The sequence below is a fragment of the Trachemys scripta genome, chromosome 9 (assembly GCF_013100865.1).
Source record: "Trachemys scripta elegans isolate TJP31775 chromosome 9, CAS_Tse_1.0, whole genome shotgun sequence".
Taxonomy (NCBI): domain Eukaryota; kingdom Metazoa; phylum Chordata; order Testudines; family Emydidae; genus Trachemys; species Trachemys scripta.
The window spans coordinates 23122541-23266092 of record NC_048306.1 but is presented as its reverse complement, the minus strand read 5'-3'; the positions used below and the strand labels follow the sequence as shown (position 1 = coordinate 23266092).

General features: G+C 44.7%; 4 protein-coding genes across 11 annotated transcripts in view; 3 read left to right on the top strand and 1 right to left on the bottom strand.

Moving 5' to 3' along the window:
- Nucleotides 1-48857: 48857 nt before the first annotated feature.
- HEPH (hephaestin) lies at nt 48858-82351 on the bottom strand. 5 transcript variants are annotated; one of them, XM_034782461.1, is made up of 22 exons: nt 82218-82351; nt 80266-80461; nt 76474-76685; nt 73645-73889; nt 72608-72820; nt 71900-72079; nt 71208-71462; nt 70380-70548; nt 68974-69113; nt 67709-67840; nt 66820-67031; nt 64890-65040; nt 64195-64407; nt 63065-63278; nt 62276-62415; nt 61340-61471; nt 59409-59515; nt 58003-58228; nt 56485-56624; nt 55898-56060; nt 54253-54285; nt 48858-49983 (listed from the first exon to the last, which is right to left on the bottom strand). In XM_034782461.1, exons 2-22 carry the CDS (start codon nt 80338-80340, stop codon nt 49745-49747), a joined length of 3591 nt encoding a protein of 1196 aa, XP_034638352.1. In that variant the 5' UTR covers nt 80341-80461; nt 82218-82351; the 3' UTR covers nt 48858-49744. The 5 variants fall into 5 exon arrangements, with proteins under 5 accessions (XP_034638352.1, XP_034638353.1, XP_034638354.1 ...); XM_034782462.1 differs by lacking the exons at nt 80266-80461; nt 82218-82351 and adding an exon at nt 80905-81978; XM_034782463.1 differs by lacking the exons at nt 80266-80461; nt 82218-82351 and adding an exon at nt 79036-79109 and having other exon boundaries at nt 76474-76688.
- A 423-nt stretch (nt 82352-82774) lies between these two features.
- Nucleotides 82775-110309, top strand: LOC117882748 (heat shock factor protein 3-like). The gene is made up of 13 exons (XM_034781495.1): nt 82775-82977; nt 85603-85711; nt 88586-88713; nt 90695-90819; nt 91711-91786; nt 93021-93082; nt 93813-93894; nt 94172-94299; nt 99753-100001; nt 103662-103767; nt 104823-104888; nt 106289-106352; nt 107574-110309. The coding sequence occupies exons 1-13, from the start codon at nt 82858-82860 to the stop codon at nt 107903-107905; spliced, it is 1647 nt and encodes a 548-aa protein (XP_034637386.1). The 5' UTR covers nt 82775-82857; the 3' UTR covers nt 107906-110309.
- Nucleotides 110310-120463: 10154 nt separating this feature from the next.
- On the top strand, nt 120464-132556 carry LOC117883212 (V-set and immunoglobulin domain-containing protein 4-like). 2 transcript variants are annotated; one of them, XM_034782308.1, is made up of 7 exons: nt 120464-120636; nt 123036-123392; nt 124166-124447; nt 124891-124959; nt 125436-125549; nt 128660-128681; nt 131112-132556. In XM_034782308.1, exons 1-7 carry the CDS (start codon nt 120582-120584, stop codon nt 131320-131322), a joined length of 1110 nt encoding a protein of 369 aa, XP_034638199.1. In that variant the 5' UTR covers nt 120464-120581; the 3' UTR covers nt 131323-132556. The 2 variants fall into 2 exon arrangements, with proteins under 2 accessions (XP_034638199.1, XP_034638200.1); XM_034782309.1 differs by lacking the exon at nt 124891-124959.
- A 6706-nt stretch (nt 132557-139262) lies between these two features.
- The window catches only part of LOC117883093 (V-set and immunoglobulin domain-containing protein 4-like), a 40780-nt gene continuing 36490 nt past the window's right edge, over nt 139263-143552 (top strand). For all 3 annotated transcript variants that reach the window (XM_034782080.1, XM_034782077.1, XM_034782075.1), the window contains exon 1: nt 139263-139418. The gene's annotated coding sequence lies outside the window, so the exon portion shown is untranslated. The remainder of the gene's footprint in view (nt 139419-143552) is intronic.

The window sequence follows — 143552 nt, the reverse complement described above, 5'->3', positions numbered from 1 at the left end:
ATACAGACAGGCATCCTGGTTCTCAACAGCAATCAAACACTGGAGCATCGGCACAGACACATTACTACTGTACTGAAGCCCACAGGCTTGATTCCTGCTGATGACTGGGTATCTGTACAAGCAGCCACAGTTCATTATACTGGGAGCCAGAACTGGATCTGAAGTTGGACTGCCTCAAATTTGGGGGAAGTCTGAAGACGGGGTTCAGGTTTGTCTCATTTTAACGAGCGGCCCAAGTTGGAGAGATCAGAACTCAAGTGCAGAGGGATTCAGATCCATGGTACCACTCTGGACCCATCTCAGTTTAGAAATGGCTAATTGAAACCCCCTGACTCCCAGTGATGTGCATTTACTCACATGAGTAGACTCAATGACTTCATTGGCACTACTTATGTGAGTAACTGGGAGTGAGGGATTCCCAAACTGACCCAAGACATAGAGACAAAACACAGATATGAGTTACATGTCACAGCATGCTCTGAAGGAAACTAATCTCTAGTGAAGACAAACCCTAAGAGTAAATCATAGGGTTTTGCAGAGGTTAGCTAAATAAAGGGGAGAAAGATTCTAAATTTGCCACCAAAGTTTACTGCCCCCATTATCTACTTCACCACCAAGCAAATTCTTTTTTAAAAATTAGTTGTTGAGGAATATTTAAAAAATCTTGGGCCTGATCCTCCTCTCACTTGTGCCAGTTTTGCACTGGTGTAATTCCATTAACCTCCTGGAATTACTCTTGATCTGAGTGGAGTTCCAGTGCTTGTGCCTCCTTCCCAAGCCCCTAACTTTGGAAAATTGCCCCCTTATAGTGAGAGATGGGGAGGCGTTTTCATCCAGTTTATCAGCTGGAGTGTTACAGTTATTTTAACTAATTGATGCTGTTGGGAAAACAAATTCTTTCCTTTGTGTTTGTATGTAATTTGGTTGCAGGTGAGTTTATTATTCCAGATAGAGCTGTACTATATTTAGTAACAAAGACTGAGTACATAAGTATTTACATTTTATTTCTGATTTATCAGGCCCAGCATCTACCAAGTGCCTGGAAAGCCAAGAACGGATTCGGAGACTAGGGAACTTGTATTGTGATGAATATACTTAGAGGGTAGCATAGACTACTGCCAAGCTAATCTCTAGCTATAGACCAGGGTGGCCAAACTGGCTCGCGAGCTACATGTGGCTCTTTTACCATTAAAGTGTGGCTTGCGGCACTACCCCTGCTCCCCATCCTTCTCCATTTACCAGACTTGGGGGGGGGGAGGAGGGAGAGAGAGGGAGAGCTCAGGTCCTCTGCCTTGCAGCGGGGGGGGGGGGGGGCTTTGGGGGGGGGGGGGGGCCTCAGGGCTTCAGCTCCGTAGGGTGCACCTGCTGGAGCTCGAGGCTTCTGCAAGAGCAGGGCTGAAACCCTGAGCCACATCACGTGCCTCCGATGGGGCTGAAGCTCCAAGCCCTGGCAAGTGCGTCCCTGCTCTTGAACTTCTGAAGATTGTCGTATGTGGCTTGGAGGGTCAGTAAGTTTGGCACCCCTGCTATAGACAGTGATACAGCATTCCCTCCCCCCTCTGCTGGCTTTCTAGGTATCTCTCAGCCATACTCCTGCTTTTCAAAGCATGCTGCGGACTGGCCCCACTCCACCTACTAACTTACCCACACATACACAGTAGCACCTTGCATGCAACACCTCTCCCTCTAGCTGCTTATTTCAGGTATTTACATGGCTCTCATCAATATAGTATCTGAGCAATTCAGTCTTTAAAGTATTTATCCTCACAACACCCCTGTGAGGTAGGAAAATGCTATTATCCCCATTTTACAGAGAGGGATGGGGACTTGGACAGTAGGAAACTTAGTGATTTACCCAAGGTCACAGAGAAAGCAGAGCAGGGAACAGAAAGTTGGTCTCATGAGCCCAAGTATACCACTGTGACCCAGACCCCTTGGCAAGGGGTCTCGAGTTCTTTGCAAACAGCTCTCACGTTCAGACCTGATATAAACTCATTATACCAAACACATGTCTTATTCTGTATGGATAAATATCCAGTAACGTGTAAGGGATCTACAGAAAGCTCGTCAATTGTCAAGACCCATAATCCTTGTGAGATGTCTGTACGGGTAACATTTAAGGAATAATGTTTTTATATTGAAAGCATGCTTTATGGACTTGAAGTAGAATTAGTCAATTGGAGGCAATGTGTCTCAAATTAGATGACCCATTCAAGCAAGAAGGAATTGTCACCCCTACCTGGTCAGCCAGCAAGATAACACACAGTTCTGTAGTCTATCACGGCCACATCCCAGAATGGTCAATGGAAAACTGTCGGAGACAAGGACGAACAATCAAAACCACTTAAAGGTAGAAAAGCAACTCTACAAGGTGGGATTCATCCTGCCTATGAATAGAAACAAAAGACTCTTCCATATAACTGAGTGTAGGGAAAGGCACTCTGGAGCCAGTCACTGAAGAAAACCCTTGTTGCTGGGGAAAGAGGGATGCTTGGATGGATGTTTGGATCCTGGTTCCTGAGAAACTAGCCAGCTCTGCAACAGTTGAGAGTAGGGGGAAATCTGTTACTAGAGAAGCTAACTATTGATAAGTGGAGACCTAGGTTTGCGTTTTATGATTTTGTATTCTACACTAACTGCTTGTTTCTACCGCTCCCTCTTGTTTCTAATGAATCTTTATTCTTTCTTAAATCTCATTCTGTTGTATTAGAAGTTCTCACAAATGCTATGTTGTTTACGGGAGCAGTGGTTTAAAACGGGACCTTTCTGCGAGTAGTCAGTTTCAAGGGCTGGATATCACAGGGGAACAATTCAAAGGGGCTTGGTGTGCACCGGTTGTTAACCTGTGAAGGCGAAGTAAAGGCTGACAGAGCCCAAGGCCACCCCTAGTGGGGTGCTGGGCCCAGGGCAGAAGTGACTAATCCGTCATTTCCAGGACCAACTTGTCACTTCCGGGACTGACTGCTCCTGGTGCTGGCCAATCACACCAGTGGTCCGCAGGACCCAGAGCGGTCGCCCTGATTCGCTGTACCCAAGGGATGGCTCTGCAAAGCCCAGAGGAGAGTATTTGAGTGGCTGAAGGGCTGGTGGTGCCAAGGAGCTGACACCCAGCTACCACAAGCACAACTCCCTCTTGCTGGAGGGAGGGGATAATAAGGCAACTCACGGTTCTGGGTACCCTGAGAACCATCCCACCTACCTTATCCAATGGACTGTGTCCAGGTTGCCCGCTACTACCAGGATGGCTCTTGTATCACACATGTCTCTGGCACTATTCTGCTCCTACCTAGCCTTCAAGTGTAATCCATGCTACCACAATGTGGCACTTTATCCATTCGAACAGCGCCTCCATTTCTCTGTCTTAACGTCCATCTATCTTGAAATCCTCCCCAGTAAATCACTTTCCATCTCAAACCCCCTTGTTCTTCTTCCTTTTCTTCTTCTTGTTAGTTTTTGAGTAACTCCTGCTGTTAAGTCCTTGGTAATACTTTGTGTGAGAGAGACGTTGCAGAACTGAAGTTGTTTGGTCTTCTCTTTTCTGCTGGGAGCCCCAAACACTTAACAGGTTTCAGAGTAGCAGCCGTGTTAGTCTGTATCCACAAAAAGAACAGGAGTACTTGTGGCACCTTAGAGACTAACAAATTTATTAGAGCATAAGCTTTCGTGGACTACAGCCCACTTCTATATATGCATCCGAAGAAGTGGGCTGTAGTCCACAAAAGCTTATGCTCTAATAAATTTGTTAGTCTCTAAGGTGCCACAATTACTCCTGTTCTTTTTCCAAACAATTAAGCGTGTTAAATCCATGTTCTAAGGATGGTTGTTAGGAATTGAGTGACGAAGCACCAGTTAAGAAACTCTGCTTACTGATTTCTCTGCACAACTACCTACAGGAACTCAAGTGCATAAAAATCTGGACCTGTCTTCAAATCAAATCCATCCAGAATAGGCCGGTGACTAGAAATCGTTTCTGTGCAATGCTCCCTGTGCATCACCAGGAAAATGGCTCTGAAGTAATAAATAAATACATGGCCCTGGCTGCAGTTAATATAGTGATAAAGGGGAAAATAGTGTGTAAGTTAACTACAGTCATTTATTTCCTTTGTTGTGCTCTTTGGGATGTTCTGAGGGGCCAAAGGCTGAGTCAATGGAATCATTAACTCACCAATGCAGAGAAATGTGTATTGGCTACTGTGGGATTCCATGGCGGCCCATACTGAGGTTACTCAATTAGGGCAAACCCCAAAGAATGGGGTAAACAATCCCCAAAGCCGGTGGATAGTCCAATACTTGGATTTATCAAGCCAGCATAAAATAGCTTCTACAATACCTTAATGGTGACACAGAAGTCAAAACACAATTCCCTTATAGCAACCCAGCCTTGGGCTTCCACCCAGACACCCAAGTCAAATATGAAGAGGATTACTGAAAATCTTATTAATCATATAAGAAAATTCTACTGAATCGGACACATTACCTCCCAGGTTAATGAATGTTTCAGATCGTACCCAAAAACACGCTACAGCCAATTCTTATTAACTAAACTAAAATTTATTTAAAAAGGAAAGAGAGAGTGAGTATGGGTTAAAAGATCAGTATACGTACAGACATGAGTACAGTTATGAGATCAGTTTCATCGTAAAGATGGTGAACTTTGGAGTTGAAAAGAGTTCTTAAAATTAGTCCATGGATTCGGTCCAATGTTCATATCCAGGATGATCCAGGTGGGACCGGAGATCTCAGTCTTACAACTTAAGCTTCCCCTGCATAAATGTTAAGCAGATTTGAGATTAAAAGGATCAGGACCCAAGGGCTTTTTATATGGTTCCAGGCCTTCTCTTGACAGCTGCAAGTTGTTAGGCGAACAGTAGGCAATCATTGAGACTTTGAAGTAGACCTATTTCCTAAGCATCACTGGGAATTAGCTACACAGATTAACATAAGGCAATTGCCTGTTTTCCACCATTTGCGGGTGATTTGCTATATACTTCACTGTATTAATCTTTCTTTGATATCACTACATTTACAGTTCATTTAAATGTTAAGATCTCCTTTTGATCTCTGAATTAACAGAATACAGCCTAGACAGGAACTGTTTGATTACATATATATTGTTAGAGGCTGATGACAACGTAAACACACACAAACATCATTTACCAATTTGTCCCTAATGGTTGAATTTGGGTCTGTGATGGGACAGACTAGGCTCAAAGGCCCCCTGCTGGAGGACTCAGGGTTCTGCCACACCCATCCCAGGGAACGAACAGTGGAGAGGTCCTCCAAGCAGGCTAGAGTGGCTGCAGGGGAAGCAGCCAATCAGGGCCCAGGAGGGCCATATAAAAGGAGCTGCCCAGCAGTAGTCAGTTGCTGCTAGGAGCAGGAAGGACTGCAGGCCTGGCTGCCTGGGGGAGCATTGAGGGAACTCCTGGCTGATTGCTAGGACTGAGTAGGGACTGAGCCTGGGGAGGCTGATTAACAGGCAGACAGTGTGACTCAGCCGGAGTGCTGTGTCACTGACAAACCCACTTGAGAACCACCAAAAAGGGTCACCAGAACTAAAGAACACAGACCTGCCCAACCAGAAGGGGGCACTCATGAGAGGTGGGTGCCAACCCAGTTACAAGGTCATTTATCCTGCAGGATGCTTAACCCTTTCTGGCCATGTGTCACCGCTACTAAGGATGCAAATAAGGTTGCATGCCTATCACAACATCCATTGCACTAAATGCCCCAGTAACAACTATGTGGGTGAAACGAGACAATAGCTACGCTCTTGAATGAACTCACAGAAAAATACGACAAAAACACCATATTACCCATGGGCAAACACTTTCCACAAAACAATCACTCCACAACTGGATTTATGGCTCATTACAACAATTTATAACCTATGAACCCTTTTTTGTCCTATGATTGCAGAAGTGTTAGCTGCCTGCTTCATCTTAAATGGTCTCTTGAAATGTGTTAACTCTTTATGCTTAACAATCTGTTCCACCTTTGTATTTAGCTGTGACACTCTGAGGGTATGTCTACACTACAGCAGCTGCATACCAGTGCAGCTGAGCCACTGAGGTGCTTCTGGTGAAGATGCTCTAAGTTGACAGGAGAGAGCTCTCCTGTTGGCTAACTCCTGCCTCCGTGAGAGGCAGTAGCTATATTAGCAGGAGAAGTTCTCCTGCCAATATAGTGCTGTCCATTCCAGCGCTTAGGTTGGTATAACTTAAGTTGCTCGTGGGTGTGAGTTACTCACACCCCTGAGCAACTTACGTGATACAGAAGTAATATGTAGTGTAGTCAAAGCCTCAATTCCGTTCCCAGTTCTGTGTAAGCTCAAAAGCTTTCTCTTTCACCAACAGAAGTTTGTCCAATAGAAGATATTACCTCACCCATGATCAGGCTCCAAGTAAATAATGAGGGATTTTTTTCTTTTTACTGTTCTATGTTTTATTCGTTTAATAGCAGATCATACAACAGTTACAGCTATTGCTGGGAAATGGTCAAAACCCTTTTGGTAGTCAATCTTTTCCTTGTAACTGTTCTTATTAGTTTTCTTTTACTGAAATAATGGTGCTTTGCATTTCCATGACAACTTCCACGGAAGACCTCAGAGAACTATAGACATTAATGGACTAAGCCACTTGACATGGCTGAGGCAGGCAGAATATTAACCAATCTATCTGTAAAAAGGAAATAAGAGACACACAGATTACCAGGCCTAGATACTTCTATGGCCACTCTCACCACAATAGCTGAGCACCTCACAATCTTTAATGTATTTATCATCACAACATCCCTGTGAGGAAGGGAAGTGTTATTATCCCCATTCATAGGCGCCGACTTCCCCTCTGCCCCATGGGTGCTCGGACCCGCCCTGCCCCAATTCCACCCCCTTCCCCCAAGTCCCTGCCTCTTTATCACCTCCTCCCCCGAGCATGCCATGTCCCCACTACTCCCCCTCCCTCTTTGAAAATCCTAAATGCTGCCAAACAGCTGTTAGGCAGTGGGCGGGAAGAGCTAGGAGTGGGGACATGGCACACTTGGGGAAGGATGGGGAGCTTGGCTGCTGGTGGATGGAGAACACATGCTAATTTTTCCCTGTGGGTGCTCCAGCCCCGCAGCACCCACGGAGTCTGCGCCTATGTCTCCATTTTACAGATGGAGAACTGAGGCTCAGAGAGACTAAGTGACTTGCCCAAATCACACAGAAGTCTGTGGCAGAGCAGGGAATTTAACTTATGTCTCCCAAGTCCTAGGCTAGTGCCCAGCCACAAGACAATCCTTCCTATTACCTTGCCATCTTTCTCACCATTTGGAGATGAAAGGTAACCACATAGCAAGTTAGTGAGAGAACTGAGATTAGAACACAGAGATCTGTACGTTGAATCTTCTGTTCTAATCAGCAGTGAACACCGCCTCTCATTGTACCCGTTACAGGCACATAAAGCAACAGAACAAAAGATATTTGTGTCATAAGAAAAGATTAATAGATTTAAGGCTAAAGGGGATCACTATGATCATCTTGTCTCATCTCCTGTATAACACAGCCATAATATTTCACTCAGTAATTCCTGCATCAGGCTTATAAGAAAAGGTCATCTAGCCCAACACATTGCCCCATCTTGTCTGATTTCTGTGAGTAGAGAACAGACAAAGGAGATGACTATGCTCTCAGGGGAGTCTACATGAGATTTCCTGGATGAGGGAATTAAGAACTAGGGACGAGGGCTTTTCCCTTGTATTTTAGTCCATGTATGGAGCTCCTATTCCCCTCCCCAGGGACCAGTGCCCTGGACGTGGGTGGACAGAGGCTCCTTCCTAGCAGGATTTAGGATACCTTAGGAAACCCCCACAGACAGCAGAACTGATGGGAGGTGGAATGAGACACTTTTAAATTGTCTTTCCTTAGGGAAAAATGTCAAGTTCACGAGGAAAAACTGGGAAATGAGAGATATTGTTGGAGGAAATCACTTCTCCATTGTCTCCTAGCAGGAAAAGACTTTTTCTGTCTTGGGTAGTCCATATCACCTGGAGAAGCTCTGAAACGCTAGCAGGGGCCTTGCAATAAGGTGGTCTCTGGTTGACTCACTCCTCCATTTTCAGATTTCTCTTCCAGGGCTTCCCTTAGAAGCTAGCTGGCTTTAAAAGCCTGCTTCCAAAGGTAAGCAGCAGGAGCACGCTTGCTGGGCAGAGGGGAGGGGAGGGGAGTCGGTAACTCAACCATAGGACCACCAATTTGTTTGTTTTTACTGTTTCTCTTTACAAATTGTCTCTGTTGATGTGGAGGGAAAGCTGAAAATGTGGAGAGTTAAGGGGCAAATCCCTAATTTAGAGGGTGCGCCCCACACTCACACAGCTGCAAAGCATTTAGGACTGGGAGGGGTATAAAGCCTGGCTCCAAGAGGAGCCAAAGAGGTTGTTGCTCTCATATATAGGGGGGGGGGGGGGTTCTACTTTGAGTTGTTCTCTTGCTTAGATGCCTTTGTTTTTTAGGCTTGTAATTGTAAACAAGTTATTCAGCCAGAGCTCAGGCTTCCAGGGTTTTCTTCTGCAAAGCTCTAACTCCACCCTTAGTCTTTTTTCAAAAACACATTTTGTTCCCTTCTTGAAGAAGGGTGTCTCTTGAGCTTATTTCTATATTTTTATTTCCTCCATGGACCTGGGAATGGGGAGGGGCATCTTTCCTACCCTGCCCAACCTCAAATCCTAGGGCTGGCCAGGAGCCAACTTGGCATCAGATGCAAGTTAAAACAACGTCATCATCCCCTCTGTCTCTAGCATGCCTCTCATGATCAGGAGCAGGTGGCATAGAGCCAGATATGATGGTACTATGCCAATGATGATTTCTCTATCCAAATGGACATTCCTAGACAGCCTGTTAGGGTAACTAGCAGCTGCCACAGATCTGGCCCTCTAAGTTTATTCCTCTTCACATGATGGTGTTTTGCCAGGGTCCCAATTTCTTCCTACTTTCCTAATATTTAAATTACACTGCAATTTGGTTTGGATCTTCAGCTGCTGGGAACATTTTATCTCCATGTTTATTCATCTAGCTTCTAGGTCTTAGAGACACAATTACTTTTCATATTTTAACCCCTTCCATAGCACTAACTTGCCAATGGCGGAATAGTGTGGCCTGCCCGTTGCTAGTCAGTAATTGTCTGTGTTACGCATTCAAGGATGAGTACTTCAAACAAACTGCGCCGTAGAAATCAACAAGCCCAGTTTAATCCTTTAGAAACTATTCAGATTCCTTGCAGTATTACAGAACAGACATCAGTTGTATTTACCACCCTTCAGACTTAACATTGCCCAGCCTTGTTAGGCCTTGGCTACACTCAGGACTTCCCAGCGCTGCCGCGGCAGCGCTGTGAAGCACGAGTGTAGTCGCGCCGCCAGCGCTGCGAGAGCTCTCTCGCAGTGCTGCAAGTACTCCACCTCTCCAAGGGTAATAGCTTGCAGTGCTGCAGGCTCTGATTACACTGGCGCTTTGCAGTGCTGTACAGTGCCAGTGTAGCTAAGGCCTTAGAGTGGGGGGAATTTATTTTAGTGCAGATAGTGGCTGTGTAGGGCCTTCATAATAACTCCCACACACTCTAGAGCAGGGGTCGGCAACCTTTCAGAAGTGGTGTGCCGAGTCTTCATTTATTCCCGCTAATTTAAGGTTTCGCATGCCAGTAATACATTTTAACGTTTTTAGAAAGTCTCTTTCTATAAGTCTATAATATATAACTAAACTATTGTTGTATGTAAAGTAAATAATGTTTTTAAAATGTTTAAGAAGCTTCATTTAAATTTAAATTAAAATGCAGAGCCACGTGGACCAGTGGCCAGGACCCGGGCAGTGTTAGTGCCACTGAAAATCAGCTTGTGTGCCGCCTTTGGAACACGTGCCATAGGTTGCCTACCCCTGCTCTAGACTATTCAGACTGGCTTCGCTGAGAGAGGGACTCTTGATCATATAGTGGGGTAGCTTTTATAAGAGTACCAGAGGATCATTAAGTCCCATTAGACCTGAGCAGCTGGGCTATTGCTAACAGCAGTGTAGCTTAGGGTTGTCAACTTTTTAATTGCACCAAAGCAAACACCCTTGCCCCGCCTCTTCCATGAGGCCCTGTCCCCTGCTCACTACATTGCCCCTCCCTTGGCGGCTTGCTCTCCTCCACCCTCACTCACTTTCACTGGGCTGGAGCAGGGGGTTGGGGTTGGGTTGTGGGAGGGGGTCAGGGCTCTAACTTGGGGTGTGGACCCCGGGGTGGGACCAGAAAGGAGGGGTTTAGGGTGTGCGAGGGGGCTCTGGGCTGGTGCAGGGGGGTGAGGGCTCCATCTGGGGGTACAGGCTCTGGGGTGGGGCAGGGATGAGAGGTTTGGGGTGCAGGAGGGGACTTTGGGTTTTGGGAGGGCTCAGGGCTGGGGCAGGGGCTTACCTCAGGTGGCTCCCAGTCAGTGGCACAGTGGGTGGGCTAAGGCAGGCTTCCTGACTCCACGCTGCACCCCAGAAGCGGCCAGCAGGTCTAGGTCCTAGGCGGAGGCGCAACAGATGGCTCTGCGTGCTGCTCTCGCCCGCAGCCATTGCCCCCAAAGCTCCCATTGGCCGGGAACCGCAGTGCTTAGGGTGGGGGCAGCGAGCAGAGACCTTGTCCCTTTGTTCTTATAGCAAATCCTGAATATCTGAAACTGCTGCAATAGAAGGAAATGATAGTATGCTAAACAGACAGAGAAATGTCTGGAGGACTTAGAAAAAGATTTGTGTGGGTGAAAAGCTTTCTGAATAATGAGGGATTTTTAAAATTTGATTTTGTTGTGAAAGTTGGATCACATTTCAAAAAAAATTGGTAGGAGCATATTTCTAGTTCCTGGCCTGGTTTAGCTGTTGTTAACCATTTCAAACTCTTTGTCTGCTACCTGTGCTATCAGTTTGTCAAGCTGTGCAGAAATACAGAAAAGCTAGTAAGTATCCTCCTCTCCCTCTTCCCCTTGCCCTGCCACCCCAAAAGCAGTAACAGAATGAAAAATGTCACTCTGGGGCTGAGAAAATAACCAGGACCTCCTGTTAAGATCTGGCACCGTTCTGCAGTGTTCTGCTAAGTGAAAACTTTGCATTACAATATCGCAAATTCACAACTTGTGCTCATCCATTGGGACTCACTACCACAGGAGATCATAGGATCTAATACAATGGCTGGATTTTTAAAGGGGCTGAATGATTTCATGCCCAGTAACAGCATTTATAGGTATCTATACTTTGTCGAGTTATTTACAAGAAAATATCCACTGCGAAGTCTCTGGCAAGGTATACACATTTATTAACCCAGTATAGAGGCTCTCATTATTTATTTCTCAGTTATCTCTGCCCGCAGAACTGCTTGGCTTTGCCCCTTGTCTTTGGAATTCTTTACCACTCACACAGAGGAGAGGATGCTTAGTAATTGCTTTTAAATGGATGGTACCTCTACTTTCTGCAAATTGCTTTGAGATGAGTTCAGATATAATCTCTTTCAAAGAGTTCCAGTGCCTTGGAATGTTTCTGATATGGTACAATGCTTTCTAAGTATCTGTTGTAATGCAAGTGTTCCCTAGAACTGAACCCCAAACTACTGAGTTTGACTAACTGATTTGTTTCTTTTTATGGTTGTCAATTTCTCAGTCAAAACTGAAGCAGAAATTCTGTACAAGAGGCAGTTGTTATTCTAAGGCAATGTTATTATTTCCAAGCAGGTTGGAACCAGACAGGCAGCAGATATCTCTTGAGAGTATTTAACCTCAAGAGACTTTCAGCAGTAGATCAGAAATGGATGGGCAATGAAGGTCCAGGACTGGAATAGCAGTTAGAGCTGTAGATCAAGAATGAGATGTACTTGCAGAAGTAGGTGATGGGACACAAGACTAACAGCAGGGAGGCTGCAGGTCAAGACTAAGGCACATTTGGCCAAGGAGTGTGGGGTGCAGAGCCTGTAATAACGGGGGATGCTGCAAGTCAGGCATGTGGTGCATTGTCAGAGCTGTGTGGTCCGGCCAGAGTACCTGATTTTTCTATTTCAATCTCGTTTGGATGAAATTCCATAAATCTTGTCTTGGGGCTTCTAATACTTTTAAAAGTCACATTTCCTTGCTCTGCAACTGTGATGAGATCAATCTTTTTTTCCCCTGTTGGCATATCTGTGATATTAATCTTAATACATATTACACACACAAAAACTTAGATAAGGTTGCCAACATTGCCTGTGCAACCTCAATTTGGCCTTCTGGTGTGTATGTAGTAAGATGAAGTCTTTGATTACATGATCACATATTGTTTTTGCCACAGTGACCCACCATGTCAGATCTGTCTCCCTTCTGCCCCCTCCCCTTTTGCCCCTCCTACTTACTAAAACCTAGCCCCTGTGTCCTTCTCCAGACAGTATCAGTCTTCCCTGATCCCAGCACCTCCTCATTGATGTCCGTGTTCCCCCTAGCCAACTGGCACCAAGTTCCCTTCCATTCCCCTCATCAGCTCCCAGTCCTACTCTTTCCCCCTGCTTCGGTTCCGAGGCCCCCTACCCAACTAATCCCAGATTCCCTTCCCCACAGACTCCCAGTCCCAGCCTCCTTACCAAGCCAGCCCCAATCTCCATGCCCAATTAGTCCAAGTCCCAGTTTCTCTTCCACTCCAGTCCCAATCTCATCACACTCCTTGTCCCAATCTACTCCTTTCCCTCCCCCGGTCTAGTGTATGTCCCCTCTGCACTGAAATCAGATGGCTTCCTCCTCCATATTACCCGGATGCCAGCACAGGGGTCATGGAAAGCACAGGAAAGACAGGCTGCCTTTTCTCAGGTGTAATGCCCAACCCTTCCCTGGCCCAGAGCAGACCTTACAGAGAATGTCTGGCTTTGCTTCTGCAGCCCAGGGCTGGGGCATGCTCAGTCGCTCTGTGGGGATGGGTGATGCACAGTCTGGCTGGCATTAGGAGCTGTGAGAGGCTCGAGGGTGCTCCGTGAGGGCCGCATCTTCTGAGATTTTACCTACGAAAATTGAGGATGTTTCTACGGAGCACATACAGACTGAAATTTTTCAGTTTGTAACTTGGACAGATTTAGGTGGATTTTCACAGAGATGGCAAACTGTCTATCCCTGTCACAAAAGCCAACCCCTGCCAATTTTTAAGTCCTTGAGCTTTTCAAAGAAAAAGACCCTAGAATTTTTTAATATGGACAATATTATGCACATTTCTTAGTCTTTTTCTTGGAAATAGCTCAATGATTTTCAATGATTTTTTTCCAACAATTTCAGCCTAAAACAGGCACCTCACATGGAAAGTTTCAGCCCAAATGGTTAAAGTTTGGCAAAGTTCTAAGCAACTGAAAACAAATTCTTCTAATGGCAAGTATTAGGCCACCTGAATAATAGGCAGTACTATCAGCTCCATCTATAATGTATTTGGCAGGGGCAAGAAGAATCTCCAAACGCTACCTAGCTACTGACATTATTTCAAATGTCCATGAGTGCCTATGAACTGAATGACATCATCTCCTAACATGAATGACATGCATCCAACAAAGTGGGCATTCACCCACTAAAGCTTATGCTCCAATACATCTGTTAGGGTACGTCTACACTTACCGGAGGGTCCGGCGGCAGGCAATTGATGTTCTGGGATCGATACCGGAAGTGCTCGCCGTCGACGCCGGTACTCCAGCTCGGCGAGAGGAGTACGCGGTATCGACGGGGGAGCTTCCCTGCCGCGTCTGGACCCGCGGTAAGTTCGGACTAAGGTACTTCAAATTCAGCTACGTTATTAACGTAGCTGAATTTGCATACCTTAGTCCGAAGTGGGGGCTTAGTGGGGACCAGGCCTTAGTCTTAAAGGTGCCATAGGACTCTCTGTTGCTTATCATCTCCTAAGACTCATTATAAGATATGTCCTTGCTTCTAGCGGCGGCTCCAGGCACCAGCGCTCCAAGCGCTTGCCTGGGGCGGCAAGCCATGGGGGGTGCCCTGCTGGTCCCTGCGAGGGCGGCAGTCAGGCAGCCTTCAGCGGCTTGCCTGCAGGAGGTCCGCCGGTCCTGCGGATTCAGTGGCAATTCGGCGGTGGGTACGCCGAAGCCGGCAGACTGGCGGACCTCCTGCAGGCATGCCACCAAATCCGCAGGGCTGGGGACCTCCCGCAGGCATGCCGCCGAAGGCAGGCTGCCTGCCTGCCGTACTTGGGGCAGCAAAAAAGCTAGAGCCGCTCCTGCTTGCTTCTTTATGTCATCGGAGCCCTTGAGTGAATTACTCTTTACTACTTTTTGTGAGACCATCTGTTATCCTATATTTATATCTTATGCTTGATAAACATCCATATCAGGGAGGTACTTACAGTTTATTAATTCAGGATGAATTGGATATGGGCCTCCCCTCTCCGTACAGCTCACTTGATCTTTGCCTGTTTTGCCTTTTAATAAAACGTCAAACAAGGAGGAAATATGGGGGCTGCCTATTCGAAGAGGAAGCCTGCAAGGCAATGTGACATCACAAGGAACCTGTGGGAGAAATCAGTAGCCATGTTCTCATCCCCTTACTCACTCTGAGTTGTACCTTACTCTGTGAATATTCCTACTTTGAGTCATGTAGAGTAGCATTGACTTAATTATCAGCATCTGGCCCTCAATCTGACTACATCATAACCAAAGGAATGAGAGGTAGAAATTTCTAATCTCATATTTTATATCTACTCTACCACCACCTTCCAGCCCAGATGAGCCAGTGAAGGTTGGCTCCATATAGTATACTGAATATTTCTGCTGGTGTGATATATTTTTAAATGATGCTGAATTTCATCCTGTGCCTTCTGGTTATACCTGTCCTCAGACTAATCTAAACGAGTGTTTCTCAACGACTGGTCCATGGACCAGTGCCGGTCCCTGAAATCTCCCTGACATAGTTTAGGAAGGCAGCAAGCCTGTCCCTGGTATAAAAAAGGTTGAGAAACACTGCCCTAAATGATCCCTGACTGTAAACTGGTGGATTGATTCAATGGGAAAAGATACTCACTGTCAGCAAGTTCTTTGCCTCAAGGGATCATCTTAATAAACCAGAAGAAATGGAAATTCACATAAGAATGGGGGGGTGGGAAACAGAAAGCTCTTCAGTTTGGTTTCAACCCAGACCTATGACCTTCAGTGTGGAGCCTGACCTTACCAAAGGCTTTCATTCCCCAGACTCCTAAGCAGTCACTCTTAGAGCTCTGTGCCTGTATAAGAGGAGGCTGTTTGGCTCTGTCCATTCTTGGATTTTACATGCTTCAAATACTCTATAGATGGTTGGCTACTAGATCTCAACAAGGATTGTATGTTGTTAGAAAAGCATCAGGGGCAGGGGATGCGGTTAAATCATCTGTTGCAAGATGTTTACTGGAAGACTCTTGGCTGAGCTGTAAAATCAAGCCCCTGACAACTTTCATGAGCCGGTCAGTGGTGGTTGTTCTCTTCCCACCGCCCCCCTGTGATTGAGGGTGTGAATTCCAAAGTCTTTACAAAATTAAAATTCCACTTCCGGTAATTGCATTCTGCCTCCCTAAATCTTGCCCTGCCGGTTTAGTTGGATGTGGTATTCTTCATGTTTTGTCATGACCTGCTTTGAAGTGTTGCTGTGCACTGTTAAAGGGTTGTGTTTCACCCTGGAGGTGGCTGCATTTCAACAGTGGGTAAAGCAAATGATTTCTGTGTTTGTAAATCACATTGGGAATGTTTGGGGGAAGGATTTATTTATTTATTTTTAAGACAAGAAATGTTAAATACAACTGATGGCTGAGCTATTGAAAATGTTCTTTCCAGTGACGCAACAGATAAGTCATATTGATACCTAACGCATTTCTGAATCTTATGCAGGTATTCTCCTCTAATATCCTATGGCAGTGAATTCCACCTGTTAATTACACATCTGAAATGTGTTGCATTTAAACTTCACCAAGATCTGCCCTATTGTTCTAGTGTTAGGGGATGGCATAGAGAGAGATGTCACATGACTCTTTTCCATACAGATCAATAGTTTATGTACCTCTCTCAGGTGGAGAAGTCGGCAGCCTCTTCCATTCTGTGCTCCAGGAATAGTGCATGAGGGGCTCATGGGGTGACCAGATGTCCTGATTTTATAGGGACAGTCCCAATATTTGGGGCTTTTTCTTATATAGGCTCCTATTACCCCCCACCCTCTGTCCCAGTTTTTCACACTTGCTGTCTGGTCAGCCTAGGTGCTGATCAATCTCTCTTGAAATCTTCGGGTTGGATTCAGCAAACTTGAATGTGACTGCTTCACTTTCCCATCTGAACCACTCACTCAGGGCAGGTCTGTGCTACAAATTTACATGGGTGTTGGTGCAGCTGCAGCCATCTGGTGAAGACATTCTAAGCTGATAGGAGAGAGCTCTCCCATGGGTTTAATAACTCCACCTCCATGAGAGGATCTCCTGATGACATAGCACTGTCTACACAGAGGGTGAAGGTCGGTATAGCTACGTCGCTCAGGGGTATGGATTTTTCACGTAGTTATACCAAAGTAAGTATGTAGTGTAGAGCAAGCCATAGCCTTACTTTAAAATACAACCTGCCAAGTGGAGTCTTCAGCTAAATTCAGTGGGCCGTAAAATGCTTCAGATGTGCATATGTCGCTCTCATTTATTTCAGTGGGAGTTGGATGCTTGCATGCACAGCTAGAGTATATCCCAACAGATGTTAACGGTTGGGTTGTTTTTAGTGCGATGAAATGAGAAATTATAACTCTGTGGTTACTGTCTTGGTAATAACAAAAATATTGTACAGTTCCAACTGTGTTAACAAGCACCCTGAAATCTTAACAAACTTCCAGCACCAGAAGTCTAAGTAATACTTCTTACGACACGTCCTCTGCTATTACAGTTCAATTATGGAGTAACACTATCAGAACTCCTAGGGACAACTGGATATGAGTGGATAGGACAGGAGCTCAGAAACAGTTGCCATATGTCTGCGCTATTAAAATGACAGAAAATGCAGAACTCGGGGGGCTTGTCACATAATTCTTGGCAGGAAATCATTTGTGACATGATCATTTACAGAGTCACATTTGGGCTGAAATATCTGAAAAGAAACTGCACGTCTCTATGGATATATGCAAATCACACTGGTTTCTATGTAAGATGAAATTCATATAAAAGCTAATGCCAGAATAAATGTGCCAGATTTCAAGGCAAGGATGGTGGCCTGTTGTTATGTTTGGAAAGCAAGAAGAACACTGTGGGCACTATCCAAGAAAAACAAATGTATTATTATTACTAGGCGAAAGCCCATGCTGTCACACTGGTGTCATTCGAAAAGTTGTGTGTATTAAAAAAAGCAAAAAAAGTCCGAGAACTTAAAAAGTGGATTGTAACAGACCACAGATCCAGGGATTCTTGAACCTGGTGATATTCTAAACAAAAGGAGCGCTCAACCATGGTTGTAGCTGTTTCCATCATTTCACATTGACTCAACAGACATTCTAGGCGTCGGAGAGTCCTGGAAATGTATTATATAGATTGCCGTCCTTGTAGGGGGGACGGGGCTAAGTGATCGAGTGGGTGAGTGCATTAGCCTATTGCCTCTTGGGAGCTTTCAATTTAGACTAAACCCACGTCTCCAGTTTAGATAGTAAGTTCTTCTAGGCAAGGACCATGGACTCAGTCCTCAAGTGATCTGAGCTTAGACTCTGCGCAGCTGAGGAATAGGACATGCTTCTCCTCCCTCCAATCCTGCTTAGATTCCCAGTTTAAATCCACTTTTCCATGTCCTCCCCCCTCCCAGGCTGTTGGGGAGGCAAAATAGCTCCTGGTGTAACTTACAGCAGCCAAAGGACCGTTTTTAAATTATACCAGCTCTAGTGGTCCCATAGACCATGACCCGTATATCCAGGGCTGTCCTTAGGGGGGTGCAGGGCCTGGGACATAGGGGCTGAATTTCTAATCTGCTGGGGGGTGCTTCCCCCCAGCTCTGCCCAGGCCCTGCCCCACTCCACTCTTTCCCCCAAAGGCCCACCCCCCCGCATCTTCCCACCCCCATCCCACCTCTTCCCTGCTCAGTTCCATCCCCTCCCCCGAGCGCGCTGCGTCCTCTCACTCCTCTCCCTCCCCCCCAGCACCTCTTGGTGCCGCAAAACATCTGATCCGCAGCAGGTGGTGGGCGCTGAGCAGGACAGGGAGGCGCTGATCAGCAAGGCCCGCTGGTAGGCAGGAGACGCTGAGGGGAGGGGGAGATTCTGGTAGGGGGGCTCCTCCTTGCCACCTGCCTGCCACTTGCCTCTTCACCCTGCTCACCCTCCCCTTCCTGCCCACCTCCTCATGATTTTATCAAAGCGGGGGCCTGGGGTAGTCACCCCGATTCGCTGTACCCGAGGGATGGCTCTGCCTATACCCTCCCACCCCTGACCTGCCACCAACACATGCCCTATGTAAATCAGAAGACTCCCCTGTATCAGAGGAAGTCTTTGGCTGCCCCTTTATGGCTCAGGGCTGAGAATTTGGCATTATGCCATCACCTTTTCTGTAAAGAACTACACTTGCTTATGTTACTATATACAAAAGTTTATTAGTAATAACAAATCCCAGATTATGTCAGAAATTAACTTGCTGGTTGTAGTCAGATCCCCTGTGTGCATATTACAAAACTACCACAGAGCCCAGTATGATTAGCAGTCTCCCTGTTCTTAGGTGGCTTAGGGCTTGTTGCAGGTTAGGAATGAAGTATGTTGACAGGACTACATGGTAGAAGCTGGCCCTGCTCCTGTTTCTACCCAGAGCTATTGGTTCCTCCCCACTATATGGACAGCTGGCATAGCAGGACTTGATAGCTGAGTCACAGTTTAATCACACAACACTCTGGGCATTTGCAATCTCCTCTCATCCATCAGCTTCTCTGATCCAGACCTCTCCATTGTTCTTTCTTTCTGACCATATCAGACATCATTCCTCTATTCACCCTTTCCATCTGAAATCTCTCCCTACCAACCCAAGCAGTTTTCACTGTCTTCACCTAAAATACCAAGTTTGGCCAAATATTTCTCAGGTAGAGGCCAACATTTATTGACTTGTTTCATCTGTAGAGTGTCTGACACTATTGCTGCCCTCATTTTAGAGGAAGGTTGAGAGATTGTTTTCAGTCCCATGAGCCAGTTGGAAATGGAGACATGTTCTAAAAATACAAACGTGCATTTTTAGGTCAGTTACAATTTGAACCTATCCCTTGTGATGGTACCTCTTTAAAACATCAAAGAGAACTTTGCCTGTAGCAACTTGTTTTGATTTTCAGGATTTAGCATTTAACGATGAGCTAAGTCTTGTCCAGGTTTTCATCTTGATTAGTGCAACATCCTTTTCTCTGACCTGGACAAATGCTTGCTGTCTTTACTGACATCCATTCAGAGTGCTGCTGCAAAGCATAGGTGCTGACTCCCTGGGTTCTCCGGGGCTGGAGCACCCACGAGGAAAAATTATCAGGTGCTCTGCACCCACTGACAGCCAAGTGCCCCTCTCCTCACCTTCTTCTCTTCCCCCTCCCCCCCAGTGTGACACGTCCCTGCTCCTCCCCCTCTCTTCCAGCGCTTCCTGCCCCCCTGCCGCCTAACAGCTGTTTGGCAGCGCTTAGGACTTTCTGAGAGGGAGCGGGAATGCGGTGCGCTCAGGGGAGGAGGCGGAGAAGAGGTAGGGCAGGGGCAGGGACTTGGGGGAAGGGGGTGGAATGTAAAGGTCGACTCCCACCTCAGATCAATCCGTGATGCCAGCCTCCATCGCCCACATGTTAAATTTTCAAATGAGCACCTCTGCGCTTTCTCTCATGCTGCCCCTTACTTGAGAAGAGCTCCCCATAAACATCTGCAAAACTAACTCACCTTCAAATCCCTCCTTAAAATTTCTCTTTTTAAAAAACAACAACTTAGCAATAGTTAAGCTGCTGGTGTGCAGAGACCACTGCCTATCATGCTGACCAATATTGTGTCATTGTTTCCATGTACTCCTCCATCATTCTGTCAGTGTCCATCTGTTGTCTCTTGTCTTACAATCTAAGTGTAAATTCTTTGGGTCAGGGACCGACTTTTCGTTCTGTAGTTTTACAGCACCTAGCATAGTGGGGTCTAGGTCCATGACTGGGGCGTCTAGGCATTATGAAAATACAAATTAATAATAAATTCACAGAAATAATCACATCTGCATTCAGAGGAGGGACAGATGTCTCAGATTCCATATTAATAGACTTCAAGACAAGGTGAGTGAGGTAATATCCTTTATTGGACCAGCTTCTGTTGGTGAGAGACAAACTTTTGAGCTTACGCAGAGCTGCTTCTTGTTTTGATCAGCTACTGTACTGTGGATGAACATGTTATATTTGCATCCCAAGGTACTCTGAAAGGTTCAGAATGACTGTCATTTAATCTCACCACAGAGATCAGAGGAGGTAAACACCACACTCATTCACTTGAATGAAGTGTTCCGAGACTGAAAAACACAATTATAACCTGCTCAAGCATTGGGTTTGCGTTTCTACAATTCAGAAGAGGCAGTAAACAAATCAAAAGGATTGTACTGTTTGTGAATAAGGCTCTGTCCTGAGAGCATAAAGGGAAATGGCTTGGATTTGTTCCTGAAGTAGTTTGCCCATCTTCACTGGCATTGTGTGCTGTTGCTGAGTCTATGCTCCTGTGGGGAAAAGTCAACTAGGACAGTCATGTTCCTCTATGATTGACCAATATCCTCCTTGCCATGGCCTGGGGGACATTGTTCCTTCCCTTTCTATTTATATATTCACTGATAAGACTGCAAGGAAGCATACCTGTAACTTAACCCTTCCTATTCATGGTGCTGTTGCCCTTAGCTATTTTGAATATCCATTTCTTCATTAATTCCTGCTGCGCTATCTTATTAGCTAAAAGGGCAATTATTTTTCTTCAGTACTTGATTTTGTGGGGTCATTACTTTAGCACTCGGGAACCTGATGGTATAATAGAATGTGGACTGGTGCTGGTAGGGTGACCAGATGTCCCGATTTTATAGGGACGGTTTTTGGGTCTTTTTCTTATTAGGCTCCTATTACTCCCCACCCCCGTCCCAATTTTTCACATATGTTGTCTGGTCACCCTAGGTGCTGGGCAGACGTCTTGTGTTTCAGCATAAGAGGCCCTGGGACTTTTAACGAAGATAAAAACATTCTTCTTTTTGATGGAAACATTTGGGGTATGAAATAGCAGGGCAGCCAGGAGCTACTGTTACACTTGATAAATGTAAATGCTAATGCAAAGTGAACAGGGAGAAACACAACACTGCCGCCTAGCAACTCCACCCTACATCAAAAGGGTTCAAAGAAAAAAGCCCCTTGACTCTGTTTTCTTTCCTCATGTAATTAACCTTCAGTGTTTGTGCTTGGTTGAGCATAGTAGCTAACAGGAAGCTTGTTTGTGGACTGCTCCTTGTAAATCTAGAGTTTTCAACCTGCAAAACCATTAATCCTGATGCAAGCTTTAATTCCTCTTACACTAGCTCCTGCTCTTTTCCACTCACTCCTTGCTCCATAGCCCTGAACAGCATCCGCTCATGTTAGTGGGCCCTGGTGGACAAGGATTCCCTAGGATTGACCCCAGCGGCTTCATTGTTAGATGGCATGTCATAGCTCTGGTTCATTCATTTCTGCTGCTCGCATCATTTAGGCCCCAGTCCTGCAAATACTCATGCACATGCTTATCTTTACTACTGTGAATGTCTTACTGCCAGAGAGGGTTTCTTGCAGTCCCCACCCCCCTCTTGCTACCTTTTTCTCTCTTAGCCTCACTCAACCATTCCGTATAAGATTTTTCAAAAACACTCACCGTTAGCCTTAGGGTTGCCAGGCATCCGGTTTTCGACTGGAACACCTGGTTGAAAAGGGACCCTGGAGGCTCCGGTCGGCACTGCCAACCGGGCCGTTAAAAGTCCGGTCGGCGGCGCAGTGGGGGCCCAGGGCTAAGGCAGGCTCCCTGCATGCCATAGCTCCGCATGGATCCCAGAAGTGGCCTCCAGATCCTTGCAGCCCCATGGCACATGGGTGTCTAGGGAGGCTCCACACTCTGCCCCAGCCCGGAGTCCCCTCCCACACCCAAACTTCCTCCTGGAGCCTGCACCTCTACCCCCCAGCCCTGAGCCCCCTCCTGCACCCCAAACCCCTCATCCCCGACCCCACCTCAGAGCTCGCACCCTGAGCCCACTCCTGCACGCCAAACCCCTCAGCCCCTGACTGGACCTCCCCCTGCATCCCCACTCCCAGCCCAGAGCCCAATCCCCTACCCCAGCCTGGAGCCCTCTCCCGCACTCCAACCCCTTCATCCCTGGCGCCACCCCAGAGCCCACACCCCCAGTCGGATCCCTCACCCCATTCATGCACCCCAACCCCCCTGCCCCAGCCTGGTGAAAGTGAGTTAGGGTGGGTGGATGGAGTGAGCGGGGGCAGGGCTGCGGGGTGTTCAGTTTTGTGCCATTAGAAAGTTGGCAACCCTACTTGGCCTATTCTGCCATTGAAGTCCATTCTAAAAGCGCACAGAACTGTCCCGACTCTGCTCCCATTGGAGTTAACAGGAGTTTTACCCTTGTTTGCAATGGAAGTAGAGTCAGACCAATACTGAATGTTTTGAAAATCCTATCCTTTAAGAACTTTAAGGTTCTTTGCAAAATTATCCATTAAAATATTATAAATATAATCGTACTCGTATACAAAAATTCAGTTATGGGTCTGCATGAACATCATTAACGGATAGTTTATTTTATAATTTAATACTTAAAAAACTAACTCTTAAAAACTGAACTTTGGCTCATCAAACCTGTCTATCTACGACACTTGCCACAACGATGAGATCGTTGATGATGAGATCACGTAGCCAAGGCCAGCTCTGCGTTTGGAATGCTGTGTCACTGCCTATGGAACGATAGACATTTAGCTTAGTGCTTATTTTGATAGCCTATCAGGCAGGCTTCTATATATTTGTGAGACATGGACCATGTATCACTGCCACATTAGGACAGTTGATCAGTTCCATATGTTCTCTTTGGTTTGTTTGCAGAGTCATATGGTGGGACAAGATTCCCACTGTCAAAATCCTTCATTGTTGTTGGCTTTCTGACATTCAAAGCATGCTCATAAAATCTCAGCTGCATTGGTCTTGGCATCATATTTGTGTGTTCAACTTAAAAATACCCAGTGCCATATTTTATGATCAGGCATCTGTTCTCATGGTGACCAGTACAAATGATACAAAGACCACAAGTCAGACTTGAAGGCATGTCAGCTTGACACCAGCAACTGGGAAGCAATAGCTCTTGACAGAGCAAGGTGGCAGCAGATTTGTCATGTAGCCGTTAACCGCTTTGAAACACGGCACATTAACACCTTATGTGAAAGATGAAACAGTGCAAAGTAAGGATACAACAACCTGCAATGCTCATGGACGATCTTATCTGTCCCACATGTAATCGTGTTCTTGCTTTGGTTTGACCTCACATACATGTTCACCTGTAGTGTTTGCTGTATCCTCATATGTTAACATCAACAAAAGAGTGCGTCTATCATCGTTTATGACATTTATAACCAACATATCACTGTAATAGCTATGGCCCCAATCCATCAAAGCACTTAAGCATGTTAGTAGTCCCACTGACTAAAACTCCTTTTCCCGCTTTGAACTGGGTCTCTGCAGAGGAGAATTGATATCAATATAGGTAGGGGGATTGGCTGTCCCTTTAGTGGGACTCCTCATATACTGAAAATTAAGCGCATGCTTAAGTGCTTTGCTGGATCAATTCCTGTGTGTATGAATGCAGAACTAGTAGTTCTCTTGCTATGGAGGTATGCTTGGATGTAGTCATACTTATGTGCTATTTAGTAATTAAATACAAAACAATAAAGGGGTGATAATCAGAGGGTTTTTTTTTTTTTTGAGATTTTGATTTGGTGAATTTGTACAGAGGATGTGTCAATTGCTCTGAATGGCCCCAATGTTGCAGTGTTTCATCCAGCAATGCTCATCTTGCCTTTTAGTAGAAATTTTGCCTTGGCAAGGTTGCAGAACTGGGTTTGTGGTTTAGAAATGAACGAATTAGTTTGCAGGAGACAATGTTACTGAATATTTTCAAAAAAACCTCAATCGTCTGCTGTCAAGCAACACATAATATAGAAGTGTCAATGATACATCTGGGGAAAGGGTGAATACCACATGGCAGAGAGAAACTAGGGACAATTTGTTTTCCAAACAGCAGAGATTAAGAGATGGATGTAAGGTTAATGGTGGGAAGCAAAGCTGATATGAGTTCACAGGGTAATTCTGTAGCCAAACCAATTCACTTCTCGGATTGTCTATATAGAACTGTCTCTCTTGCAGGTTAACAGAGGTTTTATTGCCAGTTTAGATTGCTTTGGAGACATCACACCTGGAACACTAGTTTTAGTTTTAATAATACAAATATGAAAAGACAGAAATAGCTTAAGAAATAGTCACTAAAGTGATGTAAGCAAACTCTGGGTATATACTTTACGAGGAGAGACTTAATTATTACAGCCTAGAAAAACTACAAGTACAAAGTTAGGATGTGATACTGGTCCCTGGGTCCAGTTCTCCTCACACTAGCCTTAAGTGGTGTAACTTCATTGATTACTCACATCTGATTTTACACCAGTGTAACTGTGAGAAGATAATCCAGCCCTGTCATTACTTTAGAACAATTGTTCTCAACCAGGGGGCCGCGAGCAGGTTTCAAGGGGGCTGCCAAGCAAGGCCGGCATTAGACTTGCTGGGGCCAAGGGCAGAAAGCCAAAGCCCCATCACATGGGGCTGACGCCCAGGGCCCTGAGCCCCACCACCCAGGTCTGAAGTTGAAGCCTTCACGGGAACCCCTGTCTAAGCTCCCTCTACACTGCACGGCCGCGCAGCCACAGGGGCCTGGACTGGAGAGGAGAGAGAGAGGGGGGATGCAGGGCTGCGGTGGGGAGAGGGGCCTCTCCCCCGGCCCCAGCCCCAGAGCTGCTGTGGTAGGGAGAGGGCTGGGGAGAGTCCTCTCTCTCCCTGCCACAGCTCCGGGACAGTCTGCACCTGAAATCGCTCATTCCCAGCCCCACCTAGGATTCCAGGCATCCGATTTTAACCGGAATGGCCAGTCGAAAAGGGACCCTGGTGGCTCCGGTCAGCACCGGGCTGTTAAAAGTCTGGTCGGCGGTGCAGAAGGGGCCCAGGGCTAAGGCAGGTTCCCTGCCTGTCCTGGCTCCGCACGGCTCCCGGAAGCGGCCGCCAGGTCCCTGCAGCCCCAAGGCACATGGGCGGCCAGGGAGGCTGCGTGCGCTGCCCCCTTCTCGAGTGCTGGCTCCGCTGCTCTCATTGGCCAAGAAATGCAACCAATAGGAGCAGTGGGGGCAGTGTCTGCAGGCACGAGGACAGCACGCAGAGCCTCCCTGGCCGCCCATGCACCTAGGGGCCACAGAGATCTGGGGGCCGCTTCCTGCGAGCTGCGGTAAGCGCTGCCGGGACCCCACGCCCCCTCCCGCACTCCAGCCCCCTGCTCCAGCCCAGAGTCCCCCTACTACATCCAAACTCCCTCCTAGAGCGCCCCCCCCCCACCCACACACACACACACTACAGCCTCCTGCCCCGGCCCCACTCCAGAGCCCATACCCCCATCCGGAGCCCTCACTCCCCGCACCCCAACCTTCCTGCCCCAGCCCTGAGCCCCCTCCTGCACCCCAAACTCCTCATCCCAGAGCCCACACCCCCAGCCGGAGCCTGCACCCTCTCCCACACTCTGAACCAATGGGCCCCAGCCTGGAGCCCCCTCCTGCACCCCAAACCTCTCATCCTCGAGCCCACACCCCCAGCTGGAGCCCTCACACCCTGAACCCATCATTTCTGGCCCCACCCATCACCCACAACTCCAGCCCAGAGCCTATTACCCGCCCCTGCACGCAACCCCCTGCCCCAGCCTGGAGCCCTCACACCCCCCCCCTTGCACACCCCAACTCCCTGGCCCAGCCCGGTGAAAGTGAGTGAGGGTGGGGAAGAGCAAGCAATGAAGGGAGCGGAGAATGGAGTGAGCGGGGGGCACGGCCTTGAAGAAGGGGTGGGGCAGGGGTGTTCAATTGTGTGCGATTAGGAAGTTGGCAACCCCGCGCCCCCAACCACAGCCCTCACTCCCTTGCACCTCAACCCTCTGCCCCAGCCTTGAGCCCCCTCCCACACTCCGAACCCCTTAGCTCTACCCCCGCCACACACAACCTCCATATTGGTGCACATAGCAAAATTCATTCCACACATGGATGTAAAAAACTAGAGGGAACACTGCCCCCTGTGGCAAGGGGCCTGGGCAATTGCCCTGCTTGCTACCCCCTAACGCTGGGGTTATATGCAGATAAACAGTTGTGGCACAGGTGGGTCGTGGAGGTTTTTATAGCATGTTGGAGAGGCCTTGAGATCCCCTGCCCTAGAGTACTTAGAAGAGTTGGCCTTTATCCAGAAAGTGCTGCTCTCCTTTAAATATAGCCGTATAATACAGGTGCGTACACGGAGCCAGATGTGTTGTGAGTCTGAATTAATGAATGTTGGTAAAATGTTTGTTTGCAAATCCTCAGATGGAAGTTAAATAATTAAAGATTATTATTATAAAAATTGCCACACCTGCTGCCACAGTTATCTCCTGAAATATAGGAAGATTGAAGTAAAGTTTAATATTAGGTGAAGGTTCCATGTGACAGCCCTGGAGCCTGACATCCTCCTCTTCTTCACAGGCAAGGGTCACCTTCCTCAGTCAGAAAAAGGGCAGTTCAATGTCCATGCAGATTATTCAGCTTCTGCTGGATCTGCTAACGAGGGCCAGTTGGGGGTGAACATAATTGTGCCTTTCACTAAGAGGGCAACAGAATGGAGCTGTGGCCATCAAATCATTTCCCATCTTCCAGACAAATGTGTTGTTTTCAATTATATTTGTAAATTTGGGCTACAATATAAAAAAGAGGGTCCATCAGGTCTGGAGCACAGTGAGGGTAATTGTGTGTGTGCATACAGGCTTCCTTTGCACAGGGAACGTGGCCTGAACACACCCTACTCCTTTGGAGAGCTGGCCACACAAGCTGGCAAATACTTTCAGCTAGTGATTTGGGCAGGTTCTTCATTTCTGGCCACTCCACTCCCAGCACACCAGCCACAGTGAAGAATCTGGCTGTTAATGTGCAGTTAAATGCATTTAGAAATTAGACCAAGGAATCTTGCATTATAGTGCAGCCATGCACTCTAGGGTTTCTGCTCCATAATGGTGTGCATGCAAGCTGTTATGCCATAATAAATCAGCTGTTTTTAACCACTCAAGTGTCAGGTATATTTTTATTCATCACCATAAGTATGCATGGTACCATAGAGAACAAATAAAATGTGGACTAGCGTATCTAATCTAATCATTTCAAACAAGAATAGGAAGCAGATTAGGATTTAGTGTTTCATTTGTCGTAGATTGCTTGGCAGCTATTGTGGGGAATTGTTTGATTTTTTTTTTTTTTAAAGATATTCATTCCGAAAGTACTCCAAGTGGTGATCAAGCTGCTTTCAGTGCTGTGTTTCCAAATGCACTCCATTTATCACTCAAGAAACGCTCTATAATAGACCCAGGAGGACTGAAAATTAAATAACCTGTTGTCTCCAAGATGAGTAGTAGTAATTTCTCTCTTGACATATTGTCATCTGAAGATGAGATGATGACAAAGCCATTTTGAGCTGCTGTCCATTTCTTATGGCAGAGATTAGTAAAACACAGCAGCTGTGTTGGACCTAGTCTCACTTGGCCGAATCTAACAGGAAAATTAAGTTCTTCTAAATTCCTCAGATAAGTGTCTCGGATGATCCACACCTGTTCTGTACCAATTTCATTATTATTTCTCACCTGAAGAGATGTTCCCATCATCTAAGGGTACGTCTATACTTACTTCCAGGTTCGGCGGTAAGCAATCGATCTTCTGGGATCGATTTATCACGTCTTATCTAGACACAATAAATGGATCCCGGAAGTGCTCGCCGTCGATGCCAGTACTCCTGCTCTGTGAGAGGAGTACACACAGTCGATGGGGGAGCCTGCCTGCCACGTGTGGACCCGTGGTAAGTACCTTGTATTTCGAACTAAGGTACTTCGTTATTCACGTAGCTGAAGTTGCGTATCTTAGTTTGAACTGGGGGGTTAGTGTGGACCAGCCCTCAGATTCTTGCTATCTGTCTCTGGTAAATATCCCCAGAACTCTCAGCAAAAACAGACTTTAGGATAATAGCTGGTGTCCTGGTCCAACATTCTTCTCCCTCAATAATGTTGTTTCTAAAGCCCAAGGTTCTGTGTGAGCCATTGTTGATAACAAAATGGCTCTGCCATTTGTCTATCCAAGCAATGCGTTTCAGGACTGTAACTCATTGCTTTATGAAGGGCACTGGCATCCCTAAAATATGCAAGGTCCTATAGGAAACCCACTTCTCTTCGATACCAGTAGAGCGTGACAAAGGATTTACTTTGAGAAGGCAGGTTATATTAAAAAATAACCTCAGGACATTTTTGACATAATTAGTTTTGCAAGATTCATAAAAAGCAATTATAGGAATCTGGATAGCATCTGCTGTGACTGGACTCACACTAGGTTTTGGGGGACCTCATGTGAAATAGCATGTGTGGGCCCCCAACCAATTCCCACCTCATATCCATATACCCCACTCTCCTCCTGCCTTTGACACATCCCTAGGCCATGACAGAACCGGATATACCTATTTGTGCAGCTCCTCGGCCACTGATGACCTTCCTTCACAGACTGGCAAATCAGGAAGTGGGGGTACGGCCCAACTTTCTGAGGCAGTAGATAGAGGGGAAGGCTAGTTAAGAAACATAATTTCTATTGGTTTTACAGTTATATGGGGTCGTGGATGGGATGGAGCTTTGGCTGCGTGTGTGTGTGTGTGTGTGTAACTTGAGAACATTGGAAAAGCATCACCCTATGTGCTCATGTAGCGATAAGTCTGCAGAAGCTTTTGAGCTTGGCAGATCTTATTGTATGATAAAAGCCCAGAAACTGAGGGAGAATGTCTGTTATAATCAACATGTATGTTGGCTTTATACTTCATAGTTTGTTACATGTGCCAATACAACGTAATTGTGTGCCTCAGTACATACCAACTAAATTTTTCTATGCCACCGGGCTGGTTACATTAGGCCTGTGTAATGATGACTTAGCTGGCCCAAGAATATAAACAATGTATTTCAACATGCCACACTCCCAAATGAAGAATTTAAATCAAAACAAAACATGGAGGTCTGTCCATCTTGGTGCAATTCCCTTGTTTGTAGTTGAAATTGTCTACAAGCACCATTCAGATAACTTGTGAATTGAGCCCTTGGCAGTTACTTTCTGCACTGAGTTTGAAGTCAGGTTGATCTATGCTCACAGCAGGAAGTATGTTCACCTGATCGATTAATGTGCGTCTGCTTTATAGACTATGGACTAGATTCTGCTCTCAGTTACACCATTAAAATCCAGAGCAATTCTCCTGAATTCACTGGAGTTACCCCAGATTTATATTGGTGTGTGAGAACAGCATATGGTCCATTTATTGTTGAACAATAATTGCTCCATTTCTTTGAGCTACTCAGAATGAGAGGGGCTGCAATCAAACGGATAAGCTGCATCACTAAGAGTATTTATCATGTAAAGAAAAATAATGCTGATAATCAGTTACATATCTGCCTTAAAAGAAAATTTCCCTATTTTGCATTTTTGGAGTATATTTTAACTTATGACTGTGTGAGCTTTTTACCACCTTCAAACTGGATAAACACAAATGTTAATTGGTTGCACCAGGACCTTAAAATTACATAAATGTAGAACGCGTTAGACCAGTACAATTAGAATAACTGGCCCCTGTGGTTTGGGCACAGCTTCAGGTGGCTTGTCCATCTCACTTCAGCAGTACAAGAAACCGACTAGAATGGAATGGAAAAATCCTTTCAGGCCAGAAGTCTTAATTAATCATTCATCTGACATAAAAGCAAATAAGTTTGAACATGCGGCTTTAATGAATCCTTCTGGTGTGCTCTGAAATATCCATAAACGATTGTGCAAATTGTTTGTTTTATACATTTAACTTATAAATGTATCATAATGAGCTATAAACTTTGACCCCAATTCTAACCTCCCTTACACCTTTGTAATCCATTTACTTCATTGGGGTCGCATGGGTGTCAGAGCAGAATTTGGCCCTTTAAATCTAGAAAAAATCATTACCAAATCATCAGAAAACTAATTAACCTGCCTAACTTCCTTAGGCTCTTTTGAAAATCTTAGACCACAGCTCTAGTTTTCAGTGAAAAAGTGGCGTATGAGAGAAAGAAAGAAAGAGAGCCAGAAATCTGAGTTTTAATCCTGTCTCTGGAATTGATTTGCTCCTGTAGCCTTGAGTCAGTTAACCTCTGTGCCTCAATTTCCACTCCTTCTATAAATCAAGGTAATTACATTTATTTCCCTGCCTCCCAACCTAGTGCTAAATCCACTTGCCTACAGCTGCTTCTTTGGTTGACAGGTATGTGTTTCTGGGATATGGGAGCAAACAATACCGAGTATGACATGAATTTTATATTCTATTTTGTTTCTTTTGCCCAGACACAGCAGACCTGGAGAAAGTGTATGAGTGCGGAAAATATATGTCAAGAATAAAAACACAATCTGTTTTACAAACCCCATCTACAATGCACCTAGAGCTCTGAAAAGATGATTGGGGGGGGGAAAGGAAATTAAATAGGGATTTGATGATCAAGGAAAAGAGTTTGTCAGCAACATCCCCCTGAGCAGCTTTTATTTCAGCACTGAGAAGTAGATCAAATGATTGATAAATGGTGGGTGGCTGCAGGTGTTGCAAAGCAAATGATGCTGAGGTGTGAAAAGTCAGTGTCCCTCTGTGGTAAGCACATTGCGGCTGCCCCTTGAAGCCCGAAACCAAATCAAACACCCAGCTGAGGAGGCTGGAGAGAGAAGCAAGTTTATGAGAGGATTGTTTGTTTTGACACTCAGAGCAATTAAGACAGTTCTGGGCAGTAGCTTCAAGAGATGCCAGTTTGTGACCTAAAAACTGCATGAGTGTGCCCAAATGATGGGCTGGATGACTGAGTGCTGTGCAATTATTCACATCCCTTTCAGTACTTCATAGAGTTCGGTTTATCATCATTCAAGGCATCAAATGCATGGCACACCTCTGCTTTCTTGGAATGTGCGTATGTTGACAGTTTATCAGGCGGGACATTCGACATTATGGGAAGATGTGAATTCTGAGGGGTTCATCACCTGATTCTGATGACTCTAAACTGTTTCTATTGGATGAAGAAGGCCAGTTATGATTATTCACTTCATAAGTAACTGGGTCAAGCCTCGTTTTCTTCTGAGACCGATATTCCAAGATTCACTGAATCTTTGAAAGACCCAGATGTGCTGTTGTCAAGGCAACTCACTTTTAAAACAAATATGCTGTAATTTATACGTGGCTCACAACTTAGTAAAACCAGGCAATAAAGTTGGAGATCATAGATCATTTGAAGACAAATGGGATCAGGTCACATAAGGCAGCAGGGTTCATGGCAGATGCATTCTGTCTGACAAATTTTGGTGGGGGTACAGGGATTGAGGCAATAACATAGCAGTGAGGGTGACTCAGTGCCAACATATAGGCATTTCAGAAAAGCATTCAAATACTGCAATGCAGAGTACTCTAACACATAGGCGCTAACAAGAATGTCTCATAAGGCACTATCCTTTAATAAACAAGGAGTTGGCTAGGAGATGAAGGACCAATTCCAATGGTAAAATGGGTCAGGGAGGAAGAAGGTGATGGATGTCGTACCAAACCCTGCAGTGCTGAGTAAAGAGAGGCAAATTAGGGAAGGCTTTTGGCTTGATCAGGTTTGGTTTGGCCAAACCAAAAACAAGAGAGGTTTCGATCTGGGTTCCTTCTCATCTGAACATGCAAAGTTCAGGGATTTCAGATAATGATTTGGTACCATCTAGATTAATGGGAAGAGCATCCTCATCACTTAAATCATAAGGTTACGAGAACTGGATTAGAAATAGTCTGAGGGAAGAGAGCTTAAACATGCGCAATGAGGCCCTAGAAGTGAGGCAAGACAAAGACATCATGTTTAAGGCTAAGATTTAGTTATGGGCATTTTTAGTAAAAGTCATGGACAGGTCACAGGCAATAAAAAAAAAATTCACAGCCCTTTGGCCGGTCCATGACTTGTACTACCCTGTTTCCCCGAAAATAAGACAGTGTCTTATATTAATTTTTGCTCCCAAAGATGCGCTAGGTCTTATTTTCAGGGGATGTCTTATTTTTCAGAAATGAAAAATGCCTTATTATCGGTGGATGCCTTATTATCGGGGAGGTCTTATTATCGGGGGGATGCCTTATATTACAACGAGAGGCAAAACTGTAAGTAGGCCTTATTTTCGGAGGATGTCTTATTTTCGGGGAAACAGGGTATATACAGGCAAGTCTCCTCTTATGCTGGGGTTACGTTCCGCTGTCAGCGCATAAAGCGAAAATCGCGTATAGTCAAAATTACATTGAGTGTAATGGCGGGTAGAATCGCCCACACTACAGGTACAGTATTTAAATTGTTGTTGTTCTGTTTTTGTTTTTTGTTTTGTTTTTGCCGACCGCGCAAAGCTGAATTCGTGCATGTTAAATGTACGTAAGATGAGACTCGTCTGTACCTCTGACTAAATTTTTGGTGTTCTGGGGGACTCCGGGAGCGTAGCTGCTGCTCTGGAGAAGGGCGTCTGGGGTACCGCTAGTGCTGGAGAGGGGCCTCTGGGGCACCCGCTAGTGCTGCTGGGGGACAGCCCGGGACCGCCGCTGCTGGTGTGTGTGTAGGGGGGGTGGCTTGGGACTGCCATTGTTCTGGGGAGTCCCCGCATCTGGCTGATGCGGTTGGACTCAGGCCGACTGAGCAGCTCGGGCGGCCCTAGGATCTGTCGCACCTGCTGGCTGCAGAAGTCACAGAGGCCCCAGAAAGTCACGGAATCTGTGACAGACTCGCAGCCTTAATCATGTTTAATGACTTGCATGAAGAACAAGAACAGGGATGAGATGCTCTTTGTAAAGTTCCTTGGATGAGAACAGGCCCCAAGTGGGCTGTGTTTACTGATCTCTCAACATCATGGGGTTTCAATGATAAAAATGGGGTTCTTCAGGAGAGGACAAACAGCTCTCTCCCCATTCCAAGGAAAATTATTCTCAGCCCTCAGAGGATAAAGGTGGACGAGTTGCATTCCAAGCATGTTCATTTCATGAGCTTGCGGCACTGCATGGCCTAACACCTGTTAGAACTGGCATTCTGCATGAGACTCTCACTGAAAGCTGGCTTTTCAAGGGACACCCTGAAGGGAAGGAACAGATTTTTTTTGAGGGGGTGTCTCTGTTTGCATTGTAAAGGTTGATCAGAAGTGATTCTGCAGAAATCGATACCAAGATCTGACAATGTCTCCAAACACTTGCTGCTCAAGATCAGCTGAGTCAGAGAGAACCACCTCTGTGAAATCAGCCTGTGCACTGCATTCATCACCACAGAGTGATTCAGACAAGTGAGGAAGGATCGATATGCAGACCTAACAGGAAGGATTGCTTCAATTTTACTTTGCAGAATACTTCATTTTTCCTTTTCCTAGAATAGTCACAGAGTTCTTTTAATGTGCCTGTGCCCCCAGCTCCCTGGGAGGCAGGGTGCCCCCAGGTGGCCAGTGCATGTGACCCCTCAAGATGCCTCATTAACATCTCTTCATACTTAGGCATCAGCAATTTTATCTAAACTGGCTCACCCAGGCATTTCTGGCTATTACCTTGTCTCACTCAAGGTGCCTTTCCCCATTGGCTTGCTCCAGTCCCCATCAAAACCTTGTATCCTACCTCTGTGGATTGAGTTCTGCTAGGACCACTTGTTACATATTCCGAGTGATTTATTCAGGTCTTGAGGAGGGGGAAGACGTTATTCTTGTCACATGATGGCCATCATTATTGACTATCGTTGCATCGATGCTGTGACAGACGATGAGCCCTCTAGGGTATGCTGACTAATGAAGCATTGCAATCAGTTTTACCGGAGCTCTTTCATATGGCACAGCACGGGGGAAATCAGCCACCTCATCTCTGGCACCAGCAGCAGATTTCCCAGAAGGTTCCTTACTAAACAATGACAAAATTTAGACTTTTTTTCCCCATGTTCGTTAAAATTCCAATGACTCTGGTTTGGTTTGAGAGAAAAATAAACTTTTGTTACCTACAAAGAAGGCATTTCCTAGTGTACTGAAATGGGATATCATTAAAAGAATAAACAGCATGCAAATGAGTGCCGCAGATGGTACGGTTTACATAGCAATTCCTGCAGTAGGGACTTCATCTTGGCAGGGAGATCCTGCTCTCTCTCCCAGTATTGCTTCATGGAAACTAGAGTTGGAAAATACTTCTAGGCCAAGGATGGCTTGACCTCTAGGTTGTAAAATCCAACTCCAGCAATATTATTCCTTCCGTTACATTCTGCAGTGCTTTGTCCACTTTGGTTGTAACTGACTTGGGGCATAGTGTTTCCACTACTTCCTACGAGAGCTTTCCACAGTCTAGTAGACCACTGGGAAGTTTTTCTTGTGTAAAATTTCCTTCGCTGAATTTCAGGCCATTCATTTCTCCTAATTATACCCCCTTGGAACTAAACAATTCCTTCTCCTTCTGGCTTGCACTTCAACACAAGAAAATGAGCAAGATTAGAAGGGGGGAGGAGGAGGAAGGACATTTAAAATTCAAGTGTATAACGAGAGAGAGAGATTGAACTGCATGTTTGTGACTCGCTGGGGGAGGGGGGCACACTGAGATTGCTCAATCAGGGCAAACTGCAGAGAATGGGGCAGACAAGCCCCAAAACTGATGATTATTCTAATGATTAGATTCACCAAGCCAGCAACAAAACAGCTTCTACAATAGCTTACTGGTTACCCAGAAGCCAAAATCACTGCTTCCTTAAAGCAATCCAGCCCACCCAGACAGCCACATCAAATATGGTGAGGGAAAGGAATGGTTCCAGACACTTTTTAGCTCCCTAAAGACCAGCATATTTCTGACCTAACAGAGGAGCAAAAAGAAGCCATCAGATAATAGCTCCAGCAAGGGAGCCCAGACAGTAGGTGGTGGGTAGCCTGCATTCTCTCCCACTCATTCCGTCTGTCCAAGAGTGGTTAAAGTGGTGTTTACAGACTACCGAAAAATGTGCTCTCAGTGCTGCGGAGAGCAAATGAAGACATGGCGTGGTCCCTCTTCCAAAGAGTTTGCAACCCCATTTTAGATTAAATGTAGCTTGTGAAGATAAGTCAGTAGAAGGTAGGGTTGAGGTTGGATGGGAGTTATAGTGCTAAAGTTGCAGTGTTACTTAGGTCTGACATGGGCACATGTAGATGGCTCAGAAATCCATCAGCTCTTTTTGGAAAAATAGGGTAACTCACTTCTTAGTGGAGGCCTGACATGTGAGGTTGTAGGAGGGATTGGAATGAGGAGAAGGTGGCAACTTGGTGAGCTGTGATCAGGAAGCCCTTCTACCCCTAGCAAGGCAGTATGGAAAGAGGCACCAGGATAGAATTGTTTCCAGGGAGATTTTGATACATATGGATAATGCCCTATCACCTGTTACTGACGATGACAGTTAATAGGAAGAATATGCTTCTCTTTACAGTACAACCTGCATGTTTCTGATGGTCAGAAGAAAGATATTGAAGCCAGCGACTGAGTTGGGCTGTGTAGATTTCTCTCTGCGTTGCTGGGAGGAGGGCTGCAAGAGAAAAACTAGGAGAGTCCATGATTTTACTGAGGAAAGTACTTTGGCCTTCTCTGTTGTACCTTTTATCTGAGGACCTCAGTTGATTAGTCGTATAACTACATTTCCAGCATTGCAACCGTTGACTGGGGGTTTCATCTGGGATATAGTAGGCTACTCTGAGGTTTAACTGCCCCTTTTAATGCTTTGAGTCATTATTTGTTTTGTTACTAGCTGGAGAGTAATGTACTAGAAGCAAAGAGGAGTTTCTGGTTGAACAGCAGAGCTCAAAGTGAAAGTGCTCACTGTTAAAATAATCTAGTTAGGGCTACATCCTGTACCTTCCTGTTAGGGATGCCAGGTGTCCATTTTTCAGCCAGAACGCATGGTTGAAAAGGGGCCCTGGTGGCTCCGGTTGGCACTGCCAGCTGGGCCGTTAAAAGTCCGGTCAGCGGCGCAGCAGGGGCCAAGGGCTAAGACAGGCTCCCTGTATGCCCTAGCTCTGTGCGGCTCCCGGAAGCAGCCCTAGGCTCATACGCAGCCAGGGAAGCTCTGCATGTTGCCCCTGCCCCGTGTACCGGCTCCGCTGCTTTCTTTGGCCGGGAACCATGACCAATGGGAGATGTGGAGGTGGCGCCTCCATGGCTGTCCATGCACTTAGGGGCTGCACTGCAGGGACCTGTTGGTCGCTTCTGGGAACCACGGTAAGCGCCGCCGGGACCCCACATCCCAACACTCTGCCCGGAGCCTGCAACCCCCCCCTGCCCTAGCCCCTCCTGCACCCCAAACCCTTCATCCCCAGCCCCACACCAGAGCCCAAACCCCCAGCCGGAGCCCGCACCCCCTCTTGGAAAGAGAGGAAGGATGGTATAGTGGTTAAGGCAGTGGAACCTAGGAGATCTAGGTTCAATTTCTGGTTTTACCAGTTTCCCTTTGTGGTATGGGGCAAGTCATGTGATCGCTGTGCCTCCGTTCCCCCTTTATAACATGTCTGTTGTCTGTTTAGACTGTGAGCATTTCAGGGCCAGGACTACTCTTACTATTTGTACAGCTCACTATCAGGTTGATCTCGGCTCTGTAACACAAATAATAGTCATTGTGATGGCATGGCAGGGTTGAATTTAGGAACCTCTTGCAGGGAGTCAGAACTGCCTTCATGCCTCAAAGTGCTGCATGGGAGTGGATTCCTCCAACCCCACCTCCAGGAGGGTTAGGGGCAGCACAGCGAGAGGAAGTGGGAGGCCCTGTGACTGTTCTGACCAGATATTATGCACGTGTGAATGCACTTTTCCAGGGACGGTGCAACCCATTAGGTGACCTAGGAGGTCGCCTAGGGTGCTAGCATTTGGGGGCCGGCATTTCGGGTCCTTCGGCGGTGACCACGGCGGCTGGATCTTCGGCCGCCCCGGTCGTCATTGGTATTTAGGTGGAGGGAGCTGGGGCACGGGGGCGTGGGGATGGGCTGCCTGCAACAAGTAAGGGGCGGGGAGCTGGTGCACGGCTCTCCAGGCCAGGGGGGAGCTGCCGCGGGGGGGGGACACCTCAGGGTGGAGGGGGGGCGGAGAGCTGCCAGAGGGGGCGTAAGGTGGAAGTTTCGCCTAGGGCATGAAACATCCTTGCCACCCGCCCTGCACTTTTCTGTGCATACTGTTGAACATTTGGGCCAAACTGAAGAGCAAGTGACAATAAAAGAAGCTAAATCTTGGCTCCGTGCAAAGGATAAGCAAACAGAAGGAAATGTTTCCTGCACAGCATGCTCATTCTAGTCTCTTTATTGTGACTAGTCAGCTAAGTATTGAAGACAGAAGGTAGAGAACATGAGGAGTTCAATAGGCCACTAATGAGGTCCTCTAAACATTGCACTGGTTCCAATTAAACATAATCCAATTAGCAATTCAGCTGCTTTGAAAGTCATATTCTCATTATAAACATATTTTATTTACTTTTCAAACAAATCTAGAGACCATAATTTGGATGGGTCACAGTTCTTACTTTTAGCCACAGTCTATGCCATTTCTTTGAAAGAAAAGAAAAACAATACAATGTAAATCTGCGTCATTTATTCAATTATCTCCCCGTACTTGGCAAAGGAAGAGTTCCCAAAAATATCCTCCTTGTAAGCAGCAGGGTTTGGTTTCAGCCATGACTCAGTAGTACATGTTACCAGTGGACTTATCGGGTGGTTTGTTTCCATTATGACTACTATGAAATGTTTTTGGTATTTTGCACCTCTAAGTAGAGAGGAGACTCTCCTCCCTTTTGCACTTTGTGCTCAGTGGCAGCCCGTTATGCACAGGAAACGCACACTGTGCTCTGTCTTGTGGAGTATTTTTTTTCGTCTGTTGTTTTGTTGTTTAATATAAATCCGAGGTGAGCCTGACTGAAAGTCTGTGGCTGCTCTTTGTGCACAGGAAGACCGTGTCAGTGCCTGCAGAATTTAAGCTTTCGCAAAGAAAATTAAATTTGAAATTGTACACAAAGGTTTTAGATGGAAAGTGCCTAGGGGCAGGCACCAGGTTTGAGTTCTGGACAGGGCTGAGCAGACTGATCTCAAGGCCTCATGTTGCAGTCGCCAGGGCAGCCCAGAGGATTCAGGGGGCCTGGGGCAAAGCGGGGGAGCTGCAGTGCTTGTACTCACCTGGCAGCGATCCGGGTCTTCGGCGGTGGGGGGCTCTTCAGTCACTCCACGTCTTTGGCAGCACTGAAGGGCCCCCCGCTGCCTAAATGCTGCCGAAGACCTGGACCGCTGCCGGGCCAGGGCTCGTGGGGCCCCTGTGGGGCCCAGGGCCTGGGGCAAATTGCCCCACTTCCCCCCCCGACTCTGGGCGGCCCTGGCAATCGCTATCTTTCCTCAGCAGGGAAAGGCTGGATGGGGTTCTCTCACAGACCACCGTTGCTGATCTTTTCACTGCTACTGAGAGCAGCACAGGGCATGGAAATGAGCCTCCCAGCCTGGGTAGACAGACTCTCACTAGCAGGGCTTGAGTTAGCGTGCTAAAAAATAGCAAGTATGGACGTTGTGGTTCAGGCCTACCTGACCCCACCCTGGGCCTGGGCTCGAGTGGCTAGCCTGAGTCTCCATTGGAGAGGCAATGTCCACACTGCTCTTTTTAGCACACTAGCTTGAGCCCTGCTAGGGTGAGTCTGTCTACCTGGGCTGGGAAGCCCCCTCCTGGCTGCAGTGGAGACATCATTTCCCTCCATCGTACCCCCAGCTCTGGCGCTGAGCATGCGGAGTCCACCATGCTTGCCACTGTAGTTCCATTTAACTATTGATTACACACCGTGCTCCCTGTGCTAGTATCAATGCTGATAATCTACCTTCTTCCCTTACTCAGCATCTAGGGCTCCTGGCGAATATTTGCTCTTTCTTTCTGGTGCAAACGAAAACAGAATCTGGCCTTCTCTGACTTAGCAAGTAAAGTGGAGGGTGGGAGGTGTTTAGAGGATACATGCTGGGGAATAGATTTGCTTGTCCGAAAAAAGAAAAACAGCAGACAAATTGTTCTGAGACATTCTGCAATTGTGAGTAACTGAACCTGAACACCATAAAGACTAATTTCCAATAGAGGCTGCTCGGTCGATCCGCTGTGCCGTCTTGCTGTTCTTGCATCACCCCAATAGTCTGTGGCTTTGTTAATCAATGATTGTTGAGTTGTTTATGGAGGGTTGATGTATTATTTCTATATATTCCTCCTGCTCTGCCCCCGCCCTGTAGCTTGTAATTGTATAGCAACAACATTGCCCAGATGCGTCTGTGGCCAGTGAGCAACAACACAAACTGGGCAACAGCGCTGCTCTATGCAATTTATTTCTATATTTGAGCCTCCACTGAGTTCCTTTAAATGTAGTTTCTTTGTTAGTGCTGAGAGGTGAATGAAAAGCTAAAAGGATTTATTCAGATTAAGAATAATTTAACAATAATAATCTAGGACAAAGCAGATCAGGTAGACTAAAGAAAAGGGCTAATTTATGAATTTATTGTCACTGATCCACAGGGCGTGCTATGATAACCTTTATACAGGTTTTCTGGAGTGTATTCATCTTCGTGACAAGGCCTGGGCCTCCAGATAGCTCATGAGAGGTAGAGGGGGGAGCTGTGACTCTGTCCCTGAGACTCGGTCCCTGGCATCAGCACCTGTTTCTCTCTCTGGGGCTCCTTTAGTAGGTCCAAATGAGCTGGACCCAGCTTGAGAGTTACTTTGCTGGTTGCAGGGTTTCCAAGAGATGTTTGCAGCAACACTGGATGGGCCTTTCTATTTAATAGTCACCTGGAATCAGAGGTTGCTCAAGACGCTCTGCCTAAGGCAGCAGACTGTCATCAGGCCAGCCCCCTTCTGCTACATGGCATGCACCCTGAGCGCATTAACAGTTCCTTAACATAGGCTCTGGGTTTGTAAAATGTTTGGTGTGGCTCGGGTTTGGGGGGAAGCCCAGTGGGGTGCAAGGAAGAGCCCCCTATACTGATAGGTTGGGGGGGGGAGTGAAGTCCTCCAGATAGGAGAAAAAATTGAAAGTAGGGGTGCAAGGGGAAGTCTGGTCCACACAGACTGAATAGAAGTGTGGTGCTAACCTAGCTATTGCCCTGGCCTGGGTGGGTAAATGACCCGACCCCACCCCGACCAAGTTCTGGTATAAAATGTATATGGGACCTAAGTGACTCCTTTAAAACAGCACCCAGATTTCAAAGGGGTGCCCCATGCAGACAAGATTGACCCTCTGCAGCTCCCTGACCAAGCTAAGTTCAGCTTCCCTATCAGAGTGGCAAATATAACAGTATACCCCTCTATAAACAGTCTTCCCTGGAAGCACCCTACTTGGGTCCCTTACCCCGAGCAGCCCTGCCCAGCCCTGCATTAGGGATCTATACCTAAGAGCACCATGTGTTGGGACTCATGGCATGGAGCTCCATCTCCTGTGAGTCCCGCATGTAGCCCTGGCCACCCATCCTGAGCAATCTGAGTGTCAATGTGAAGGCATTGTAAGGTGTGGGGGAAGCTGCAGCAGGCGGGGGGTTCCCGATAGGCTGCGGGAAGGATGGGGACCAAGCAATATATGTGGGGAACAAAGGGGGAGATAATACAGGGGGGCTGAGACTGAACATGGGGGGCCATATAGGGTGGGTTTGGGATGCTTTGGGGGACAAATGGGGGTGGTGGGGACAAGGATATGGGGGGCAGATGGGTGGGGTAGTTAGGAAAACAGAGGGTAGATGAGGTAGGGGGATACACAGGGGACATATCCGGCAGGATGCTAGAGAAGGGGGACAGGAGATGGTGGGGCAGGAGAACTGGGGAAGGGGACAGATCCCGGGTGGTCTGGGGTGGATAAGATGGTGAGAGATAGATGGAGGGTAGGAGCCAGGGTGGGAGATGGGCTAGGACATGGGAGGGGGTTTGGGGCAGGAAGGCTAGGCCAGAGGAAATGGGGAGCAGGGACAGATGGACAGGGTAGGACACAGGGGTAGAGGGGGTAGGAGGTCTAGAGCAGTGGGCCAACGGGGTCAGGAAGTGCTACTTACCTGGTCACTGCCCATTCCCAGATGCCTTTGTCCTCGGGCTCATCCAGGGAGAAGTCACCAGGGGCTGGGCTGTGGGCTCACCCAGGCTGCCCTCATCAGGTGAGGCCCTCCAGTGGCATGGTCTGTGCCAAGGCCTCTGCATGTGTTGGGCACCCTCCTGATGCGCAGGAACAGTCTGTTAACAGGGCCAGTGTTGGGGTAGCAAGCAGGGGGCCTCACGAAGCTAAGTTACAGAGGGCAGGGCTCGGGCCCGAGTGGCAGGGTTGGGGCTCACTCCTTAGTTTCTGCCCTGGCCCACAGTGAGTCTAACGCTAGCCCTGTCTGTTAATGTGCTTTGATCTAGTCCTGTTTCAAAGAAGACTAAATCAAAGCAGGTTAAGGAATGACTAATGTGCAGCAGGGTGCAGACAGTCTGCAATGTCCCAGGCTGCTGTGTTCCTTCTGCTCTAGGCAGCTGCCCAGCTCGACTATGCCTAGAGTGGCCTTTGCCAGGAATACAGTATTTAGGGACAGTAGGTTAAAATGATAAAGCAAAGCCTAAATGCACATCTCTCACCTAACTTGTCAGCTTCTTGCCCAGTGAGGTGAGCCTTTCTGCGTCCTGGCCTGGTGGGAAGGCAGCAAACCGCCCTGGTCTTGCTGAACTAACCTGGATTCAAGTACCCCTCAGCTGGGACAGCAGGATTCTGATCCCACTCCCCTAACACTTTAGTGACTTAGTCCTTTGTTTCAAGTTCTACTCTCTTTGTCTGCATGTGTCCTGCCCCCTGCCCACCCACTCCCCCCACCATGTTCAGGTAGAGGAGGGGTTGTGGTCAGACTTGTAGTTGCCCATCTGGTCTCCTTGGCCAGCAGTAATTAAAAATTAATAGCCTAGTTGCTGGTTTCCATTTTATCTCCAAGATATCGTCATTCACATGCTGATAGTCTTGATAGTCCGTTCACACGTGTGTGTGAGAGAGAGAGACCTACACCCAGTCTATCCCACTTATTCCCCTGTCTCTGAAAATAAATTAACCCCTTAATATGGGGTGGTTAGCAAAACAAAAGTGAGTGGGGAAACTGAGTCACACATACATTCCCTACTTTTAGAAAAGAGGATATGTCTCCGGCTGAATTATTAGATTTGGAGGTCTCCGCTTCAACTCCCAGTAGACTGTGATCCCTCCCATCCTCTTGGTTTTGCTATCCATTGTGCTAAAAGTCCTTTCCCCATGCAAATTACAAATACCAATGTACTTCTGGAGTTACTGTCAGCAGCTATTCTGATGTGCCTGAGCCGCTCCAACCACTGCACACAGTACCAAAGAGCTAATTACTCATCAAACATGCAACACAAATTCCCTTCATTGGCAGAAGAGGCCATTACCTTGATATTTTTATTCCATGCTTTAGGTTATTTGGCACTAGTGTTTGTGATTTTTAAAAAAAGGCGAAGTATAATGCACATCGCTGTTAAATAGCACAAAAACAAAACAGGTATTTTGGCTGACTACATGTCAAAGCCATTAAGAACAATATAAAAGAACTCAATTATTAGGAGCATAGACCATGGTTAATAAGAGGGAAAGTAGATGTCAGCCTACTTGGAGAAATGTGTTGTTTGATTATGGACATTAGGAAGTAATTTGACAGAGCACTAATAAAGTAAAAAGAGAGAGCTTTTCATTTCAGACCCGCAGTAAATGTTAGGTGCTGCTGCTTAGACAGAATAGTTTAGTTTTCTTTACAGATTATGGCCTTGTTCCAGGAAAGCACTTGCAGAACTTTACACAAATCAGTGGGACTACTTACCATTACACCTGTGCTTTGCTGATTCAGGGCAACATTGAAACTGCAAGCACAACGCAGTATCCTAAGTAAGAGGAACCTCTGCTACTAGTTTCGTTTTATGTTTTGTGCCTAAGATGGTGGTATATGCCAAAAGAAATGTAATGAGCCAAGGCAAATTCTCTTCTCATTGGCACTGAAGTCAATAGAGTTACTCGGGGTTTATACTGATGTAAACGAAAGGAGAATGTAGCAAATATCTCTACCTACTTTTTGCAAGTTTCTCATTGCAGTAAGTCAACTACTAGGATTCCTCTGAGGTATGAACACCGTTATCTAGGCATCACAGTACTGCTCTGAGTGCCAATGCACCCTCCACACTCACTGCCATCATAGAAAGCACTCATATAGCCATTTCTATTTTTCGAGTGCTGTACGAACATTAAGGATTAGGTTGAGTCTGAGCCATGTAGGTGTGCAGAGAGGTGAGGGAAGGCAATTAAGAAGTTTTCCCTCCCCATATCCCCCTGTGCAGGAGCTGGGTACCATTGTAGTCCCTATCCCCCTAAACAAATTGCCCCCACAAATACCTTTAGAAAATGTATCCCTTAACACTCATGTGTGTAGTGGGGACACAAAGGTACCTACCTGCCTAAATCCTTAATGTTTGTAGAGTGCTTTAAAATCGTCAGATATAAGACCATCACCGAAGCATTAGAGAAAAGCAGGATTCCGCATGAGCTGAACGTGATTGTGTTATAATTATTGCTCTGAATAAAACAAAACTGATGTGCTTACATAACATAAATAACCTTGCATTAGGTCCATTTAGCTGTTTCTGCCTCTGACAGCCACTCATTAGAAAGGATTCCCCTCCCCTCCCCATTCCCCACCCTTTAAACATGTGTTGTCAATGAGATCTTCTCTGGATGCAGTTTCCCTGCCAGATCTGTGTGTGATATAACAAAAGACACTTGGAGTCTGAGTGCTCAGAGCATTGGGAATGGAAGAGAGATTAGTAGATTCATAGATTCTAGGACTGGAAGGGACCTCGAGAGGTCATAGAGTCCAGTCCCCTGCCCTCATGGCAGGACCAAATACTGTCTAGACCATCCCTGATAGACATTTATCTAACCTACTCTTAAATATCTCCAGAGATGGAGATTCCACAACCTTCCTAGGCAGTTTATTCCAGTGTTTAACCACCCTGACAGGAACTTTTTCCTAATGTCCAACCTAAACCTCCCTTGCTGCAGTTTAAGCCCATTGCTTCTTGTTCTATCCTTAAAGGCTAAGGTGAACGAGTTTTCTCTCCTCCTTATGACACCCTTTTAGATACCTGAAAACTGCTATCATGTCCCCTCTCAGTCTTCTCTTTTCCAAACTAAACAAACCCAATTCTTTCAGCCTTCCTTCATAGGTCATGTTCTCAAGACCTTTAATCATTCTTGTAGCTCTTCTCTGGACCCTCTCCAATTTCTCCACATCTTTCTTGAAATGCCGTGCCCAGAACTGGACACAATACTTCAGTTGAGGCCTAACCAGCGCAGAGTAGAGTGGAAGAATGACTTCTCGTGTCTTGCTCACAACATACCTGTTAATACATCCCAGAATCATGTTTGCTTTTTTTACAACAGCATCACACTGTTGACTCATATTTAGCTTGTGGTCAACTATAACCCCTAGATCCCTTTCTGCCGTACTCCTTCCTAGACAGTCTCTTCCCATTCTGTATGTGTGAAACTGATTTTTGTCTTCCTAAGTGGAGCACTTTGCATTTGTCTTTGTTAAACTTCATCCTGTTTACCTCAGACCATTTCTCCAATTTGTCCAGATCATTTTGAATTATGACCCTGTACTCCAAAGCAGTTGCAATCCCTCCCAGTTTAGTATCATCCACAAACTTAATAAGCGTACTTTCTATGCCAATATCTAAGTCGTTAATGAAGATATTGAACAGAGCCGGTCCCAAAACAGACCCCTGCTGAACCCCACTTGTTATGCCTTTCCAGCAAGATTGGGAACCATTAATAACAACTCTCTGAGTACGGATATCCAGCCAGTTATGCACCCACCTTATAGTAGCCCCATCTAAATTGTATTTGCCTAGTTTATCGATAAGAATATCATGCGAGACTGTATCAAATGCCTTACTAAAGTCTAGGTATATCACATCCACAGCTTCTCCCTTATCCACAAGGCTCGTTATCCTATCAAAGAAAGCTATCAGATTGGTTTGACATGATTTGTTCTTTACAAATCCATGCTGGCTATTCCCCATCACTTACCACCTTCCAAGTGTTTGCAGATGATTTCCTTAATTACTTGCTCCATTATCTTCCCTGGCACAGAAGTTAAAAACAACCCAGGAAACTACAGACCAGTTAGTTTATTTCCCTTTTTATAGATGGGCACTATATTTGCCCTTTTCCAGTCTTCTGGAATCTCTCCCATCTCCCATGATTTTCCAAAGATAATAGCTAGAGTCTCAGATACCTCCTCTATTAGCTCCTTGAGTATTCTAGGATGCATTTCATCAGGCCCTGGTGACTTGCAGGCATCTAACTTTTCTAAGTGATTTTTAACTTGTTCTTTTTTATTTTATCTGCTAAACCTACCCCCTTCCCATTAGCATTCACTAGGTTAGGCATTCCTTCAGACTTCTCGGTGAAGACCGAAACAAAGAAGTCATTAAGCATCTCTGCCATTTCCAAGTTTCCTGTTACTGTTTCTCCCTCTTCACTGAGCAATGGGCCTACCCTGTGTAAAAACAAACAAAAAAAAACTAACAAAAAAGAACTGCAATGCATAACAGTTCGTTAGCAAAAGTCAAGCTAACTGTAACCCTACTAACGCAAAATTTGTAAAAGCAAATATTATGTAAAACAAGTAAAAAAGAACTGTGTACAAAGTTGTTGCGACCTTGTATAAATAAAGTGTAAAAAATATTGTATATAAACTAAAGTCAAAACAAGTAAAAAAAATAAAATATCAAAATAGCCTATGTATAAACAAAATGCAGCTATTGCTTGTTATTGTCTATAATAAAAAGTATAAAAGTTTGCTGTAATTGTTTACCTGTAAAAAAACCTGCTTAGCTCTCTCCCTCTGCGCAATTGTAAAAGTTAATAAAGCATCTGACTTGCTGTACCTAAACAAAAAATGAGAACTCTGTTTTTCTCCGACAATTTGGGGGCTCGTCCAGGATGGCAATGCCCACAAAAGCACCGGCAGCTGCTACAGATCGTTCCCCTTCAAACCCCATGGCGCCACAATAGAGGTAAGAGACCTTTTGAAATCTCTATTAAGGTGTCGGAGAAGGACTGTCCGTGGGGCCGTCTGTCCTTGTTGGGCTCATGCCATCCGAACTTATTGACTGTGCAGCAAAGTCAGATGCTGAGCGGCGTAAAAAAATTGTTTGCCGCCTCCTGAATGCATATGCAAGGTGCATATGTATGCACTAGTGTTGAAAGGTTGTTACCGCCTCAGGAGGGGTTGTTACCTCCTCAAGTAATGCATCAAAGTACTTAAAAATAGTACCTAAAATAAGACCTGTGTGTGTGTGTGTACACCAGTGTGAATTAAGTGTTACCAAAAGATGCCCAGAGTACTCTGCGAAGTCTTTTGGCTCGTGACCAGAACTACTCTAACGCAAGCCCAGTAACTAGAGGATCTTTTAAGAGATCCGACCCATGGTGGGCTAACTCGGCCTGGCATCGTCCGGCGAGGAGGCTACCTGAGTCTAAAAGTGTATGAACCCATCTTCCCTCCCCTTTTCCCTCTCCGTGTGAGCCACTGACAGTCTGATCATCTCACTAAATGCAACAGAGTAAGCGGCGCCGTCTCTCTGAGACTAGCCGATGCTCTTTGCTGAAAGAAAGTGTAAGAGGTCGTGGCCATCCTCGTTAGTCTCTCCTGTAAAAAAAAGATCCTTAGTTTATAAGCCGCTAGCGCAGACAGGGCATCCTCCTCCCTGTGTGTGTGATTAAAAAATGAGTGAGGGACAGTCTAAGCATTCCCTTTCACCCCCTAAAAGTACCCCAGCATATTTCATGTACGTACATTATAGTCCGACAACCTGCAAGTATTTAGATAGTTAAGATCTTTACACGCGTGCAAATCCATCTAAACAATGCTCACTAAAAGGTACCTTTGATTTAAATAAACTTATATATCTCAGAGAAACCCTGGCTTCACCAAAAGCCTCTAATACACAGTAAAAGCAATTTGTCTGTTAGTAAAAAAAAAAAAAAAAGCAACAAAGAGACTCCACGAGTCTCGAGTGCAGAGTCTAAGGGACTCCCCAAAAAAAGTAAAAGCCCAAGTACACCATTTACAACTTAAATGTAAGGCATCCAGCTGTCTTCCTGCTCAAGCAATTCCTTCTGCTCCTCTTTATCCCCAATTAGTTAGGGCTAAAGGTAAAAAAAAAAAACTGCTAAAAACATTGTAAATGTTTTCAGTAACATTCAGCAGCAGCAGCCCGTGCCACCTCCTCCCCCTCCGCTGCCTCCCTCTCCCCCACCTCACCCGGCAGTGCCAGCTTCACCACCGCATGTATCAGCTGCACAAATTGTTCATTCTTCTCCTATAAAAAAAACCCCTCCTCTTCACCACAAAGAGATGATTCTGATCTTCCCAGTAGCTCTCCCGACTCTAGTCCATCTAAGAAGGGTACCCGTTATTTTACTAAAAGCGTAACACAGACACTCCAGGCTCCTTTAAGAGAACTGCCTAAAACTGCAAGACAGTTAGTTACAGTGCATGCCCCTTAGTGACCAAATACTCTAAAAAACTTAGTAAAAAAATTTCCTAATGTTAAAAAAAAGCCAAAAAAATTTAAAGACGAGCTCCGAACAGTAGTTCTGTGTTATAATCCATCTTAGGCAGACATTAATCAACTCTTACAAGTAATTATGCCAGCCAAAGTTTGACAATGGCTTACCAGACAGGTAGCTTAGCCAGGGGCCGACCCTAAAATTAACCGTAATTTAAGAGAGGCTAGGGACCGTCTCTTAAATTCTATTACAAAAGTCTGCCCTAAAAAGACAAATTAAACAAAAATTACCTACTGTAAACAGAATAAAGAAAAGTCCCCTGCTAATTATCTAAATAAACTAACTAAAGTTTTTGAGGTCTTGAATCTCCCCTGCTTCAACCTAGTACCTTATTACCCATCCCTCAACCCACAGAAACCACTGAGTTGTGATAACAGCAGAATGTCCAGTACAGGATAAGTCTCCATGTGCATGGGAAGGGATTCACTGACCTAGAGAGCCCTTTCCATCTTTAATACCTTTTGACTCCGTGTAGTTTGAGTGAGATGTACAGGAGGTAAGGTAAACCCAGCCCACTTTACTTACAATTGCCACTTTCTTTGCTTCAGGAGTTCCCTTAATCTCAAGGCTCAGGCAGTCTCATTAACCGTAGGGAGCATGAAGGATAAACTTGCATTGATGTTCTCAACAAACTCTGCTACTGGCACTTTAGCATGTGAAAACCTGTTTCTCCCTTCATGGTGTTTAGGCTTCACTTGTGCTTCAAAACAACTTCAGGGCACAGGATGAGATCCCTGATCCGTGTCTTTGTTTGACAACCCCAATTGAGCTAAAACGTAAACCCCACTTCAAGCATGCTCCTGCAGCTTCTCCTCAGAGCTGGGAGCATATTGGCCTTTCCCACGCCTGGCTCACAGCGATAACTCTGAAACAGTCAAAAATGCTAGGGTAGCTTAAATAAAACCATGTGTATTTTGATATAAAGAGTGGAAAGAGAGAGCATCAATGGACACGAAAATAAATCACAAAGCTTCGTAGCATATCAGCTCCCCACTCTACTAGGAACTGTACAAACACTTAAATATTGCACCTTAATTTACACTTACAGATTAACAGAGTTTTAATGTAGGGAACTGTCAAGGCATTTTGCAGCATGTATAAAAGCTCCACCCCCAACCATTTATAGCAAACCCTTAAAAGCCTGATACTCAAATGTGTTCACAGTGCATATGCATGCTACAGAGATGTGTCAGCAGTGCCAAAGGCTGAAGCACAGCTCCTGTTATGTTCTTGATGGATCTCCTTAGACACTGGGACACAGTGCATTGTATGTGTTCTTCCAGCTTCTCATAAAAAGCAGAGAAATCAGATATAAATATCTGTGCTTTCTCCTGTGTATTCTCATCTTTCTTTATTCACAAACACCAACGATTATCTTTTTCCTCAGATTACTTGGGTTCAATGTAAGATCATGGTTCATGGTCATTTGGGGAGATAATGTCCAGCCCAACTCTGGCAGCTGGGCAAAGATGGAACTCAGCCTGAGAGCTCTTGTCTCCTCATTCTCTCCTTCATTAGAAAGAGAAGACCCGACCAAGTGAGGCTGCTTCAGTGGAGAGAGAATTTGCTGTGAGAAAACAGTCTCCATAATTGCTTCTTTCCCTTTGGGAAAAGGAAGGCACTTGGAGATCCTTTTCACTCCCACAGCTTCTCTTCAGCTAGCTGAAAGGACCCTGAGGAACGCTCGTGGGAGGAATTTTTGTTGACAAATGCTGAGGGCTCCTTGCTTGGCTTTATGAAGTGGCTCGTGCTTTGTGCTTGTGGGTAAAAGGCCTTACACAGCTCCTAAATTACTTGATTGTTTTTAGACATGAGTTTGAATCCGTCATCCAGTATGGACCTCCTGTTGCGTCTTAACCTCCTTTGCCTCTCGAGGTGGATGATCATACCCAGCAGGAAGCCGGCAACGAGGAACAGCACAATCCCTACAACAGCCAGAACGATGACTGTGACCTCCACTTGCTCCTGAGACATCTTGGCTCCAAACATAACGACCTTATGGGACTCGTCCTCAGGAGAGGGCTCTGAGAGCAAATGAAAGGAGAAGGTGACCGTTGAGGGGTGGGAATGAGATGATTTAAGGCATCTGAGAAACATGGAGACGGGAGTAGAGGGGAAGGAGAGATTCAATATATGGGAGGGGCCTATCAATTGTTGCTCAATCCCACAGGTCCCTCATCCTTCAGGCTGTGAAGGAATTTGCGAGTGAGCAACAATTTCCCCTTCTGTAAACCCTTCCATCCAAGGATCGCAATGTATTTCACAAACATTCACGCATTAAAACTCACACATCCCTATTAGCAAGTATCATTATCCCCCTTTTTACAAATAAGGAAACTGAGGCAAAGTGATTTGCCCAAGGTGTTACAGCAAGTCAGTAGCAGAGATGGGAATAAAACCCAGGTGTTCTGTCCCTTGGTCACTATGCAGTAAGCATTAGAAAACACTTCACAGCTATTGCTGCTGCCAGCTCGCTAATCCCACCTCTAGTGCTGATAGCATTGGGGTACACGAGATTCATCCTGCATCATTTTTGCTGCTGTTCCAAGGCACTGGCCCTGGCAGCTAAATGACCATGGTGAGCCATTAAAAATCTTACGCTTTCCAATATGTTTTGGGGGAGTGGGGGGGTCAGTAACCAACTCAGAGTGGGGTTCCAGCTCCTCTAGCTGCACTAGGGGATCGGGGATATAACAGCATGGGGGGTGCAGTGAAACAGGGGCAAACTCAAACAGGGGAGGGGCACAAGCGCATGGGAGGGGGCATGGGTGCACAACGGGAAGGGCTTATCAGAGTGAGCGGGGGCTGCAGGGGGAGGGGAACAACGAGGTTGGGAGTGGGGCAGAGGAACCAAGGGCTAGCTTCAGGGCTGGGGCGGGACAAACAAAGCTGCAGAGGGAAATGGGCGGGGCAGACAAACAAGCCAAAGCTAGCGAGGGGGCTGGGGCAAAGGGGAGGGGCAAAAGACTGCAAGGGGCAAAACTGGGGGCTTGCTGCAGGGGGGAGGGGGGCCAAAGGATGTGAAAAGCTTTTGAGAAGCAAGACTTGCTTGGCTAATTGCGTGAAGAACTGTACACCAGGGCGTTTGATTAACATGTAGCTGCTTGAGACTGGTATAAAATTAACTGCTTACTCCTATAACTCCTGACAGGTTTTCTATTTCTCCTCCTCTTAGTACTCATTTTGAGCAAGGAAAATATTCTTTGTAAATTGATAGCTCTGAAATGATGGCGGGGACAGGAGGGAGAAATTGGAAATATAGGGCCAGATCCTCAGCTGGTCTAAATTGCCTCTGAAGACAATGGAGCTCCTCTGTCCATTCATTCCAGCTACAGATCTGGCCCATATATTTGGGGTGTAGTAATTCTGATGCAGTATGAAAAGGGACGAGGGAGAGCAGCCCAGAGTCAATTTTCAATGAACTCCCTGTGGCAGGCAATTTTAAAAGACGCTCATACATGAGATGATTCTGAACCTTTAAATACTTCTTTCTGCTATTAGTTCTATTAAATCACTTCAGAAAACATTGGTTCAAGCAATTAATTTCCCTGAGATAATGTCAGAAATTGTGATGGTGGATGTTTAGGCTCCTTTTTGGAAGAAAGGAAAATATATACTGTACATTTAACGGGGAAATAAAGCTAATGTTTGACACTGACAGCGTCCCTCAGTTAGAGGGCTCTTGTGGTCATTTATAAGAGTGAGACTTTTACAAACAAAAGCTGTTGGGTTTGGTTGGCGGAGCAAGGGAAGTTCTCCTCACCCCAACTTCCTATTTTTACTCTATACTAGTTCAAAGCTTGAAATCCCTGTGCAGATGAATAAGTACGTGATAAATGCAATATAGTGGGAGATCCTTCTGTTCTCTGTTCAGTGGGTTAGCCTCAGAGGAAAATTTATCTGAGGTGCAACCTCATTGAAGACAACCCTATGCTAGGCATGAATTTGACCTTTAGCCTAACCAAAGGAAGGTTGAGGGGAGAGGATTGTGCTCCATAAAAACATCAAAGGAATAAATACCAGGAAGGGAGAGGAGTTATTTAAATTAAGCATCAGTGTGGCTCCAAGAATAAATGGATATAAACTGGCCATCAACAAGTTTAGGCTTGAAATTAGATGACAATTTCTAACTATCAGAAGAGTGAATTCTGGAACAGCCTTCCAAGGGGAGCAGTGGGGGTAAAAAACCTAACTGGCTTCAAGACTGAGCTTGATAAGTTTATGGCAGGAATGGTATGATGGAACTGCCTAAAATGGTGTGTAAACCGATTTGCAACTGCTAGCAGCAAACATCCCCCAAGGCTGGTGATGGGACACTAGATGGGGCGGGATCTGAGTTACTACAGATAATTCTTTCCCAGGTGTCTTGCTAGTGGGTCTTGCCCACATGTTCAGGTCTAACTGATCACCACATTTGGGGTTGGGAAGGAATTTTCCCCCAAGTCAGATTGGGAGAGACCCTGGGAGTTTTTCACCTTTTTCTGCAGCATGGGGCACAGGTCAATTGCAGGATGTAAACCGTGTAAACAGTGGATTCTCTGTAACTTGAAGTCTTCCATAACTCAGCCACAGGTTATAGGTCTATTACATGAGTGGGTGGGCAAGATTTTGTGATCTGTGATGTGCAGGAAATCAGACAAGATGATCATGATGGTCCCTTCTGGCCTTAAAGTATATGAGACCTGAGGGCTTGAAATGCCCTTTCCAACTCTGTGATTGATCTGTGATTCTGTAAAGCAAGTGGGTTCATTGGTGGGGGAGGAGCACACACGGTGAGATTCTGAAAAAGCCACTTTTACTAGTCCTGATGTACAGAAAATGCAAAGCAAAAATGAAAACAGGTGCTAAAGCACCTCTGATATTTTTTAAATCATCTCACTCTGCTCCTTTGTAGTTTCAAGCACTGGGCAGCACAGCCAAGATAATTCACACCTTCCTAGTGCAAGAGCATCTTACACAATGCGAGAACTGCAAAACAGTAACTTCCAGCTGGAAGTTATTATATGCCTGTGGTGCAGAGGCCTGTGAAACCACAGGAAAGAGTACGCAAGAAGAGGAGCTGACCCTTTCTGAAGTGAAAGGCAATTCACTCTAATAACTGCATAGAGCAGATATATTTGGAGCTATTATAAACCAATACCGCCCCAAACACAAGCGAGAAACTCAGACACTCCAGCAAGATGATTCAGGTGAGTCAAAAATTTCCATTTAGAATATACTCGAAACACCTCATAATCAAAGGTGGCCTACAGAGCATTGGGCTTCTGCCCTCCTTGTTTTTTTATGATAGTAAAGACTATCTGAAGGGATATTTAAGTGTTTTTCTGTTTGGGTTTTACTTGTGAAATATCGAGTCTCTTATCCCCTGGGTTGTTGGAAAAGCGGGTTTAGGAGCATGTGTGTTGTGAGTTTTCACACCTTGACTGAGGGTGTTGAATTTTCAACAAGGGCTATTTTTCTCCAAGCTGTTTATTTGTCATTTGAGTTAATTAGGTGTTACTGAAAACAAACAAAAGAAACCCAAGGAGGTTTAGACAATCAGACTGAACTCTTCTTCCCCCTTGTTACTCGGTCTCTTCGCTCTTGTGAGTGTACAATTTCACTAGCTCTCAAGTTGCTACACAGTCTACCAGGTAGATAAAGTAAGAAGTTCTAACGTGTAACAGAACAGGAAAAACACCCTTTTAAAAAACAAAGAAATCTTTCAAGCCTTCTTTTTAAGTGATCATAAAGAAGCAAAAAGGGTACAAGCCCTTTTTTTTGCAGGTCACTTTTACCTGTTGGATTGTCTTAACTAAGCACAGACATGCTGAGGATAGAGAGGTTATGGAGGAGGGGCAATTCTACTGATGAAACACACAAGCAGGCAGAGCCCACCCACCACCATTCACGTTGCTTATAGTCATACCCCACACTAGGGTGACCAGATGTCCCGATTTCATAGGGACAGTCCCAATTTTTGGGTCTTTTTCTTATATAGGCTCCTATTACCCCTCACCCCCGTCCCGATTTTTCACACTTGCTGTCTGGTCACCCTACCTCACACTAACACAACTCCTCCCATATTTATACTTGGGGAACACAGAGACTGGGATGTGGATACACCCCAGCCCAGAGGCACATGGAAATGGGATAAGATATTGTTTCTTGTGCCTTCCCCCACCCCATCCTGCCCCACACACAGATCCAACCACAACCTGATCCAAATCTTCTGTCTGTAGGGTAAGTTCAACCAGCACCATCCCCTACACACAATGCAAGAGGCTTTTTCAGCAATGTAATGCAAATCATACCTCCTTTTGTCTTTAAGATCATGGGCACTGTTTCTGAAAGAGAATGACAAAGTAGTGATAAATTGTTATGCTGCATAGGAAAAAAGCAATCAGTGTAGACTTTATGGGAAGGCTATTGTTATCTATTCTGGGTACAATTTTCAAAAGCACCTAGTGACTAAGTCTCAATGATTTTCAATGACAGTTTCCGAAGTCAATTAGGTGCTTTTGAAGAAGTTAGCCTCTCTATATACTCTGTTGTAAATGCCTGTAGAAGGCCATGCACGCTAATAGGTGATGCCATTTCCAACCCCTACAGCACAAGGCTAGTAGAAGGGAGTGGAAACCAGCTTCAGCACCAGTTGGACAGTTAGAGCAAGAACCTAGATAGCAAGAACAAATATTAATTATCAGAACATAAGAATGGCCATACTGAGTCAGACCAATGGTCCATCTAGCCCAGTATCCCTGTCTTCCAACAGTGGTCAATGCCAGATGCTTCAGAATGAATAAACAGAACAGGGCAACTATCGAGTGATCCATCCCCTGTTGTCCAGTCCCAACATCTGGCAGTCAGAGACTTAGGGACACTCAAAGCAAGGGCTTATATCCCTGGCCATCTTGCCTAAGAGCACTGATGGATCTATTCTTCATAAACTTATCTAATTCTTTTCTGAACCCAGTTATACTTTGGGCATTCACAACATCCCCTAGCAATGAGTTCCACAGGCTGACTGTGCGGTGTGTGAAGAAATACTTCCTTTTGTTTGTTTTAAACCTGCTGTCTGTTACCTTCATTGGGTGACCTCTGATTCTTGTGTTATGTGAAGGGATTATTATAACACTTAACAATGGCTTCCATTTTTACAGATGTAATTGTATGTCCACAGTTCAGGGCGGGCATAAAATTGTTCCTCCAAAAGAAAAGAGGCCAAGCAGAATGTCCTTGCAAAATCTGCCTCTAAAGATCTGTTTCCTAATCCTTTTTTGTATTATGTCTCTGTGGTGAATGTCACGTACTATGTCAGACTGTTTCCTGGGTTCCAGCTCAGACACTGACTTTATTAAAACATGTATTTTTCAGCACTTGCTAGATTTTCTTTCTTTCTTTTTCTTCTTCTGACTTTCCTTCCATTCAGGAGAGCACCTTTGCACTCCCAAGTCTCAGTTAATTTCAGGCACCAGGCTAGCCAACTAGGGCTCCTGAGACGCCAATGAGGTACACGATCCTTCGAAAACTTGTGGAAGGGAAGGGCATGACAAGATGCCCTTAAACTGTTCATCACAAAATAGCTTCTAATGTTTTGTGATTAGATCAGAACACTTTCAGTGCGCATCTGTAATGTAGCTAGCACTTTTACTAATAACAATAGCTGGAGGATCACTGGACAGTGCTTCCAGAGTAGACAACAACATAAACCTAATAATAATATCTAGGGCTATGTAAACTCTGGGTCTGAAGTGTTTATTAGCCCCAAATACTGTTTAAATGGTGTTAAGAAGGAGCAGCTTAAGTTAATAACACTTTAGTTAGTTAGTTAGTGAATTACTGTGTGTGTAGAGCACTTTGATGCACTATAAGTACTAAGTATTATCATTAGCTGGAAGTACACTTAAGTTAATTAGGAAGATGACTGCATAGAGATGGCTGCTGCTCTCTCAATACCTTGTCTGGGTAAGACTCTGTAGAGTGCCTCCATGCCACCATGAATATGATCTGATACATGGCAATGAAGCAACCACGTCCCAGGGTTCCCAACCACCATCTCCACCATTTCGAAGGTCCCAGGGAACAGATCCACAACATCTGCCCTGTAGCTCTTGCCGTTCTGTCAAAAGGGGAAGGGGGATGTTAGCATGCAATGGTTCATGTATCTTTAGAGAACTCTGGTCTAGCGTAACAAGGATCTGGGGGGCAGGATCCTTCGGCCTGGAAACCTTGTTGATGCTACAGTAGTTCATAAGAGTTGTAACAAAAAGTTACCAAAAGCAACTCCAGGGTCCTAAGTGGAAAAGGAGTGTAACCTGCTAAAGCCTAAGCTTGAGATTGGTTAGTTAGAGAGATCAACGCAATACTGGGATCCCCTGGGTCTGCTCTGGGCATGTAAAATCATCTCCTCTTGCTGGTTACATGACAATGCCGCAAACACATCCAACTGCCTGAAGTTAGTTAAGGGGTCAAATGAATGTAATGGTATCCCAGCCCCAATCTTCCCTTGCTGCTGGGCTCCACAATCAGCAGGAGATTCTCACCCTGTATGTGAAGGTCTCGGCATGAAAATGGACTGTATGCACATCGATCTCCTGGCCCATTCCCAGCAGGTACCAGTTCACCCAGTCTCCTTGGTGCATGGTCAGTCCAGGCAAGTTTGCGTAGAGCTTCCCATTGATGGCTGTGGGGTAGACAACACATTGAGAAAGCAGAATGATGTGGATTATAAGGACCTCACATCATGTCAGTGCAAAAACGGTTTCCCTCAAGGCAGGTTAAACCTTTCAAAGCTCAACTCGGGTCAAGTAAATCAGACATGTCTCTTCTGTTGTGAGATTCCCACACAGCATGATTTCCTGATGTTTTGTCAGTCACCTCCCAACTCAGCTACTGCACCTGCTTTTCAGCTGGGTTGACTGAGTCATAAAAAGGTCAAGTGACTTGTCCCAAGCGGCCACTATGTCAGTGACGTAGCTTGGCTAAATATCAGAACTCTCCTCCTTCCTGCTCTTTTGTTTACTACTGAAGAACATTCCATCTCCAAGAGCTGAAGGCAGCAGGAGCAGCTGGGTGCTTTTGAAGATCAGGGCATGTAAATATGCTCTTCGTAGCCTAACTGCAGTTACACATGTTTAAAGTCCACTGCCCATGCACTTATGTAGCAGTGGAAACATTACAGGTCCCTGTCAACAGGCAAATTCCAGCATACTACACCTCTACCCCGATATAATGCGACCCGATATAACACAAATTCGGATATAACGCGGTAAAGCAGTGCCCCGGGGGGTGGGGCTGCGCACTCTGGCGGATCAAAGCAAGTTCAATATAACGCGGTTTCACCTATAACGCGGTAAGGTGTTTTGGCTCCCGAGGACAGCGTTATATCGGGGTAGAGGTGTATATGTCGTCATACATTACTCTGAGGTGCTGGTCATTTGTAAATTGCTGTTCGGTAGAATTTCATTTCACAATTAGCACAACAACAATGACAGCTGCACCTTTTCTGCAAATGAAATAAGGATCGAAAACAATGAAAGAGCAGCATAATAAAGCAAGGTGGCAGATAGGGAAATCTCCACTGAGGGCAACGGGAGAGGGTATGTGCTGGAGAGAGACATGTTGTGAGGCCAGGAATTTCTGGCACCTGTACTTTTCTGTTCCATCGCTGTTGCTTGGATAATAGTAATGACTAGTTGTCACCTACATACATCTGTGATTGGGGCCTTATAAATGCCACAGTAATAACAGCACCACAGGCCCTGATTCTGTGTGGTGCTGAGCACTACTAAAGCCAAAGGAAGCACTCAGCAGGAATCAGGCCCTTGTGTATTAGACATCTGTCAGCCAATGCACAATGTACCTTACACAATTAGCAATCTAAATAACACCTACAAATCCAAAAGGAGATGGCTCCTGGGTGGATTTCTAATTCTGGGGCCAGAAGGAGATGCAGGTCGAGAACTGACTTTCCCTATCTCTGCACCTTTGTCAATTAGGCCCATGCAAATGGCACAGGCAGCTCTGAATAGGGCCCAGTAAAAGAAGTGAAGGCCACGCACCATGCATTTTGTTGCTTTCCACAAATTCTTCATCCTGCAGGTTGATTTTGCTCTGATTCCCATGTGCATACGTTTTCACATTTTCCTCCAGGTACCATGACTGATTTTCATCAAAAACCAGAAAGAGGAGTGCAAACTCCCTGTTGATGCCCTTCCTCTTCCCATCAGATCCCAGCGCCCCTTTACGGCAGACCTTTAGGGGGCCTATCAGGCCACTGTACATATCCTAATAGGAAAGAGAAGAAAGGCTGAGGTGTTCAGAGATGGGGATTTTCCTCCCATCCCTCCTGCACACAGCTCCGCTACCCTTCAGCACCCTGGCTTGCTGCTCCCTGCAGTACTCTCCATAAAATACATTGCAAACCACTGAATAATCAATCGTGTGTGTGAAATACGGTCTATTGGAAATAGTTAACAGAAACTACAAGTGCAGGGCCAGATGTTAGCAGTTAATTACTGCTGTGCATTGGGTGCAGCATGGAGCTGTGACTCTCCTACTGACGGTACATGGGGACATTAAGCCACCCCATAAAAGGTACATGCATCTGCTCCATAGCTGGCCAGCTCTATATGGCAGTGCAGAATGGCCTTACCTCTTCCCTGCCCTGTTATTTGTCCTGGGGAGGGAAAATAGCAAAATGTGAAACTGCAGCTGATCCCTGTGCAGATGATGCCAGGTATTGGGGGAGGGCTTCTTGAACCCCCAAACAGAGCCAAGGATAGGTGCTTTAAGGTATGCAAATCAATAGACATAATATTAACAAATAAATATTAAAATATTTTCCATTTAATGCACTGACTGCACAAATACCTGGGTTTGGGGATAAAACACAAATGGTTTCTGTGGCTAAATGAGATACTCTACAGGCAGGATTCTCAGTTAATTAAAGTATTTTGAAGTTTAGGGGGGCTTTGCTTTTTCTTGGTTAAATAAATCCATATACTGTAAAATGCTATAAATGTTCAAAGCTCCCTGAATTATCTAGGTTGACTAATTCTGGATGATTTCTGCCTTTCCAAATTTAGCTCTGAGCTGTCTAGCTAGGCAAAGCCATAACTAAGCGGGGGGTGGGGGAGGGGGCAGATGTGATAACACCATATAAATATTTGAAGGATGTTAACGCCAAGGAGCAGGAGGAATTATTTTATGAGGGACTATATTAAGAAAGGGAGAATTTAGGCTTAATGTCAAGATCAACAATGAGATCTATTCACCTGTCAAATTGTCTCCCTAAGGGAAATGGTGAAAGCTCCATCACATGGGACACTGCATTCTAAACTGGACCAAACTAAAATATATCCTACAGGGAACAACCCCAGATTGTTTCCTAGGAGACTGTCTAGATGATCGCTAAGGCTTTTCCATCTCTAACTTGTTTTATTCTAAGATTCCAACCCCATTTTACCTTTACAGGATCCACCATAGAGTAGTAAACCCAAGAAACACAGACAGAATCATTTGGTCCTGGACCGGATCTTTCAGGAACATCCCAGCGGTAAGTTACAATGTCACCTGAGAGACAAAAAGGAGTGACAGTAGTAGTAGTTACTATTTGTACTACAGCAGCAACTAGCAGCCCCAGCCCAGCCCAGGGCCAGGATCCCTATATGCTATACAGACACAGAACAAAAACATGGTACCTGCCCCAAAGAGCAACATTATGGCAGTCTTGTGGATATTACGGATTCTTTCCCTGGTTGTGAACAATAGACTAGAGACTCTTTCCTCCCCTTACAAACAAAGGAGGTGGCATGATGGAGATGGGGAGTGGAAAAGGATCTGAACCTCAACTTATCACCTCAACCTTTAACTGAATCACCCAGGACTAGCGCTCTCCAGGGAAATTTTGGCTCACTTCCTGAAAGACTTGCGGTGTCCTTTGGAAGCTTTGAAGTATATTCACAGAGGTGCCTGCCACTCTCATTCAGATTCAACTTTTTGTTATATATTATACAGTTTTAAAAATAGAAGCTGATTGAGAGTCTGGATGGCTTGGAGGGGCTGCGTAGTCCAGATACAGAGCCTATGAGATGCCAGCTCCAGTCAAGCCATTGGTGGCAGTGACCAAAAGTTGTTTCCTGGAGTGAGGGCTGTAAGGGAAGTGAGTTGGTCTCAGCAGTTCGTAGCAGACTGTTGTCCACATCATAAAAGAACACTATCACAGCCCAATGTCACTTGTTGGTCCCCTCATTGGCACTCTCATGGCCAAGCACTAACTAGGCTCTGGACACTACACATCCCTGTGACAGAGTGCTGAGGGATGGAGAGCCAGCACTCCAGTCACTATTAGCACCAATTAGGTTCCCGGCAAAGGCCTGATTAGTCAGGGGTGTGCCTGATTATTAGGCTGCACTGGGGTTAGGAAGCTAATGAGCTAACTAGCCCATTAATAGACAAGTGATTTAAAAAGAGTTTAGGAAGGCAGAAAGAAAGGAAGAGAAAAAGAAGGCACGGTAAGACTGACAAAGAGCATTTGCAGAGCAGAGTTGCCTTACTTTCCCTCTCCCCACCGCTCCTATTTTGGAGAAGGGATTAGAAGGTTGGATACAGTTCAAAAGAGTGGGGATATGCTATGTACTGGTGGTGGGATTAAAACACCGTAAACTACCTGGTGGGGTTGCCAAGCAAGAGGGTCTCAGAGCGGTCTGTGTTTGTGGACAAGGAGGGAATGTAGCATGCTGCCCAGTTACAACTGGGGACTTGTCTGGGATTTGCCTGCATCCATTTCGAATGGATGGTGTAGGGATTTGGCAGTCTGGGTAATGGAGGGAACCCTGCAATGGCGAAGAGAGCTCCTGAAGACCTTCCAGTGATTTCCCCGTCCCCTGCCCTTGCTTGCCTATTGATGGGCTAATTAGCTCATTAGCTTTCTAGTCCTAGTGGGACCTAATAATCAGGCACACCCCAGATCACTCAGGCCTTCTCCAGAGGATCCTAACTGATGCTAATAGTGGCCAGATTGCTGGCTCAAGCTCCATCTCTCGGCACTCTGTCACAGTCCCTCACATTTCTAGAGATGAATCCTCCAGGGTAGGGGTGCACTCATGTTGAGTAACCTGGGGGAGGGAATTTGCACTACCTCTACCCAGGTTGTATGCCTTCTGTGACTAAAGAGAGGATGTTACTGTATAGGGCTGCCAAGCCAGCACATTAGATGAACAATAAAAATACATTGCACATGAAAGGCTGGTTTCTATTCAGCTCCAATTACTTATCACATTAAAACAAACTCACCAGAATAACTTCTATCCTCCTAGCTGGGTCTTTTTAATGGGTTGAGTCGTCATTGCCGTATAAACAGAAGTTAGCCCAACTAATAGCTGACTACTGACTCACCAGGCTTTGCAGCTTCCACCTGTCCATCATTCCTTTCCAATACCCCATGCGCATGAATGGAGTAGGCTTGTGTAGCATTGTTCTTAAACACAATGTTGAGGACATCTCCAACTTCTGCCCAGATAAAAGGACCTTGAGACAGGAAGATCATACTGTGAGTGCGGCTCCCATCAATGGCCAAAAGAGAGTATTTCTCTCTATCATTTATTGAAATCACTTTAACGTAGGGGTGGGAGGTGAATTCTTCATCACTGTATCCCTCCCCCCTTCCCCAAAGTAAAGAATCACAGTTAAACCCACATTCAAGATGATCCTGAAAAACTCTGATTGTGAACTCTTCAGGGCAGGGAACGTGTCTCGTTATGAGCACAGCACCCAGCACAGTGGGACCCAGTTCTGATCTCTGAGTGCCACCATAATGCAAATGATTCATCATCATCATCCCACTACAGTCCCCAACGGTCTGATTTAACCAGACCTGACAGTGTAAAATGGCCTGAAACTGTGATGGCTCATAGCCATAGCCTGTTCTTTTAGATTGGATATGCTGCCTCACGTTGCTTGTGCTGTACTGAAATATCCTGGAGTGAGGCAGTGGAGCTGTTGCCTCCTTAGACTCTCATAAGAATCCACAGCATGCTCCTCTGCTTCACAGTGCCTGGTTCTTTCTTTAATGATGCCACACAGAGGGCTTTGTTTCTTTCACACTTGGAGATTTCCATCCATAGCTCTCAAAGTGCTTTACGACGGTAGGGTTTATCCCTATTGTACAGATGAGGGGGAACAGATGTGAGAACTGACTTGGCCACAGTCACACAGCCAGGCAGAGGCAGAGGCAAACCCAGCTCTCCCAAGTCCCAGTTCCTTGGCTCATTCTTCAGGACTAAGTCTCAGCCCTGTCTGAGTAAAAGCTGCACCACTCAAATAATTGCTTACCCAATATCCCTAAATGCTCCTCATCGATGGTCCTGTTCTTGGGTATTCTGAATGTCCCATCAGTGTATTCCCTGTAAATTGCCTTCTTGTACTTGGAGCCCAGGAGTCTGTTCTCATTGCTCAGAAATTGGTTGCCATAGCTGAGAAATGCAGAGTGCTGTGTTACGTTAACACTGCTCTGTTTGCATTAAAGAAACAGCACTTCTCTGTGGGCAGAGAGTTCATTCACTGAACCAGTTTCCTCCCCGAAGAGTCCCCAGTTTCATATGATATCAGCTGAGGGAGCTGAATGGCTCTGGGAGTTGGTAAGAGGATACAGAGCCAGTGAGCCACACACTTCCAAGCCACCCATTGGAATCTGTCTAGGGATGATAGTAATCAAAGTTACCGCACTCCCATATGAGGGGTGGCTGCTCACTGGCTTACGTGAACAGTGTTAGGGGAAGATCAGTCTATTTGGTGGTGGACAGATGTCTGCATCAAAAAACCACCACCTCAGCTGGCACCAGTGAGCGGACGCAGAGACGGAATTTCCCTCTCACATACAGATATGCAAGGAGCTGCAGAATACAGGGAGGAAAAACACTGCCAACATTTGGATTAAAGGGGATAACTGGCCCCCGACCCCCTGATGAGGGCTGTCTGCAGTACCATGGCATGGTCAGCCAGTATCCATCCAATCAGCAGAGGTTTGACTCTCTCCAGTAAAAAGCCACTTCCTCTGTTTTAATGGGTTCTACAAAGTTTTGCCTGATGGTGCCACAGGTTTCCCCAAGGTGCCCTCTTTACCTTTCCTGCCCAGAGATGTTGTGGTGTTCCAGCTCCCAGCTGCGATCTGGTGAGTAGTCCCACTCCACCTCTTGTGCCATGATGTAGTGTGTCCGCACCTCCTCATATTGGGGATCAGGAGCAGGTGCCCCTTTGCCACACTTTGAAACAGAGTAACGCGCCTTCATCCCAGACTGGTAATGGTTGCTAGTCTGACAGTAGATCTCAAAAGTGCCTAGGGGCAGCACAAACAAAAAGATCATCTCTAAAGATCTAAGCAAGTCCTTTCCTTACCACATGAGATGAACCGGGAAATAGCTGTATTATTGCGTATGAATATGGTGCATACGTCTGTGTGTCTCTTGCTGTGGGGTGAGATCAAGAGTTGTTGTTAGAGGAGTCAAGCAGGAAGGCAAAACAATGGCCTAGGTAAGGAACATCCCAGCAAGCACACACACACCAGCCAAGTTATTGGCTGTAAAGAAGCTACCTGCTTGGTGCCAAGAAAGTTACACAGCTGTTTTGCCAAGCGTGAAAAGAGAGAGAGCAAAAGACACCGGCCAGTTAAAGGATTCATCCTGCAGAAAGGGAGGAGAAGGAAGGATTGACACAGTGAGAGGTTCTGCAGGGATGAAAACAAACCCTCAGATTCAGAAAGGGGGTCTAGGATAAACTGGACCTACCTGAGCTATAGCTGGAGATGCTAAGCTTAGGTATGATAAGATGCATATGTGACCTTTTGTTTTTAAGTCATTTTCCTACATGCAGTGTTCCCTTTGGCAAATCAGTACTTTGTTTTGAAGAAGTTCTTTCTGTGTCACTGCAAATTTATCCTGTCACAGGCTGCTGGAGTGAAAGGACCGACCGGTGTCAAAACCAGTTGGGCCTGTCAGGTTAAGACAGTTGGGAAATGAGTGCTACAGCCCAAAAATCTAGTTTATGAATGGTATGGCTGGGTGGTTCCACCCAGAGTGAGGGGCAGGAAGCCAGTGCTGTCCCTGCAGGGGTGCACCCAAGAGGAAGTGAATGGGGTCTAAAGTGCAGCTCGCCCTGTAACTCTGACACCGCTTGTAGACAAATCAGCACGAGAGAACAAATATTAACATTTGAGAAAGCTGCTTGGGCATCAGAGAAGTTGTGCAGGCATCTACCTTCATGATCAGGCTGCATGACGGCGGTAGCAAACGTGTGAGGGAACAGATTGGTTGCATATCTCCTCATCCCATTCATCTGAATAGTGTTTCCCTGGAATGCAGCTCCATGCACATCTGTGTCAGTGCCCAGACCCAGAAAGTGCCAAGACACAGTGTCCCCTTTACACACTTCCAGCTTGGGCAAGTTATAGAACATAAATCCATTAATTGCTGCAACAGAAAAGAATTAAAACCACATAGTTACACACTAGCTAGGAGGTGACCTCTGTACACACATACCTACAATGTAGAGCAACCTATGGGAATTGTATATTGCTGTGTATTCCTCAGTACAGTTCACCAGCAATTCACCCCTGATATTTGCTTGAGTCATGCTTTTGGGCACAGCAGGACCTCATGTCCCATTCTCCAAGACATTGTTATGTAGAGAATTGTCAAAAGAGGTGCCTTTGATGCAAATCAGAAATTTAATTCCCAAGTCCACCTGATCTCTCTGTCTCTCTCCCTCTTCCCCCCCCCCCCCCAGGGCACGTCCAAGGTACCTGTATTGGGATCCTTAGGTGCCATGGCAGTAGTTAGCTATTCCAGAGTTTTTAGGACCAGTTAAAGATGGACCCACGCCTCATAGTTCTGGACCCAAACCTCATAATTCTGTCCTCACTGCCTACGTAAGAGAGAGCACAGGGCCATACCGTGCATCCTGTTGGACTCCTTGAAGCTTTCATCCTTTATCACAAAAGCCTCTTCCTTTCTCAAATAGTATTTTATATTTGCAGGCAAATACCAGCTGAGGTTCTCATCAAATACACTGAACAGGAGGTAAAATTCCTTGTCGATCCCTTTCTACAATAATAATCACAATAATGGTCATTCATTTTAAAAACACAGAGATCACCCACACCTGTTAACTGTTAAAGTACAGGCTGCTTTGCATGATGGCAATTTCTAATTTTTTGTTTCGTAAGTTGTCCACTTCTACCTCTTAGGGAGCCAAATGCTGATCTCTTTACTCATGCTGAGTAGCACTTACTTTACAAGTGGTCCTAGAGCAGCACTGGGACCATATGTGCAGAAAGGTTCTCAGCATGAATAAAGGGATCAGAATTTTGCCCAGACTGAAAAGTCATTCTCTCCTTCCCCCACAATCCATAGGTTCAGGTGCTGGACGCTCCCCACCAGTTTCCAATAGGGTCAAATTCAGAACACTCCCCACTATGCAGGGTCTGGAGCTGGGCCCACCTCACTCCTCCCTAATACAAGATCAGAATCCAGATTTGTTTCCTACCATCAAGCCCTGAAAACTTTGTCGAGTCCAGTTTGAACGGACAGAAGCAATGAGACTTTCTCAACTTCTATTGAGGAACCTATTCCACACACTAATATGTTTCCCTGTTAGGAGATCTTTGCTGATATTTAGCCAAAATTTCCATTTGCTCAGTTTCCTCCCCTTATTCTTAGTAATACCCCCTTGGACCACTCATAATTATTTGACACTAGGATTTATTTACACCCTCAATACCTGTAAATCGTTTATCATTATAACCTCCCCTCCACCTGCCAAGTTATACATAGTTTAATCTTTCCTCAAAATCAAACTCTCCTGCCTCTGAACCAGGTTTATTGCTCTCTTCTGAACTCTATCTAGTTTAGCCACATCATTCTGATCCAGAAAGCAAGATCTTCAAGGGAGGCTTTTAAAGCAGCTGCTTTGCAGAGTCACCAGCAACTCCTCAAACCACATTATAATGTATTCACAATCATGCAGCTGGTTTTGTCTTCTGCTGCCCCCTGTTTGTCACACTTGGGTCTGTTACTTCAATGCTTCCTGTTCCCTTGTGTACTCATTGTGCTACCTTGGCAACACCTGTGCAAAAGTGATGAACATTTCTTCATTAAATTCCAAGGGAAAGTGTTAATCAGTCCTAGGATTTCACTTATCTCCACATCACAAAAGCCTGCAGAACACCATCCATTGTATGTGCTTTTATTGTAAAATCACCCTGTCATTTGAGTTCTTCTCAAAATGGGCTGAGTTTAGAGTAGAACTTAGCACCATTTGAAACTCAAAATGTTCCATCTTTCAAGCAAAAATTGCACAAACCTTTAGCAAAAACGGGACTGTTTTCAACTTAGTATGAAAATGATTTTCAATATTTTCAATTTTGTGGTGAATTTTTCACACACCTCTCATTAATAATAGGAAGAAGAGGAAGAAAAAGAATAGGGCATTCTGCCCTACATATATTAGGACAAATGTATTCCTGTGTAATCCCATAACTGTTAGTATAGGGTCAGACCAAGGATTTTGACAAAATCCACCTAAATGCAAAAAGTTTCCCTTTCTCTTAAATTAAACCCCAAGATTAGATTAGACAAATACCTCAGGAATCCAATGTGTTAGGCTTCTCTCATAAGACACTTTGATGCATGAAGTTGGCATGGTTGAGGCAGCGCACGTATTCTGCCTAGATGCATTTATTCTAATCTGTGGGCCTCCCCCCCGGCCATGTATTTTTAATTATATTTCAGTTACCAAGGTTTTATTGGGGTCTCCTTTCTCCAGTTATTTCTTCACCACAGGACGAAGAGCCTGAATCATTGCAGTGGGAGAGCTGACTGTACCTGCTTGTTGCTGGTGTTGAGAGTCCCAGGTCTGCAGATCACCAGAGGGCCCACTAAGCCGGAACTGGTATCTCGGATGGGATTTATCGCAGAGGAGTACATCCAGGTCAGGCAAGGAGGGTCACTGGCAGTGGGTCCAACGTGCTGTGGTACAGTCCAGTGGTATGTGAAGTTATGGAGAGGTTCAACTGAAGCCCCATTCCACGACAGACCTTTAAAACACAAGATGCTGATATGTATTCATGTATACAGCCCCTTTGGCAAGCTCTGCAGCACTTCAGTGTCATCTGCTACTGTGATTCATTTCACTCACCACCAAAAGACAGCCACCTCCGGGGTAGAATGGGGCAGCCATTATATATCTCAGAAATATAGTAGGGTCATATTTACATATTACTGGACATACATGTGTGGGCAAATTTATTGTAGGTGTTATGACAGAGGTGGGCCTGATGGCATGAAATAAAGAAATATATCCAATTAAATCCTCAGGAGAATTTTGGTAGGTGGAATATAGCTACCCAAATTACAGTGTGACCAGGGATATATACCTCTGCTCTTGAAAGAAGTGTCACAGGATCTTTAGGGGCCAGAAATGGTCAGCACCATGATTTCATCTCTCCTCCAAGACATAGTATCTCCAGCACCACCTCCTCTCTGGTGCCACGCTGGGCAGTGATTCAGTGATAGGTCAAAGGGAAGAACATCCCCTACTGCATCACCAACCCCACTTCTCATGGTACACTAGCTGAGCAGGCCTCACTTTGCTCAGCTAGTGAGGTCGGAGAGGACCACCACCCAATGGGGTGTGGCTGCAGACTGTGGAACCACACCACAGGGGTTGTCACTACCTCAGTTTAGAAAGAGGGGGTGGGATGAAGTAACAAACCATCATGGTACAAGGTTCCTTCCCACTTCTTTCCATAAAGCACACCATGGGGCTGGATACTGAAGGGCCAAGAGGCTTTGTTAGCAAATGTCACCAAGACGGTGTCTCCCACTTCAGCTTTTATCACTGGACCTGCGCACAGAGAGAGAGAGAGAGAGAGAGGATAATGGAGTGATTTCCAAGATAACTGGACAAAGCAGGCTATCAATTATGATTTTCTACCCAGAGTTCACAGCCACAGATGACTAACAACAATGGGCATAGCAGAAGTGCCAGCTGTCTGGTTTTGGTCATGCTAAGTAGGACTGCTGGCCCTTCAGGCAGACTGGCATTCGGGGCAGGGAGGGGGGAACTATTTAAAGGTAAAATAGCTTGAAGTTTGAGAGAATTCAGTGAAGCGGTTATGTCAGGCCCAAAAGACTGGGATTAAATGGGAGGGAGAGCTACCCCCTACTCCTTAGCTGGTGCAGTGAGAATTCCCGCTCCTGATTTTTGTCCTGTTCCTACTCACAACTCCCTGATCCTACTTTAAATCAGTGACCAAAGCTCCACTGACTTCAGTGGGACCGGATCAGGCCTTTCGTCTCCCTAATGGCCTCTGTGAGAACTAACCCCAACCAGCCAGACAAATCAGTCTATTAATACGGGCTAATCTAATCTACTCTACTCATCTATCACATTCCTGTTGTGTCTCACACTAGAATATTATCTAGGCATCAAATGCTCAAATTATAGATCGTACTAAAATTTATTCAAAGGAATTAATGCTGTGCCCCTCCATGCATGATTCATTCGCTCTCCAAGTCCCACTCCTTTTGTCTCGGCATTATCAGATCACAAAGAGCACTGCCAGCTTCTCCCGGGAAGAAGTTTCTAAGCAGAAAGTGGGGTTTGCATTGTGTCCTGAAGACACAGTCAGAAACACATAATCAGAAGGTCAGCCAGACCAGCTCTTTACTATGATTTGTTTAGTTAGAGATAGGGGTATAATATGTTCCTTGCCCCTTCCTGGTAGCTTCCCAAGGTTGCTGTGGCAGAACAATACTGGGTTTCCCCCCCAATCACAAGACCACCCCACCGCCCCCCAGTATAGGTCGTCCTTGCTCTAAAGAGCTGCAGTGTAATGTCATGCAGGAAACACGTTCACCACAGAAGTTATTACTCCTAGGAATTATGGGACAGTGCCAGCCAATCAGCATTTTTGGTGCTGATAGATCATTCCAGAAGGTGCTGTGAGAGGGTTTATGTTGCCAGACAATCCCTACCAAGTATCCCAAGATGCGTCTCTTCCTCTGACCGTTGTTTTTCTACCCGGAACGTTGAATCAGTATATTCCACATACTTGGCCTTCCAGTAGGTTCCCCCAATCCGCCTGGCGCTATGCTTGAAGAACTGCTCAGAAGAGCTAAACACAGAGAACAAATTTCATGTCCTTTTACAAAAAGGCAAACTCCCCTGCCCCCATCAGAGCAGTGACAGCAGCAGCTCTCAGCTCTGCAGCCCTTCAAATTGAGTCAAAACCTCTGATTTTGAAAACCCAGCAGTGCCAAGTATAATAATGCCGTTTGGTAGCACTTTTCATCCGGGAGTGTGACAAAGCTCTTTACAAACTGATAGACAGACTTCATGTAGGGATCAGCTCACTCTTCCCAGGAACACGGCCAACTCTCTGGTGGAACATGGCCGCTGTTTAATAGTTACATAGCAATTCTGTACAACAGTTTGGGGTCAGGATGCTTCTCGGCGCTCTATGAGCTAAGATCAAGTGTAGTATATCCAAATGAAACTGCATACTGACTCAGAGGGAACGATGCCCTCTATTGAATCAACACCACTTCAACAACACTTTCCATGGAGGTCTTAGGAAAGCACTATGAGAACTGGGATGTTTTGGGTAGTGTCAATCCTAACTCTAAAAGAAACACACATGAAATGAAAAGAAAATGAAATGAAATGGAAAATTCCAAAATGTGCCCTCCAGGAGAAGCCGCAGAGTCTAGTGGAGAGAGCACAGAGCCTGGGACTCTTGAGGTCCAACCATGGCTCTGCTACTGGCTCACTGTGTGGTGTGTTGGGCAAGTCACTTAACCACTGTGCATTTCAAGTTTTCCCATGTATAAAAAATGGGCATGACATTTACCACCTCCCAGGGACGGGTGTGAGAATTCATTAGTTTCTATTTGCAACATGTTCTGAAAATATTAAATACCCTTATATATGCTAAATATTATTTCGGCTGTTCAGAATGAAAGGATGTAAAACTCTCAAGAGAGCTATTCATTTCAATCGCTCTGCATTTGCTGCTAGATTTCACACAGAAGGCTAGATGGAAGCTGAATGTAAATCTGTAGTCCACCTATGCCATCCGGTGTCTGCCACTGGACTTGCTTTTTTAATCGTACCTACATTATTTTATCAAACTTGCAGGCTTCTTGCTAAATCAAGTACAGTGAGTAAAGATGGAACTTGGAGGCAACTGTGATGTGTCCCTCAACCATACAGCATGCTGGGACAGCTGGAAGCTTTGTGAATGTATTTACGTGACTTGCATGTTAAACCATTCCGTTGAAAAAGGCGTTCCAAATTTCCTTGAGAGTGTTTCTGTCAAGCTCATATTCCAGACAATGGCTACAGATTTAGTACAGTGCCTTGCATGCAAAAACCCTCTTACCTGCCTGGCTCCTGCAGACTTTTCCCTGTGCTCTGGTCAAGCCCCGAGGGTCCATAATTCCACTGTACTTCCTTTGCAGCTATATAGTATTTCCGAACTGTCCCGTTCATGGAGGACTCCGGAGTTTTCTGAGAACACTGTCTGACTTCATAGACTGCTTCCATTCCAGCTGCACATGGGAGAAGCAAATGCACACTTAACTCCTGTCTGCAACTCTGAATGGAAGGTGGACAGGGGTCCTATTTCTACAGTGCACCACCCATTCCTTTTGCCCAAGTCACTGAACCCAGTTGTCCCAAATTGTGCATGGCTGAGAGTGAGTGTTTAGGCAATTGCTTCACGGGGGAGAGTTTTCTTTTCCAGCAGGCATGGGTTCCTACCATAAATACAGGGCATTACATTAGGGTGGTCGGTGGACAAAAATAGTCCTCAGCCACCCCCATGTGTACCATATAGGTACAGCCTGGAGAGACTACAGGTCCCAGCATACAGTGCTCCACTTTGATGTAAAGCACCTTCTGCAGCACCACCAGCTGCTCCAGTCCTGTGATATTCAGTGCTGAACAAGAGATGTCACATCTGGCATCTGTAATCCCTGTAGGCTACACCTGCATATTAAAGACCAGGGTGGCTATATGGTGGCACAAGTTCTATGCAATATAGGGGGAGCCATCAGATCAAACCATTGATTACCCAGCAGGGGAAGTCCTTTTACCATGGGACATTGCCCACAAGACTGTTCTGCTTCATCCCATAGTGTCAAGGGGCCACAGTGGGGAAGTGAATGGGGGCCACAGAGTGCAGGACAGATTCCAGACTGTGCCTTACCTTGCAGGTGATTGTTGACCTGACAGCTCAGAAGCCATCTCCCAGTGCTACTGGGGATCATGTCAGCTGTAACAAAAGTGGCTGGAAAGAGGCTGGCCACGTCGGACCTGTGGCCTCTGATGGTGAGTGTCTGTCCATGGAAGAAGGCTGTGTGAACATCAGTCTCACTCCCCATCCCAAAGAGGTGCCATGCCACGTGATCCCCAGCACACATTGTCATCTCAGGCAGGTTCCCATACACATAACCATTAATAGCTGTAAAACCAAGTGAATCAGAAGCAGAGATCAGGAAGGGGGTGGAGGTAGGGTTCACAGCTCCATCCTGGAGGTCCCATTACAGAAACACGGGACATTCAGAAAAAAGGTCTCAACAGAACACCTTTCCCTTCTCCTGCCCAATCCCGGTGAGCCTGCTTCCATAAATCATTTTCTAACATGGATCTTATTCTGGACATCAGATTAATGGCCACACGTTCACTGAAGGTAAAAGCCAAAACCCTGACAAAATTATGATTGTTTTGATGGTGCTGATATGGCTGCCCCTATGATGGGGCATCTTTCAGCACAAGGTCTCACTGGCTTCTCAAACCATCCCTGCACACATCAGATGAGACTGCACTTCACGATATCAGGGAAGGAGCTCCTCAGGCATAGATTGACTGGGCAAAGCCAGTGTGAAAGGTGGCACCCACCATGCATTCTGTTGCTCACTTGGAACTCCTCATCTTCCTTATCAACAGATTCTGGGTCTGTGCAGAATAATGCAATATTCTCATCCAGATGCCAGCTAAGATTCTCATCAATCACGCTGAACATGAGAAAGAAATCAAGGTCCACATCATGCCGTCTTTGAGATGTGCCAGTCAGAGCTCCTAGGGCAAGAGAGAGGATGAGTGATTTTCCAGCCCAGACTATCACTGAGGTCTGCCAATGCACCTCACCCTAGACCTGCAGTACTCCCTGCTATTCCATTCCTAAATTCCAATGTGTCTCACTTCTGATTTACAGCACCTCCTGCGCTCCCAGATCTTTCAATAGTGTTGTCACTCTTGCTGAAATCCTGTAGGGTTTGGAGGAGGTTTGGGGGCTTTGTCTTTCTTTCTTTTTTAATATGTACAAATGGAGTCTTGAATAAGATCCCTGCACTAATTTCCACTTGTGCATTTGAACTGATCCACAGAGCTGAGAAGTTAATGTACTAACTCTCTAAGCAACAAAGAAATAACAATCAGAATCAATCTAGAAATTGAGAACTATCTCAGATTACATATAAGTTCCACGTGAACTAGAGAGCTGTCTAACAAAGCATCACTGCTTGCCTTATCATAACTGAGATCATTGCAAAGTCTTCAGTATGTGTGAAGCTGTAACTCTGAGCTGTCTTTCCCCTGAGTTTTTACCTTCTTTGCATGTCAGTAATGGCCCAATCAACCCAGAAGCAATGTCCTTCGGTGCATCAGTGTGAGAGTGGTAGACCCAGGTCAAGCAGGTTGGGTCATCAGCCACCGGGCTGTGATCTTCAGGGATAGTCCAAGTATATGTGTGATTCCCTCCTGGTGGAACAGCATCATCCTTCTTATGATCCTGTGAGGACATATCGGGGTACAGGGACCCTGGAATAATTGAGCAATCACAGCATCCATTCAAGTTTGGCAGAGAGTATATAACATATAAACATGTACTGCATTTCTCACACTAGATACAGCACAGATAGCTGCAAGTTACTTTTACCATTTCTGTAGCACCTTTCAAATTAAGATTCACACCACATAAGTAATGTAATCATCATTTTTCCAATGGGCAAATTGAGGCACAGAGAAGTGGTTAAGTGACTTTGCCGGGTATGCTGGTGGCTGAGCCAGAAAGGTGACTTGTGGTCCCATGTTCTAAAAATTGCTTCTTTATATTCTCATTGGAAAACAGAGAACTGTGCTAAGTTTTCAGTTCAAATCTGCAGTACCCCAGAAATAGTTCCTTTCTAAATTCTCTGGGGCTATTTCAAACAGTGACTCTCTGTTCTGATATTCTATCTTTCCTGTGGCACCTACAAGATTCATCACATTAAAGACATCTAAATATGCCTAGCACCATAATATAAACATTTATTAGCTACTAGCTTGCTGTTCCTCAGCTCCTGTATTCAGGCAATGAGACTGTTACTAAGATTGTGTTCTTTAGGAAGGAATTTGGACATTCTGTTAAGGAGTTCATGTTTGGAAAAAGTGCATCCATCTCAGATGGTATCGTACTGCTTAGGAACCCGATAATCCTGCATCCGGTGGCATTGCTTAAAGCCTACCTAACTATACCAGTTTTCCAGGAGATGTTGCTTTGAGCCAACCCAAACAAGACCCCTTCTCCGCTGGCTTTGCTTTCCTGTATACTCCTAAATTCACAGTGGGGAAACTGAATCTGAACTCAGCCGGGGCTCATTTACCTTCTGAGTCCTTCTTGTAGAAGACGCCATGAGGATGGACCGTGTGTGGCCGGTTGGCAAAGTTTTTTAGGTGCACGGTAATGGTGTCACCCACTTCTGCTCGTATGATGGGCCCAAGAAATCCCAGCCAGGCAGGTTTGGGGATCTCTCTTGTATACGTGGAGTCTGAGTATTGCTTATACACAGATTTTTTGTAAGTGCTTCCCACCCTGTCCTTGCCAGACTGGAGGAATGTAGAGGCTTCTCTGTTAAATTCAAAACAAGATAACAGATCGTGAATAATATGCCATCCACTTCAGCTGCATAACATGGGGAGTAGTGATAACAGGGACACCTATTGTAGCTCTCTCAGCTGACTCCTAGAGTCTCTGCCATGCCAGCGCTCTATCCCTACTCCTAGTCCAGCATCGTGCTTCCTCTTCCAGCACCCTATGGCAGCGCTGGGAATGCAATCCGACTGGACAATAACACTGGCCTCGCTCCTCTTGTCTGGTTTTTGAGTGTTGTAAAATATGAGAGGAACTGACACAATGTAATAGATCAGCACATCAGACCATCTAGTTTGATACTCGGTCTCTGGCTACGGTCAGTGCTGAATGTTTCAGGGGAAGACCTGACACAGTCCCCCTAAATGTATTTAACTGTGGATGCTATACAATGGTGGGAAATTTCTTTCTTATCTTGTGATCATTTTATGCACTAAAGAATGAAAGTTGAGAGCCCTAGTAATTGCCATCCTACCTATTGTTCTAATCCTTTAAATCTATTTCAGTGCTTAATTCTAGTGCAGACTGGAGCTATGCTCCCTGAGTTGCAAGGGGGAAAAAAATCTCTTGAGCTCTCACAAGGACTGACACAAGAAAAGAGGGTGAGTTTCTAGTCAAAAGCCGATGTGAAATATTAGTGGAAAGAGTAGTCAGCTCAGGCTGATGTGTCCCCGCACATATCTAACCTTCAGAGTTTAAACCTCTTACAAGTGTCCAACGGTCAATACACCAGTGGATTGCTTTTTTTTTATCATTTCCTACTAGATGATAGGTGAATCTTGGCTCAAGTATTAGTGTGTCAGGTCAAGGACGGTGAAGATATTTTTTCCTAGGAGTCATCATTGCTGCAGCAATAAAAATAGTCCTGGCACATGGGCAAATAGACAAACTGTTCTGCATGGGCTCAGTGCTGTACCTCTGAAGTCAACCCCGAGCTTTGTCATTCACTTAATAGAGCAGGGTGGAGCTGTAGGTATGCAGCTCAGAGCTGCACCACATCCACAGAGTCACTCCTGCAGCCAGCTCTTCTATGTAGCAGGGCCAGAGCAGATGTTTTAAAAAGGGATGAGTGACTTAAATTTTATGCAATCTTATAAAAATTATACAATGTAGTGTAATAAATGGTAGCTCTTATTTAGCACTTTTCATCTCAAAGTGCTTTGTGAAGGAGATCAGTATCATTATCCCTGTTTTAGAGGCCCAGGGAGGGAAAGGGACATGCCCAAGGTCACCCGGCAACACACACACACACTCTCTGTCTCTCTTTCTCTCTCTCAAAAGGTTGAAGCTGTTTCCATTTCAAAAGGAAAAGCCCTGATGCTCTTTCAATAGTTTTTGTGATTTATTCTACCCCCCCCAAAATTCAAAATGTGTCTGAAAAATACTGACATTTTGCCAGCCTGATGCATGTGTGATCTAAATAGTTATAGAAAAAAATCTGTTTACTGCAAATCTAATTTCATTTTCAAACTTAGGCCATATTTTCAACTAAAAACTTTTCCTTCTAAAATTTTTAATTAGTTTTATTATTTATTTCCCTGTGGAAATGAGTTCCACAGACTAATTCTATGTTTAATCTCAGTGATTGTCTCTTTGTTCTTGTATTATTATGAGAGAAGGTGAATAGAAACAAGATTTACCCTCTCTAAAATATTCATTGTTTTATATATTTTTTCTATTATGTCCCCACTTATTTGTCTTCTTTATAAACTAAATAGTCCCAACCTATTAAATATCTCCATATATGAAAATCTTTCCAGGCCTCTGATCATTTTTGTTGCCTTTCTCTGAACCATTTCTATTTCTGCTATATACTTTTTGAAATAAGTGATCCAATTGTACAAAAAATTCATGGTGTCAGTGTAGCACTGAGAAAGCTTGGTCAGGAAATGGATTTTATTTACCATGAAAAATTTCAACAGGAAATGCACAATTTTCATTTTCAGAGAATGTTTTTTCAGAATTTTTCTTAAGTTGTGATTTAAAAGATTTGGTTTAGTTTTATTTTTTTGTTTTTGAAAACCAGAAACCAAATATTTTTTTTTTTATTATTACTGAAAGCCAATTTTTTTTTCAGTTTTCAGACTTTTGGGTTTTCAACAAAACACTGCACATTTTTGATGAAAACGTAAGCTTTCTTGCAAAAATGTCCACTTAGTCAAAAAGGTATTTTTTTGTCAAAATAGATTTTTGACGAGCTCTAACCGCCTGTGTACATAAGGGCATAAAATTCTCAGGCTTCAAGGCACATAAACAGATCACCAGCTAGGGTGAGGAAGAAATAAACCCTATGATACAGCATCGTGCAATGGGGTGCATTCTAAAGGGTTTGCACTTTCCTCAGAAGTATCTGGAATTGGTCAATGTATATTGGACTAGATTGACGATTGGCCTATCCCAACGTGATAATTTCTATGTTCCTATGATAAAAACAGGTTAACCATTAAGCCAATAAAGATCAGATATGTGACAACGTCAACTGCCTGCTAAATAAAACTTCTTGCATAAACCTCTGGAGCCATTTGCTTTTTTAGACTCAAATACTTATAGTTGTTAAACATACGGGTCATCTTTAATGCTTCGGCCTGTGATTATGTTCTTCCCTGTTGGAGCATAATTCCATTCCACCTCACAGATACCCAGGTAATAGACTCTGGTGGCACCTTCAGCAAAGATGGGCAACAGCAGCAAATGAAGGAAAAACAGAGACTGAGGCAGCAGTTGCCAACAAGATTCCATCCCAGCTCGAGGTGAAGGCTCTTCAGGAGCAGGCAACTGCTTTTTTGCAAAAAGAAACAAACAAAAAAAAGAGTCTGGAGTAATGGGACAACAAGCAGGCTTTGACTCTCATAACTTAGTCCTAGGCAGTGTGGTTTGAAGGTACAGGATGTTCTGAGAACATGGGGAGGAATCAACATGTAAAAAGTTCTGGGGTCACCATTTAATTATACCAGAATGAATGGAGAAATTACAAGGATTCTCAACTCCCATGCTTCAAGCATAAGGTAGTCACCGGCTCCAGGATGAGAAAAAAAATCCTCCATCTCCCCTTCCCCCCCCCCACACACACCCTGGTCTAATAACATACAGCAAAGTGTACTGAAGGAGTTATACCTTCCTCAACAGCATCTGACACTGGCCACTGAAGGAGACAGGGCAATGGACTACGGACAATTGGCTTGGCCTACTGGGGTAATTCCTATAAGGTGGAGAGAGGCTTGGCATGCCTAAAAAACCCTATCTCTCATGCTGACCTAGCCAACTTTCTCAAATGTTTCATTGGATCGTATTCTTCTAAACTGCTTGTTCTGTAGTTTTGGGTCATGTTGCTGTACACTGTAAAACAACTACTGTGCTCTGCTGTGGGTGTTTGAACTGCTATGGTGGGTTAAGTGGTCCTTGTAAACCTGTTTCTAATATGCTTTGGGGTCCTTCTGAATAAAAAGCACTATAGGTTAACATTGCCTTTACTAGCCCTCCAACTATCTCTTGTGCTAACATCGAGAGCTAATGGATAGAATCCTGAACCAATTCATCTGTCCCCAGAAATTAATGGTAACTGGCAGAAGTGATTGTTAATCAATCCCAGATAGTCATTCAATTTACAAGACTGAGCTTTTCACTGCTGGAAAACCCCTCTTTGTGGTATACCCAAATGTGTGACCTGTTCCCACACATTCCTCTGCTCCAACTGAGAGCAGTCTCTGAACTTGTGAGAAATTTCTACTCTACAATCCAACAATATGTAAGTCTTATAGTGTTTTTCATCAGTAGCTTTCAAAGCGCTTTGCAAAGGAGATAAGTATCATACCCATTTTATAGATGGGGAAACAAAGGCAAAGAGAAGTGAAATATCTTGCCCAAGGCCTCCCAGCATGCTACTAGCAGAGCTAAGACTAGAACAAAGGTCTCACGCTACTGCTCCATCCACTAAGCCACACGTAAGGTAATTATTAGCTACTTGGAAATTAAAGGACTGTGTTTACATACACTCATGTTGTTCTTTAAAATAGATTTCAAACCAATTTGTTAACTAAACTGTACATGTGCTATTCAACACACACACAAATGTCATGTTGAATAGAGAGAGGCAGCGGTGACCAGCCAAGAGGAAGAATAGATGGTGTAAGAAGCTGGATTAGCCTGAAACCTCTTACCCTATTAACATTGATCACGGAGAAAGGGTAATCTGTTGACTCATCTAAGAAGTGGCTCATTAGCCACCTGGATATAAATGAGGTGGCAGTGGCTATCTAGGGGAGAGGATGTCTGGGATGTGATTCAGTAGCCCTAAAGGGATACCTGAGAGAAGGTTTGGGCTAATCTTTATATTTTGTTCACACAACCAGATTTCAGGAAGAGGGTGAGTTTGGATTTTATATCCAGTATGGATAGTGGTATTAAAGCAGATTGGGAAAGGAGCCACTTATAGGTGGGGTCACTTGTTCTAGAAACCCAATATGACAGCATTAGTTGGTTTACTGAATACATTTTACTTGCATGGATGTCCACCTAAAACTAAACTTCCAGTGAATTGTCCAGCCCTAAGGCAAAAACCTGAAATGGAATCTTTGAGATTGCCTCTCTCTTTGGGATCTTTGTTTCAAAGACCAGGTCAGGAGCAAAGTAGGGGTTTGATTTTAGGATACTACATGTTCCTGTGCTCCATTTCTATGAAATGGTGAAACAGCTTATCTCAACTCAGATTCATGGGGCCTGATTCTGCTATCACTCACACCTATTTTACCATGGTGTAACCCCATTGGCTTCTAAGGAGTTATTCCTGATTTTACACTTGTGGTTTTAAAAAAAAAAAAATCAGAATTGGGTCCATGAACTAAAGGAGAGAAAACAGATGTTTCAACTCCCTTATTCTAATCACCTCTGAAATAGATAAATCTGTTTAGACACTAAAACATACATTAAACATCTTAAAGCCAAACATTGTTCTCTGATACTATAAGAAAGGCATATAAAGGAAGAAAACTACTATTCTTTACTTCTCTCCTTGTGGCATGCGAAACTCCATATTATCAAGTTAAACCAGTCGCTGTCTTGACTGTCACACTTCCACCACTAAGAAACCTCTACCCAAGAAAAAGAAGATATCTGCTGTTTTACTTACTCTGTTGAGCTGGGTTAGAAACAGGCAATGTTGAACGGGTTAGTCATTCCTGAGACTCTCTTCTTTAAATGCCTAGAGCACTGTAGAAATAATGAACCTGGAAATATCCATATATGCAGAGGGGGCAAAGTCCAGGTTATAAAGAAGGGAGATGCCTAGCCGTTAATTGATAGGTCTGGGCTGTGGGTTGTCTCAGGAATGTACTAGACACTGAATAGTCATGATGTGAGCAGCCTGACTGGCTATATTCCGGTCACAAATACTATAGAAATGCCCCACGTAGGCATCACCCATAATTAGAGCCCTCCCAAATTTGCAGTTCACTTTAGTAAATTTCATAGTCATAGGATTTTAAAAATTTGAAATTTCATGGTGGTGTAACTGTGGGGATCCTGATCCAAAAGGTGGTATGGGGGTCTCAAGGCTATTGTAAGGGGGCTGTGGTATTGCCACTCTTATTTCTGCACCGCTGTTGTCGGCAGCACTGCCATCAGAGCTGGGTGGTCAGAGAGCGGTGGCTGCTGGCTGAGCACCCAGCTCAGCAGCAGCAAGGAAGTGAGGGTGGCATAGTATGGTACTGCCACCCTTACTTCTGTGCTGCTGCTGGAGATAGGTCTGACCTGGCCTTGGGAACGGCTCATGCAGGACTTCCTCTTCTCCTGCCCCTCTGCAGCCCAGCTGGGACTAGCAGCTGGAGCCTGGTGCATGGTAGGAGCCCCTGGCTAGGGTGCTCCCCCCCCGAGTTCGGCAGGGAAGGGGGATGTTAAAGAGGCCTTGAACTGGCTGTATGTATGGGGTGGGGATGGTGTGATCACTAGGTGGTTGCCTACACTGCCCACACATAAGGCTGGCTCTGCCTTCCCACCCCCCAAATGATGCCTTCAGAGCTGGGTTCCAGGACAGCCACCACTCTCTGGCTGCCCAGCTCTGAAGGGAGCTCAGAAGTAAGGGTGGCAATACTACAACCCACTTACAATAGCCAGATTTCACAGGGGAGACCATATATCACGGTCTGTGACACTTTTTTCATGGCTGGGAATTTGGTAGGGCCCTACCCATCATTTAGAAATAATATCTGCACATCCATGTTCGTTTTGCTTTCAGCTTTTAAAAGCTACCGCAACCTCTCCATATAGCACCATATCTGAGGATTAATTATGAAACAGGAAACCAGATATGTATTTTTTTTATGGCAGGGAGGAAACAAATTGTATTAATATAGTTAATTACATGATAGGAGAAAGGCAGTGCAGATAACAGATACCACACAGTAGACGCTCCCTGTTCTTTCTTTTTCTTTCTCATGCTTTCATTCAGATGCCAACTGGGTACTGGGGCCTCTTCCACTTTGCCCCTTGTTCATCTTTCCTGCTTTGCCGTACTTGTTAAAATGCCTCAGTGGGTCCCAGTGTGCTAAATTAATTTGCTGCAAGCAACAGAAACAATTATATTATTAATGCACATAAGCCTGGGCAGCTGGGATTACGTAACCTGGTACTTCAGCTGCAAAAACACAGGCTTCTACCACTTGAGCTGTCAGAACTCCTTTACCTAATGCTAGTAATAGGTCCCAGTGCCTTGTTTTTAAATTAGTTCCCTAGCACAGCCTTGGCTGCAGAACATGAGGAAAACCGTATAGCTTAATAGAGAAACTACAGATGTAGAGAATTCAAATGCTGCTAAGGCTGGAAGTTTTTATAACACTTGTCTACCGTTGCAACGGCAGATTAGCTGACTCCTGTCCTAATTATGTCTATAAAAACAGACCAATTAGAAAAGAGCTGGTAGGGTTGTTTCACTGGTGAAGCTCAACAAGTTCTCTTGCTTAATCTCTGCATTGCAGTTAGACTCAGCCCACAAAGAACGTACCTGTGAGATGTGCAGTATTGCGAACTGTGAGTGCTGAAGAGTCATAAGTCAGTCCTCCAAAAATAATAAGACTTGGAAAAAATAATGGAGAATTTAAAAAAAAAAAAAAAAAAATTCTGTGCCTTGTGGGTACACTCTGGTTCTCCACAGTGAGGACTAGAAACTTTGGCCTTGATCCACAAAGATATAAAGGTGTCTAAATCCCACCATGGCAACCCCCAAAACTCCTTCTGAACCCTCGAGGCATCGAGTGAGTTTAGGCATTAAGTTTTCAAAGTTCCCTAGGCAGCTATGTTTCTGTGCTGGGCATGCACACTGCTGCCTCACTCAAGCCAACAAGCAAGTCACGAACCAGGGAAGATAGGCATTTGGCTACCTAAGCTGCAGGTGGGGCATGATGTGGTAGCTATGCTCAGAGGTAGAGTTGCTAGCCCTCCAAGATTGACCTGGAGTCTCCAGGAATTAGAGATTAATCTTGAATTCCTGAAGATTGTCATGTGATGAAATCTCCAAGAATACATCCAACCAAACTTGGCAACCATAGAGGCTATCTAGTAGATCGAGTCCCATTCAAAATCTAGCTGGAGGAAAAAGTTGTGCCCACCTTATAATGTTTAGTCCACTGGTTAGAGTACTTACCTGGGAAGTGGGAGACCCAGGATCATACCCCTCACAGCAACAGGCAGGGGGGATTTGATCAGGGGTCTGTCTCCCACTTCTCAGGGGAGGTCCTCTAACCCTAGGCTAAAGCCTATAAGGAGCGCAGCACCACTGCCACTACCTCCTCCCGCTGTTTTGCATGGAGTGAGGCAGCTGCCCCTGAAAAAGTACCTAATGCACCTAAGCTGCCTGACTCCAGGTGCTGGGTTCTTCTGTGTGAAAGGCTAAGCAGAGATAGGCTTAGCACACACCCCGCTCCTTAGCATTGCCCTTTGACAAGGTTAGGCGGCTTGCCAGGTAGTTAAGATATGCTGGCTTTGTGGATCACATTCCTAGGGGCCTGGTCTCTCCCCCTTCGATGTAAAGGGAGCCTGTGCGTCTAACTAGGGTGACCAGACAGCAAGTGTGAAAAATTGGGACAGGGTGGGGGGTAATAAGCTTCTATATCAGAAAAAGCCTCAAATATCAGGACTGTCCCTATAAAATCTGGACATCTGGTCACCCTACACCTCACTCAGGCTTTGTGTGTCGCTCTCACGGTAGCTGCCATGCTGCTCAGAGGTGCCCCACCTCCATCCCTGTGTGTCTCTCATCCTTAGGACATGACTGCAGGAGCCGAAGCTTCCAGAAAAAACATCCAGTAAAAGCCTCACCCTTGGCAATACTGCACCAGTCCCCTCCCCCATGCTGGGTCATGTGCCGTTACAGATGTGCACGAGGGGGGCTGGTACCCGAAGTGTGTGTCAGCGGCGGGAGGCTCAGGAGCTGAGCGCCCCCCTTGTCAGTGTCGCCGCCTCAACCTGCCCCTCCCCCCACGCTCTCCTCACGTGCGGCCCCTCCCTGTCCCGGGGCTAGGGTGACCAGATGTCCCGATTTTATAGGGACAGTCCCAATATTTGGGGCTTGTTCTTATATAGGCTTCTATTACCCCCCACCCCTGTCCCGATTTTTCACACTTGCTGTCTGGTCACCCTACCCGGGGCCAGGTTTAAACACAGGCTGCGAGGCCATTTGCAAACCAAACTGCGCAACGCAGCGTCTTATGTCGTTTGGCCCTTTACGGGCATTCCATTGACGTCATGGAGGACCTGAAGACCCCGCCCTGCCCCAACAACCGCCACGCTCGCGGTGGGGGCGCCCAGAAGGGGGCGTGGCCAGACCCGGCATGGCCCAGCCAATGAAGAGGCTCGCGAAGGGAGATCCCGCCTCTCACGTAGCGTCGAGGGCTTCGGTGCTGCCCTTTGCGTGTGGCTGTCCGTTGCGTGTTGCGTCGTCTCTGATCTGTGCGCGAGGATGAAGGAAGCGGCGGTGGCGGCCGGCGGTCCCGGCGCCGCCCCCGTGCCTGGCTTCCTGGCCAAGCTCTGGGCCCTGGTGGAGGACCCGGGCACCGATGATGTGATCGCCTGGGGCCGGGTAAGGTTTCTCCCCCCCCCACCCCTAGGGGCAAGGCGCATGCGCGGCAGCACTACTAGTTTAAGCATCCTGGGGCGTGGCGAGAGCTCCTGGGCTGGGCATGCTGGGGCGGTGCGGGGCGTGCGGGGGCCCAGGAGGAGATTATGCCCAGGTATGTACTACATCGTGCATTAGTAGTGTAGCAGCACATAGGGGCAGCGTTTGCAGGGGTTAGAGCTAGTGCACGAGTAGCCCTTGTGTATGCACATGTACTGTACAGGTTATGCTCACTCATTGAGAAGGGGTGTGTGTGTGTGTGTGTGTGTGTGTAAAGCAGGGTGGTCAGTAAGTGGACTGTGGGCCAAATCTGGGCCTCCAGACGTTTTTCACTGGATCCTGAAATTTTATTGTTTGCTCTGGAGGCTGTACGTTGACAAAAAAAATAATTAACTACCCTTGGTATAAAGAGTGTCTGGGTATATGTTGCATGCACACATAGTTGTCGATAGATATGCCAGGAACACAGCTGTATTTGTAAAAAGAACAGGAGTACTTGTGGCACCTTAGAGACTAACAAATTTATTAGAGCATAAGCTTTCGTGGACTACAGCCCACTTCTTCGGATGCATACCGAAGAAGTGGGCTGTAGTCCACGAAAGCTTATGCTCTAATAAATTTGTTAGTCTCTAAGGTGCCACAAGTACTCCTGTTCTTTTTACAAATACAGCTGTGTTCCTGGCATATCTATCGACAACTATGTGTGCATGCAACATATACCCAGACACTCTTTATACCAAGGGTAGTTAATTATTTTTTTTGTCAACGTACAGCCTCCAGAGCAAACAATAAAATTTCAGGATCCAGTGAAAAACGTCTGGAGGCCCAGATTTGGCCCACAGTCCACTTACTGACCACCCTGCTTTACACACACACACACACACACACACACCCCTTCTCAATGAGTGAGCATAACCTGTACAGTACATGTGCATACACAAGGGCTACTCGTNTTTTGCGGATACAGACTAACACGGCTGCTATTCTGAAAGCTGTATTTGTGTTGATTTTCTGCAGCTATTTTCCCACCTCTTCTTTAACTAGATACATCATATACCAGTGGTTCTCAAGCAGGGGTACACAGAGGTCTTCCAGGGAGTACATCAACTCATCTAGATCAGTGTTTCTCAACTTGAGGGTTGTGAACACCAGGGCGGTCACAGGACAGATTTAGGTGGGTTGCAAGTGCAGGACCAGTGTTAGGGGTGCTAAGCAGGGGAATTGCTTGGGACACCACGCCACAAGGGAGCCCGCAAAGCTAAGTTACGTGCTTCAGCCTCGGGTGGTGGGGCTTGGGTTTCAGACCCCTGAAAGGGATACAGTAGTCTGGAAAGGTTGAGAACCACTGTCATATACTGTGTGACTGCCTTTGTGTTGCTAGTATTAGCACAGTGCGCCTAAATGTGTTGATCAGTCAGATGCAGAATTACAAACAATTTAATGAAAAGCAACTCTCACCTTGTAATTAGTGCCTTAGAACATCAAAATCGAAAGGATCTAATTTAACTTTCTCACTATTTACTTCTGGCACCTAATCTTGAACAGCGAATGTGCACTAATGGGTTTCACTTACTTGCATGCAACAGTATGATGCTGCAATGTGTGAGCTCCAGACACAGCAGGAAAATTTTTGAAAGCTAAATGCTTTTAAAAAACTATGCGAAAACTTAATTAGTTTTGGATTTGTACAACTTTTTTTAAGTGAAATGTAATATTGTGCCACATGGGTAGATGATAGTAGGGAGGTAGGACTGGCTTATGATTCTGTCAAGCTCTGGATATTGTATACAAATGTAGACCCATGAAACTGAGGTTAACACAAATGGTACTTAGTTAAAAATAACATGGGATTAAAGTCCCTGCTGTGCTAGCACTTTGTTGTGTTTGGCCCTTGGGAGGATAAGAAGCATTGGTGAGGAGGAGCTGTATCCTTCTATAAACACAAACAGCAAGAGGATGGTGAAAGACCAGACCAGCTCCAGCAAGTCTAAACTTGGAAATAGAATGAACCTAAAACTAGTTCAGCTACCATAAAATGGCTGTTTTTATTGCTGGGTTACACACTCTGTACTTTCAGTATCTCTTTGAGATTATATGTGTATTTATATGTGATGACAATTGTGAGCAAAGCAATGGCATGCGGAGGAACCTCCTCTGAAGAAGGAAGTCAGAAGGCTTGGCTTTGGGGCAGGTGGGAGAGCCCTCTAGTGGCTGAATTTTAACACGCACAAGCGATGTTTATATTTTGTGGGAGGACCTGAGACTTGCTTTTAGAAAGACTGTGCCATACTTATCACAGCTTATTCAGGAGGCGTGCTTTCAAATGGTTTAGGCTCAACATTTAATTGAAAAGGGTTTATAACACCCCATTGTTGATAGAAATGCTGCTGCAGATACCTTTTAACTATAAACTTTTCCCTGTATTACTAGGAACTCAAGGGGATCCTATCAACTTAAAAATCTATCTGAATTTATTTTACTCATTCCTTAAAGAAGCCATCTCAGGTAGTTACCAGCCTAGAAGGCATTTGCATGTAAGCAGTTTGGAAATGTATTTGTTCTTTAATGTGTACCCTTACTTGCTTCTAGGGTGGCCAGAGTTTTTGCATTCTGAATGAGCAGAGGTTTGCTAAAGAACTACTTCCCAAATACTTCAAACACAACAATATTTGCAGCTTCATACGTCAGCTCAATATGTGTAAGTAATGGCTGTTCTCGTGTGTCAATGCTGCTAAGTTTGCTACCCCGTGATATGGAATTTCTTTAAACAAAGGAATGGAGTTGGCTGGGGATTGAGTGCTCTGACCTTTTTACCCCTGAAGACTTGGGGTCTAATCTAGAACCCCGTGCGGGACTAGTGTAGAGGCCTGGAGGAGGACCAAGATCCCGTGGGTCTCGCAAGACCGACTGCCATAATAGTGGGAGTGGGATTAAAAATAGTCCCATACAAGGCTCTAGTCTAGTCTTGAGCTTGGCTCACAACAGAAGAGGTGTATGGTGGTGGAGTTCATCCCCGTCTTGGCTTGTATGCCTCACAAAACTGCTGCTCACTTGGGTGCTATAGTTGGTCTAAGCTCAAGAGGTTCCAGAGCTAAAATAGCAGAGAATGTTGTTTGGGATGATGTGTATTGGCAGAGTTGTGCCTGGGATGCTTGCGTTCTATATTTGGCTCCAGCTAGTGCTATTAATACCTCATTTTCTTATTTACTACATTTATAAATGTTTAAAAGGAAGCAAGGCCATATGTACACACGTGCATTCATCTTTTGGAGGACAAAATGTTCTAGTCTGTGTTGCATGGTTATGTTGAAACAGGATTAGTCACGTTGATCAGCTGGATTAAGTTCCTCATTCATTTAAAAAAACCTTTTTTTTAACGTCCTCCTTGAAAATATGGTGCATTGTTATTTTTAGAACACCATAAATGTATGCCCTATACAGTTTGCCAGCCAAGGCTGAATGAGATTCTACTCCAAAGACACAATACAATGCTATGCTGCAGAACAAACTGGTTGTTGTCTGCAGGGCTTTGGAGCGGAATCCGGAGCTGGCACGTGGACCAGTAGGTTTTTGCCCAGAGCTGCAGCGGAGCAATTCAAAAATTTGATTGCTCCAAATCCCTGGTTGTCTGGTAGTTGGAATACTTCATGGGACAGCTGGAGATGGAAACTATATAGAAAAACTACCCTTAGTGAAACTTCCGATGTTTATCTAAAATTTTCAATCAGAATATGTTGTGTATGTGTGACCCCAGGGAAAAAAGAGTAGGGTACCATGGGGAAGTCCCAGACTTATCAGAAGACCTGAATGAAATTGTTTTTGACAACAAATGCAAGTTTGGGTCAACAGAAACCACGAGTTCATGTTGAATTCACTATTCTGTTTTGATTGGAAAGAACAAAATCCAAAAATCAAAATGTTTTGTTTCAGTGCTTTCAGAATATTTTGATTTCTCTCAATCCGAAACAACTTTTCATTTAGAATTTTGCTTCAATTTCATTAAATGTTTACCCCCCAAGCCCTCCTCAAAAAACTATTTTTGTTGTTTGCTTGTGTTCTCTTCCCCTCCCTCCCCCTCTCCCCCGGGTCCAGTTCAGCCAATGAGCCAAAAAATCAGTCACTCACATAGGTCTGCTTACCTGTGACCCTTCCCTGGGATATAATTCTTTAGGAACTATGTCTGTGAACTGGAGGAGTCAGTTCCTGAATGTTCCTGATCACTGCAAACAAAAGCACTCCTTCATTTTGGAGATCCTCCCTTGTCACTAACCAGGGGAAGCTATCTCATTATTTCAGATCCCTTTTTGAAGGGAAAGGAGGATTAAAAAGTAGGTTCCACATATAGACTTGCAGAAGAAACAGATTTGCAGTGGCTTGACAGAGTGATACTGGGACTTAGTCATTTCACAACATTCCCTTGTGGTTATGTTGTGAGGTGACTAAGGAACTCTGTCCTTGGCTTGTACAGACTTGTCCACATCTCTGATTGTTAGATTCTATATTGGATGTAGGAGATGAGGGGATCTGTTAATCTCTTGGAATTTAGGGTGAAGTGGATGACCTCTGAGCATCGAAGGATTAAATGAACAGTTACTAGTTATCTTGTGGCAAGACTGGACTTAAACATGTAAAACTCCCCTGTCCCACAAAGAAACGCAGATGTTTGGGGCTTGATATTCCTGCTGGGCCCAGCCAGGCTTTGAGTCCAGTTTTCAGACTTGTTGCACAGAGAGCTGCATCCTGGTAACCAGATGTTATTTACATTGAAAACTTTGGTTGGGAGTAGTAAGAACCCATATTACCCCTCAAGAGTGTGCTCTGCATCCTCTTCATAGTATTTATGGCACTAATGGAAATAGAACACAATGTCACCATGCTGTTTTTAGAGCAGACATGCTATTTAATGCTGCTTTCATGCTGAGTGATGTGGGGAGAGCGGCACTTGTGTTAGTGGATATATAAACTGAACCGTAGTCTCCCCTCCCGCTCTGTGGCCTTTTCTCCTCTCTCTTCCCTACATTATTTTATTAATTGAAGGTAGTACATGGAGATGCAGTTTCTGATGCATTCAGTTGCCGTGTGAGGGTAAGAGCGAGAGATGAACAATGGGTAAAATCATGGCTCCATTGAAGGCATATGGGAGTTTTACCATTACTTCAGTTGGGCCAGGTATTCAGTGACCCAGATATCCTAACAGGGCATGTCTCTCTCTAACTTCCATGATTCCTTGGAAATCACTGTTCAACTCTTTCCTCCCATTCCTGTACCATGCCTGTTTTCCAAACAACATCCCCTTTCTTTCCCTGGGAATGGAATCTGTTAGTCCATGTCAGTTACATTCAGTAGTACTGCAGGTGCATTCTCTGGCTGTGAAGTTCAGCATTGGTCAAGTGGCTGAGGGCTGGGGAAAGGTTATTTGGTCTCACTTTCAGGTCCTGCTTTCGTTCACTTTATTCTTATGTGCTACAGATATTATCATCTTACTTGGATTTGGTTTTCATTGTTTAACTGCATGTTTTGAACTTCCTTTTGGCTGCTGGGAGAAATGAGTGCTCTAATCTTTCCTCAACAGATGGGTTCAGGAAAGTGATTGCCTTGGAGAATGGTATGATTACAGCAGAGAAGAGTGCAGCCATTGAATTCCAGCACCCTTTCTTTAAACAAGGGAAAGCAAACCTACTGGAAAGCATCAAACGAAAGGTATAGTGCACTGAGCATATTCATTCTTTTATCAAAGGCAGTTTATGTGGAATAAGTTGTTGGGTCTTAGTCTGCTTCCTAGCTGACAAATTCTACATGACCAAAAAAGCACTATCTCAACTGTGCAGAGATTGTTTTTTCTGCTGCCCTGTTCAATACACAAGCTGAGGACTGGGTGTTGCCATATAGACTGAATTCCACACACAGTCATCCTGGTGTAATGTAGAGGATGCATGTCCCATTTATATAAAATCTCTCCTGAGGAAAAACAGATGACCTCAGTCTCCAGGGCCATCAATCTAGTGCACTTTTCCACATACTAAACTCACACACTGAGTCTGTCTTGTAACAGCCGCTTTGTAAAAACAGTATTTGATCATTAGGTGCCAAAACCTCCTTACCAAGCAGTACGCACCAGAACGTTATTGTGCTGAGTGTAGTGTGGACATTTGGCAGTGTGCAAACGTGTATTGAGCTCTGTGGAAGATCCTTTTGGCTATTGTGTTGCCTGAGTTGTTAAAGACCAGGATGTAGATGTGGGGGCTAGTTAGGAAACTACAGTTTTAGTTTGCTCGATGCCCTATTTTGTGATTTTGAGTTCATGCAGCTCAAGTGGACCAAATTTACCTGCTGTTCTGATGCTGCCATCTCCTCCCTTTCTCCGCACACATGCCCGCATGCCTACCCTCCCTATTTCCTACAATTGTTAGCTTGGTTTGGCTCAAAACCTATTTTCTGGTTCTACCGAGCGAGTATGTTGGAATAGCTGGTTCATGTCGTTTCCTAAGACTATTGCGTTAGGTGGAGTCCTCTAACCTGGAGACAAAAGATTTTAATTAATGCCAAGAAAACTTCGATTGAGCCGTGAAATAGGCTGGCAAGCAAGTCTTCATTGTGCTGCAAACATGACTGGTTCTTACAGCAGATAAAATGGCCGCTAGCCTTTCCTGTTGTTTTATGAGCTGGAAGGGAGTCATAATTGCAGTGTTTGCTCTAAACTCTGTTTCAGGCTTCCAGTGCAAAGCAGGCTGGAGTGAAGAGTATCTCCTAACCGAGGCTTTTGAGGGGTCTTTGCACCCTCTCCTATAGGGTGTCTGTGGTCAGTCTTATGGCCCTGCCACTTAAATACAGACTAAAGAGGATAAATCCCATTTCATCCAGATGGATGCCTAACAGTTTTTAGTGACAGACTGACTGGTAGTTGAATTTACCTTCTAGCTGTCTGTGCTCTCTGGGAACTGGTACTGTGCTGATAATGAAGCAGGCAGCAATGCATTTTGATCAGGATACCAAGTAGGCATCAATCTCTAGTGTATTATTGATTATTAGCATCTGCAGCCACATTAACAAAGAATCCTAGGAATGGAAAAGAATTAAGTCTCTAGTCAACACCTGGTAATTCTAGATTATCTAGTTGCTACTCTAAATACAACTATCTAGATCCCAGTAAACTTCTACCTTGCTTCCTTGTTGTTTTGATATGGGCTGGTTTCAGAGTCTGTAATGTCACTGTTGTGCAATAAGCAGGGCTTTTTCTAGCTTTCTGGTTACAGTAGGTTTGTACTCTTAGCAGTATTGGCATATCTTCATGTCAGTAATACAGAGAGTCCTTGATGGGAGAAGATTGAATGTGCTAAACTTTCAGCATGATGCATGGTGTTAAATACCCACCCTACCATGATAGCCACACTCCTTTTGGCTTCCTGTTTTTGTACACATTTCAGGCTAAAAAGGATCTAAAGATTGTGGAGCGTTTTCTTTAGGGAACAAGCATGAATGATCAGTAGTAAATTGTATCTGCATGAGAAGTCACATCACTGCATCAAAGTATGAGTTTTTTTTCAATCTTATCTAATCTATTGAGGCAATCCAGACACTGTTCTTCTGCAGAATCCATAATCAAATTGTGCTGTTCCTTATAAAAATGAAATGCACGAAGTATAGACCTTAATAAAGCACTTGCAACCCAATTCCATTTTAGGTGTCTGCAGTGAGAGCGGAGGATCTCAGAGTCTGTTCGGAAGATTTACACAAAGTGCTTTCTGAAGTCCAGGAAATGAGGGAGCAACAGAACAACATGGATGTCAGACTGGCTAGTATGAGGAGGTAGATGGTGTCTATATTTCAAATTAATTTATATTTTGGACATTGATTGTATCTAATTAATGGAATCAAACTTTAGTTTCATATTAATCAAAAGCATATAGCTTCATTATTGTCCCTTACTTTCCTTTGAATAATCCATTTTCCAGTCTCCGGGTTTCGTTTACCTACATGGCTCAGCAACTCCAGTATGCAGAGCCTGGGTAATACTCATGCGATTTCAGTTTGATTACCAGCATCAGAATCCATGCCAGTATTTGTGTTGTAGTCGATGAGTGTAGCAGGAAGTGACTTAACCTTCCTAAATACAAAACAGGGTCAGTTGTGATTAGGTGAGAGAAGGTCAGCTGTAAGTTGAATTTGCATGTCCTAGTCTCTCTGTTCCTGCAGATCCATTCCTATGGACACTGGGTTATCCCGTTCTGACCTCTGACAAGCAAGCAGCACCAACCAAAGCTCAGTAAGTATTTTCATCCCCTGCTAGACATTCTTTTGTATTTCTTTGAAATAGCTATTCAGGTTGTTCTGAGATGGTCCTTGGTACATTGAGCCTCTCTTTCTCTGAGCATCACATGATGATGACCAGTTAAAAGAAACCTATGGGCTTAGGTACCACAGGAGGCTTTGGATGGACACCTCAGACCAAAATGAGTGGCTGAGCAGCAGAGGATGTGAAAATCCCCAGTACCAATTGGTTGGTCCAGCCTGATGGAGGATGGAGCGAGTTTAACCCAGAGTCTGGATTGGTGGGTCTGAATCACTGATTCCCAGTTACCTAGGGAAGGAATGTTGTCTTCAGTCCCTCAGGCTAGTATAAATGTTTGAAAACTGAACTAGAGCATAGGAAGTAAACTCTCTGTTCATCCCTACTTCCTGATTTATTCTGTGTTGCAGGGAAAATAAAGCCCTGTGGAAAGAAGTGGCTGTTCTAAGGCAGAAGCACAGCCAACAACAGAAGCTGCTGTCTAAGGTACCATTGCAGCCTCTTCAGTACTACTATCCTTATTTCTTCCTGTCAGTGACATTCCATGGCATTCTTTCATTATGTAGAATGACAAATGACGCTGTTATACGTGCAGTGTTGTTGTAGTAGCTGTGTTGGTCCCATGATATTCAAGAAACAAGGTGGGTGAGGTAATATCTTTTATTGGATCACCTTCTGTTGATGAGAGAGACAAACTTTTGAGTGTACACAGAGCTCTTCTTCAGACCTGTGTATGCTTGAAAGCTTGTCTCTCTCACCAACAAAAGGTGGTCCAACAAAGATATTAACTCACCTCAGCCCCAGTATAACTCTACAAGAGAGAAAGCAGTCACAGTTACTATACGTACAGCAGGAAGTGAGGCAGAGAATTTCAAGAGGAGTGTTAAGGGCAAGTTTCAGGGGAAATGATTGAGCATGTGGGAAAATTAGGAAGCTGAATGAAGGTGGATTGTTTAGGTCGTAAACCAGAGATTTGAAGTATATGTGGTGCATAAAGGTGTACTGGGCCTGTTCCATACAGGGCCTGTGAGAAGATCTTGCTGTTCACAGAAGAAAGGGGAAGAACAGAGGCTTTTTCTATACCAGAAAGGGTTTGCTGGTGTCGTTCTACCAGCGCACCCTCGGCTTATGCCAGCAGGACAGCATCTACCTTAAGGCTTTTGCTGGCATAGCTATGTTGATTAGGGATGTGTGTGGTTTTGTTTTTGTTCTTTCCCACACTCCTAATTGGCATAGCTATGCCAGCAAAGCTTTTAAATGTAGATCAGGCCAGAGTGTGGGATTTGGGAACTGCAGGGACCTCGGTGGAGAATAGAAAATCATGAAATTGTGAACGAGTAGAGTTAAATCTATGGGGGATCTTGACGACAAGGGGAGAGAGACTGCTGAATTCTGACAGTGAAGATTTTTGAAACTGAAAATGTAGGAATTGTCCTGCTGGAGGAACTTCCAGGTCTATCTGGTCTGTATCCTGTCTGTGATGATGGTTAATGCTGCATGTGTCAGAGAGATTTTTAACTGTTCATAATTCACCTACCTGGGATGATCTAATTTGGGTGGCCCTTTTTTTTTTCTTAATCTAAAGACAGTCGTGCCAATTGGTGGTGTTTATATGTAACACATCTACTCTCACTCTGCTGCTGATTTTGTAGCAAAACCTATACATTGATGCTGAGTTATTTCTTCCATTTGATCACATTTTTTTTTTTTGTTTCCTTAGATCCTTCAATTTATACTAAGTTTGATGAGAGGAAACTACATTGTGGGAGTCAAGAGAAAAAGGTAACTAATTTGACTATTTGGTGGCCTAAGAGCTCTTGTTAAGGTCCATAAAACACTTCCTTTTATTATTTTTCCCTCCTTTCCTAGCTCATTCTTTTTTTTAACCAAGTCATCAAACTTCCTAAATGGAGACTTTTGAAATATTTTAATTTTTTGGACCATAACACACTGCTCTCTCACAGAAAGACATGTGGTGCATGTCTATCTATATGCATATGAGAAAAAAACAGAGATGGGACTTGTGGCTTCCTAACTGTGCAGGCTTCTTCTGAATTTTGTATGTGCCTTTTTTGGTTACTGTTAAAACTGTAGCTCTGCTAATTGAAATGTGGCTTTGTGATTCTGTAGTTTTTATGGTGTGGGGCTACTAAGAATTTGTCCTAAAAGTTGCTGTCCACGTTTTGCTGTCCAGACTTTTTTCAAAGCAAATATGAGTAAATGTCCTTCTCGTTATTTATTTATTTTTTATCATTTGTATTGCATTAATGCCCAGTTGACCCAACTAGTGTCATAGCCCTGTTTGTGCTGGGCAAAGCATGTGAAAAAATTATCCCTGCCCCCAACTGTTTGACGGTTTTGAATCACTTAAATAGTAGTCCCTTCCTAGGTGCCCTTAGCAACTGCTGCTGTTATTCTACATAAGCAAGTGTGTGAAATCGAGCAATACTATGACTTGTACTCCTACTTTTAACTCTGCATTACAGCTGTATTTTTTTTTTTTTCTTCTCAGATCTCTACCAGATGCCTCAGGTGCCTCACCTTCCAAATTCAGCCGGCAATATATTCACCTACCTGTGGAGCATGGCAATGTGGTAAATTTTGAGGGGCCGTTTAGAATAATGGATGTGTTTTGTCATTGTATGGTCTGAGCAATATTACAACCATAACGTCCTCAACTTTGGGTGAAACATTTCTGATTCTGATATAGAAAATGTTAAACTACTGCTGTGTCCCCAAAACAATGGAAATACACCGAGCTTGATGTAAAACAAGTCTAAATGTGGAACACCAACTGCAACAAGAATTAGAGACTGTGACCTTAATATGCCAGATGATTGATTTCTTTATATTGTTTCCTGTGGCACGCAGGTGGCTATTTCTGAACATGATCCAAACAGTGAAAATGATACAGGCATCATTATTCAAGATATCACCAACACTGTGGATGATGCCACTGATGGGCTGCTTGCTCTAGTGAATACAAGCGGAAGTGATGGGTATGAATGAGATGTGAGAGTATTTGTACTTTAGACATATTTAATACTTGTCATGATAACATAAGTGGCACTACTTGTATCTAAAAATTTAACAGCCTATACAAATCTTTAAATTTAATGCATTACAGATTGTTGTTGTTGTTTTTTTTTTTTTTTAAAGCTGTTAGAAAATATGCAGGTCATTTGGGCACTAAGTCAGCAAAGCACTTAAGTGGGTTCTTCCCTTTAAACGTGTAAATGATCCGATTTGAATCAAAGTAAACACCTTGAATTGAATTCTGTGGGACTGTTTACCTGCTTAAAATTAAGCACATGCTCAAGTCCTTACATGCTGAGGCCCTGGTGCCAGGCAAGTTTTGCAATAATATTCAAAGCAAGCCGTAGAGTTGTTATCCAAGTCTGGGCAGTTATCTTGATTCTATTCTACAGAACATAACAGTTAAATAAGTGGGGTGGGGGAAAACCTCCAGCCTGCAACCTCAGACTCTTGTAGAATGTCTGGGAGGAACAATATAAAACAGCCTAAACAGGGCCAAGATGATCTGAAGATGGGACTCAGTTACTGTATTGGCTGAAGACTCCAATGTAGTCGCCTAACAAATGTTTGTAAATTTGGCAAATCTCAATCTTTAGAAATGATGCCAAAGGTAAAAAGATCAGTGTTTTTTGTCTGTTTCAGTTAGCCCAGGGAAAAGAGATCTTTGTTCCCAAAGAAAATCACCTGTCCCTGCATACTGAATGAGGAACCATGTAAAGCATGGAGTCTTTGAAACAGATGGTTTCTCTTTCTCTCAATCTGCATGTCTTACAAAGTCCTAAGTCACGCCATTGTCAGCAACCAATATCAAATGCAGACTCACTTCAAAGTGTTGTAGTTCAAGTCTAGCATGATCTCCCATTTTTAGGGAGGAGGATTTTTTCAGCTCTCGTGTTTCAGACACTACTCCAGTTCTTCAGAATAGAATGTTCTATTATAGTGCATTATCTAAGCTATAATAAGTGATTATCCATCTCTCCTTTTATAAAGGTATTTTCACTAATTTTACAAGGGACTGGAATGATGAATTGAGCACTCAAAGGATTTAATCTGTCAGACTTTAAAAGGCATTGAGAACTGAGATGTTAAAGCTTGTAATGGGAAATCTGACAGCCTCTGTGCTGTTGAGAAGGGTGAAAATCTCAGGGAAGGAGGCCATCAAGCTGGAGTGGAGGGAAATGATCCCATAGTTAGAACCCTTCTTCCAGGTGATGTCATGGTAGCCTTTCACACTGTGGATACCCCCCGGGCAAGGGAACCCCAGTTATTAGGAAGAGACAGGTAATGGCAGTGGGTGATTTGATTAGTAGAAATATTGGTAATTGGGAAAGGTAGGGGAGAGGTCCTGGAGGCCGGATTTAGGCTGCTAGGTAAGAGATTGAAGTCCAGGACCTCCATGGTAACATTCTCTGAAATGCTTCAAGTTCTTCATGCAGGGCCATTTAGACACACACAACTGCAGGATCTCAATGTGTGGATGAGATGATGGTGTTGGGAGGAGGGATTTAGGTTTATTAGGAATGGGGGAAATTTTCAGGGAATGTAGGAGCCTATACAGGATGGATGGGTTCCTTCTAAACCAAAACAAAACCAGGTTGCCGGCATGTAAAATTAAAAAGGTGGTAGAGAAGTTTTCAAAACAAAAGGCTGGGGAAAGTCAGCATGTGCAGAGGAGCACATGGTTCAGACAGAGACTTCCGATAGGGGAGGATTTATTTAAGGAGATACTCTTTCCTAGTAAAGAGGAGAGGAAAGTAGTTGATAACGTACAGGTAGGAACTGAAGAGAAGAAACAATCAAATGGCAGAGTCCCATTCTATTACTTTACAGCGGGGTGGGCAAACTTTTTGGGTCGAGGGCTACATCTGGGTGGGGAAATTGTATGCAAGGCAGGGGGTTGGTTGCGGGAGGGAGTGCGGTGTGCAGGAAGGGGCTCGGGAAGGGATTGGGGCAGAGGAGGTGTGGGTGTATGAGGGGGCTTAGGGAAGGAGGTTGGGGTGCAAGGTGCAGCCGGTGGCTTAGGGCAGAGAGTTGGGGGGGCAGGAGGGGTTCAGGCTCCGGCGTGGCTGCCTGCCTGCCCTGTCCCTGGCCCCGCGCCGCTCCAGGAAGTGCTGTGGCCCCTAGGGGAGGGAGGGGGGGTGGAGGGCTTCACGTGTGCTGTCCTTGCCGCGCCTCCAGGTACCTCCTCCAAAGCTCCCATTGGCAAGGCAAGGCATGGAGACCTCTGCCCCCTTCCCTCCTACCCTCCCACACCCCCCCCCCCGGCTGTGGTGCTGGCCGCTTCTGAGAGTGGTGCGGGGCCCATGGCGCCACGGGGGGCAATCCTGTGGGCCGGATCCAAAGCCCTGAGGGATCGGATCTGGCCTGCGGGCCATAGTTTGCCTACCGCTGCATTACATGAAGCGGACCACTTAATATTGACAAATGTTATAAATGCTTGTATACAAATGCTAGAAATCTAAATACTATGATGGATGATCTAGTATTAAATGAAAATATTGACATAATAGGCATCAGAGAATCCTGATGGAATGATGATGATCAATGGGACATGATGATAGCAGTATAAAACATAGGAATGACAGAGTAGGTCATGCTGGTGAGGGAGTTGCAATATATGTGAAAGAAAGCATAGAGTCAAATATAGTAAAATCACGAATAACTTAGTGTACCATAATAACAAGAGTGTAGCAGTAGGGATATACTACCAGCTACCTAACCAGGAAGCATAACTGTGATTGTGAAATGCTCTGGGAGATTAGCGAGGCTGCAAAGTCAGAAAACACAATAATGGGTATTTTGACTGGCCCCATATTGACTGGGTACATGTCACTTCCAGATGGGATGCAGAGAGAAAATTTCAAAACACCATTAATGACTGCTGCTTGGAGCAGCCAGTCCTCGAACCAGCAGGGGGAGAAGCAATTCTTGATTTAGTCCTAAGTGGAGAACAGGATTTGGTCTAACAGGTAAACCACTGTTAGACTCTAATAGCTGAACCACTGAGTAATGGTGACCAGGATGCAATTAAATTTTAAAGGGTGGAAAATATGAAAGAAACCCACCACAGTAGTAGTTCACTTCAAAAGCGAAACTATACAAAAATGACGAGGTTGGTTAAATGTAAATTAAAGGGAACGGTCATAAGAGTGAAATCCCTGCTAGCTGCATAGAAACATTTAAAAAAACCTTATGATAGAGGCTCAAACTAAATGCAAATTTAAGAATCACACACACACACCCACCCACCCACCCACCCACCAGTAATAGGACTAAGAAATGCAACCCTGGCTAAATAACAGAGTAAAAAAAAAAATCCTTTTAAAGATTAGAAGTCAAATTCTACTGAGGAAAATAGAATGGGGCATAAACTCGGCAAGTCAAGTGTAAAAGTATAATTAGGCAGGCCAAAGAAGAATTTGAAGAACAACTTACAAAAGATACAAACTAACAGCACATAAAAAAATTTTTGTTAGAAGCAGGAAGCCTGCTGAACAATCAGTGAGCCACTGGACAATTGAGGTGCTAAAGGAGCACTCAAGGAAGACAACCCATTTATGGAAAAGCTAAATGAATTCTTTGTATTAGTCTTCACTGCAGAGGTTGTGAGGGAGATTCCCACATCTGAGCCATTCTTTTTAGATGACAGATCTGAGGAACTGTCCCAGATTGAGATGTCAGTAGAGGAGGTTTCAGAAAAAATTGATTTAATGTAACAGTAGTAAGTCAAAAGGACCAGATGGTATTCACCAAGAGTTTTGAAGGAACTCAGATATGAAATTGCAGAACTACCGATTGTGGTATGTAACCTCTTGCCTAAATCAGCCACTGTGCCAGATGGAAAGGTAGCAAATGTAACACTAATTTTAAAAAAAAGCGATCACTGTAATTACAGGCCTGTAAGCCTAACTTCAGTATCAGACAAATTTATTGAAACAATAGTAAAGAACAGAATTATCATATCATGAACATGATACGTTGAAGAGTCAAAGTGGCTTTTGTAAAGCAAAAGCATGCCTCACCAATCCATTAGAATTCTTTGAGGATGTGTAGAAGCACGTGGACAAGGGTGATCTAGTGGATATAGTGTACTTGGACTTTCAGAAAGCCTTTGACAAGGTCCCACACCAAAGACTCTTAAGGAAACTAAGCAGTCATAGGATAAGAGGGAAGGTCCTTTTGTGGATCAGTAACTGGTTAAAAGTTAGGAGAAAAAGGATAGGAATAAATGGTCGGTGTTCAGAGTGGAGACAGGTAATGGCAGCTCCCTCCCAACAATGTGTACCGGGACCAGTACGATTCAACATGTTCATTAATGATCTGGAAAAAGGAGTAGACCGTAAGGTGGTAAAGTTTGCAGACAATACAAAATTACTGAAGATGGTTAAGTTCAAAGCAAACTATGAAGAGTTCCAGAGGGATCTGCCAAAACTGGGTATCTGGGCAAGAAAATAGCAGATGACATTGAATGTCGATAAATGCAAAGTAATGCAAACTGGAAAACGATCCTAACTATACATATAAAATGATAGGGTCTAAATTACCTGTTACCACTCAAGAAAGCGATCTTGGACTCATTGTGGGTAGTTTCAACATCTGCTCATTGTGCAGTGGCAGCCTAAAATGTTAACAGTGTTAGGAAACCATTAGAAATGGGAGGGGCAATAAGACAGAAAATATCATAATGCCACTATATAAATCCATGGCACACCCACATCTTGAATACTGGGTGCAGTTCTGGTCGCCCCATCTCTAGAGGTTTATTAGAACTGGAAAAAGTACAGAGAAGGGCAACAAAAAGGATTAGGAATATGGAACAATTTCCATAAAAGGAGAGCTTGAAAAGATTGGGACTGTTTAGCTTAGGAAAGAGACATATAAGAGGGAATATGATAGAGGTCTATAAAATATTGAATGGTGTGGAGGAAGTGAATAAGGAAGTGTTATTTACCCCATCACATAACACAAGAACCGGGGACATCTAATGAAATGAGTACACAGCAGGTTTAAAACAAACAAAAGGAAGTACCTTGTCTCACAACACACAGCCAACCTGTGGAACTTGTTGCCAGGGGATGCTGTGAAGGCCAGCAGTGTAACTGGGTTCAAAAAAGAATTAGATAAGTTTATGGAGGATAGGTCCATCAGTGGCTGTTAGCCAAGATGGTGAGGGATACATCCCCTTGCTCCAGGTGTCCCTAAACCTCTGATTGCCATAAACTGAGACTGGATAACAGGGGATCAGTCACTCATTAATTGCCCTGTTCTTTTCATTCCCTCTGAAACATCTGAAGGCAGGATACTAGGCTAGATGGACCATTGATCTGACCCATTATGGCTGTTCTTATGTTTTTATGAAGTATTGTAGTAGCTGAGCTCTCCTGAGACTTTTCATTACGTGTCTTGTATTTCTTAGAGAGCCCCAGACCAGTCAAGAACAGGATCTGCCTGTCTGCGAAGCATCACAGTCCACTGAATTAAGTCATACAGAACCAGACTGTCCAGCCCAAGTTGTTGACAATCCCCTCGAGTCCAGTGCAGTAGGAAATGATGCGGTAGAGCTGCATTCTGCACAAATTAATGCTCCCGAAGATCCTGCATCAGTGATTGATTCCATCTTGAATGAGAGCAACTCCACTACTCAAAGCGATGCTTTTCTGGAGAGGTACAGAGTATCTTTATACTAATATAATTCTGGTGACTAGTGTATATACTAGTATTCTTGTGACATTACACTGTGCTAATTTTATAAAATGCTTCTAATTACAGACGTGTGTACATATTGGAACACAGCAAATACTTTTGAAAAACGTAGACCTTCCTCTCTTCCCTCCATTAATCATAATTCCCCACTCCTCATTCAGAAGCTTTGGAAAAGAGATGGGTCTTGTACCATGTGTTGAAGGTCAGCACAATCTGTACTAGGTCAGGGGGAGTGAATTCCAGAGCTGTGGGTCATTCGCAAAGAATGCATGCCCTGCAGATACTAAAAAAAAATCTCAGGATTGTCCCCTCAAATGGCCCAGCTATCATCAACTACCATGGCAGTTTGTGGAGAGAGAGGCAGACTTTCTGCTAGTCAGGAGTCATGCTGTATATGCAAAAAGAACAGGAGTACTTGTGGCACCTTAGAGACTAACACATTTATTAGAGCATAAGCTTTCGTGGACTACAGCCCACTTCTTCGGATGCATATGGTAGGACTTTAAAAATCAGAGTCAGCAACTTGAAATGCACCAAGAAGAAATCAGGAAGCCAGTGGAGTTGTTGAAGTTTTTGTGTAATAGTTCCATGCAGCCGGTGCTAAGGGACATTGTAATGTGGCTCCCTGTGGAGCATTTGCAGTTACCCAGTCTATAAGTCACAACGGTATGCACAGCATTAGTGAAGTCCAGATCAAAGACATGGTCCTGAATACTTGAAAGTGAACTCAGGTGTTGTCATCTATCACTGCTACCAATAGTAATTGGTGGTATGCAAGTACTCTCCAGCTGCAAACCCCTTGAGCAAAGTAGTTGTGATAGGAACCATACAGTTCTGTTCTCTGCCTGCCACCCCCTATCATATGCTGCATCTTGTCCAGAGTGAGTTTTTTAGCCAATTTGTTCCCCTCCAAATGCCATTCTCAGTCAAGCACTAGGAAAGCAAAAAATGCCAAACCTTCTGGATCTGATGGAAATATTAGACACAGATCTGTGTCTCTCTTGTATCCTGATGGCATCCCAGCCCAAATCAATCTCGCTATCTCTTCCACTTGCTCCTCATACACACTGAACAGGACTGAATGGAATCCTGCATGAAAGAGCCCTCTGGGAGAAGGAGTACTGTCCAAAACATTCTGAGACAACAGCCTAGGCAAAAAAAAGCATGTGACAGCTCTGAGGAGAATGCTGCAGTAGGCTGTGTTCAGTAAACCCTGCAAGACAGGATAGCAGTATTGAGTCTCTTGATAAATTAAAAAAAAAAAAACACTTTTCCTCAACACAATAGTTTGTAACCTACTCACTCCAATTTTTCTGTCTTCAAATTGAGAAGTGATTTGGGTTATTGTTTCACAAACTATTCAAGGTTTCATAGGAAAAAATAGGTGGATCCTCTTAAATTTTTGTTCTGCTGTGTCATACAGAAAGCTGTTGGGCATGTGTGGCTAATTGAAAGCAGGTATCATCTGTTCTCCATCTGTACCAGCATTCTCAAAATAAGCCCTAGATGAGGGTGATGCTTAATACTACTTGGCATTCCTGCGGGAATAGGTCTCATTTCCTGAAATTGAGCATTGTATATTCTGGGTAGAAATCTCTAACTTAATTGGATCTGTCAATATAATAACATGGCAAATACCTATTCTAAAAGTGAATGTTAGCATAGATGAGGGGAGCAATAAACATGTAGATGGACTTCTCCCAACCACCGCAAAAAATCCTTTGCCTCTGGCAGGGGTTTGAGGCTGTCAGCAGTGAATTTATATGCTGCTGGGAAAGGAAGTTAGGCTGACCAGCCCCACAAACTGAAGTGAAAACAACAAGGAGTCTGGTGGCACCTTTAAAGACTAACAGATTTATTTGGGCATAAGTTTTCGTGAGTAAAAACCTCACTTCTTCGGATGCATAGAGTGAGAGTTACAGATGCAGGCATTATATACTGACACATGGAGAGCAGGGAGTTACTTCACAAGTGGAGAACCAGTGTTGACAGGGCCAATTCAATCAGGGTGGATGTAGTCCACTTCCAATAGTAGATGAGGAGGTGTCAATTCCAGGAGAGGAAAAGCTGCTTCTGTAATGAGCCAGCCACTCCCAGTCCCTATTCAAGCCCAGACTAATGGTGTTGAATTTGCAAATGAATTTTAGTTCTGCTGTTTCTCTTTGAAGTCTGTTTCTGAAGTTTTTTTGTTCAATGATAGTGACTTTTAAATCTGTAATAGAATGACCAGGGAGATTGAAGTGTTCACTTACTGGCTTGTGTATGTTACCATTCCTGATGTCCGATTTGTGTCCATTTATTCTTTATACTGAAGTGCTTTCTTATCCTACAAAACTGGTATCTCAGTGACAATGACCATGAAGGTTTACACATCCAAGTTCTCGAACAGGTGGGGAATTAATTCTCAATGGTCCTTCAACCTTTAGCTGGGATTGCTAATAAGGGGACTGAATAGTGCCATTTTTGTGGGTTCTATTGGATGGGAGTGCACATTAGATAAAAAGAGAAGCTGGACTGAGACAAACTCCACATAAGCCACATGGAAAACCACTAGTGAGTGTTAGTCACTACCGAACTAGGCTAGGTTTGGATCAGTGACTTAGAGGTGATAGTCTCTCTGCCATCCAGTCCTCTAGCAGCACATTCTCTTATAATTAACTTGTGCTTTAGGTTGAATGCTCCTTTATTCTGTTACATGAGAACAGACAGCCATATTGACAAGATTGGTTACTGAAAAAATGACACCTAATAACTCTTTTTCATAGTGACCCTGGTGGTATCTTTCAGGGATGAATAGCTGCAATAATTCACAGTTGTTGGAGAGGTGGGTGCAAATCCCCAATATCCAGTGGTAAATCCTCACTGAGAACTCAATACCTGGAGTATTGCATTGCAGTTGTACAGTTTTGTTTAGCTGTATATGTATCTTTCCACTGTGGAAAGTAGCTCAACATACAGTGAGGGGTTGCAGTCTCTCTCCTTCCTGGCTCGTGTGCCAGTCAGCATTCTTTTCACATTTCCTTTCCATTTGAGGCCAGGCCCTTTGTGTTCTGCCAGTCACGATAGGAAGCAGGTACAGCTTGGCAAGAATCTGGCTGCTCGTGTTACAACATAAGCAGTGTCCGTACAGACCGGCTTTCCTGAAAACAGGTTCTTCTCATGCTGCATTCAGTGCTGCTGTCTATAAGGCAAAACCTGTTCATCCTGAACCTGAGCTAAAATAGAGGAACTTCATGTATTTCAGACCACAGCAGGATCCTGAGTGTTTGGAAGAAATTTAAAATGAGAGGGAAATATATGCAGAAAGGCGAGAATCCAAGATAGTCTTCCTTCTCCTACCAATATACCAAAACCTATTGTATCAAAAAGAAGCAGGAAAACTATCTGACAAGTAAACAGTGCTGTATGTGTCAACACTGCAGTGTAATAGGGTCTGTGGCATAGGACTGAGACATACCTTGTACTTGCAGTGGCCCACTATGAGTCCTGACCATGTCATGTTGTTCTCCTGCTATCACTCGGCCACTAGATTATCCCAGGGGCTGTTCGCAGCCTGCAGTACAGTCCACATGTCTGGTTTTCTGATGCATCTTGCTTTACATAGTCATTTTATTTCTTTTAGGGAAGAGATTCAGGATTTTCTGAATTGTATTGATGCCAGTCTTGAGGAGCTCCAGGCAATGCTGTCTGGGAAGAAATTTAACTTTGGCTCTGAATCCTTTAGTGATGTGAGTGTCTCCTTATTTGCACACTTTGATTTCTCAGTTGTAATAATTGATGCATTTACATTATTTCTCCTCATGTTGACTTTTATTCCACAGGAGTGTGTAGAGAAGATGTCAGTGAATGAAATAGTACAAAGTTATAAATAGTCACTGTAGGGACTCCTGTTATGGTTTGTTACCCTTATGTACGCTTTCCTGTGTTACATGGAACTAGAAATATAACCTGCTCTGCAGTCAGCATCACAGATTGATAACCAAGCACGTTCTCCCTTCGTGCCATGCCTTAGTTGCCTGTGTACCCACTAGATATTTGTGTTTGCTGCCTAACTCTTGAGGAATTCGGGATGATGCAGCATTAAATTTTTTTTGGTTGGTGTTCACTGCCTTTAGAGTCGTCATATGAAGGGTTTATAAGGTTAGATGTATAATGTTAAACTATGATGGGGCTTTCCATTGCATCATTATGATCTGTTTCTTGTATCTATTGACTGGAAAGTCCTGAGGGACTACAGTGAACATAAGATGCAAGAAACTATAACAGCCTGATTTTTAGTACATTGTAATCAGTGAGAACTAAGGATGCTCAGCTCCTCTGGGGGGAAAAAAAAGACCACAAGTATTTTGGGCCTTATTGCTTTTAAACTCAGCCAAATCAGTTTATAAGGTGTGTCTTATCTAGCAACAGTGCAGTTCTGAGGCATAGGAGATCAGAATTCTTTTCAGTTCTTACTGTCATGCTCTGTGATACTGGACAAGACGCTTTACCTATGTGCCTCTGTTTCTGTTCCTGTAAAATATGGAGAATACTAATCTACCTCATCTTCTGAAGCTTGTGAAGTGCTCTTAGATTCTCAAATGGAAGGCCCTACATATTGTTGAATGTAAAACATCCTCTATTAAAGGTGGTGTCCTTCCATTGCAGAGGGGAGGAGTGGACTCCACAATCTGCCTGGCCTCCTTTTCCCTCCTTCCTTTGTGAACCTGCATGTACTATGTGTGTCACTGTGATTTTCCATAAAATATATATTACATAGTATGTTCTTTCCCTCTACCTTTAGACTTTCAATCCTGAGCTCCCAGCCCTGGACACGAACTTGACAGATGCTTCATCCAATATGGAAAATGTAAGTGTTGGGGAATTTTTCTGATGGAAAGGATTGACAAGGTATTGAAGGAGCTGAATTTTGTTTGACCCTAGTCAACAAGTTGTCTGTGTGACAAGTGAAATTGATTGGAGATACAACATGAAAACTGCCATTCTAGTTTGTTTCATTGTCCAAAGTGAGTGAAGAGCAGAAATGGGGAAAAGCTTGAACTTTAGATTTGTTTGAATTATCTCAGGTGTTACTATGTGCAGCAAGTAAGAGAAAGTTGTCTTGAGTGTCCCCTTAAAGTTTGTAATATTCCTACCTATTTTGGAAAACGTTTATTTCACCAATTCTCATTTTGCCTTTGGTATCGTATTCTTTGATTTGTCAATAGAGGTGGGGAATAATGGGGAGGGAGAAACCTAGTCAGAAATACTTTGTTTATATATTCATGAATTATTCACTCAACTCTGTAAACGGGGCATTGATGAATACACCTCTACCCTGATATAACACGACCCGTTATAACACAAATTCAGATATATCGCGGAAAAACAGTGCTCCGGGAGGAGCTGTGCACTCCGGCGGATCAAAGCAAGTTTGCTATAATGCGGTTTCACCTATTACGCGGTAAGATTTTTTTGGCTCCCGAGGGCAGCGTTATATCGGGGTAGAGGTGTATTTGTCATCTTTAAGAATTGATACCAGTTCTTCATCTTGACGTAAAAACTTGAATAAAATACACTTACCCCAAACACACCTCCATAGCAGCTTCCTACAGAGAGACATGAGACATCAGAATTTATAGCCGTTGTTTAATCCAGGTCGTAAATTCCTCTCTTGAAACAGAAAACTTGTGCAAATATGGCGTCTGATTTTACAAATCTTGAAACAATGTATCTTAGTTAAATAAGCTTCTCTGTCAGCCTGCTTTGGATCACGTTAATCGGAATAAAATGCTGGCAGCTTTCATCAGGTGTGATTTTAATTTGTAAGCATTACTTGAAACAGCTTTTCATGCTGTGCCCTGCTGGAATAAAAGAGCTAGTAAAGCTTTTGGTTTTAGGGTGAGATCAATATTTACTGGGAAACATCTGCCAAAAACCAACTGCAGCAAACCTGTACAGGAAGTGTTAGTTACCTGAATTACAGGAACCATATCTGAAAGCTCCTAATTGAGCACTGCCAGCTTTCACCCTCATGAGCAGCAACAGTCCTTAAGATCAGGGCTGTGCCGATTAATAATAGAAATAGGGGAGGGTGAGTGCGCATGCATGCCATTTTGGCCTTTTTTGGTGGAGGTTTTGGTTAATGACTACCCCCACCCTCAGTCTCTGTTACTTAACAGAAAGCTGGAAGTCCTAGTAACATTTCTGATTCTGAAAATTCTCTATTGCTAAATGTGCTGCCTTTATTTGTGTTCACTTCCCCTCTAGATTGAGGACTTGACGGACAGCGTTGAAGAGCTAGGAACAAGTGAGCAGGAAACAGGAAACAAAGGTGGGCAGCAGGGAAAACTGGGAATTGTGACCACCCTAAAAATCCATCACTGGGGTTTGAGTGTAGCTTTCCCAGCCTGTGTTGGTATGACCTCACTTCCATAGTTGAGAGCCCAGTCCAATTCCTGTTTAAGACCCTGACTTTCCATTGGCTTTAACGGGAGCTAAGTCAAGCCCTTAAGGATTTAATATAGCACCATCAGCGTAGCTGCTGGATTTAATATTTCATGTGTTAATGTCACCAAGGAGACTTCGCATTTTTTAATAATTCTATTTGGGGTGGTGGGAGCAAGTGCAATTCAGAAAGCTTCAAAGTGGGGTCCACAGCTGCACCCCCTTTACTGTGGCAGTGTGGCCCACATAGACTGCAGCCCCCAGAACGTAATGCTCTGTCTGCTTTATTTATGGAGCGTGGTAAGTATACATACAGCTTCATGTGATGTATGAGGTCCCAGCTCCAATGAGTTTGCACTCTACTTCAGACGTGAATATGAAATGCAAGGGAGCCTCAAACACAAGATGGTTGAGGCGACAGCATGGGAAGGCTTCGTGAAAGGAGGCATATTGAGAAGTGAGAGGTTGCTCCAAACAGAGGATGCAGCGTGGCCAAAGCTGCAAGCTGGGGAGCGGCAGATGGGTGAGATTGGAGCAGTTGTAAAGACAAGGCAGCGTGTATGGCTCTAGAAGCAGAGTAGGAGGAAGTAGAGGAAAGATTCAGTAATGCCTTCAGGGCACTATGTGATAAGGAAAGGCTGAACCTTAAATCCGAAGTGTAAAGACAGGAAGCCACTGAAGGGATTTGAGGGAGAGGGAATGATGTTTGGAGTGACAAGAGGGGAACTTTTAGCAGCAGCAGAGTGAGGAGAGGGAAGTTGTTGAGAGGCTGGTGCATGCCATTTGTATAGCATTACAGCGGTCAGGGCAGGCCATTTTGGAAGAAGTTAATTGCATGCATTTGTGATGTGATTTGTAGCATCCACAAATTGTCTCTCCAGCCTAAACATGAAGGCAACCAAGTCTGCTCCATTTCACACAAGCTTTAAGTGCAGTCCTCAGGATCCTCTTGTTTCTGGCCCACAGCTGGCCAAGGGTGGTTTGCCCCTGTGATATCTGAAGTGAAGGAATTTTTGAAGCAATTCCCGCCCCATTTCCCTTTTTGAATAAGACCTCCTTGCTCTTGCACCTGTCATGAATCTGAGTTTAAATGTTTGTTTCCTTACAGACATGCAGTTGATACAATACAGGGGCAACCCTCTGCTTTCGTTATTCGAAGAACTGCCTTCTGTTGAAGGTGCAGGGAAGATGGAGGATCCTAAAGATCTTCTCCTGTCCTCACTGGAGGAGAAACCCGCTATCTCTCTTCCCTCAAGTAGCGAAGCAGCTTCACCACTGGCAGCTCCAGCAAACCAGGCTGAATCCCTCGATACCTTGGAACTGTATGATCAGCCTCTGCTTTCAGAAGACGGAAATGGAGAGTATAAATTATTTCCCCTCCTGCTTCTCAGTCCTGTTGCTAACTTTATAGACGAGGCCTCTGAGATAGAAACTGCTTGAGAACTTGCACAAAATCTTTGTACTGTCAGCTTCCTGGTGTAAAATATAGAGATGGTACAAGGGTCAGTGAGAAGAAGCTTCTCTTCCCTTCCCCTCACCTCCCCCCGAGCCTAATATGCAAAGATAATGGAAGGTCTCTTAAAAATGCAAAAGCAGTTCATGCGAGAAGCTGAAAGCAATGTCAAAACAAGAACTGCACAGCACTGAAGGCATTTGGAAGAGGAGCAAATGTCACCAATATATTGCACTGTAATATGTAAAAAATTTTATATTGTTGCAAAAGGAAATCTGTATCCTATTGTAAAGTTGGGCTGTATTTTTTTTATTTTAAGCTGTCCTGTCACATCCTATTGACTATTGCAACATGGGACTTACCTGTTCTGAGTCTCTTTCATTAGGTGGCTTGTCTCTTGTTAGAACTAGATTTTTTTAACATTTTGAAAAGATGGAATATATTTTATTTGTCTGCTGTTAAGATTGTTTGCATCTGCCTATGTCACTTTTTTTCTAATCTTAGATTTGCCCCTAGGTATTAATATAGGCAAAATTATTTTCTTATGGAAAACAGTGTTTTTAAGATGGAGTATTACTTTTTAATAAGCTAACAACCATCCCTTGACCAGAGTTCTTAAGTGGTCTGTTAGTTGACTGATTTCGTGTGCACAATGAATGGCAGCTCCTCTGGCGTAACTTGGACATAGCGTACACATGGATCACTTGTCCTCAGTAGTTGGGGATCTGAGAAGTCCAGAAGGTAACAGAAGTCCAGAAACTGACCTTGCCTGACCAAAGAGCACAGTTTGACATTTTCCTGCACCTGTTTGTTACAAAACTTGAGCTCTACCTTGGCTCACTTGGGGCAAAACGGAAAGAGCCACATGGTGATTTTTCATTAATTTAAAACAATACCTGTACACTGCTCTCTTCCACCCATGACATCTCCCTATTCGTGCAGCTGCACTCATACACTGGACCTGATTCTGCCCTCACCTATATCTGAGGCTTGGTGTACTGGGAAATCTGCACATCTTTGGCAGAATTTTGTCCTTAGTCAATGTCCTCTATTCCCAAATCTCTTCCTAAGGGTTCTAATTACAAGACTATATTTTTCTCCTGTAAAAATAACGTGTTCAGCACCTTTAAACCCGTTCCCATGTTGGATATTAAAAAACAAGGGTGGTATCAAAAATATTTTTTCCCTGAGCACTGAAACAACCCTCCTGTACTCTCCTGCTGGCAACTGCCTGTGATCAGCTGTGATGTAGAGAGCCACATTTAGCTGCTGGTATAACCAATACTTCTCCATTGATATCCAACTTCTAACCTGCTTGTGCTCAGGCTGGATGTGGCTCATAGTCTTTAAATGGACAATATCCTGAACCGGCAAAATAGCTGGGAGCTAGCTGGAGACAACTAATTCGATAATATGATGTAATTCCATTGAAAAGAATGGCAATTACTGTGAAATAACTTTACTTTGTGTTAAGTTTTGTAATTAACTTGCATTCCCAACACTCTAAAATATTCTAAATCATAAAAGTGCCTGCTCAAGAACCCGAGCTGTTCGAATGATAGGCCTAAACACAACTGTTCCACATTTATTTGGACAGTGACTAATGACGCCAGATACATTATTTTCAGATAGTTAATTTGCAGCTCTAGCCTGTCGGAACCTGGTTTGTAGCTCCTTCTGTTCTCAGAGTCTTGAGTTAAATGAGGAAGCGGCTGTTTCTAAAGTTGTGTAACTTACAAAAGGACTGGCCTAAACCAACGTTTTGAACTGTCCTCTACCTAGGTGATGTTTCATGTTCGTATCTCTTTAACTGCTGGTTGTTAAGTGTGCAGGATCCCAAGCTCTTGTTAGAAAGAGCTGAATGGGCCAAAAGCTTGGTTGGTTTTTGGTTTTTGTTCTGTTTTCACAGTTTTTTGCAATCCTTATCTTTGGCCAAAAATAGCAAAATAGTACAGACCAGACTGTTCTACTGCAATTTCAAACCCCACAGTTCAGGAAATGTGGATGTTCTTGTATCATTTTGATTTGAACATCTGTACTTCCTGCTACTGATCTCTCTTGAGATCACCCATCGTGAATGTACCTTGCATTAGCAGCGCCAAGCATTTATTCAATCTGAGGGTTTAGATCAAGTTCATTTCTTGTTTATTTTTTTTCTCCACATTTTTTTTCCTTAAGACTGTGCTTAGAAAGCTTGAGCCAAAAAACCTAGGTTTAAAAATGGAAACAGAAAACATGGACAGCTTTTTTTTTTTTGTTGGTGATGAGGTCTTGGAAATGTGTGAACTTGTGCAAGCTTCCTGGCACCAGCATATGCCGGATGTGAGAAGGGTGGGAAGCAAGGGAGGACTATGAGTTGAAGTAATTAAATTCTGGGATTGTAAATCAGTACAAAGTTTGTCATGCCTTTTGTTACTCTGCATGTAAAAGTGTGTTCTTGGGGGGGGGTGGGGGGAGAAGAACTGCAATAGAGTTGGTCTGGTGTGGGAGCAGATTGGGAGTAGAGCTTGTGTGTTGAGATGCTTTGCATGTGATAAGGGAAAATGGATCTTATTATGGAAACTAAAGAAATGAAGCAAGTCCTATCCACTTCCAGCAGATGCAGGACATTAGCTTTCTGATTTTAAGTAATGAGGGTTAATGTTGAATATTTGTTTCTGTATGTGGTGGTGTAAGGGACAAAATAGCACATTGTAATGATATTGCAAAGCAACTATACTGGAGGGTTGTCCAGAGGGCAGTCTGAGCAATGCATTGTCAAGTGATAATTCTGAAGTGTTGAAAGCTTGCAGGGCGCTGTTGCATCCTGTATTTGCAGTTCCACTCAAGGTCTCCGTTTCTGGAGTCCCTTTGGGGTAAGATCCTGATCTTTTATTTAACCCACTTCCCTTCCCCTATCCCCCCTCCTTCCCCAAAAAAGAGTATGTTAAGAAGGAAGCCTGTCCATTTGACCTCTGAAAGAGCTCCATCACAGAAAGATCAATGGCCTCCACTACAGGAATGCGAAGGGGCCACAAAGACATGGAGATGAAGTATGTGGGACAAATGAAGATGGGAAGTGAGCTCAATGGTACAATGAAAGAGAAGGAGAGGGGGACAGTGAGCAGATGATTGCACACCTTTTTAGAGCACTTGTGTGGGAAGGAGCTAGCCTGTTTAAGGACTGTTTAAGTGGAGCAAAGGATCAGGTCCAAGAGGTTCTTATAGCTGGACTGTTTGGTAAGAGGGACCATAATATAATTGAACTTAACATCCCTGTGGTGGGGAAAACTCCACAGCGGCTCAACACTAGCATTTAATTTCAGAAAGGGGAACTCTTTAAAGACACCATAATAGAGGCTCAACTTATATGTATACTCCAAATTAAAAAAACAGAACTGAAAAAGAGCCACTGTGGCTAAACAACAAAGTAAAAAAAGCAGCGGGACACAAAATGACATCCTTTAAAAAGTGGAAGTTAAATCCTAGTGAGGAGAATGGAAACGAGCATAAACTCTGGCAAATGAAGTGTAAAAATATAATTAGGAGAGCCAAAAAAGAATTTTCAGAACTGCTAGCTCAAGTCAAAAAGGAATTTGCTATTCTTTTTTATTTAAAGGCGCACTCAAGGATGATAAGGCCGTTGCGGAGAAACTAAATGAATTCGTTGCATTGCTCTTCGTGGTTGAGGATGTGAGGGAGATTCCCAAACCCGAGCCATTCTTTTTAGGTGACAAATCTGAGGAACTATCCCAGATTGAGGTATCATTAGAGGAGGTTTTGGAACAAATTGATAAACTAAACAGTAATAAGTCTCCAGGACCTGATGGTATTAACCAAAGAGTTCTGAAGGAACTCAAATGTAAAATTGCAGAACTACTAACTGTAGTCTGCAAAAACAATGAGTCCTTGTGGCACCTTAGAGACTAACAAATTTATTTGGACATAAGCTTTCATGGGCTATAACCCACTTCATCAGATGCATGGAGTGGAAAATACAGTAGCAGGTATATTTATGCATAGTACATGAAAAGATGGGAGGTGCCTTACCAGGTGGGGAGGGGGCAGGCTAACGAGACAATTCAATTAACAGTAGAATACCAAGGGAGGAAAAATCACTTTTGTAGTGGTAATGAGGGTGGCCCATTTCAAACAGTTGACAAGAAGGTGTGAGTAACAGTAGAGGGAACTAAGTATGGTAAAATTAGGTTTTGTAATGACTCATCCACTCCCAGTCTTTATTCAGGCCTACTTTGATTGTGTCCAATTTGCAAATTAATTCCAATTCTGCAGTTTCACGTTGGAGTCTGTTTTTGAAGTTTTTTTGTTGAAGAATTGCCACCTAAGTCTGTTGTTGAGTGTCCGGGGGGTTGAAGTATTCTTCTGGGTTTTGAATGTTGTAATTCCTGATGTCAGATTTGTGTCCTTTAATTCTTTTGCGTAGAGACTATCCAGTTTGGCCAATGTACGTGGCAGAGCGGCATTGCTGGCAAATGATGTAGTCTGTAACCTATCATTTAAATCAGCTTCTGTACCAAATGACTGGACGATAGCTAATGTGACACCAATTTTTTAAAAGGGCTCCAGAGGTGATCCCGGCAATTACAGGCCAGTAAGTTTGACTTCAGTACCAGGCAAACTGGTTGAAACTATAGTAAAGAACGAAAGTGTCAGACGCATAGTTGAACATAACTTATTGGGGAAGAGTTAACATGGTTTTTGTAAAGGGAATTCATGCCTCACCAATCTACTAGAATTCTTTGAGGGGGTCAACAAGCATGTAGACAAGGGGGATCCAGTGGATATAGTGTACTTAGATGTTCAGAAAGCCTTTGACAAGGTCCCTCACCAAAGGCTCTTAAGCATAGTAAGCTGTCAAGGGATAAGAGGGAAGGTCCTCTCATGGGTTGGTAACTGGGTAAAAGATAGGAAATACAGGGTCAGAAAACATAATCCCAACTATACATATAAAATGATGGGGTCTAAATTAGCTTTTAGCACTCGGAGATTTTGGAGTCATTCTCTGAAAACATCCATTCAATGTGCAGCGGCAGTCAAAAAAGCAAACAATGTTGGGAATAATTAAGAAAGGGACAGATAAGACAGAAGATGTCATCTTGCCTCTTTTAAAATCAATCGTATATCCACATCTTGAATACTGTGTGCAGATGTGGTTGCTCCATCTCAAAAGATATATTGGAAAAGATTCAGAAAAGGGCAACACAAATTATTAGGGGTATGGAATGGCTTCTGTATGAGGAGAGATTAATAAGACTGGGACTTTTCAGCTTGGAAAAGAGATGACGAAGGGGATATGAGAGAGGTCTATAAAATCATAACTGGTGTGGAGAAAGTATATAAGGAAGTGTTATTTACATCTCATAACACAAGAACTAGGGATCACCAAATGAAATTAATAGGCAGCAGGTTTAAAACAAACAAAAGGAAGTATTTCTTCACGCAATGCACAGTCAACCTGTGGAACTCCTTGCCAGAGGATGTTGTGAAGACCCCTAGTTCTTGTATTATGGGAATAAGTAAATAACTTTTCCTTATTCACTTTCTCCACATCACTCATGATTTTATATACCTCTATCATATCCCCCCTTAGTCTCCTCTTTTCCAACCTGAAGAGTCCTAGCCTCTTTAATCTCTCCTCATATGGGACCTGTTCCAAACCTCTAATCATTTTAGTTGCCCTTTTCTGAACCTTTTCTAGTGCCAGTATATCTTTTTTGAGATGAGGAGACCACATCTGTACGCAGTATTCGAGATGTGGGCGTACCATTGATTTATATAAGGGCAATAATATAGTCTTAGTCTTATTCTCTATCTCCTTTTTAATGATTCCTAACATCCTGTTTGCTTTTTTGACCCCCTCTGCACACTGCGTGGACATCTTCAGAGAACTATCTACGATGACTCCAAGATCTTTTTCCTGATTAGTTGTAGCTAAATTAGCCCCCATTATATTGTATGTATAGTTGGGGTTATTTTTTCCAATGTGCATTACTTTACATTTATCCACATTAAATTTCATTTGCCATTTTGTTGCTCAATCACTTAGTTTTGTGAGATCTTTTCGAAGTTCTTCACAGTCTGCTTTGGTCTTAACTATCTTGAGCAGTTTAGTATCATCTGCAAACTTTGCCACCTCACTGTTTACCCCTTTCTCCAGATCATTTATGAATAAGTTGAATAGGATTGGTCCGAGGACTGACCCTTGGGGAACACCACTAGTTACCCCTCTCCATTCTGAGAATTTACCATTAATTCCTACCCTTTGTTCCCTGTCTTTTAACCAGTTCTCAATCCATGAAAGGACCTTCCCTTTTATCCCATGACAGCTTAATTTATGTAAGAGCCTTTGGTGAGGGACCTTGTCAAAGGCTTTCTGGAAATCTAAGTACACTATGTCCACTGGATCCCCCTTGTCCACATGTTTGTTTGACCCCTTCAAAGAACTCTAATAGATTAGTAAGACACAATTTCCCTTTACAGAAACCATGTTGACTATTGCTCAACAGTTTGTTTTTCTATGTGTCTGACAATTTTATTCTTAACTATTGTTTTGACTAATTTGCCCAGTACTGACGTTAGACTTACCGGTCTGTAGTTGCCAGGATCACCTCTAGAGCCCTTTTTAAATATTGGTGTTACATTAGTGTGGGGAAATAGAGCAGGGGGGCCTTCTTTTTAATAGCCAGAGCTGTGAATCTAAAGGCCCCACAATAAACCCTCCAACGGCGATCTGTTATGCTAACTACCCTTACACAAAGCAGTACAGGCCAGGGCCTGAACTAGACTAGACTGCCCAATTCCCTGCCAAATTCGGCCAAGGGTCATGAGCGGGGGGGGGGGGCAAGGAGGGAAAGAATAGGAAAAAAAGCCCTAGCAGTAGCACTAATGAAATATGTTCATGACTAATGAAATACAATAACCACTTGTGTGAAGCAATAGGTAACTTTAGCAAAATGCAATTTCTTGACTCATGCAGCTTCTCCTTTGGGTGATCTGTGACCCACTCCGTGATTCCAGCTATCTGCAAAAATAGCCAATCATAGATCCTCTTTAGGCATCCCATGGAACCCCCCCCCCCAATCTTTAACCAAAAGACCCTGGAAAATAACATTTGTCTTGAGAAATGTACCCAAACTGGTGCCAAGTACCACCCCTGGGGAAAACCACCAAGCGCCCCTCTACCCAAATAAACACCCACTTCTCGGAAAAATGAGGAGGGTACCTGGGGGGGAAACTGACCCCAACCCTAATTTCTTAACTCTCGGTTTAAGGGAGGAACTGACCCTGACCCTAATTTCTTAACTTGTGGTTTGGGGGGGGGGGGGGCTGACCCCAACCTCAGTTTCTTAACTCATGACATATTGTTTGTACTTTGCTTGTGGTTTAATGAAATAAAAACCCGCCTGCGAGCGGCCCTCGGGGTGTCAGTTTTCAGCTGCACCCCAGTGCACTGGTATGTATGTCAATAAACTGGCCTCAGGCTTGAATCTTTGAACTAAAATCATTGCGTGGGTGTCTTTGACCACAACATTAGCTACTTCCAGTCATTGGGTACAGAAGCCGATTTAAAGGACAGGTTACAAACCTTAGTTAATAGTTCCGCAACTTCACATTTGAGTGCTTTCGGAACTCTTGGGTGAATGCCATCTGGTCCCGGTGACTTGTTAATGTTAAGTTTATCAATTAATTCCAAAACCACCTCTAGTGACACCTCAATCTGTGACAGTTCCTCAGCTTTGTCGTCTACAAAAGCCAGCTCAGGTTTGGGAATCTCCCTAACATCCTCAGCCGTGAAGAATGAAGCAAAGAATCCATTTAGTTTCTCCATAATGACTTTATCGTCTTTAAGCGCTCCTTTTGTATCTCAATAATCAAGGGGCCCCACTGGTTGTTTAGCAGGCTTCCTGCTTCTGATGTACTTAAAAAACATTTTGTTATTACCTTTGGAGTTTCTGGCTAGCCGTTCTTCAAACTCCTTTTTGGCTTTTTTTTATTACATTCTTGCACTTAATTTGGCAGCGTTTATGCTCCTTTCTATTTGCCTCACTAGGATTTGACTTCCATTTTTTAAAGGAAGTCTTTTTCTCTCTCTCTGCTTCTTTTACATGGTTGTTAAGCCACGGTGGCTCTTTTTTAGGACTGGGATTGGTGGGCAGAGAGCATCGGAACAGAAGGCCCTCCTGTGCAAGGGACGGTGAGGCCTAGTGTGGCAGCCCTGGAGAATAGGCAGAAGTGAAGCCATACAGTTAGTGGTACAGCAAGCTTCCCCAGATTTCAGTTCCCATTTTTCCTGGAATGACTGCGACCCAAAGGTAAAAGACTCCATCTGGTAGCTTATGAGCGACTGTTGCCTTACCCCTTCCTTTAAGCAGCACTCTCCTTGTTTACAGTTTCCTTAACCATCCAGGTCCCTTCCCTTCTTTTTCTTTGGATTTTCTTAAAAGTCAAGATCTCTGTACTAAATTGAGGGACACTGCAGGAGAAAGAGGAGAAATGAAATGCTGGCACAGCTAGTTACATGGGTGTTTCCTTCTATTTCAACACCTATCTTATTAATGTGGTTTATTTCCTAGTAACCAGGAGTGACAACATTGACACACTTTGGTACAATGTGATGACAGACTAAACAATTGCCATCTTGTTAATGTAACTGCCCCTCCACCCAGCACAGATGGTATTAGAGCTGTTGGGTAACTGGCATTTCTGTTCAATTAAAAATGTTCAGATTTGAAAGTTTTATTTTTGTTCTAAATCTGAATGGGGGGGGGCTGAAATTGTCTGAAGTGGAATTTTGGGTTGATCAGAATATTCTGTTGAGAGAAAATCAAAACATCTTTATTAAAAAAATAAAATTTCAAAATGAAAAGTTGTTTTGAAAAGATCAATAGAAATGTTCTGTTCCAATAATAGACTTTTCATTCAGAAGCTCTAGCAAGATGTTCCTTTTCAATTTGGGTGTATCTTCCCCTCCCCCCTCCCATCCCCATTAGTGATTGTAATCTTGATGAGAAAGCTTCTGTGGGAGACATGCCCCAACCCCTTTCACTGTCATCACATTATGTGGATTCCTCTTTGTTCACATCACAGCATGCCAGGATGGGAGAGTTGAGCACCAGTTCTTTGTGTGTGATGGCTGCATCATTTTAAGGTAACCAGGTCCATATTGAATCTTTGTCCAATACTTACCTCTGTCATTTCAGATCTTGGGTGGTCAGTCAGTGTCCCCTGTATCATCCTGCAGTCAATCACAATTACAGCTTGTTTTTAATTCACTTTCAGATTTACTTCCTTGGCTCTTTTTAGCAGAGAGATGAGGTTGAGGTCCTTATCGGCCATAGTTTCTGCAATGCTGTGTCTGCATCCACGTGCTAGAATGTCATCAGCTGTGAGTGACACTTATCCCTGCAAGCCCTGTTAATATGGCTTGCTGGCGGCATTGATAGTCTTTCACTACAGGTTTGATCCCAAACAGCATTCTCAGCCCTCTGTATCTACCCACTGATAGGGTTACCATACGTCCGGATTTTCCCGGACATGTCCGGCTTTTGGGGGCTCAAATCCCCGTCCGGGGGGAAATCCCCAAAAGCCGGGCATGTCCGGGAAAATCGGGAGGCTCGGCGGGGGCCTCTTTGTGCGGGGCCGGGGTCGCGGGGCCGGGGGCATGGTGCCGGGCCGGGAGCCGGGCCGGGCGCGCGGTGCCGGGCCGGGGGCCAGGGTCGCAGTGCCGGGCCGGGCTGGGCACGGGGCTGGGGAGCCGGNCGGGGCCGGTGCGGGGCCGGGGGCATGGTGCCGGGCCGGGCGCGCGGTGCCGGGCCGGGGGCCAGGGTCGCAGTGCCGGGCCGGGCTGGGCACGGGGCTGGGGAGCCGGGCCGGGAGCCGGGCCGGGTTCGGGGAGCCGGGAGCCGGGCCCGCGGGGTCGGGGAGCCCGCGGGGCCGGGAGCCGGGTCGGGGAGCCGGGCCGGGCCCGCGGGGCCGGGAGCCGCGGAGCTGGGAGCCGGGGGTTGCGCCGGGAGGCCAGCCTTATGGCTTCGGAGGCTCAGCGGCAACCGGGGCGGCGTGGGTCCCTGCAGCCCTGGCACACGCCGCACTCCCCGCCGCCTCGCACGTTCCCCGGCCTGTCCCCGCTGGAACAGCTCCCGTGGTGCCGGGACCGCAGGAAGGGTCCCCCAGTGGCCGGGGGGTTCCCCCCCCCCCACGAGGGAAGCCTGAGCCGCTGGCTGAGCCTGGCCTCCCCGTGGTCCTGTGGGCTCGGCTGGGGTGGGTGGTCCGCCCGGCCTGCGAGGGCAGCAGTGGCCCCTCTGCCGCTTTGGAGCATGTGGTGGCCTTTGCCTCCCATCGTTAATAGTGAGGCTGCTCTTATTTTGTTTTCCTTTTTATCCAGTTTGTTGCAATTTTGTAGTTTTCCCTTGTGATCTAAAGAATGTCCAATTGCAAAACACATTGTCTGTCTTCTCTATCTGCTCCGAGACAGGAATCTGGTTTGCTGCCATGATTATCCTTTTCTCTTTGAGTTGTTCTTTCTGATATACTTAGTTTTTGAATGCATTAACCTGGAAGGCCAATTCTCTTCTGACACCATGTTCAGTGTTCATATGTAAAAAGAGAGCAAGCCAAGACAGTGCAACATTCAGACTATGTTCCTTCCTCCACAGGTACAGTCTTCTCTCATTAAGACTCCTTAAAATAGTTCTATAGGTCCCCAGACATTGCCATATAGATAAGCTTAGCTATCTTACTAGGTGGCTTCCCAACAGGGCTGGCTCCAGGCACCAGCTTAACAAGCAGGTGCTTGGGGCGGCCAAGGGAGAGGGGCAGCACGTGCGGCAATTCGGGGGCGGCAGGTCCCTCACTTCCTCTAGGAGCGAAGGACCTGCTGCCGAACTGCCGCCGCCGATCGTGGCTTTTTTTTCCCCCCAATTGCCGCCGCTGGTCGCAATTGCGATCACAGATTTTTTTTTTTTTCGCTTGGGGCGGCAGAAATGCTGGAGCCGGCCCTGCTTCCCAATAGGGAGCGATCTCTCATAACAGGCTACTATGAGATAAAATAATTAAGGGGAGATGATTTCTCTTCACCTTTTCTTCCTTCCTTTTGAACATTTCATGCTAGTGTCCCTTCTGCCCAGCTCCAGAAGCTGTTCAGATTGAAAGTAGAGATGCCAGAACACTTCTCAAAATGTCAGAGATGCCCAGACATGGGAAACCATTCCCTATCAGAATCACTGCTTCTCAGGATCTAGCCCTCCATCCCATAAGCCTGGCCACCATCTTTGTTCCTAGATGTATGCATTTAGGTTTAGTCCCATTAAAACCTGTATTGTTTGCTTGCTTGCCCCCAGTTTACTAAACAATCCTGATGGCTGTGCATTAATGACCTGTCTTCTTACTTATTTACCTCTCCCCCAATTTTTCTATCATGTGCAAATTTTATCAGTGATTTTGTTTCCTGACAGGTCATTGATTAAAAAGCTAAATAGTACAGAGCCAAGAACCGATCTCTGGAAAACCACTTGGGAAGCCAACCTGATTGATTGAGTCCCTGTTTACAGTTACATTTTGAGACCTATCTGTTAGCCAGTTTTTAACCCATTTAATGTGTGCCATGTTAACTTTATATTGTTCTAGGTTTTGTTTAACAAAATGCCATGTGGTACCAAGTCAAATGCCTTGAAGATGTCTAATATATTAAGCCAACATTATTACATTTAAGAACCAAACTTGTAATCTCATTAAAAAAAGCTATCAAGTTAGTTTGGCATATTTCCCATAAACCCATGTTGATTTGCATTAATTTGCATTAATTAACAGAGTCCCATATCAGTTGCTCCATTATCTTGGCCGGGATTGATGTCAGGCCGAGAGGACTATGATTACCCAGGTTTACCCTTTATAAAAATTGGCACAACACTTGCTTTCTCCTGGTCTTCTGGAACTACCCCAGTGCCCCAAAACTTATTGAAAATCAATATTAACAATCCATCAAGCTCCTCAACCAGCCAAAGTCCACACATTGAACAATGAGGAGAAAACAAAATCAAACAGCTGTTCATTCACCAGCCATTTTGTGCACTGAATGAGACAGGGGTCCTGTGGAAAAAATGTGATCATATAATTCAATACTGTACCTTAATGCATATACACAAGGGCCCTGAATGGATTTGGCACAGTCTATCTTAATTCTGGCACTTCCTAACTATTGAGTGCTTCTCTTTTCAACCATAATGTGCTTTTAACAGAACTCGCGTGTGTGGTAGAGAATATAAATATATGGCCTTTGAGAGAAGAATGGAAAACATGAAGAGAAGGCAAAAATGTCCAATTAAAAAGATAATCAAAGGAAGCAATTACTTGGACAATCAAATGAATGGCAAGCAAGGCAGACTCAAAGTAAGGGCAATATATAATGGTAAAAGAGAAGAAAAAACGGAGACCTTTTTCTTAACTCCATCCTTCATTAGGATCTGTCCTATCTGTACAACCGTCACTCAGCCACCAGTAAGACATACTTGTGGGTTTTGTGAAAAAAGGAAGGAAAAGAGCAGCAGCAACAACTCTGTATGCTAGCCGAGTGAGTGAGTGAGTGCTGAAAGGAAGTATGGCTGCCTTGGCATCTGCTGATAAGAGAGGAGGTCCAGGGCAAGAGAAGTAGCTGCGGTTCTGTGAAGAATGGAAAAGTTAGAGTGGTTAGTGGTGTTCGTGAATTCCTTCACCTTCTGCAATGGTGAGTAAATGAAGACGTTTTCCATATTCAGAGACGGTTAATCTAAGTTCACGTAGGTATGGACTTGATAAAAGATTTAAAACGTTAAAAGGCTGTGAAAACCAGTATCTCTTCTGTTCTACCAGCTTGGTTTTCAGTCACTTCAAATTCAAACCATGTAGACAGTAGCAGCATATTATCCCTGGAGTGAAAATGCAGCTTGTATATTTCCAGTTCAGTCATTTTGCAACACATGCAACAAGGAGAATGTAAGAAACAGCCCAGTATTGAGCAATTTGTCAGATTTAATGTACTCAGAGTAAGAATAAAATAAGACTGTCCAGGGTACTGGGAGAGTTTATTCTCTGGCATTTTAGCATCTTCAAAATTCATGTTGTGGTTGGAATAAGTTCATTCTTTTTGAACTTAGCTTTTCAGAATTGTACTAGTGTAGGGGTGGGGAAACTTTTTGGCCCAAGGGCCACCTCAGGGAATAGAAATTGTATGGCGGGCCATGAATGCTCATGAAATTGGTGTTGGGGTGTGGGTGTGGGCTCTGGGATGAAGCTGGGGATGAGGAGTTTGGGATTGGGACCGAGGGGTTTGGAGGACGGGACGGGGATCGGGGATCCAGGAAGGGGTGCGGGTTCTGGCTGGGAGTGTGGGCTATGGGGTGTGCTGGGGATGAGAGGTTTGGAGTGCAGGAGGGTGCTCCGGGCTGGGATCGAGGGGTTTGGAGAGTGGGAGGGGGATCAGGGTTGGGGCGCAGGGAGAGGCTCAGGGGTGCAGGCTCCTAGCAGCACTTACCTCAAGCGTGGTGCGGCCCCCGACCCAGCGCCCCAGCCAGAGTGGGGTTGAGTCACATGGTGCAGCCCCTCACCTAGCACCCCAGCTGGAGCGACGGAGCCGGGCTGAGCCCCGTGGTCCGGCCCCCAACTCAGGGCCCCGTCGAGAGTGGGGCTGAGCCACGTGGGTGCAGCCCCTGCCATAGCACCGGAGCAGGGCCGAGCCACGTGGTGTGGCTCACGGGTCAGCTTAAAACGGCTCGTGGGCCAGATCCGGCACACAGGCCGTAATTTGCCCATCCCTCTACTAGTGGGTGTCACTGTAATTACAGTGCTAGCTATGGCTCTACATACAACTCTCCTCCAGACAGACTCTGATCTCCATAACTGTAAGATATTCTAGTCACACTGGTGTAATTGAGATCAGAATCTGAGCTGTCATTTTACATCGTGCTGCAGTTTCAAATGAAATGCACTTGCACTTCATCAGTAAATCTGCACTGAATGACAACGAACTTGGAAAACAGGATAAGGGGGAAATGTTGATACTGATTTGAAAGGGGTGTGTGTGTGTGTGTGTGTAAGCCCTGAGTTACTCCCATGTTTTAGGAAAGAATGTGGGGGAAGGCACCAGTCCTGGTTAGTGATGCAAAAGTAGAAGTTTAGATGTATGTCCTATTTCAGTTGCTTACTTGGAGTTCTGTTTTAAACTGAGTTAAAAGTAACAGGAGGCTTTCAGAAAAGGGGACCAGGGGGGCGAAAAGTAAAAGCTGGTCTGTGAGGAAAATTCTGAAGTCACTTGCTAATGAGATGCAGCAGTTCTCAGACTATTTATGAGGCTGAAATTTGGACAGGCATCTGATAAACTGGAAGAGTGAGCCTAGATTCACAGAACTGGGAGATGAGATAAGAATTGTGGCTCCAAATGCAAACCTGCCCATAGTTCCGATCCAGTGGTCTGGTTGGGATTCGTCTTATAAAGATGGCCATGAATCAAGAAGACCAGATGCAGATCTGGACCTCCCCAAAGTTCAAGGAACTTCAGATCCATTGTTCCAGTTCACAGACCAAAGGCTAGTGACATTGCAAGAGAACTCATGACTTGTGTTCGAACTAATTAGGACAACATGCCTTGTGTGCATCAGCCTCTGAACATCTCTTTCTGCTCTATGGGGCACTTGAAGGAAGAGGGGGGAAAACTTTCTAACCAGCCGCATTAAGTTATGACAGGATCTGAGAGGCAATAACCATAATTCCTTTTCATGAGTAGAGCTCAAAGCACTTCACAATCTTTTCGTGTATGTATCCTCACCACACCCTGTGAGACAGTGGTGTTATCTGCATCTTACAGAGGGGGAACTGAGTCAGAGAAATAGTAAGTGGCTTGCCCAAGGTCACACATGAATTCCACGGTGGAGCAGGGAACTGAAGCCAGGTCTCCCACATCCTAAGCCAGTGCCCTATCCACTAGGTGTGACTAGGGAAACCAAGCAGTAGTGTTTGTCAAGAATAACTGTCTGTGCTTGCAGCTTAGTGGACTCCACCTGGATGTGCCTCTAGCACTGTTTGGTCTTACTGACATTCTCTCCTCTGTTCTTTTATTTCTACCCCTCATCTCCTGCTCCCCCTCTACAGCCATCTTGGAACTGACTGGCACCCACAACATTGAAGGAATATGGAAGAGTTCCGTCACCTTGCCATGTGTCTACAGGCCTTCCCAGGACTTTGTGCAGCAAACAGTCATTTGGACCTTGGACCGAGATCAAAGCCCTGCTACCGTCTTTCGAAGGGATAGCTCTGGCAATCACATCCTGTTGTCACAATACAGAGGTAGGGTCAGCATGCCAAATAGCACGCCAGGGGATGTCTCTCTTGAAATTGAGAAGCTTGAAGTCACAGACCGTGGACACTACACTTGCAAAGTCACCTGGAGAACCCAGAACAAGAGCCTGCTAACAAGGGAGAGAACCACTACAGTTAATGTTGTTAAAGGTAAATCCAATAATAAAATTTGCATTTACTTGGCATTTCTCACTCATAAAGCACTTGACTGAGCTGGCTTTAGATCTGGTGGGGATGGGGTTATGCAGAGGGACTTCCACTCTACACTGACTCCCCACATCTGCGGGGTTGGGGCTAGTATTTCCCATGGATTCTCGAGCGCCATGCGTCGTCTTCACTGCACTGGCACTAGCCCCACTCTAATGGGGGGGAAATGAGCCAAAGGATGGGATTCATGCCTGCAACATTGATTTGGAGATGTGGCTTGTACCTAGTTTGGCCATTAGTGCTAATTAAGATTAGCCTTCACAATTGCCTTAAGGTGCCTCACTGCTGAACATCTCTATGGGGCTTGCAGCAGTTATAGAAGAGTTGGGGTACAGGATTGCCCCAGCTACACACTCCAGAACATCCCCAACACACCCAGAACTCTCTGTGCATTGGTGTGGAAAGCTTATGGAGGGGCAGAAAGACAGTGTGCGGGTATTCCCACTGCCTTTGACAGTGAAAGACTGAAGTGTGGGGATATTCCCTGCAGTGGCCACGTTGTGCTAGCATAGCTGGTGCAAAGCAGTCACAAGGAACCCATGAATGGAGCTCAGAACTCTGTATAGAAGGGGGTTATATGAGCAGGTAATGAATTAATCCCTTCTGGAAAAGGGTGAACAGCCATGGAATGCACATTTCTATAATATCCAAATTCCCAGATCAAATACCCTGCAAGGGACAATTCAGACCCAGATCCCTTTTCTTCTGTCTTTCAGTTGCAGTGACTAAACCCATCGTCAGACCAGGCCCTCTGGGATTCACTGTACCAAAAGGGGCTAGGACAAGCCTGACCTGCTCTGCCAATGGGTCCCCACCCATCACCTACCGATGGTTCAAGGGAGAGCCAGGAGGAAACGCAGTGCATGTGAGCAGTCATGCCGTACTCATGTTTGATTCTCTGCGAACATCTGACATGGGGAAATATTACTGTGAAGCAGAAAACAGAGCACGCTCACAAGTCATACAGCAGAGTGATGCAGTGCAGCTGACTGTGAGAGGTAAGTGCCCCAAACTATTGCTTGATGGTCTCTGAGACACTGGATGATAATGAGGCAAATGGCTTAGAGGGTTTAAGAAAGGTTTAGACATTTAGACTGAATGCAAACAACATCTGTAGTGACACTTCCTAGCTCTCACTCTCAGCCTTCATAGTTAGGACACAGCTGATCACTGGCTAGGGTCATAAAAATGTTCTCAATCCTCCAGCTCTGCCACTTGCCAGCTTGCTGATCTTAGGCAAGTCCCCTTCCTGTGCCTCAGTTTACCCCGGCAATAACAGGCATTTCCTTTGTAATGCCCTTTGAGATCTACGGATGCGAAGTGCTCTAAAAGACTTGGGAGGTTTACAACTTCCCTCCCTGAAGACTTTGCATTTATCCAATTTATAAATTCGCAATTGAAGGGATGGAAGAGTCTGACACATTCGTCACTTCTCTCTTAGCCCTTACAAAACCAGCAACCATGGTACCCTGCTCTAAGACCAAGGCGCACACCATCATCTCAGAAGGAGGTGAAGCCTGCTCAGTGCTGAATTGGAAGCAATTTAGAGACGGGAAGGGAAGTGGTGTTTTCATTATGGTTCTGTGTAAATGATGGAGAAGGGTGGGCTGAATGTGACACTCCACTTGCTGCCATTTTAGAAGTTAGTCCTCAGGTTGATAGAGCTTGCTGGAAATGACCTCTGCTGCCCTATGTGGTTCTAGCTGCTACACCCCTTTCGTCTGCTGTCCAGTGAAGCATGACCTTGTGCTGTTGGGCTACTTGGTTACAGGCTCCGTGAGATGGCTGCTGTTCTAACACTTGGAAGGACATGCCTAGAGGAGTCATGGATTTCCTTAGCTCCATGTGGTACGGCATGAAGTGATCAGGAGCAAAATTCCTGCCTCCATAACTCCAGTGGTTTGGGAGGATTCAGTATGTTGGGGAGCCCAGCAGAGCACATTTGCTTCTTTACTTGAAACCTCACCATGTGCTGTTTTGATTTAGGTTACCAGAGGACCAGCCTGCCCCTCTATCTCATCATCCTAATCGTTGTGCTCTGTGTGGCTATGGTGTTTGTTGTCATTGTGGTCGTCTTGTGTAGGAGAAAGACCAAGAAGGGTGAGTGGCGTGTGCTGGGGATGCTCCGGGTGAACAGGCTGACTTTGTTTCTGAAGATTTCTGGAGAGGGGCCAAATAAAAACATTGCTACAGTGCAATGAAAGAAAATGAGTCAATCAAGATCACTTCTTGAAATGGAACACTACGGGGTAGGCATATCGTATCAAGATCAGGAACTGTCAGGGTAATCATAATCCACTGTGCTAGTCTCATTTTCTTTGAGCACTGAACCTGTAGTACTTTATCTTTCCATTCCAATAGTGTGAATGCACTTCTTGCAGCTGTGTGCCCCAGAGATGTTTGATAGGAAGTCTACATGGTTTAATTCTGTAAAAGTTGCTTCCAATTGACATCTCAACACAGTTCCTATTGACTGTAGAAAGAGTAGATTACTGAAGGGACCACTGTAATCATCTAGCCTTGGCCCTCCTGCAGAACACAGGCCATAGAATTTCCCTGAATTAATTCCTGCTTCAAGTCATCCCCCCGTTCCACATGTGGTTTCCTGGTTTCTGTGCAACCTGCTCTGTACATAATTGCTGGACATTTTCCTCTGCCTCATGCTTCGCTGCTGCTACTGGCCATGCCACCACTGCTTCCAAAGAAGGGCCAGATAACTTCCTTGGTCTGTTCTTTCAATAGAAATCTGCCCTCTCCTCCTACCTGGCCTGTGAAAGATGAAGTGTGGTGGGGAGGTGGTTGATGGGAATGGGTAGTTCCCTGCTTGGCAGATTCATCACAACTCCATCCATGAGTGGTGAGCAAATATGAAAAGGCAGAGAGATGGCTCAGCATCTGCCAAAGAAAGCCTTCTGTGCTGGGGTATTCCTGGCAGTCATACTGCACTAGCATAGCTGGTGTAAAACAGTCACCAGGCAACCAAGAACTGAGCAGGACGTGAGCAGGCAATGAATTATGTCATTCTGGAGAAAGGCCCAAACCCTGCATCTGAACAGACATGAAATTCAGATCTGGCCCTATATTGTCCCCTAAATGTATAATAAACAAACACCCGGATCAAATACTGCCCCAGTATTGGGATAATTCAGATCTACATAGTTAAGCAGTCTATAGCATTTGTCACCACAGAACTCTGACCCAGTTTCCATGCCCCTGTCTTGGTTTATGTTCTGCCCCAGTTTCCTGTTGGGATATGTCTGCTTTTGGTGCAGCTGGCCATTTGAATTTTTTTTTTCATTGGGAACTTCAGCGCTGTTTGTGTGAGTTTTACATGAACATAGGTATTTTCCGCACTTTTAAAGAAAAATACTTTTATAGGCATTTTTAGATAATTTACAAAATAACGTGGATTATGACAAAGTGATAAAGAAAAAATGTCAGAAAAAGAGGGTTTTAAAACTACAAAAAAGATCAGTCCCTTACATATGCTGAGGTCTTTTCAGAGAGAAAATGTTTTATCCCTTTTTTTAAGTAAAAGTATTAAATATTAGTTTTTAGAAAATATTGTTTATGCATTTAGGTTACTTTGAAAAAAGTGTGAAAAATAATTGTATGTCTTTTGAAATAAGGAATAGAGCATGTATATTAGAGAAGATAAACAAGACACGAAGTGAGAGAGAACAGCCGAGAAAAGCAAGTCTCTTAGCCTGTTACAGAAAGAGTAAAAATAAAGGAGGAGAGAGAGAAAGTTATAAAGCAGCAAGAAAGCCTGTGGCACTGAGCACATGGCAGAGATAAGAGAAAACCACCTACCCCCTACATCTGCTTCTAGTCAAATGCCAACAATTCTGGGGGACAAGCTGGTACATTATCTTTTAATGGATCAAATTCTGTTACTAGACAAGCTTTCGAGCTACACAGATCTGGTCCCTTGAAATGTGTTAACTACTCATGCTACACAATCTGTTCTACCTTGTATTTAACTGTGACACTCTAATGTTGCAACATTTTCAGGTATGGGAAATTAACTCTGAGTGTCACAACTAAATACAAGGTGGAACAGATTGTTTAGCACAAGTAGTTTATTATGCTATTTAGTTATTATTGGACACTATTCCTTTTTTCCCCTGCATTATTATTGACCATACTACCATTTTCATCTAATAATGGACCAATACTATTGTCTGGATTCCTTTTTGTTCCTTGTTTGTAATTAAAAACTCCTTATTGTTCTTAACTCTGCTGGTCATAGATTTTTTTGCTTCCTTAATCAATTTTCTACAATTCTTAGCTGTTTGTTTTTATTCATGACTATCTGCTTCCCCCAGTATTAAATGGTGCAATTGTGACTTAATGGCTTAAATCGTTCCCAATTATCATTCACATTTTTTCTGTTTACTTCCACCCAGCTGATTTGGCTTGTGATTGCTTTCAATTTTGTAAAACTGCCTTTTTTTTTTTTTTTTCTTCAAAGCACCAAGTACCTATATATTACTAGTTTGGATGTCATGTCATGGATATATTTTGTTATTGCAGGATGTTCACAGATAAATGTAATCGAATCACTTTGTAAACTTGACACTAATTTTGCAATTTTAATTTTTAGCTCTGGTCAAATCAACTTTAGTGTCTACTTACTAGCCTGGCAAGCCTAATACATCCAGTCCTAATAGGAAGAGATTTTCAGTGTTCATTGCAGCAAAGGGCACTTCAGTGACAGATGCCTTTTGGAAAGTATCACTGTCACAGGGCTCAAAAAAAGAATTAGATCACTCGATGATTGCTTCTTCTGTTCATTCCTCTGAAGCACCTGGCATTGGCCATTGTTGGAAGACAGGATGTTGGGCTAGAATGGACCATTGGTCTGACCCTTCATGGCCGTTTTTATGTAGAACCATCATCCAGGGAGGAGCAGCAAGATGTAATGGACTGAACACAAGGCTGTTTCTAGTCCCAGTTTTGTCAAGTCTCTTAACCACTCTATGCCTTGGCTTTACCATGGGTAAAATGGGAATAACAATACTTACCTAACAGGGTCCTGGAATGGATGCACTAATTTATGATTGTACTGTGTTATGAAAACATACTGTGCTATGTAAGTGCCAATTATCATTACGTCTTTAAATGATAAGACTTTAAAAATAAAAATCTGATTTCCACTAGGAAGAATGAAACTACAAAATATTCACATTTCTTTTTCTTTTTTTCAGATAATCCAAATGAAGTAACAGAGTGAGTAAGATTCTTCATCTGTCATGCTGAAAGAACTTCTGGGGTTATAATATTGATTTCTGTGGCAAGAAAGCTATTTGCCAAGTGAAGAATGAATGTCCTCTTTGGTTATACAGGAGGAGGGGTTTGAATAGCTTAATGATATTTGTGATTGACAGCATTAGATATTCACACAGGGGACAGCTATAGAAATGTTGTTTGTGAATATCTTAGAATCACCAAAATTAGGGTTGGAAAAGACCTATTGGATCCTCTGTTCCTTAACCAAACAGACCAGTGCACAATTGTCTTCTGTAGTGAATTCCCAGTGTTTTGTCCAGAATCTAAAGAACGGGAATTTCTAGCTCTTCTAGGGTGACCAAATGTCCCGATTTTATAGGGACAGTCCCAATATTTGGAGCTTTTTCTTATATAGGCACCTATTACCCCCATCCCCTGTCCTGATTTTTCACACTTGCTATCTGGTCACCCTAAGCTCTTCCCTTGGGATAGTATCCAAGTTGAATGGGTCTCCCAGTTGAGAACCATTTCCTGATGTTCATCCAAAACTGTAGTTTGCTGAACCTCCTTCCATTACTCCCTGGTATTTCTTCCTGGACTATCCTAATCCTAAATTTGCATCCCTGTGTCCTACTCTTCCATTCACTAACACAAGACAAGCTGCCAATTTAAATGTCCGAACAATAAAACAATATGTAATGTAGGAGCTATTTATTCAAATGCCAATGAAAGTGATCATAAGAGTGTGTGTTGTAGTGTGGTATTCTGCCAATGAAATTTGTCCAAGTGAGGTTTGTACAGCAGTATGTTAAAATAAGGTCTAACTCTGATCAAGATTGTTAGCTGCATGCTGGGACTTCTCTTCATTGGCTGCACCTGCATTGTAAAAAATGTGGCCAGCCACATGCCACCTTGCAGAACTTTATCAGTGGTACTTGGCCCATAGGTTGCAATTTGTCCACTATTTATTCTGTCCTTTATTTTCCAAGGGCCAAATCCCCAGCTGGCATAGCCCCATTGAGGTCAGTGTTATAATGCCGGCAGAGAATTTGGTCCCAAAGTTAGCAGATTGTTTCTCTCTCTTTCTCTTATCATTGTTGCCTTCAGGGCTGGCTCTAGGCACCAGCAAAACAAGCTGGTGCTTGGGGCGGCACATTTTTAGGGGCGGCATGGCCGGCACCAGAATGCCGCCCCTAAAAATGTGCCCGGGCCGCCCTAGCTCACCTCCGCTGCTGCTGCCATGGTGCGCGAAACAGCTGATTCGTGCGCCGCTACTCGCCCTCCCTCCCAGGCTCTCAAGCCTGGGAGGGAGGAGGAGCAGCGGCACGTGAATCAGCTGTTTCACGCACCGCGGCTGCTCGGGGTCTCCCCCTCCCTCCCAGGCTCTCAAACCTGGGAGGGGGGGAGATCCTGAGCGGCCGTTTCGCGCGCCGCTGCTCCCCCTCCCTCCCAGGCTTGGGAGCCTGGGAGGGAGGGGGAGAAGCGGCGCCCGCGCCACGGCCACTCGGAGTCTCCCCCTCCCTCCCAGGCTCTCAAACCTGGGGAAGGGGCGGAGTTGAGGCGGGGCTGGGGGTGGGGTAATTAAAGAACGGGGGCGGGGGCGGCCAAAATTGTTTTTGCTTTGGGCGGCAAAAATCCTAGAGCCGGCCCTGGTTGCCTTCCCTTTTAATACAACTTTTTCAGCCTCCCATAATGTCCTTGGGTTAGTATCCAGAGTCTTGTTATTCCATAACTAATATTCCACTGTCATTTAAAAGCAGAGGACCAAAGCCTGATCTCTGCCACCCTGCTGTAAATCCAGTATCACTCCATTGAAGTTAATGGAATGACTCCAGGTTTATGCTGGTGTAATGCAGACTAAAATCTGGCCCAGGATCTAAATTCCCTCTAAGGTACGCAGCCGCACAGGAGGCCACCAAGGGCTGCGCACTTAACTCCCCCAGCCCCGGGGCTGCGGCGAGGAGACATGCCTCTCCCTCCCAGCTCTGGGGCTGTAATGGGGAGAGGCGCCTTTGCCCCAGTCCCAGCCTCGCAGCTGCTGTGGCGGGGAGAGACGCTTTCCCCCAGCCCAGGTGCTGCTGCAGGGAGAGAGGGCTGGGGGGAGTCCTCATCCCTGGTCCCACCCCAGAGCCTGCACCCCCAGGCCTGAGCTCCCTCATCCCTGGCCCCACCCCAGAGCCTGCGCTCCCAGCCGGAGCCCTCACCCCCTGAACCCCTATCCTCTGCCCCAGCCCTGAGCCCCCTCCCACACTCCAAACCCCTCAGCCCCACCCCCACAACACATCACCTCCATATTGGTGCACATAACAAAATTCATTCCGTACATGGATGGGAAAAAATTAGAGGGAACACTACCCAGGATCTTGAAGCTGGGTGATGTTGAGTCTCCCCTGGTTCTTTCCTCCCATTAATATTAGACTTTTGTTTCAGTCATAACTCCATGAACCTCACAAGAGGAGAGACTTGTTCAGGTGTCAATGTCAAGTGCACGTATGAGGAAGCAAAATCTAGAGGTGAAAACAACTATACATCACAGCCAGTGAAAGAGAATGAATATGAGACAATTGGCACAGTGAAAAACGACTATGCGACTCTTGTGAAAGCAACAGCATCTGAATATGAACTGGGGGATGTTCCATAGAAAACCAGCATTTACACACCAGCAGCAGTGCAGAAGATAGGGCTGTAGAGCTTGAATGGTGACCATTCATTAAGGGAAGCCCTTCATCCTTTCCACCCTCTTCTCCAATAACAATATTAAAGCAATGAGCTTAACTGTTGAAGGGCAATTGCATCACCCTCTGGTTCTTCATGGAATCCAGTCTGCCCTATTGATTCTTGAGAACTTGCATGAAACCTTCCTAAGATCAGCTTCTTGGTGTAAACTATCCAGGAATGATACAAGGTGAGAAGTTTCTCTCTCTCTCTCTCCTGGGTTTAACATTCAGCACAGACAATGGAAGGTCCTTTAATAATGCGAGGAGAGTTCAGGAAAAAAAACTGAAAGCAAGGTAAAAATAAGAACCACACAGCACTGGAGGTACCAGCAGAAAGGAACAAACTCTACATCTGTATCTTGCTCTGTAATAGTTTTTATACCATACCTCTAGTGCGAGAGGAAGTCTGTATGTATTCTGTAGTAAAGTTTAGCTGCTAGTTAGCTAGCCAATCATATGGTATCTCAAATTGCAACTTGGGACCTATTCTTTCAGAGTCCCTTTCTTTTGTCTCCTGCTAGAATTACATTTTTAACATTTTGGAAAAGATGGCAGTCCATGTGTTCCCTCCTTTTGTCACTTCACATCGCGGGATCTGGGCAGGGTTTACAATGTTGACAATTGTGATTAGCAACAATGATTGTTCCATTCCAGGCCACGGAATCCTTGGGTTCCCCTTCGTAGGACCACCTGTAAAATGCATGTAACAATTTATAGTATGTCCTTCTTAACCGCCATTTTGTGCCTTTTTATTTGCACTTGATTTTCTCAGTTTGGGTAGACCATGCTTCCCAGGCAGGTGTCACCATGCATTGACCTTTGCTGCTATATGTGTTAGCCCTCCTTGTACAATATCCACCAAAATAACGGTAAGAAGACAAACAAAACAAACACACAACACAATCTTTGTCATGACAGTAGACCCACGGTGCTCTGGGTTATTCTTCCGCTGGCACCAGCTTACTTGTAGAGTGTCTGAAAAACAGAAGGAACATTTCCCAGCCCTCTGGGTAGGGACAGATTATTGCCTAAAAATAACCCTTCTAAATCTTGCTGACTGCAGGGAAAACAGAAGCATTACTGCCATTCTTTCCTTGTTTTGTTCTATAAAATTATAAAAAAAAATAAAAAATTAATGGAGACCTCCCTTCTCCTAGAACTGGAAGGGACCTTGAAAGGTCATTGAGTCCAGCCCCCTGCCTTCACGAGCAGGACCAAGTACTGATTTTGCCCGAGATCCCTAAGTGGCCCCCTCAAGGATTGAACTCACAACCCAGGTTTAGAAGGCCAATGTTCAAACCACTGAGCTATATCCCCCCTCCTTCTATAGGCAGGCTAGTGAATTATCCCACTGTTCATTCATGAAATTCATGAGGTGGTGTACCTCAGTTTCCCTTCTTGTACAACAGACCACGTTTGTAATGGTTTTTCTGCTGTGCCTAGCTTTAAGTTTATTCACAGGTAGCAGGTGAGACGCATTATTGCCATATGAACTAACAATAACATTAGCATCAAATCTATTGCCAACAGGTGTTTATAAGTATCTTGTTATACCATGCCTTTTATTTAGACAAATTGTCTTTGAGGCCAGTGTGTTCATTACCCTCTTGAAATCTTTGCATAGGCTTTGGGTTTTGGTGAATTACAAGGTCAGGGTGTTGTGTATGTAAGCAGACTCCTTTTGTATCTGTCTTCAGATTTTAGCACTGTGCAGACACACACACAAAGGAATACTTAGGGTTAACCTGTCCCCTCTTATTTTCAGGCTTGACTTGTTTTCCCACCTCCCTTTCCTGGAGGGTCATTGTCTTCTTGCTTACAAGTAGTTTATTTGCTGACCAGGTATATTTATTATTTGCCGCTCCTTTGTGCCGCCATTTATGGGCAGTTCTCTCCTTCCCCTATTAGCTAGGTAATTTGCATCCACACAGAGGCTTTCTGGCTTGCTTTTGGATCCAAAGCTCTTAGCAGCTCAGAGACTCTGTCTTAAAAGGCACACAATTAGCTTCCACCAGAATTCTGATTACTTTTCATTTTAACTCCTGCTTCTAAAACACACAGCCACCTGGAAAAGAAAACACAACCTATTGTAGCTCCTTTTGGAGCCCTAATAGGATTTTAATTAAGTAGCATGTTTTGTTTTGCATTTCTTTTACCCCTTCTACAATATACACTGCACCTGTTCTGGGAAAATGCACACCCCCTCCACAGTTCAACTCTACAACATTATATTAGCCACATCAACTTTCACACAAGATGTAACTGCCTCCCCCATGCCCACAGAGTTCTCATGCACCCCCACCAAAGCGACCATCCGATCACCCAGAGCCACCCCAAGGCTCAGTTTTCCCAACATTGCTCCCCTTTTCCTTCTCTTTTTTCCTGTGCACACATACACAAAAGATCCAGAATGTTTCTCTCATTCCATGGCCCTGGCCGTCTCCCACAACAGCCACAACTTTGGTCTTTATTTAAAAACATATTAAACATTGAGGTACCTTAAGGGCTGAATGCTAAATACCAAAACCAAACAACACTAGTTACCTGGGTCTGGCAAAAACTGTCAGTTTTGCAACTTTGAATGAAAGATTCAAATGGATTTAATGCCATTCTTTTTTCTTTATTTAAAAACAAAACAAAACCAATTTATCTTAAACCTACAAACAGGATTTTACAAACCATGAGTGTTGTTTAGGTCCTTAAAACCTCACATAATTACACAAAAAGATTCACACACAAAAATTCTCTTTTACCCCTTGCACTGCTTTTATTATTTTTACACAAGATTACATTCCCATCTTGTACAATCAGAGACAGTCAAGTTTTAATGGAAACCCCTTACATTTCTTTAGTGATTTTGATTAACTCGTCCAATAGTCAAATAATATAGATCAGAGTATCTGGCTGCCTGCTGCCTGCAGCAGTCCTTTACAGACCATTTCTGTGGGAAAAGGGCCCATTTCCCCACACAATCGCTATAAAGGCTCCTGGGGACAAAAACATATTGGTGGTCAGGGCCGTCCTTAGGATCTTTGGAGCCCCACGCAGTATTATTAAACTGGTGCCCCTATGCCCGATGGCAGCCCGGGCTTGCAGCCTAGGGGGGAGGGGGGAGGCACTAAGGATACTGAGCCACCCGGCCCGCCTCACAGCGGTGGAGAGTCACAGTTCCCCGCAGAGAGCCCCAAACCCTCTCCCTCATGCAGAATGCGTGGCGCCGACGCATTCGGCTCTGTGAATATGGCCCCTGCCTAAGGACACTGTAGTGCGCAGTGGGTGTGCGGGAGCAAAACCGCTCTTACCTGTGGTCATGGGCGGTGAAGCTGCCGCTTGGGGAGGCTAGCTCCCCAGCCCACCTCTTCTGCCTGTGGCCCTGCCCATACTCCACTCCTGCTCCGCCCCAAGTCCCACCCCCCTCTGCCCAGGCCCCACCCTCTCCCCACTGTCTTCCTCCTCTCTTCCCTCCCCCTCCCTGCTCACCCCCTTCCAGACAAATCCCTGAACCCAAATGAAGCAAATGACATTAAAGAAATTGCAGAAGAGCATGTTTTCCACTGCATGACAGCTGGTGAAGATTAGACATGCAGAAGATACCTAATTAAAAGCACTAAATTTGGGAATAAAGAATGTTAGTCACAGGTTTTTTGATATGCCCTGAAGTTTGTCAGAGATTTATTTGCAAAAACTTTGTGGTATGGGTGAGTCAGCTGTCTTTCTGAATACAACATTAAATATTATGGAATATATGACGCAGCTCTTCTCTGATTTACATGTTCTTAATCACTATTTCTAAGCTGATTTTATATTTTAAATGTACGCTTAAGCCGTCATAAAGTAATCATTCCAGATAACTACTACCTACTTAACTCACTGAAACAAAGACATTATTTTAAATTAATCCGTCACAGAGGTTTAGTGTCTTCATAACAATGTTCATTGCTTTTAGAAAAAGGGAACACTAATTTACATTGTGTGATCTCCATAACAATAGACATTGTGTGATCTCCATAACAATAGACATGTTTATGAAATTTCACCAACTTTAAAAAATATGTTTCCAAAGATTTTATGCATAACAAAGGATTTTATTTCTTACTAAGGTACTCTTTTTGCTGGAGGGTTCTCTTAAAACTAGTTCATCAAATAGTCAGAAATAAAGAAAGGGAAACTCGTTTGTTCAGCTATCTGGAAGGAAAGGGGTAATGTCTCTTTAAGGGCTCTCTTCAACGGGGGGGTGGGAGTGGCAGGTGAAGGGAAAAAGGGATGGACAGAAAGGACAGGAAGACTTTGGATGCAAGCTTTTTGTATTATAGTAATCAAAATTAAAACGTGTATTTTAGATAAGGGTGGTCTTTTGCAGGATTTATTAAAAAAAACTATATGTCTGAAAATCCAAGCATTTAAGGCTAAAGATGAATACTCAGATTATGCATCTACAAATCTATGCAAGGATTTTTTAGAGATGTGATTTTATAATCTTCAGCAATCTTCTAATGAAATATTTTTAAAGCAAATTTTAAACTAAGGTCCTGTAGATGAACATGTTCTGAGTAAATATTAGTCATGCACAACTGTTTTTGTCAGTAAATTCAGAAACTGACAGTAGATACCTGGGGGTTGGCAAATGCCCGTTCAATGGCTTCATTACCACTTGAATGGCTCTTTAACAGTTTCAATGTTGTGCTAATAGGCCTGGCAGGCTGGAGACTTTTTCACTTTTAAGTTACTAGATCCCCTCCAGAGGAAGACTCACCAGGCTGCAGCAGCCAGCTATGGGAGCCTGGAGGAAGGGTCAGAACAGGGATAGGAAGGGGTGGGAGGGTGGACACTAAGACCTAGAGGTGCCCCAAATTTTTGGGTGCCCTACGCAGCTGCGTATGCTGTGTACGCCTAGGGACGGCCCTGGTGGTTGTAGTAGCCACCTGACCCCCTTGTATAATTTGTTTAACCACCGTGGTTCAACCCAATGTGACGGTACCGAGTTGCACAAATAATTACATTTACATAACTGGGTTTTATCATCAAACCAAAAAGCTTCCTTCTTATAACACCACAACTGTTACTCTGTAACATCTTCACAACCGTTACCTTTTAACATTTCCACAACTCCCAACCATTTACTTCCCTCTAAGTTCCCCCCACATTCTGTAGTATTAATTTCTGCAAACAACTGCCTTTTTTACCCTGTGCTGTCTTTACCTCGGGATTGTTCAAAAAGGCAGTACAAAACTTTTATCTCCATGGTCACCCCTGGATCTTTTACTCTAAAAATGTTAGCGGAATCCAGCAGACTTCCAAAAACAAACATTGTCCCAAAACAAACAAACATTTCACATGAATATCTAAAGTACTTTCCATTAAAACTTCGGAAAAACCAGAAGTATGAGAGAGGGGAGTGGGGTGGAAAGCAACCAATTAACCCTGTGAAGTTATTTTAAAGTACAGGCTAACAGCAGCAAATTAAGCAAACCGAGGAGAAGGAGAAGAAAAAGAAGAAGAAAAGGATATAGTTAGCTCTGAGCACAGGGTAGGGCTCCCTAAGTTTAAACAGTTGGGAACCCTTACCCCCAGGTTTTTATCCTGGCTCTGGGAGAAGAGTGTTACCCGCTCCTGCAAACGCTGCTGTTTTTCACTTTGAAACTTTTTTTTCTCCACTCCCCTAGGACCAAGTCCCAGCTCCTGTCTCTTAAGGTGGTCTGTTAACTCCGTTTTTGACTCCAAACCCGGTTGTGCCAAATCATCTTTAACCACCCCTAACGCTAATTTACAGGAGCCTTCACTGGAGTAGCACCAAACTTGAAAGATTACTGGCAGCTTCCCATAATGCTGCCTTAAGTGCCTCCTTTCCCTGGAAGGCATCCTGTCCCCATGGGCACGGACCTCCTTCCACTACCCATTTATCCAGGAGGGTGGGCTCCTCAGCCAGCCCCCATCCCTCTGGGTCCCCTAACACTGCTTCCATTTCCTTCTTAATCTAATCCCAGGTTGACCCCCATGCCTGGAATGGGCCCTGATTCTTCCATATCCACTTATCCAAAAAGACCATTACCCCAGTTTGCAAGGACCCGCAACTACCATCATGAGAGCCTGTCATAACCCGCTCCAAGCAGCTGCGGGGACTGTTGGGGAGGGAGACTTACCTGGCTGCCACTCACCTGTCTGAAGTGATGTATCCGAGTCACAGCACCAAGATGTTAGAGCAGAGGTGGGCAAACTTTTTGGCCCAAGGTCCACATCTGGGTATGAAAATTGCATGGCGGGCCATGAAAGCTCACAAAATTGGGGGTTGGGACATGGGCGGGGGGTGAGGGCTCTGGCTGGGGGTGTGGGCTCAGGGGTGGGGACAGAAATGGAGAGTTCAGGGTGCGGGAAGGAGTTCCAGGCTGGGGCAGAGGGTTGGAGTCTGGGGGGGGAGAGGGCTCCGGCTGGGGGTGCAAGCTCTGGGGTGAGGCTGGGGATGAGAGGTTGGGGATGCAGGAGGGTGCTCTGGGCTGGGACTGAGGGCAGGAGGGGGATCAGGGTAGGGGCAGGGGGTTGGAGCATGGGAGGGGGTTAGGAGTGCAGGCTCCGGGTGGCAGTTACCTCAAGAAGTTCCCCCTCTAGCTCCTACGTGGAGGCACGGCCAGGCAGCTCGGCGTGCTGCCCCAGCCACAGGTGCTGCCCCTGCAGCTCCCATTGGCCCAAGTTCCTAGCCAATTGGAGCTGCGGGGGTGGGGCTTGAGGTGGAGGCAGCATGTGGAGCCCCCTGGCTGCCCCTACACATAGGAGCTGGAGGGAGAACTTCTTGAGGTAACCGTCACCCAAAGCCTGCACCCCTAACCCCCTCCCATGCTCCAAGCTCCTGCCCCAGCCTGGATCCACCTCCTGCCCTATAGAGGGGGGGACATGCTTCTGTTTCTGGGAGCTGTGCAGAGCCACGGCATGTGTGGAGCGGGGCAAGCCCCCGGCCCCTCTCCCCAGCTGGAGCAGGGCAAGACCCAGACCCCGCTCCCCGATGGGAGCTCAACGGCCGGATTAAAACATCTGAAGGGCCAAATGTGGCCCCCGGGCCATAGTTTGCCTACTCCTGTGTTAGAGGGCTTTCCCTCAACCCTCTCACTTCCCTGGTTCTTCTCACGCAGACAGCAAGCAGCAAAAGACCAGAAGTCCGAAGTGCAAACAATGTGATGTTTATTGGGGTTAGTTTCCAAGCAAGCATATTCTGAAGCCCTTCACACCAGTCGGGCTTATCGCTATACGCCGATAGAGTCTGTTCCCCAGTGTTCCGTTCCCAGCTCTGACGCCACAGAGCGTTTACCCCGTGTCCCCCTACCCAGCTCTGACGCTGCAGAGCCTTGCCTGTGTCTGTTTCCCATTCCCTATTCCCACCCCCCCACCCCACTTAGCAAGCATGATTCCAATTTCCCCTTCCACTTCCTGTTTGACCCCAGTTTATATAGTAATATTCTCAGCTATACCTTAACCAATCATTTTACTGAAATTCCAGTCCTAACATATTGTAACATAATTCTCTAACCAATTATATCCCACTACCCTAATTAACTTACACCTAGCAAAATTAATTATACAGCAGATAGAAACAATTAGAGAACCAGACAGATTCACAATAGAAAAGTGGGGGCCATAAAGATAAAACAATACAGAAATGAGGGTTTCACAACCACAACCATTGATAAGGGCATCCTGTCTGGCAAGAAATCAATCTTAAGATCTGTTTCTCTATCTGGTGGTGATGGGCATTATCAGGACAGGATCGTCTTCCTAACAGCCCAATACCACCTTATTTCAATTAATTGGTTTGGAATTTGAGGATGTGAACGCTGCCCCTGCTGCTTAGCCAAAGGCCTTAGCCTAAGGACAAGGCTTCAGACTATCCTAGTGAGAGAAGGCCCAGACATAGGCGGACGGTGATTTTGATTCTTTGTTTTATACCTCTCTAAGTAGCTAAGTGATAAAAATACACCTACGTTCTTAAAGTATAGGCCTTTACAAGCAGGCCTGAATATCTGTATTTTAACAGGTGAGTACCTACGAAATGCTAATTATTCCAGTACTTTTGTAACTGTCCTTTACCTGCGAGATCTTTTACATTTGTATCTCTTGTTGGATATGCAGAGCCCTTGGCTGATTTTTAGGTGTCACTGAATGGGGCCAATTTCTTGGTTTTGAACAAATGTGGGTTTGTTTATTTCAGTTTGGTTTGTAATTTTTCACATACCTTTGCTATGTCTGGATTTTGCTGGGAGCAGCAATACAGTGCAGACCCCGCTGTTCTAATACATATGTCACATATGTCAGGAAATGTGGTTGTTCTTATATCATTTCCAGTCTGAAGAGGTTTGATTTCAATATCTGCACTTCCAGCTACTGATCTCTTTTGAAGCATGAATGTATCTGGCTGCAGCAGCAGGATTAAGCATTTTTAAGCATCATATTTTAGATCCAGTTCCTTCACTTTTTCCCCCTCCAAGTTTCATTTCTTTTCTTGAGAACGGTTTTAAAAATCTAGAGCTACGAAACCTAAGTTTTAAAATGGAAACAGAAAATGCTGACAGTGTTTTTATTGGTGATGAGGTCTTGGAAATGTGCAGGCTTGCTGGCACCAGTGTGCTCCGGATGTGGGGAGGTTGGGTAGCAAAGGAGGAACATGAGATGAAGTAATTAAATTCTAGGACTGTAAAATCAGCACATTTGTCATGCCTTTCATTATTCTGCGTGTAAGAAGGTGCGTGAGCAAATAGCTCAGCTTGAGGGAATGTACCAAACATCTAAGAGTAAAGAAGGCTAAATTCCCTTGCAGAGTATTATCATGCATATACTGGATGTTTAGGTATAACCCAAGTGCTGAGGGTCATCTTTCACACAGGGATATCCTGACACCTGATATTTTGAAAGTGATCAGGCACCACCCAGGGAAAAGGCGATGCTAGATCTGCTCTTACTGATGGAACACAGCAGAGCATCAAAAACCTGTTGCAACAGATTTAGCTGGTGTGCTGGGACCAGTGTATGATGGGAGCTAGTGCACTGACAAGACATTTTACACCTGATAGGAGAGAGGATCGTTTTGTGGAGACTGATAGGACCCACTTCATTTTTGCAACTTCCAGCAGATGCCAAACATTAGCTATCTGATTTTAAAGCAATAAGGAAGGTCAACAATATAAATATATAATTAATACTAGTCAGCATAGTTTCATGCAAGGTGGGTCTTGTCAAACAGGATAGGATTACAGGTCTGGTTGATAAAGGCAACTGTGTGAGATAGTATACTTGGATTTTTCCCAGGCATTTAACATAGTATCACAAGACTTCTTGATTGAAAAACGTACATTACTATACATGGAATTGAGAGGTCACACATTGGATGGATGAAAATCTGAGTCGCTGACAGATCTTAAAGTGTAGTTGTTAATTGGGAGCTATCAATGAGTGGAATGTTACTATCCCCTGGGGATTGGTTCTTGGTCAAATGCTATTTAATATTTGTTTCCATGATTTAGATTATGATGTAAAAATCTTTTCTGGTAACATTTGCAGAGGACACAAAGGTTGGTGAGGTAGTGAATAACAAGGAGGATGGATTCAGAAGGATCTGAATCACCTGATTAACTGATCACAATCCAACAAAATGTGTTTTAATACAGCTACATGCTAGGTAATACAGCTGGGTTCCAAGGATGCAGGTTATACCTACACAATGAGACTATCTTGGAAAAAAGTGACTCCGAAAAGGACTATATGGTCATTATAGATAATCACCTCACTGTTAACTCTCAGTGCAATGCTGTATCGAAAAGGATAAATATGAGATCCTTGGATATTTAAAAAGGGGAATATCAAATAGAAGTAGGGATGTGATCTTGCATCTGTAGACAACATTAGTAAGATTGCTACTAAAATACTGTCTCCAGTTCTGGTGTCCACACTTCCGGAAGGCTGAGGAAATACTGGAGAGAGTTCAAAGGAGGACCAAAAATTGATCTCTGGGCTAGAAAACAAGCCTTTGATATGAGGCTGAAGGAGCTTAATCTCTTCAGGTTGCCGAAGAGAAGGTTGAGAGGTGACTTGATCGCTGTGTGTAGGCACTTACACATGGAAGGGACATTTGATTGGGGAGCAGGAGTCTGTTTCCAAGGCATAACAAGTTCCAATGTCTGGAAGATGAAGTTAGATAAATTCAGCCTTAAAATAAGACATAATTTCCCAGTTTTGAGGATAATTAAACATTGGAACAGTTTAGTGTAGCTGAGGCATGGCCTGTCATGAATGAGTAACAGATGGGGGGAGCACTTCTTGGAAGATAGAATTAGGGAGGGAAAGAGATCATTAGGCTGAAAACAGAACATTCATGCAACACAGATAAGTAAATAGGGCAGTAGGCTAAAAGACTGAAAGTCTGAGTCAGCTAAGATAAGAGGGAACCATTTACTATAAACAAGATAACAATGGACAAGATAAGTTAGGAATGAGCGTGGACAATGGGTGGACAGCACATACTGCACAGGGATTGGTTCCTGCAAAGTCACCAATCCAAAAGGTGTGATGCAATGTGTAAACGTATACAAAGGGAGAGGGTTTCTGTGTAACTTTGGATCTGTGATGTACCCTGCATCCACCCTTTGCATTTGAGTCCGACCAATTTAGCATAGTCTTGCTGTATGCCAAATAAAGATACCTGAGTAACAAAGTCTGGAGTTCTTGAGAAGTCCAGTGGAAAAAGGTCTCGGAGGGAATCCCAACACTTACCAGGCGAGGTGGTGGACTTACCTTCTCTCATGTCAAAGACTCCAAGCATTGATATCTTTTAAAAATATATGCCTTAATCCAGTTTCTGGGAGAAATTCGATGGCCTCTGTGTGGTTGGGAAGGAGAGGGTGGCCTGGCAGACTGGATGGTTGTGGCTGTCCTTTCTGGGCTTGGAACCTGTGAATCTGAATCCTCCTGTTCATCCTCTGCCTTCAGGGGTCAAGTGGAGAATGGGACCACTTGTATTGACCTCAGCATACTCATAACACTTGCAGTTATTCATTAAGATAATGTTTATCATCAAATCTAATGCTTCAGGGCTTCAACCAGTCACGAGTAGGTGTCAGGAAGGAATTTTTTTCCCCAATGCTCAGTTGGCTACATGTCTTGGAATTGGTTCATTTCCACCTTCCTCTGAACTATCAGAGATTGGCCACAGCAGGAGACAGAACACCATATAGGGTGGATTAGAGGAGAAGACCCTGGCTTGTGAGTCTTCCTCACACACTCAGGATCATACTGACCTCCAGATCTGGGGTCAGGGGATTTTTCTCCCAGATCAGATTTGCAGGGACTCTAGGGTTTATTAGTCTTCCTCTGCAGCATGAGGCATGGTTTGCCTGCTGGTGTCATCTGGGAATGTCTCGTCTAATCAATTCTCTGCCATTGCAGTGGCCGTGGGCATTGGTGGCCCCTTGGTTCTCAGTCTGTGGCATGCAACTTCATTTTCTGAGGACTGAAATGCAACTAAAGTATTTGGGTGAAAATTAATGTCCTGTGTGTGACAGAATATACCCTTGTGGATTTTGCCACTAGATATCCTGAATCAATAGCTCTGACTAACACTGAGGCGGAGGGAGAGCCAGTAACTGAATATGTACAAAGGTTCAGAAAAGAAAGAAGAGACAAACTAACCCCAAAGACTGTCAGTCCAAAGAAAATGTGTAATATGATCAACATATTTGCAAATGCACTTTTGAAATAAGAGACTTGGTAATGCTATTAAGCTCTGTGGAAAAAAATGCAAAATTCTTGGGAAGGACTTCTTGAGGTGATAGAGGTAGATGAAGATACATAACATATCATTAAAAAGTCTCATGTAATGCTGTCCCACACCCAGTACATGTAAACAGACTTAGAGCGTATCACAGGAGGAATGACAGGGTAAACATCTGCTGCGCAGAAAGGGAAATGGAGGCACGCTGCCTCTTTGATCTGATGGCTGAACACCAGACTGACTCAACTCTGGAAAGCATTGATATCTGCAGTGCCTTAACTCCAGTTGAAAAGGCAGAGCTGTTGTCAGTGCTGTAAGAACACAAAGAGGTGTTTTCTAACAAGACAGGGAAGACACACTTGCTGACTCAAAATCATTACAGAAGGAGCACAGCCACCTGCCAGCAGA

Coding starts and splice junctions, on each gene's coding strand:
- HEPH (XM_034782461.1), bottom strand. CDS start 80,340: ATGAGAAAGAAAAAGAAAGAACAGGGAGCGTCTACTGTGTGGTATCTG. Junction 67,032..67,708: donor AGGAACCTTGTACCATGATG/GTTTGTTACTTC, acceptor TGTGTTTTAAAG/GTCTGTCGTGGAATGGGGCT. Junction 62,416..63,064: donor AACATCTCTGGGCAGGAAAG/GTAAAGAGGGCA, acceptor TGCATTTCTCAG/CTATGGCAACCAATTTCTGA.
- LOC117882748 (XM_034781495.1), top strand. CDS start 82,858: ATGAAGGAAGCGGCGGTGGCGGCCGGCGGTCCCGGCGCCGCCCCCGTG. Junction 82,978..85,602: donor ATGTGATCGCCTGGGGCCGG/GTAAGGTTTCTC, acceptor ACTTGCTTCTAG/GGTGGCCAGAGTTTTTGCAT. Junction 100,002..103,661: donor AGCGATGCTTTTCTGGAGAG/GTACAGAGTATC, acceptor TATTTCTTTTAG/GGAAGAGATTCAGGATTTTC.
- LOC117883212 (XM_034782308.1), top strand. CDS start 120,582: ATGGAAAAGTTAGAGTGGTTAGTGGTGTTCGTGAATTCCTTCACCTTC. Junction 120,637..123,035: donor TTCCTTCACCTTCTGCAATG/GTGAGTAAATGA, acceptor CCCCCTCTACAG/CCATCTTGGAACTGACTGGC. Junction 123,393..124,165: donor TACAGTTAATGTTGTTAAAG/GTAAATCCAATA, acceptor TCTGTCTTTCAG/TTGCAGTGACTAAACCCATC.